General features: G+C 49.4%; 4 protein-coding genes across 5 annotated transcripts in view; 3 read left to right on the forward strand and 1 right to left on the reverse strand.

Annotated features, from left to right (window-relative positions):
* LOC139405567 (mucin-2-like) overlaps positions 1 to 23,000 on the forward strand; it is a 26,270-nt gene extending 3,270 nt beyond the window's left edge. The window contains exons 3-21 of the mRNA XM_071147979.1: positions 1 to 7; positions 1,870 to 1,888; positions 2,028 to 2,139; positions 2,407 to 2,483; positions 2,564 to 2,601; positions 2,726 to 2,808; positions 2,968 to 3,044; positions 3,141 to 3,178; positions 3,305 to 3,387; positions 6,745 to 6,781; positions 7,289 to 7,345; positions 8,159 to 8,224; positions 8,329 to 12,248; positions 14,459 to 14,627; positions 15,679 to 15,839; positions 16,038 to 16,228; positions 18,576 to 18,676; positions 18,785 to 18,883; positions 22,356 to 23,000. The exon at positions 1 to 7 is cut by the window's left edge and continues 28 nt beyond it. Of these exons, the coding sequence (XP_071004080.1) occupies positions 1 to 7; positions 1,870 to 1,888; positions 2,028 to 2,139; positions 2,407 to 2,483; positions 2,564 to 2,601; positions 2,726 to 2,808; positions 2,968 to 3,044; positions 3,141 to 3,178; positions 3,305 to 3,387; positions 6,745 to 6,781; positions 7,289 to 7,345; positions 8,159 to 8,224; positions 8,329 to 12,248; positions 14,459 to 14,627; positions 15,679 to 15,839; positions 16,038 to 16,228; positions 18,576 to 18,676; positions 18,785 to 18,883; positions 22,356 to 22,537 (5,517 nt within the window). The 3' untranslated portion in view covers positions 22,538 to 23,000. The remainder of the gene's footprint in view (positions 8 to 1,869; positions 1,889 to 2,027; positions 2,140 to 2,406; positions 2,484 to 2,563; positions 2,602 to 2,725; positions 2,809 to 2,967; positions 3,045 to 3,140; positions 3,179 to 3,304; positions 3,388 to 6,744; positions 6,782 to 7,288; positions 7,346 to 8,158; positions 8,225 to 8,328; positions 12,249 to 14,458; positions 14,628 to 15,678; positions 15,840 to 16,037; positions 16,229 to 18,575; positions 18,677 to 18,784; positions 18,884 to 22,355) is intronic.
* Positions 23,001 to 31,532: 8,532 nt separating this feature from the next.
* On the forward strand, positions 31,533 to 32,450 carry LOC139405606 (adrenocorticotropic hormone receptor-like). Its single transcript, XM_071148014.1, has one exon. The coding sequence runs from the start codon at positions 31,533 to 31,535 to the stop codon at positions 32,448 to 32,450; it is 918 nt and encodes a 305-aa protein (XP_071004115.1).
* A 4,333-nt stretch (positions 32,451 to 36,783) lies between these two features.
* LOC139386394 (uncharacterized protein C18orf19 homolog B-like) lies at positions 36,784 to 50,321 on the forward strand. 2 transcript variants are annotated; one of them, XM_071131973.1, is made up of 5 exons: positions 36,784 to 36,911; positions 37,509 to 37,543; positions 37,695 to 38,169; positions 48,130 to 48,241; positions 49,125 to 50,321. In XM_071131973.1, the coding sequence occupies exons 3-5, from the start codon at positions 37,727 to 37,729 to the stop codon at positions 49,596 to 49,598; spliced, it is 1,029 nt and encodes a 342-aa protein (XP_070988074.1). In that variant the 5' UTR covers positions 36,784 to 36,911; positions 37,509 to 37,543; positions 37,695 to 37,726; the 3' UTR covers positions 49,599 to 50,321. The 2 variants fall into 2 exon arrangements, with proteins under 2 accessions (XP_070988074.1, XP_070988066.1); XM_071131965.1 differs by lacking the exons at positions 36,784 to 36,911; positions 37,509 to 37,543 and having other exon boundaries at positions 37,672 to 38,169.
* Positions 50,322 to 62,544: 12,223 nt separating this feature from the next.
* Positions 62,545 to 97,662, reverse strand: LOC139405607 (low-density lipoprotein receptor class A domain-containing protein 4-like). The gene is made up of 4 exons (XM_071148015.1): positions 97,289 to 97,662; positions 70,875 to 71,029; positions 69,443 to 69,493; positions 62,545 to 63,772 (listed from the first exon to the last, which is right to left on the reverse strand). Exons 1-4 carry the CDS (start codon positions 97,383 to 97,385, stop codon positions 63,254 to 63,256), a joined length of 822 nt encoding a protein of 273 aa, XP_071004116.1. The 5' UTR covers positions 97,386 to 97,662; the 3' UTR covers positions 62,545 to 63,253.
* Between the last annotated feature and the right edge of the window lie 46,517 nt (positions 97,663 to 144,179).

Genomic DNA, 144,179 nt, shown 5'->3' on the forward strand with positions numbered 1-144,179 from the left:
TGTGAAGATATCCTTTCAAAAGTCCATTCACTCTCTTCAGTTGTTAGGTCTCAGCCATTCATGCTCTTCAGCCTCTCTTCAGTCATTAATTAGGTCTCAGCCATTCATGCTCTTCAGCCTGTCTTCAGTCATTCATTGGGTCTCAGCCATTCATGCTCTTCAGCCTGTCTTCAGTCATTCATTAGGTCTCAGCCATTCATGCTCTTCAGCCTCTCTTCAGTCGTTAATTAGGTTCTCAGCCATTCATGCTCTTCAGTCATTAATTAGGTCTCAGTGCCTCCCTTGGAATGAACAGAACAGAAAACTGTTCTGATTGGCTGGCTCTGGTACTAATGGCCACTATTTCCGACTTCACTACTCTCACTCCTGTCACTGGTGTTACAAGATAACACCATCATAATAAGTCTGTTTTGACTTCACTGGTGTTACAATATAACACCATCATAACAAGTCTGTTTTGACTTCACTGGTTACAGTGGGATGAGAGGTTCAAGGTGATTATGTATTGTACTGACCTCGTCCTTAGTGGAAGTGACCATTTAGACTTCTATGGGAGTGGCCATTTAGACTTCTATGGGAGTGGCCATTTAGACTTCTATGGGAGTGGCCATTTAGACTTCTATGGGAGTGGCCATTTAGACTTCTATGGGAGTGGCCATTTAGACTTCTATGGGAGTGGCCATTAGAATTCTATGGGGGTGACCATTAGAATTCTATGGGGGTGACCATTAGAATTCTATGGGGGTGACCTTACTGAGGTAAAGGCTACCTGCCACCCCCATTGGCCCAACAGCCTTATCCACAAGGCTACCTGCCACCCCCATTGGCCCAACAGCCTTATCCACAAGGCTACCTGCCACCCCCATTGGCCCAACAGTCTTATCCACAAGGCTACCTGCCACCCCCATTGGCCCAACAGTCTTATCCACAAGGCTACCTGCCACCCCCATTGGCCCAACAGCCTTATCCACAAGGCTACCTGCCACCCCCATTGGCCCAACAGCCTTATCCACAATGCTACCTGCCACCCCCATTGGCCCAACAGCCTTATCCACAATGCTACCTGCCACCCCCATTGGCCCAACATCCTTATCCACAAGGCTACCTGCCACCCCCTTTGGCCCAACAGCCTTATCCACAAGGCTACCTGCCACCCCCATTGGCCCAACAGTCTTATCCACAAGGCTACCTGCCACCCCCTTTGGCCCAACAGCCTTATCCACAAGGCTACCTGCCACCCCCATTGGCCCAACAGTCTTATCCACAAGGCTACCCACAAGGCTACCTGCCACTCCCATTGGCCCAACAGCCTTATCCACAAGGCTACCTGCCACCCCCATTGGCCCAACAGTCTTATCCACAAGGCTACCTGCCACCCCCATTGGCCCAACAGCCTTATCCACAAGGCTACCTGCCACCCCCATTGGCCCAACAGTCTTATCCACAAGGCTACCTGCCACCCCCATTGGCCCAACAGTCTTATCCACAAGGCTACCTGCCACCCCCATTGGCCCAACAGCCTTATCCACAAGGCTACCTGCCACCCCCATTGGCCCAACAGCCTTATCCACAAGGCTACCTGCCACCCCATTGGCCCAACAGCCTTATCCACAAGGCTACCTGCCACCCCCATTGGCCCAACAGCCTTACCCACAAGGCTACCTGCCACCCCCATTGCACTACTGTCAGTGTTGTTAGAAGTGTTCGTCAAGCTCAGTTGATAGAGCGTAGCGCTGGCAACGCTAGGATAGTGTGTTCGATTCCCAGAACCACCCGTACCTAAAAATGTATGCACGCATTCATGCTTTGGATAAAAGGCCTCTGCTTAATTCCATGATTATGAAGTGTTTTCCTTGACAGTTTGTTTACAGCTCCAGACATCCCAGAGGTATGACGCATTTCACTTCTCCAGTTCCTCTTTACTAAATGCTCTTCTATGTCTTTGTGAGTATTTGACATGTTATGGAAACTTATATGGTTGACAACATAAAGTTGTTCATTATTTCTGTCACACGACATTGTTCCAGGGAGACCAGTAAGCAGCGTATACAACTTGATGATCTGCAGTTGAAAGTAGCTTCTCTGGTAAAGCAACATGCAGAGTACGAAGCCGTGCGGGCAGAGCTGGAGGCTAAGCAGGTAAGAGATGTGAAATGCTCCGTTCTACTCATCATGGCAGTGTTGTGTCCTGGAGAGCTCTAACAGAGCTGTGTCCTGGAGAGCTCTAACAGAGCTGTGTCCTGGAGAGCTCTAACAGAGCTGTGTCCTATTGTCCTGGAGAGCTCTAACAGAGCTGTGTCCTATTGTCCTAGAGAGCTCTAACAGAGCTGTGTCCTATTGTCCTGGAGAGCTCTACCAGTGTTGTGTCCTGGAGAGCTCTAACAGAGCTGTGTTTCTGTCCTGTAGAGCGCTGAGAAGTTGTCCCAGCAGCTTTTGGAGGAAGTGGAGAGGCTGAAGGAGCAGAACAACAAAACAGAGACTCTGTAAGACTCATCAAGAACATTTTACAGCATATTTAGTTTGGTTCTTGTTTCGCTGACATCTCTCTCTCTCTGTTCTCCAGAAAGAAGAGACTTGAGGACCAGCTGAAGATGGTAGCAGGTATTGTCTCTGGTTATAATTGTACTTTCTGTAAACCCTCAACCGCTGATATACCCACATTGTAATAGTCCACTGTCTGGTGTATGTAACTCGGTCTTTCCTCTGAAACTGTTTTATTATGAAGAGACAACAGAGAAGCAGTGTGTGGATAATGTCCAGCTGAGACAGGAGAATACGGCACTGCAGAAAGACCTGCTGAAAACACAGGTAACAGTATCATCGATCGGGACAATAAATCCTCCTCGTTCTGACACTTATCCAATGTTTGTCTGCGTGGTTTCAACCCACTGAACTAAGAACCACGGTGAAGTATTGGCGTCAAAGTGTTTAGTACGGGGATGATTTGACGTGTGTTTGTCTTGTCAGGTGTCGTTGAAGACATGTCAGAAGGTAGCAGAGGAAGTGCAGCAGTTGAAGGAGGACAACGCCAGAACATCCGTTCTGTAAGGGGGTTTTCACCGAACACTAAAACAACAAGTGGATGGAATAAGTCATGGTGTTGCTGTACTCATGTTTCTACCTTCTGATTTCACCAACAGAAAATACGACCTGGAAAAACAACTTGTACTGTTTCAAGGTTGATATTACTATTATTTTTCTAGTCTGTGGGAAACATCATTTACAATATTCCTATTGTGATCTGTCACACAGCCTTTTACCTGCCTTGTCTTATTGGCGATGTGCCTGGGTTGTTCTGTTTTAGATTCTAAACTCAAGCAAGAGCGTGACATTACCAGGCTGAAAACAGAGAAGATTGTACTGGAGAACGAGCTTCTTCATCTTCAGGTTTGCATGTTCTCCCTACTTCCACTCACGCTACAACCAGCACTGCAGCTACGATGAAGGAGTTTTAACAAAGTGTTCCGATAAGCTTACGTTGTTTTTATTAGAGACTTGTCTTTTAAATAATGCAGAGTGACTTGAGTTTCATCATCAGCTAGAAGACTGTGTCCCCTTTTCTCAGCGGGGGGAGGGAGGGCAGAGGGAGGGAGACCAGAGGGACGGTGAGTCAGGTGAGAAGCAGCCTTACCGCTGCCCCCTCCCTCCCTCAGACTGACCATCAGATGCAGGACAGCAGTCCAGTAAAAATAGCTGTGCCTCACAAGTAATACAACACATGATCTATTTCCAGAAAATATATTTTCTAAATGGTCTGAGAAGAATAACATTGGAAGGGCAATTCAAGCATAGCCAATATGCAGTGATAATGTATTGGGCTTACAGCCTACTGAGCATAGCCAATATGCAGGGATAATGTATTGGGCCTGCTGAGCATAGCCAATATGCAGGGATAATGTATTGGTCCTATAGCCTACTGAGCATAGCCAATATGCAGGGATAATGTATTGGGCCTACTGAGCATAGCCAATATGCAGGGATAATGTATTGGGAGTGCTGAGCATAGCCAATATGCAGGGATAATGTATTGGGCTTATAGCCTACTGAGCATAGCCAATATGCAGTGGTCATGTATTGGGCCTACAGCCTACTGAGCATAGCCAATATGCAGGGATAATGTATTGGGCCTATAGCCTACTGAGCATAGCCAATATGCAGTGATAATGTATTGGGCTTATATCCTACTGAGCATAGCCAATATGCAGTGGTAATGTATTGGGCCTATAGCCTACTGAGCATAGCCAATATGCAGGGATAATGTATTGGGCCTCTAGCCTACTGAGCATAGCCAATATGCAGGGATAATGTATTGGGTCTACTGAGCATAGCCAATATGCAGGGATAATGTATTGGGAGTGCTGAGCGTTGCCAATATGCAGGGATAATGTATTGGGCCTCTAGCCTACTGAGCATAGCCGATATGCAGGGATAATGTATTGGGAGTGCTGAGCATTGCCAATATGCAGGGATAATGTATTGGGCCTCTAGCCTACTGAGCATAGCCAATATGCAGGGATAATGTATTGGACCTCTAGCCTACTGAGCATAGCCAATAAGCAGTGATAATGTATTGGGTCTATAGCCTACTGAGCATAGCCGATATGCAGGGATAATGTATTGGGAGTGCTGAGCATTGCCAATATGCAGGGATAATGTATTGGGTCTATAGCCTACTGAGCATAGCCAATATGCAGGGATAATGTATTGGACCTACAGCCTACTGAGCATAGCCAATATGCAGTGGTAATATATTGGGCCTAAAGCCTACTGAGCATAGCCAAAATGCAGTAACAGTGGCTTGCGAAAGTATTCACCCTCCTTGGCATCTTTCCTATTTCGTTGCCTTAGAACCTGGAATTAAAATAGATTTTTTGGGGGAGGGGGTGTGTGTGTATCATTTGATTTACACAACATGCCTACCACTTTGAAGATGCAAAATATTTTTTTATTGAGAAACAAGAAATAAAACCAAAAAACAGAACTTGAGCGTGCATAACTATCACCCCCCAATGTCAATACTTTGTAGAGACACCTTTCGCAGCAATTACAGCTGACAGTCTCTTGGAGTATGTCTTGATAAGCTTGGCACATATAGCCACTGGGATTTTTGCCCATTCTTCAAGGCAAAACTGCTCCGGCTCCTTCAAGTTTGGATGGGTTCCGCTGGTGTACAGCAATCTTTAAGTCATACCACATATTCTCAGTTGGATTGAGGTCTGGGCTTTGACTTGGCCTTTCCAATACATTTAAATGTTTCCTCTTAAACCACTCGAGTGTTGCTTTAACAGTATGCTTAGGGTTATTGCCCTGCTGGAAGGTGAACCTCCGTCCCAGTCTTAAATCTCTTGAAGACTCCAACAGGTTTCCCTCAAGAATGTCCCTTTTTATTTAGCGCCATCAATCATTCCTTCAATTCTGACCAGTTTCCCTGCCGATGGAAAAACATCCCCACAGCATGATGCTGACACCACCATGCTTCACTGTGGGGATGGTGTCCTCGGGGTGATGAGAGGTGTTGGGTTTGCACCAGACATAGCGTTTTCCTTGATGGCCAAAAAGCTCAATTTTAGTCATCTGACCAAAGTACCTTCTTCCATATGTTTGGGGAGTCTCCCACATGCCTTTTGGCGAACAACAAACGTGTTTGCGTATTTTTTTCTTTAAGCAATGGCATTTTTTTGGCCACTCTTCCATAAAGTCCAGCTCTGTGGAGTATACGGCTTAAAGTGGTCCTATGGACAGATACTCCAATCTCCGCTGTGGAACTTTGCAGCTCCTTCAGGGTCATCGTTGTTGCCCTCCTTGCCTGTTCTGTGAGTTTTGGTGGGCGGCCCTCTCTTGGCAGGTTTGTTGTGGTGCCATATTCTTCAAATTCATATTTTTGAATAATGGATTTAATGGTGCTCCGTGAGATGTTCAAAGTTCCTGATATTTTTTTATAACCCAACCCTGATCTGTACTTCTCCACAACTTTATCCCTGACCTGTTTGGAGAGCTCCTTGGTCTTCATGGTGCCGCTTGCTTGGTGGTGCCCCTTGCTTAATGGTGTTGCAGACTCTGGGGCCTTTCAGAAAAGGTGTGTGTGTGTGTATATATATATATATATATATATATATATATATATATATATATATATATATATATATATATATATATATATATATATATATATATATATATATACTGAGATCATGTGACAATTAGATTGCACACAGGTGGGCTTTATTTAACTAATTATGTGACTTGTGAAGGTAATTGTTTGCACCAGGTCTTATTTAGGGGCTTCCTAGTAAAGGGGGTGAATACATATGAACGCACCACTTTTCAGGTTTTATTCTTTATTTATACTTTGAAAGTGTTATTTTTCATTTCACTTCAACAATTTGGACTATTTTGTGTTTGTCCATTACTTGAAATTCAAATAAAAATCCATTTAAATTACAGGTTGTAATGCAACAAATGAGGAAAAACGCCAAGGGAGATGAATACTTTTGCAAGGCGCTGTATAATGTATTGGGCCTATAGTCTACTGCTCAAACCTCATTGCTACAGAACTGTTTTTAATTGGTTATGTTTTTTAAAGTCTAATCAGAGCGGTAGATCTCAGCTTGCATTTTGACTCTGTGATCTTGACTCAAAAGGTTGGTGACCACTGTTGTAGAGTGTTAGAGACTGTCTCATTGGCTGTAGTATCAACTGTAAAGTGTTTTGAAACGATCTGATTGGACCCTCTTTCTATTCCAGGAACGACTAGAGAAACTGGAGACGGAGAAGAATAAAGGTAACAGTGCTGTTCGTAGTAGTGGTAGTGGTGGTAGTAGTGGTAGTAGTAGTGGTAGTAGTGGTGGTGGTGGTGGTGGTGGTAGTGGTAGTGGTAGTAGTAGCAGTGGTAGTGGTAGTAGTAGTGGTAGTAGTAGTGGTGGTGGTGGTGGTAGTAGTAGTAGTAGCAGTAGTAGTGGTAGTGGTAGTAGTAGCAGTGGTAGTGGTAGCAGTGGTAGTAGTGGTGGTAGTGGTGGTAGTAGTAGTAGCAGTAGTAGTGGTGGTAGTAGTAGTGGTAGTAGTAGTAGTATCGGTAGTAGCAGTATCAGTAGTAGTAGTAGTAGTAGTAGTAGTAGCAGTATCAGTAGTAGCAGTATCAGTAGTAGCAGTATCAGTAGTAGCAGTATCAGTAGTAGCAGTATCAGTAGTAGCAGTAGTAGTAGCAGTATCAGTAGTAGTAGTATCAGTATAAGTAGCAGTAGTAGTATCACAGCGTTTGTTAATTAAGTTCAATCTTGTCTTTGTTCAGTATTAAAGAGCACATCAACTCAAGCAACGGCACCTGAAGAAACACAGGTGGATAAAGGTATGTTTTTATTACACCAACTTGATACCACACACTAATACCTTTGGGGCGGCAGGTAGCCTAGGGGTTAGAGCGTTGGGCCAGTAACCGAAAGGTTGCAGGATCGAATCCCCTAGCTGACAAGGTGGAAGTAGTGGTAGTAGTAAATCTGTCGTTCTGCCCCAGTTAACCCATTGTTCCCATGTAGGCCGTCATTGTAAATAAGAATTTGTTCTTAACTGACTTGCCTAGTTAAATTTAAATTAAAAACCTACAGTCATCATGGTGTTGGTTAGGTGTAGTACCTACAGTTGTCACGGTGTATTATAGTACCTACAGTAGTCATGGGGTTGTATAGTACCTACAGTCGTCACAGTGTTGTATAGTACTGTAGTAGGGGTGTAGTACCTACAGTCGTCACAGTGGGGTGTCGTCACGGTGGGGTGTAGTACCTACATTCGTCATGGTGTTGATACGGTGGGGTGTAGTACCTACAGTCGTCATGGTGTTGATACGGTGGGGTGTAGTACCTACAGTCGTCACGGTGGGGTGTAGTACCTACAGTCGTCACGGTGGGGTGTAGTACCTACAGTCGTCACGGTGGGGTGTAGTACCTACAGTGGTCACGGTGTTGTATAGTACCTACAGTCGTCACGGTGGGGTGTAGTACCTACAGTCGTCACGGTGGGGTGTAGTACCTACAGTCGTCACGGTGGGGTGTAGTACCTACAGTCGTCACGGTGGGGTGTAGTACCTACAGTCGTCACGGTGTTGATACGGTGGGGTATAGTATCTACAGTCATCATGGTGTTGATACGGTGGTATGTTTTACAGAGAAGATCCAGAGGCTGCTGGAGGATCTATGGGTGTGTGTAGCTCCTCCCTCATCACATCTCCCTGGTATGTATTCAAGACGCATTGTAATGATGTCATATGATATAATGGACCTCTCCTTGTTACAGCAGACCAGAATATCATTATGTCTCTGTCTGTCTCACTCACAGCCAGGAGGAAACAGCAGTTAAAGGAGCACCTACAAGACCGCAGCACAGTTGAACCCCACAGACCTGACAGTGACCCGCCAGGCCATGGACCCAGCAGGAACAGTGACCCGCCAGGCCATGGACCCAGCAGGAACAGTGACCCGCCAGGCCATGGACCCAGCAGGATCAGTGACCCGCCAGGCCATGGACCCAGCAGGAACAGTGACCCTCCAGGCCATGGACCCAACAGGAACAGTAACCCGCCAGGCCATGGACCCAGCAGGAACAGTGACCCGGCAGGACATGGACCCAGCAGGAACAGTGACCCGCTAGGCCATGTACCCGGCAGGAACAGTGACCCGCTAGGCCATGGACCCGGCAGGAACAGTGACCCGCTAGGCCATGGACCCGGCAGGAACAGTGACCCGGCAGGCCCTGGACCCAGCAGGAACAGTGACCCGGCAGGCCCTGGTCCCGGCAGGAACAATGACCCGCCAGGCCATAAACATAGTAGATCAGTTGAGGAGATCCTGGACTGGTTCAAGCCGCTGCCCCCTGTCCTCTCCCCCTTACCCTGCTCCTCAGCTCAGGAGAGGTTGGATGATGTCTTGGAGTCCAGAGCTCGAGGAACCAGATCTCCTCTAGAGAACAGAAACCACTCTGTCTACACTACAGGACCAGCCAATCAGACAGCAGGACAGCAGCCTGGACCAGCCAATCAGACAGCAGGACAGAAAACTGGACCAGCCAATCAGATGGCCCTTGTTTTGGCAGGACAACAACCTGCAGACTCCTCAGTGGAACTACCATCAGACAGAATTAATTTTACTCAGAGAGAAAGCCCTGTTTCAGACAGCACTAATTCTACTCTGAGAAAAAGCCCTGATCTGGCCACAGGGACCTCAGGAGAGACAGAGAGGAACAGTGTGGCTGTCTGTGAACAGGAAGACATGCAGGTAGAACCAGCTGCTGAAACCATCCAGTCACCATCAGGAGAGACTCAAACCTCCTCTAATGATCTACCTTCCTTTACCAAAGCCACAGAGTGTCTCCCAAACTCAGTAGAGCATCCAGACAACCTCTCTGTCCATAATGGGGCCATTCAGAACTCACTCACCCAGACACAAGGAGAAGAAGTGCAGGACTTCTCACCAGACATGACAGAGATGGATGTTGAGACTAACCCGTGTTATAATGGCTGTGTCTTGGCGGGTCAGAGCATCAACCATGGGGACTCAGAGAAAGTAGAAAGCATTAAAGATCAGTCAGGAGAGGCCAGCGTGTCTCAAACTCCCTCCACTAAACAGCTGGAACCCAGTCTTCTGGTTGAGTGTTCTGCAGAGACAGTGACTGGTCCAGAACAACTGACTGAATGGGCTCCTAACACTCAATGTAACACAACTGATCAGAAAGCAGCTCCTCAAGCATGTCCCCATAAACAAGACAAGTTGTTTACAGGCCAGGAATCAGATAAAGACGATGAAGAGGGTTTCTCTTGGAAACAGGTTGGTGATGTACTGTTCCCTCCCAGTCACCCTACAGATGGACTGGCCTCCCCCAGTCACCCTACAGAAGGACTGGCCTCCCCCAGTCACCCTACAGAAGGACTGGCCTCCCCCAGTCACCCAACAGAAGGACTGGCCTCCCCCAGTCACCCTACAGAAGGACTGGCCTCCCCCAGTCACCCTACAGAAGGACTGGCCTCCCCCAGTCACCCTACAGAAGGACTGGCCTCCCCCAGTCACCCTACAGAAGGACTGGCCTCCCCCAGTCACCCTACAGAAGGACTGGCCTCCCCCAGTCACACTACAGAAGGACTGGCCTCCCCCAGTCACCCTACAGAAGGACTGGCCTCCGCCAGTCACCCTACAGAAGGACTGGCCTCCGCCAGTCACCCTACAGAAGGACTGGCCTCCCCCAGTCACCCTACAGAAGGACTGGCCTCCCCCAGTCACCCTACAGAAGGACTGGCCTCCCCCAGTCACCCTACAGAAGGACTGGTCTCCCCCAGTCACCCCACAGAAGGACTGGCCTCCCCAAGTCAACCTACAGAAAGACTGGCCTCCCACAGTCACCCTACAGAAGGACTGAAGGATGTAGGTATAGTATCAACAGTCATCACGGTGCATTCCTCTGGGGCAGAGGAATCATCATCTGAACAGAAGTCTCTGGCACCGCTGACAAAAACAAGTGTCCACATCTCTCCTGCCAGTTTAATGAGCTCTGTAAATAACGTAGAGAACTGTACTACGACATCTGAACTCCATGAAGACATCCAGGCAACAAAACCCAATGCTCAGAGTAGCAGAAACCATACAGTTTGCAAGAGGTTACATAGTCCCATATGTCTTTCCCCTGTGGTGAACGTGAAGCTCCTGAGATCTGGTACACAACCGAAGAGGATGAATGGAAGGAAAGATGCTGAAGACCCAGGGTCTGACGTTAGGAATCCACCGTCTCCTACAGAGTTACAGAGGGACGAGCCTTTGAACAACGGGATGCTGAAAGATTGTGATCGCCCAGTCCATGTTCTACAACACCAGGATATGAAAGCTGACCGTAAGCGTCCTACAACCACCGACTGCATCTCTGAGTCCCAGCTGACAGATGAAGGGTCTGAGAAACTAGGTGGGAAAGACCAGACTGAGATGATCAGTACTAGAAGTGGGCGTGTCAGGAAGAGTCTTGTTAGATCAAACGCAGTCCAAACCAGCTCAGTGAAAGACGGCGTGACTCCCAGGGACGGCGCGGCTCCCAGGGACGGCGCGGCTCCCAGGGACGGCGCGGCTCCCAGGGACGGCCAGCAAACGGCCACCCTTTCATGTAAAGTTATTATTGAAAGACTCAGCCCTGACATGAGTGATGGGATCAGGCCAGCAGCCTTGCCTGTGGGCCACTCCCCAGAACCTACAGCAGCCTTGCCTGTGGGCCACTCCCCAAAACCTACAGCAGCCTTGCCTGTGGGCCACTCCCCAGAATGTACATGGAAAGTTCCCATTGGGAAGGTTCGCTTTGAAATGGGTCCTCCACTACCTCCTCTTCTGATGCCTCTCACTGTAACTCCTCCGAGACCGGTAAAACCTGGCAATCCAAGACAGGTGATTGGTAAACTGTCCTTTCCCTCACCAATGGAAGGGCCTGTTTCCCCTGTGGGGTCCCAAACAGCACCTGATGGTCAGATGTTGAGCTCCCCGTCTCGAACCACCCCTTCCTCACCACTACAGTTTGGTTCAGCCACTCCTAAACACGCTGTTCCTGTTCCAGGGAGACTTCCTGCCTTCAGCCCCTCCTCTTCCTCCACTAGTCCCGCCCAGGAGAACTCCATGAGGATTCTAGACAGCATGTATCCAGAACTGTCTGCCCGTGCCTGGACTCTCAGTATCCTCCGAGGAAACCTCTCTATGTCTTCTGCTGAGACGGGGACCACACCTTCCAGCTCTGTCAGTCAGATATCTGGCTTCAAAACCATCAACTCCTCGTCCACAGCTTTCACCAAAACAGAGCAAAGAGGGAAGCGAAGTGGAGTCAACATGCTTCTACCAAAGAGTGCCAAAAGACTGAGGCTGGATAACTGCTCCCCCGGCCCTGCTGGGGCGACGGCCGGCCCTGCTGCGAAGGGGATATCCTCCACGACATCAGCCTGTCCTGACCCACTACTCAGGACACCTCAACATGGGAGTTCTTCACAGCCTACAGAGATGGAGAAACTTTTTGGGAAACCAGCAGGCGAAGCCTCCATATCCCAGGCCTTAGAGAAGGAGAAACTGGTTGGGAAAGCAGCAGGCGAAGCCTCCATATCCCAGGCCTTAGAGAAGATAGCAGCCCAGTGTTTTGACCTGTTACCTGTCATCAAGAGTCACCTGTTTGTTGGGAATCTGTCTAGGAAACCTGTGTTACGGGATGAGGAGAAGGAGGTCCTCTCTGAGTTCTCAGACAATGAGGTTAGTCACGAACAGCTTTGCCTACATAGCATATTTACCGTAGGATCTTTTAAAGGCATGCTTCTGGAGTAGAGGTCGACCGATTATGATTTTTCAACGCCGATACCGATTATTGGAGGACCAAAAAAGCCGATACCAATTAATCAGCCAATTTTTATTTATTTATTTGTAATAATGACAATTACAACAATACTGAATGAACACTTATTTTAACTTAATATAATACATCAATAAAATCAATTTAGCATCAAGTAAATAATGAAACATGTTCAATTTGGTTTAAATAATGCACAAACAAAGTGTTGGAGAAGAAAGTAAAAGTGCAATATGTGCCATGTAAGAAAGCTAACGTTTCAGTTCCTTGCTCAGAACATGAGAACATATGAAAGCTGGTGGTTCCTTTTAACATGAGTCTTCAATATTCCAGGTAAGAAGTTTTAGGTTGTAGTTATTATAGGACTATTTCCCTCTATACCATTTGTATTTCATTAACCTTTGACTATTGGATGTTCTTATAGGCACTTTAGTATTGCCAGTGTAACAGTATAGCTTCCGTCCCTCTCCTCGCTCCTCCCTGGGCTCGAACCAGCAACACAACGACAACCGCTACCATCGAAGCAGCGTTACCCATGCTACTCCAAGTCTCAGAGCGAGTGACGTTTGAAACGCTATTAGCGCGCGCTAACTAGCTAGCCATTTCACTTCGGTTACACCAGCCTCATCTCGGGCGTTGATAGGCTTGAAGTCATAAACACCGCAATGCTTGACGCACAACGAAGAGCTGCTGGCAAAACGCACGAAAGTGCTGTTTGAATGAATGTTTATGCGCCTGCTTCTGCCTACCACCGCTCAGTCAGATACTTAGATACTTGTATGCTCAGTCAGATTAAATGCAACGCAGGACACGCTAGATAATATCTAGTAATATCATCAACCATGTGTAGTTAACTAGTGATTATGGTTGATTGTTTTTTATAAGATAAGTTTAATGCTAGCTAGCAACTTACCTTGGCTTACTGCATTCGCGTAACAGGCAGGCTCCTCGTGGAGTGCAATGAGAGGCAGGTGGTTAGAGCGTTGGACTAGTTAACTGTAAGGTTGCAAGATTGGATCCCCCGAGCTGACAAGGTGAAAATCTGTCGTTCTGCCCCTGAACGAGGCACTTAACCCACCGTTCCTAGGCCGTCATTGAAAATAAGAATGTGTTCTTAACTGACTTGCCTAGTTAAATAAAGGTATAAATGAAAACTTGAAATCGGCCCTAATTAATCGGCCATTCCGACTAATCGGTCAACCTCTATTCTGGATTTTGTCAATGAGACCCTTTATCGACTTCCCCAGAGTCAGGTAGTCTCCTTTATCGACTTCCCCAGAGTCAGGTGGTCTCCTTTATCGACTTCCCCAGAGTCAGGTGGCCTCCTTTATCGACTTCCCCAGAGTCAGGAGGTCTCCTTTATCGACTTCCCCAGAGTCAGGAGGTCTCCTTTATCGACTTCCCCAGAGTCAGGAGGTCTCCTTTATCGACTTCCCCAGAGTCAGGAGGTCTCCTTTATCGACTTCCCCAGAGTCAGGAGGTCTCCTTTATCGACTTCCCCAGAGTCAGGAGGTCTCCTTTATCGACTTCCCCAGAGTCAGGAGGTCTCCTTTATCGACTTCCCCAGAGTCAGGAGGTCTCCTTTATCGACTTCCCCAGAGTCAGGAGGTCTCCTTTATCGACTTCCCCAGAGTCAGGAGGTCTCCTTTATCGACTTCCCCAGAGTCAGGAGGTCTCCTTTATCGACTTCCCCAGAGTCAGGAGGTCTCCTTTATCGACTTCCCCAGAGTCAGGTGGTCTCCTTTATCGACTTCCCCAGAGTCAGGTGAACTCGTGGATACTATTTTTATGTCTCCGTGCAGTTTGAACGTAGTTGCTAACTAGCGTTAGCATAATGACTAGAAGTTAATGGTATCTGCTAGCAGAGATCCTAAAGTATCCCTTTAATTTGTAGACGGTAACACCTCTTACATGGTTGTCCTGTGACTCATTGGTACATGTCTGTCCTGTGAATCGTTGGTACATGTCTGTCCTGTGAATCGTTGGTACATGTCTGTCCTGTGAATCATTGGTACATGGCTGTCCTGTGAATCGTTGGTACATGTCTGTCCTGTGAATCATTGGTACATGGCTGTCCTGTGAATCATTGGTACATGGCTGTCCTGTGACTTGTCAGCCTCTGGCAGATGACCTGATGTCGGTGATGCTGACTAAGCTGAAGACTGAGAGGACTGAGCTGCCTGGGTCTCACCTCCAGGCTCTGGTTAGAGTCTACACTGCTCTGTGCCGACGGAGGAGGGACTGGGACAGAGCACATATCCTGGCCTACAGCATCCTTAGAGAAGGTAACACATCCTGGCCTACAGCGTCCTTAGAGAAGGTAACACATCCTGGCCTACGGCATCCTTAGAGAAGGTAACTCATCCTGGCCTACATTATCCTTAGAGAAGGTAGCACATCCTGGCCTACGGCATCCTTAGAGAAGGTAACTCATCCTGGCCTACATTATCCTTAGAGAAGGTAGTACATCCTGGCCTACAGCGTCCTTAGAGAAGGTAACTCATCCTGGCCTACAGCGTCCTTAGAGAAGGTAACACATCCTGGCCTACAGCGTCCTTAGAGAAGGTAACTCATCCTGGCCTACAGCGTCCTTAGAGAAGGTAACTCATCCTGGCCTACAGCGTCCTTAGAGAAGGTAACTCATCCTGGCCTACAGCGTCCTTAGAGAAGGTAACTCATCCTGGCCTACAGCGTCCTTAGAGAAGGTAACTCATCCTGGCCTACAGCGTCCTTAGAGAAGGTAACTCATCCTGGCCTACAGCGTCCTTAGAGAAGGTCCAGGCCTACGGCATCCTTAGAGAAGGTAACACATCCTGGCCTACGGCATCCTTAGAGAAGGTAACACATCCTGGCCTACGGCATCCTTAGAGAAGGTAACTCATCCAGGCCTACGGCGTCTTTAGAGAATGTAGCACATCCTGGCCTACAGCGTCCTTAGAGAAGGTAACACATCCTGGCCTACGACGTCCTTAGAGAAGGTAGCACATCCTGGCCTACGGCATCCTTAGAGAAGGTAACACATCCTGGCCTACGGCATCCTTAGAGAAGGTAGCACATCCTGGCCTACAGCGTCCTTAGAGAAGGTAGCACATCCTGGCCTACAGCGTCCTTAGAGAAGGTAACACATCCTGGCCTACAGCGCCCTTAGAGAAGGTAACACATCCTGGCCTACAGTGTCCTTAGAGAAGGTACGGCGTCCTTAGAGAAGGTAACACATCCTGGCCTACAGTGTCCTTAGAGAAGGTAACATGGCTTCATTGAATAGCTTGATTTGACTGACGTCACGTGACTTCACAGCTTGAGTTGACATTGTTTCTGTTCTTGTTACCCCCCCAGATTTCCCTGAGTCAACCAAGCTGGTTCTGTTCATGGTGACCACATGGCCCAATGTGTTCTCCTGCAGGACTGTAGTGTGCCAGGCCATCCACACGGTCACCAAGGTCAAAGCTCAAGGAGAGGTGCTCCACTGCCTAACTGCTTACCTGGGTTGGGAGAAGGTATGGCATCTCTGTAATCTTGGTCTGTGGTCATGAGGTTTTATGGATCTACTGTTGTCTATTGGTCTCCGCCTTCTGATCAATTAACAGAGGGAAGAGTTGTCAGTATTCCGTCACTGAGAAGGCCATTTCCTGTTTGTGTATTGTGAAGCTTGGCGTAGCATCTGTTTGGACTTCATGCCATGTCTGTGTCCCCAGAGTCCTCCTAGTGACGTGGATCAGTTGGTGTCCCGCACGTTGACGTCCGTCAGAGCTGCAGCTGAGATGACCTTCCAGAAACACCCGCGACAGGGACAGGACCTGAACCCCGTTGCCTGGCAACACGTCTTCACCCTGGAGCTGCTCTGCTCTCATACACACTGGAAGTGGACCCATGACAACCTACTGAGGTAGAAAGCAGGCCTGCTATTGGTTGTTGTTGACTGCCACAGCTGGACTGAAATTCAACAGCTAACAAAACAGTGAAGACAGAACCAGATGCATACATTTAGCAAACTCTTTTAATGTCATTATGACCATCCAGATAAATAATAATCTAGCTAGACAGCATGTGGGGGGGGGTGGAAAACGACCTAAAAATGATTTTGTGAAGCGTTGAAGATGGTTAGATAATGTATGTAACTAACTCAGCCAGTTAGCCCCATTTGACTGCAGATGTCACTTTTTAGGTGACATCTGCAAAATTCACACAGAAATGCGAGTTATAGATCTGTCATTTGTCATTGAAAGCCAGTCTAAGAAGAGGTAGATCTGTTCTATGTCACTATTTCTATGCTTCCGGTCTAAAGTTGAATTTTTTTCATCTTTTGGTTTTGGTTTTGTACACCGGCTGCTGTAAACAGTAAATATGGTTGTAGAAAAGATACAGCGATTTAGATGGTACAATGATTCTCTACACTATATAGTCGTGGCCAAAAGTGTTGAGAATGACACAAATATTAATTTCCAAAAAGTTTGCTGCTTCAGTGTCTTTAGATATTTTTGTCAGATGTTACTATGGAATACTGAAGTATAATTACAAGCATTTCATAAGTGTCAAAGGCTTTTATTGACAATTACATGAAATTGATGCAAAGAGTCAATATTTGCAGTGTTGACCCTTCTTTTTCAAGACCTCTGCAATCCACCCTGGCATGCTGTCAATTAACTTCTGGGCCACATCCTGACTGATGGCAGCCCATTCTTGCATAATCAATGCTTGGAGTTTGTCAGAATTTGCAGGTTTTTGTTTGTCCACCCGTCTCTTTAGGATTGACCACAAGTTCTCAATGGGATTAAGGTCTGGGGAGTTTCCTGACCATGGACCCAAAATATAAATGTTTTGTTCCCCGAGCCACTTAGTTATCACTTTTGCGTTATGGCAAGGTGCTCCATCATGCTGGAAAAGGCATTGTTTGTCACCAAACTGTTCCTGGATGGTTGGGAGAAGGTGCTCTCGAAGGATGTGTTGGTACCATTCTTTATTCATGGCTGTGTTCTTAGGTAAAATTGTGAGTGAGCCCACTCCCTTGGCTGAGAAGCAACCCCACACATGAATGGTCTCAGGATGCTTTACTGTTGGCATGACACCGGACTGATGGTAGCGCTCACCTTGTCTTCTCCGGACAAGCTTTTCCCGGATGCCCCAAACAATCGGAAAGGGGATTCATCAGAGAAAACGACTTTACCCCAGTCCTCAGCAGTCCAATCCCTGTACCTTTTGCAGAATATCAGTCTGTCCCTGATGTTTTTCCTGGAGAGAAGTGGCTTCTTTGCTGCCCTTCTTGACACCAGGCCATCCTCAGAAAGTCTTCGCCTCACTGTCCGTGCAGATGCACTCACACCTGCCTGCTGCCATTCCTGAGCAAGCTCTGTACTGGTGGTGCCCCGATCCCACAGCTGAATCAACTTTAGGAGACGGTCCTGGCGCTTGCTGGACTTTCTTGGGCGCCATGACGCCTTCTTCACAACAATTGAACCGCTCTCCTTGAAGTTCTTGATGAACTTGGTTGATGGTTGATCAAATGGTTGATTTAGGTGCAATTTTACTGGCAGCAATATTCTTGCCTGTGAAGCCCTTTTTGTGCAAAGCAATGATGACGGCATGTGTTTCCTTGCAGGTAACCATGGTTGACAGAGGAAGAACAATGATTCTAAGCACCACCCTCCTTTTGAAGCTTCCAGTCTGTTATTCGAACTCAATCAGCATGACAGAGTGATCTCCATCCCTGTCCTCGTCAACACCCACGCCTGTGTTAACGAGATAATCACTGACATGATGCCAGCTGGTCCTTTTGTAGCAGGGCTGAAATGCAGTGGAAATGTTTTTGGGGGGGATTCAGTTCATTTGCATGGCAAAGAGGGACTTTGCAATGAATTGCAATTCATCTGATCACTCTTCATTACATTATGGAGTATATGCACATTTCTATCATACAAACTGAGGCAGCAGACTTTGAAAATTAATATTTGTCATTCTCAAAACTTTCGGCCACAACCTGTATGTATCACCATATCAGTCAGTGGAGATAGAGACATGACAGACTGAAGACAGTAGATACAGTATGTAGGAGTGTGTTTATCAGTCAGATAGAGACAACATGACAGACTGAAGACAGTAGATACAGTATGTAGGAGTGTGTGTATCAGTCAGATAGAGACAACATGACAGACTGAAGACAGTAGATACAGTATGTAGGAGTGTGTATCAGTCAGTGAATCGTGGCCTTAGGTGTGTTGTTGTTGTTCTGTTTAAAGTACAGAGCTGTGGCCGATGATGAACTCCTGGGTGACCCAGCCCAGGTCAAGACAAACACCCATCCAGGATGTCACTGTGGCTGCGGTCCTCAGACTCATAGGTGGGTGGTGTTTTGTTTGTGTAGAATTTTTTTCAGGAAACACTTTATTTTTTATATATATAATTTGTACTGACCAATGAAGTGTAACCATGAGAACCACCTCGTTAGGGCGCCTCGGGCAGCTCGGGATAAAGGAGAGATGCGGCTCGTCTGTGAAGAACATCGCCAGGGTCATCAACACATTCGCCAGACACGGACAGTCAGAAGGTAACCGTCTACTGTAAAGCTTCTGGAATGGTCCATCTATATTTCATCAGTCATTCTACTCAGACGGACTGACATCCCAGTCGCTTTAACCCGGCAGAATGTCTATCGTCAGGGTGAAATACTGCCACGGCTGAATGTGTGTAGTTCAATGCTTCAGGATGAAATACTGCCACGGCTGAATGTGTGTAGTTCAATGCTTCAGGATGAAATACTGCCACGGCTGAATGTGTGTAGTTCAATGCTTCAGGATGAACATACTGCCACGGCTGAATGTGGCTAGCTAGCTAAACTATGACTGGGCACAATCCCAGCTCGTGCTACTACCAATACAAACATGGTCATAGCTGTAGTATGAATCTGCAGGTAGCTAAAGCTAACAGACTAGGGTAAACGTTAGCTAGCTAACATTAGGCTATAACTAGCAACGCAAATGGATTTCTGATTCAAATCATATTACTACACAGATTATACACGTAACATTAGCTAGCGAGCCAGCAAGCTAACGTTTGCTAGCTAACTAACAGTACACTTTAGCTTGCAATAAAAACACATTTCTGACAAAATTAAGAACTTATATCTGAAATTGTAGCTAGACTCTTACATGGAGGAACGCTTCACGGTAGACTGGAACCATGTTTAACTCCGGTTTAGTTGTAGCTACATCTTGTTTGGCAGCGTTGTGTCAAGTCACTCTGGTTCACACTGACTGGAACCATTTAACTCCGGTTTGGTTGTAGCTACATCTTGTTTGGCAGCGTTGTGTCAAGTCACTCCGGTTCACACTGACTGGAACCATTTAACTCCGGTTTGGTTGTAGCTACATCTTGTTTGGCAGCGTTGTGTCAAGTCACTCCGGTTCACACTGACTGGAACCATTTAACTCCGGTTTGGTTGTAGCTACATCTTGTTTGGCAGCGTTGTGTCAAGTCACTCTGGTTCACACTGACTGGAACCATTTAACTCCGTTTTGGTTGTAGCTACATCTTGTTTGGCAGCGTTGTGTCAAGTCACTCTGGTTCACACTGACTGTGGCCTGTGGAGAAAGTAGCCCATCACTTGTTCCAGCTGATCTGTCGATAGCGCCTGCTACATTCAGGGCATCAATATTGCTGAGAAAAGTAGAAAAACATTTGTAGTTCTCAATGGCTAACGTTATATCTTTCAAAAACGGTGCGGTAGAAACGACTGTCAACACATACTGAACAGCTCACGTTATAGATAGAAGCATCCGGCATGGTAGACCAATCCAAACTCCTCTCCTGGCATGTCCAGCCCATTCATTATCTCAGCCAATCATGGCTAGCAGGAAGGTTCCTGCCTTTTTGTGGCTATGACATCACGATACCCCACAATGACATCACGATACCCCACAATGACATCACGATACCCCACAATGACATCACGATACCCCACAATGACGTCACGATACCCCACAATGACATCACGATACCCCACAATGACAAAGCAAAAAAAAAGTTAAGAGACCTGGTTAATTTATAAAAATAAAAACTGAAATATAACATTTACATAAGTATTCAGACCCTTTACTTTGTTGAAGCACCTTTGGCAGCGATTACAGCCTCCAGTCTTCTTGGGTATGACGCTACAAGCTTGGCACACCTGTATTTGGGGAGTTTCTCCCATTCTTCTCTGCAGATCCTCTCAAGCTCTGTCAGGTTGGATGAACAGCTATTTTCAGGTCTCTCCAGAGATGTTCAGGCTCTTGCTTGGCCACTCAAGGACATTCAGAGACTTGTCCTGAAGCCACTTCTGCATTGTCTTGGCTGTGTGCTAAGGGTCGTTGTCCTGTTGGATGGTGAACCTCGATTCTGACTATTCTCTCCCAGTCCCTGTGACTGAAAACATCCCCACAGCATGATGCTGCCACCACCGTGCTTCACCGTAGGGATGGTGCCAGGTTTCCTCCAGACGTGACGCTTGGCATTCAGGCCAAAGTGATTCATATTGGTTTCATCAGACCAGAGAAACTTGTTTCTCATGGTCTCAGAGTCCTTTAGGTGCCTTTTGGCAAACTCCAAGCGGTCTGTAATGTGCCTTTTATTGAGGAGTGTCTTTCGTCTGGCCACTCTACCATAAAGGCCTGATTGGTGGAATGCTGCAGAGATAGTAGAACCTTCCAGAAGGACAACCATCTCCACAGAGTAAGTCTGGAGCTCTATCAGTGACCATCGGGTTCTTGGTCACCTCTCCGACCAAGGCCCTTCTCCCCTGATTGCTCAGTTTGGCCTGGGGGCCAGCTCTAGGAAGAGTCTTGGTGGTTCAAAACTTCTTCCATTTTAAGAATTATGGAGGCCAATGTGTTCTTGGGGACCTTCTGAAATGTTTTGGTTCCCTTCTCCAGATCTGTGCCTTGACACAATCCTGTCTCGGAGCTCTACGGACAATTTTATTCAACCTCATGGCTTGGTTTTTGCTCCGACATGCACTGTCAACTGTGGGACCTCATATAGACAGGTGTGGGCCTTTCCAAATCATGTCCAATCAATTGAACAGGTGGACTCCAATCAAGTTGTGTGAACATCTCAAGGATGATCAATGGAAACCAGATGCACCTGAGCTCACAATCACCCGACCTCAACCCATTTGAGATGGTTTGGGATGAGTTGGACTGCCCAGTGAATGAAAAGCAGCCAACAAGTGCTCAGCATATGTGGGAACTCATTCAAGACTGTTGAAAAATAATTCCAGGTGAAGCTGGTTGAGAGATTGCCAAGATTGTGCAAAGCTGGCAAGGCAAAGGGTGGCTACTTTGAAGATACTCAAATATAAAATATATTTTATTTATCACTTTCTTTTATCACTTTCACATGATTCCATGTGTTTTATTTCATAGTTTTAATGTCTTTACTATTATTCTACAATATAGAAACTTTTTAAAATAAAGAAACTCTGGAATGAGTAGGTGTCCAAACTTTTAGTAAGGTATTTAATTTGTCTAACCCTTTGTCATTATGGGGTATTGTGATGTCATTAAGGGGTATTGTGATGTCATTATAGGGTATTGTGATGTCATTATAGGGTATTGTGATGTCATTATAGGGTATTGTGATGTCATTATGGGGTATTGTGATGTCATTATGGGGTATTGTGTGTAGATTGCTGATATTTGTATTTAATTGAATCCATTTTAAGTTAAGGCTGTAAACATAAAATGTGTAAAAAGTCCAGGGTTCTGATTACCTTCTGAAGGCGCTGATAACCTCAGTGTCTGGGTGGGATGTATGTACCTGTAACCCTAACTCTTCTGCTAAAAACAACAAGTAATTCTGCTCAGACCGGGCAGACGGGACCGGGCAGACGGGACCGGGCAGACGGGACCGGGCAGACATCTGTCCAGTCTCATCTGAGCAGAATTACTTTTTGTTTTGTTTTTAGAGATGAGACTGGACAGATCTGTGTGTCTGTATTGGACAGATGGCCAACCAATGAGTCTCTGTGATGTCTTTTCCAGGTGTTCCCTGGGAGGTCCAGCTGGCAGCTGTCTACACTGTCTACGACCTGTCGCCTAGCAACCCCAAGGAGGCTCTGGCTGCGCTGGCGTCTTGGCGAGGAGAGACCACCCAGCCCGTCCCCCCCGCTGTCACCAGCTGCATCACACAGATCGCCTCGCTCTGCCGACACATCAAACCCTAGTCCCTAAAACCTAGCTCCTAATCCCTAGCTCCTAATCCCTAGCTCCTAACCCCTAGTCTTTAACCCCTAGCTCCTAACCCCTAGCTCCTAACCCCTAGCTCCTAGCCCCTAGCTCCTAACCCCTAGCTCCTGACCCCTAGTCCCTTAAACCTAGCTCCTATTCCCTAGTCCTTAACCCTTCCACACCCCTAACACTTAGCTCCTAACCCCCTAACCACTAGCTCCTAATCCCTAGTCCTTAACCCTTCCACACCCCTAACCCTTAGCTCCTAACCCCTAGCCCCTAACCACTAGCTCCTAACCCCTAGTCCTTAACCCTTCCTAACCCCTAGCTCCTAACCCCTAGCTCCTAACCCTTAGTTCCTAACCCCTAGCTCCTAATCCCTAGTCCTTAACCCCTAGCTCCTAATCCCTAGTCCTTAACACCTCCACACCCCTAACCCCTAGCTCATAATCCCTAGTCCTTAACTGTTACCTATCCATACCTTTTCAGATCTGACACCTTGAACCCTGCTGTGGACTGAAGTTCTGGGACTGGTTTTAATGTCCATATTATTTATCTGTTGGTTAACGCATCACGTTCCCCTTGATGTTTTCTGTTGCGGTTCTTTATATGTTAAGCATGACTTTGTAAATATGATGTTGCATACAATATCTTCTTACTTCTGTAAATGTTTTGTAAATGTTCACTGTTACAGAGCCTATTATTTCTATTTAATTTGACAAATTAAAATCTAAGAGGTAAACATTGTTTAATAATATGATTCAATGATTGTCTCATGGAAGACTGCTCCACTTCTCCATATTGACCATCATCCATCCAGCATTCATTATCCATCCATCAACTATCCATGCCACTGCTCTGTCTTGACCTTTAAAGGGTCATTATTACTGACCAGTCATCCATCATCCATCCATCATTCATCCATCCATTGTCCGTCATTCATCCATCCATTGTCCATCATTCATCCATCCATTGTCCAGTATGCATCCATCCATCCATCCATTGTCCATTCACCTATCCAGCATGCATCCATCTATCCATTATCCATCATTCATCCATCCATCCATTGTCCATCATTCATCCATCCATTGTCCAGTATCCATCCATCCATCCATCCATTGTCCATTCATCTACCCAGCATTCATCCATCTATCCATTATCCATCATTCATCCATCTATCCATTATCCATCATTCATCCATCCATCCATTATCCATCATTCATCCATCTATCCATTATCCATGCCACTGCTGTGTCTTGACCTTTAAAGGGTCATTATTACTGACCAGTCAAACTAAATTGGGATAGTGGGGAAAAGCCTGTTCTTCCTCCTTCCCATTGTGGTGATAGAAAGCCTGCCCATGATGGCACATGGAGAAACCAAGTGAAACTGGAACTATTCTAGAACATTCAGAAAGCAAACATGTTCTTTTCAGAATCACCTTTATTTACCAAGTACATTTACACATACTCAGTGTTACCTGGTGATATGGTGCTGCTAGACAGCATACTCAGTGTTACCTGGTGATATGGTGCTGATAGACAACATACTCAGTGTTACCTGGTGATATGGTGCTGATAGTGATAGACAACATACTCAGTGTTACCTGGTGATATGGTGCTGATAGACAGCATACTCAGTGTTACCTGGTGATATGGTGCTGATAGACAGCATACTCAGTGTTACCTGCTGATATGGTGCTGCTAGTGATATACACTATACTCAGTGTTACCTGGTGATATGGTGCTGCTAGACAACACACTCAGAATGTTACCTGGTGATATGGTGCTGATAGACAACACACTCAGAATGTTACCTGGTGATATGGTGCTGATAGACAACACACTCAGTGTTACTTGGTGATATGGTGCTGATAGACAGTATACTCAGTGTTACCTGGTGATATGGTGCTGATAGACAACATACTCAGTGTTACCTGGTGATATGGTGCTGCTAGACAACATACTCAGAATGTTACCTGGTGATATGGTGCTGTTAGACAACACACTCAGAATGTTACCTGGTGATATGGTGCTGCCAGACAACATACTCAGAATGTTACCTGGTGATATGGTGCTGATAGACAACATACTCAGAATGTTACCTGGTGATATGGTGCTGCCAGACAACATACTCAGAATGTTACCTGGTGATATGGTGCTGCTAGACAACATACTCAGAATGTTACCTGGTGATATGGTGCTGCTAGTGATAGACAACATACTCAGAATGTTACCTGGTGATATGGTGCTGCTAGACAACATACTCAGAATGTTACCTGGTGATATGGTGCTGATAGACAACATACTCAGAATGTTACCTGGTGATATGGTGCTGATAGACAACATACTCAGAATGTTACCTGGTGATATGGTGCTGCTAGACAACATACTCAGAATGTTACCTGGTGATATGGTGCTGATAGACAACATACTCAGAATGTTACCTGGTGATATGGTGCTGCTAGTGATAGACAACATACTCAGAATGTTACCTGGTGATATGGTGCTGATATACAACATACTCAGAATGTTACCTGGTGATATGGTGCTGCTAGTGATAGACAACATACTCAGAATGTTACCTGGTGATATGGTGCTGCTAGACAACATACTCAGAATGTTACCTGGTGATATGGTGCTGATAGACAACATACTCAGAATGTTGCCTGGTGATACGGTGCTGCTAGTGATAGACAACATACTCAGAATGTTACCTGGTGATATGGTGCTGATAGACAACATACTCAGAATGTTACCTGGTGATATGGTGCTGCTAGTGGTAGACAACATACTCAGAATGTTACCTGGTGATATGGTGCTGATAGACAACATACTCAGAATGTTACCTGGTGATATGGTGCTGCTAGTGATAGACAACATACTCAGAATGTTACCTGTAGGTGAAAAACACGTCTTTCAACGTTTCATTTGCTTCAGCTTTTGGGTTTAGGGTTGTCGTTCAAAAATGTGTCTCCTGCTTCTCAGAAGGCCTTGTGAAACAGCAGAGAAAACATGAGACGGCCTGATAACAGCATGTACAGAGAAAACATGAGACGGCCTGATAACAGCATGTACAGAGAAAACATGAGACGGCCTGATAACATCTCCGTCACCCTCGACGATGACATCATCCAAGGGTACAATAACAGAGTAGTGTTCCTCACAAGATGCCTCCCAAATGACAACCTATTCCCTATGTAGTGCACTACATTTGACCAGGGCCCACAGGGCACTATGTAGGGAATAGGGTGCCATTTGGGACATATCCGCCTACTGCAGGAAGTGTCCAGTCCCACTCTCCTATAGAGCTCTGTATTGAGACCGACAGGACAATGATTGGACAACACAGCAGCCTGTAATAGTCAAAAGGTAAGGATTTTAAACAGCCCTGAAGACTCATCAGGTTTGAGAGCTTTTGGAGAGATATCGTCATGGTGATCAGATTCCATCAATAGGGCCGTGGGTTCCTCTGACGTGAGCCGTACACTACAGGCTTGTCTTGTGCTGTTTTCATACGGTGCTTCATTTCCCTTTGATAGATCTAAGACATGGTGGATATGGATCAGCTTTGATAGATCTAAGACATGGTGGATACGGATCAGCTTTGATAGATTAGGACATGGTGGATCAGCTTTGATAGATATCAGACATGGTGGATACGGATCAGCTTTGATAGATTAGGACATGGTGGATATGGATCAGCTTTGATAGATTAGGACATGGTGGATCAGCTTTGATAGATATCAGACATGGTGGATACGGATCAGCTTTGATAGATTAGGACATGGTGGATCAGCTTTGATAGATATCAGACATGGTGGATACGGATCAGCTTTGATAGATATCAGACATGATGGATATGGATCAGCTTTGATAGATCTAAGACATGGTGGATACGGATCAGCTTTGATAGATTAGGACATGGTGGATATGGATCAGCTTTGATAGATTAGGACATGGTGGATCAGCTTTGATAGATCTAAGACATGGTGGATACGGATCAGCTTTGATAGATCTAAAACATGGATACGGATCAGCTTTGATAGATCTAAGACATGGATACGGATCAGCTTTGATAGATCTAAGACATGGTGGATCAGCTTTGATAGATCTCAGACATGGTGGATCAGCTTTGATAGATCTCAGACATGGTGGATCAGCTTTGATAGATATCAGACATGGTGGATACGGATCAGCTTTGATAGATCTAAAACATGGTGGATACGGATCAGCTTTGATAGATCTAAGACATGGTGGATCAGCTTTGATAGATCTCAGACATGGTGGATACGGATCAGCTTTGATAGATTAGGACATGGATACGGATCAGCTTTGATAGATTAGGACATGGTGGATACGGATCAGCTTTGATAGATATCAGACATGGTGGATACGGATCAGCTTTGATAGATCTAAGACATGGTGGATACGGATCAGCTTTGATAGATTAGGACATGGTGGATACGGATCAGCTTTGATAGATATCAGACATGGTGGATACGGATCAGCTTTGAGAGTGTTTAGCAGTTGTTGTTGTTGCAGGTGTAGCAAAATGCATGTGCTTCTAGCTCCGACAGTGCAGTAATATCTAACAAGTAATATCTAACAAATTACACAACATATACCCAATACACACATCTAGGTAAGGAATGAATTAAGACCTTATACATATGGACGAGCGATGTCAGAGCGGAATTAACTAAGATACAGTAGAATAGTATAGAATAACAGTATATACATATGAGATGAGTAATGCAAGATATGTAAGCATTATTAAGTGACTAAGATACGGTAGAATTGTATGGAATACAGTATACACATATGAGATGAGTTATCCCATTCCTTAAATTGGCCAGTGATTCCTAGTCTATGCCTATAGGCAGCAGCCTCTAATGTGCTAGTGATGGCTGTTTAACAGTCTGATGGCCTTGACATAGAAGCTGTTTTTCAGTCTCTCGGTCCCTGCTTTGATGCACCTGTACTGACCTCACCTTCTGGATGATAGCGGGGTGAACAGACAGTGGCTCGGGTGGTTGTTGTCCTTGGTGATATTTTTGGCCTTCCTGTGACATCAGGTGCTGTCGATGTCCTGGAGGGCGGGTAGTTTGACCCCGGTAATGCGTTGGGCAGACCGCACCACCCTCTGGAGAGCCTTGCGGTTAAGGGCAGTGCATTTGCCGTACCAGGTGGTGATTCAGCCCAACAGGATGCTTTCAATTGCTGTTAAAATCTGTTAAAATTTGTGAGGGATTTAGGTGACAAGACACATTTCTTTAGCCTCCTGAGGTTGAAGAGGCTCTGTTGCACCTTCTTCACCACACTGTCTGTGTGGGTGGACCAATTCAGTTAGTCAGTGATGTGTACGTAAGGGCCATTGTGCCCTGTAACATAATGAATGCCTTGCTTCCACAGTGGCCATTGTGTCCTTTAACAAAATGAATGCCTTGCTGCCACAGTGGCCATTGTGCCCTGTAACATAATGAATGCCTTGCTTCCACAGTGGCCATTGTGTCCTTTAACAAAATGAATGCCTTGCTGCCACAGTGCCATTGTGCCCTTTAACAAAATGAATGCCTTGCTGCCACATTGGTCATTGTGCCCTTTAACAAAATGAATGCCTTGCTGCCAAAGTGGCCATAATGCCCTTTAACAAAATGAATGCCTTGCTGCCACAGTGGCCATTGTGCCCTTTAACAAAATGAATGCCTTGCTGCCACAGTGGCCATTGTGCCCTGTAACAAAATGAATGCCTTGCTGCCACAGTGGCCATTGTGCCCTGTAACAAAATGAATGCCTTGCTGCCACAGTGGCCATTGTGCCCTGTAACAAAATGAATGCCTTGCTGCCACAGTGGCCATTGTGCCCTTGGGCTGAATGTACTAATTCTAAGGCTTGGCCGTGGCCATACTCCCCATAGCCTTGCTCTGAAGCACCACTCACTCGCACGGCTCTCTCAGATATCTCAATTCTTATTAACCAATGCCCGTCACGGGATCAGGTCCTTCTCACAGCCATTCCGTACAGCTTACTACTGAAGTCGGCATTTGGGGTATCTGTTAATTTAACCTTTAATAACTAGGCAAGTCAGTTAAGGCCTTAGGCCTAGAGTGGGGCAAAAAAAGTATTTAGTCAGCCACCAATTGTGCAAGTTCTCCCACTTAAAAAGACGAGAGAGGCCTGTAATTTGTATCATAGGCACACTTCAACTATGACAGAAAAAATGAGAAAAAAAAATCCAGAAAATCACATTGTAGGATTTTTTATGAATTTATTTGCAAATTATGGTGGAAAATAAGTATTTGGTCAATAACTAAAGTTATTTCAATACTTTGTTATATACCCTTTGTTGGCAATGACAGAGGTCAAACGTTTTCTGTAAGTCTTCACAAGGTTTTCACACACTGTTGCTGGTATTTTGGCCCATTCCTCCATGCAGATCTCCTCTAGAGCAGTGATGTTTTGGGGCTGTTGCTGGGCAACACAGACTTTCAACTCCCTCCAAAGATTTTCTATGGGGTTGAGATCTGGAGACTGGGTAGGCCACTCCAGGACCTTGAAATGCTTCTTACGAAGCCACTCCTTCGTTGCCCGGGCGGTGTGTTTGGGATCATTGTCATGCTGAAAGACCCAGCCACGTTTCATCTTCAATGCCCTTGCTGATGGAAGGAGGTTTTCAATCAAAATCTCACGCTACATGGCCCCATTCATTCTTTCCTTTACACGGATCAGTCGTCCTGGTCCCTTTGCAGAAAAACAGCCCCAAAGCATGTTTCCACCCCCATGCTTCACAGTAGGTATGGTGTTATTTGAATGCAACTCAGCATTCTTTGTCCTCCAAACACGACGAGTTGAGTTTTTACCAAAAAGTTATATTTTGGTTTCATCTGACCATATGACATTCTCCCAATCTTCTTCTGGATCATCCAAATGCTCTTTAGCAAACTTCAGACGGGCCTGGACATGTACTGGCTTAAGCAGGGGGACATGTCTGGCACTGCAGGATTTGAGTCCCTGGCGGCGTAGTGTGTTACTGATGGTAGGCTTTGTTACTTTGGTCCCAGCTCTCTGCAGGTCATTCACTAGGTACCCCCGTGTGGTTCTGGGATTTTTGCTCACGGTTGAGCCCCAGATCGAGGGAGATTATCAGCGGTCTTGTATATCTTCCATTTCCTAATAATTGCTCCCACAGTTGATTTCTTCAAACCAAGCTGCTTACCTATTGCAGATTCAGTCTTCCCAGCCTGGTGCAGGTCTACAATTTTGTTTCTGGTGTCCTTTGACAGCTCTTTGGTCTTGGCCATAGTGGAGTTTGGAGTGTGACTGTTTGAGGTTGTGGACAGGTGACTTTTATACTGATAACAAGTTCAAACAGGTGCCATTAATACAGGTAACGAGTGGAGGACAGAGGAGCCTCTTAAAGAAGAAGTTACAGGTCTGTGAGAGCCAGAAATCTTGCTTGTTTGTAGGTGACCAAATACTTATTTTCCACCATAATTTGCAAATAAATTTATTAAAAATCCTACAATGTGATTTTCTGGATTTTTTTTCTCATTTTGTCTGTCATAGTTGAAGTGTACCTATGATGAAAATTACAGGCCTCTCTCATCTTTTTAAGTGGGAGAACTTGCACAATTGGTGGCTGACTAAATACTTTTTTGCCCCCTGTACATATCACGATGTCAAGGCCTATATATCACGATGTCAAGGCCTATATATCACGATGTCAAGGCCTATATATCACGATGTCAAGGCCTATATATCACGATGTCAAGGCCTATATATCACGATGTCAAGGCCTATATATCACAATGTCAAGGCCTATATATCACGATGTCAAGGCCTATATATCACGATGTCAAGGCCTATATATCACGATGTCAAGGCCTATATATCACGATGTCAAGGCCTATATATCACGATGTCAAGGCCTATATATCACGATGTCAAGGCCTATATATCACAATGTCAAGGCCTATATATCACGATGTCAAGGCCTATATATCACGATGTCAAGGCAAACAACACAATTATCACAATTTACAACACAGGTTGTAAAATTACATTTTTTGGGGGTGGGGGGGGGTGGGGGGGGCTTGGCTTCGCCACATATGCACATGCACTACATACACATACACATACACACATAACAAACACACACATTCACACACACTAACACACTCATCATGTGTTCAATTAAATTTGATGTAATTTCTTTAATGTTTTTGTTCTCTTTCCACAGGTGGGTGTCATCTCCAGAATCATCTCCTCTCCAGAATCATCTCATCTCCAGAATCATCTCTTCTCCAGAATCATCTCCTCTCTAGAATCATCTTCACTCTAGAATCATCTCCTCTCCAGAATCATCTCCTCTCTAGAATCATCTTCTCTCTAGAATCATCTCCTCTCCAGAATCATCTCCTCTCTAGTCATCTCCTCTCCAGAATCATCTCCTCTCTACAGTACCTGGTCTACTAACGTGATCCATCACAATTACCACCCATCAGGTCCATGCAGAGTGCCATCACACTGCTGAGGAGACAGTACAACCAACTGTCTGAACCAAAGCTGAAACATTTCAGCTATCTGTCTGAACCAAAACTCTGACAGTCCTGCTCTGCCTCTGTTCTGATCTATTCTGATCTGATCTGGAAATTACTCTGAAACACCCTGTTCTGATCTGATCTGGATGTTACTCTGAAACACCCTGTTCTGATCTGGACGTTAATCTGAAACACCCTGTTCTGATCTGATCTGTACATTACTCTGAAACACCCTGTTCTGTTCTGGACGTTACTCTGAAACACCCCGTTCTGATAACGGACGTTACTCTGAAACACCCCGTTCTGATAACGGACATTACTCTGAAACACCCCGTTCTGTTCTGATCTGGATGTTATTCTTAAACACCCTGTTCTGATCTATTCTGAAACACCCTGTTCTGATCTGATCTACTGTGGACGTTGCTCTGACACTGTCTGTGGTCTCCATAATGAATGATGTCTCTGCTCTCTCCTCCAACCACACAGACTGTCAGGTGGTGAAGGTCCCCCACCTGGTGTTCTTAGTGTTGGGTATGGTGTCTCTCAGTGAGAACCTGTTGGTGGTGGTGGCCGTGGTGCGCAACAAGAACCTCCACTCCCCGATGTACATGTTTATCTGTAGCCTGGCCACGTTCAACACCATCTCCTCCCTCTCCAAGACCTGGGAAACCCTAATGATGGAGTTCAGCGATGTCGGACAACTGGACTCCCGAGGGGACTCCGTCCGGAGGGTCGATGACATCATAGACGCACTGCTCTGCATGTCTTTTATCGGCTGCATCTGTAGCTTCCTGGCCATCGCTGTGGATCGCTACGTCACCATCTTCCACGCCCTGCGCTACCACAACATCATGACCACGAGGCGAGCCGCCGCCGCCCTGGCGGGGATCTGGGCGCTATGCGGCGTCGCCGGGGCGGTCATGGTGGCGTTCTGTGACGCCACGGTCATCAAGATCTTTTTCATTGTGCTCTTCCTCATCTCGCTGCTCCTTATCCTCTTCCTCTACGTCCACATGTTCCTGCTGGCTCGGTCCCACGCCAGGAAGATTGCAGCGCTTCCTGGGAGTGCCATGCCGCACCGCAGCCTCCGGGGGGCGCTCACGCTCACCATGCTATTCGGGGTGTTTGTGGTGTGCTGGGCGCCTTTCTTCCTCCACCTCCTCCTCCTCATGGTGTGTGTAGAGAACCCCTACTGTGAGTGCTACCGCTCTCTGTTCCAGCTGAATTTGGTTCTGCTGATGAGTCACGCCGTGGTCGACCCGGCCATCTACGCCTTCCGCAGCGCAGAGCTACGAAACACCTTCAGGAAGATGCTGTTCTGCTCCGACTCACCACTCTGCTACAAGGTCAAAGCTCTGTTCCACTGAAGGGCTTTGTCTGCACCCTATTCCCTAGATAATGCACAACTTTCCACCAGAGTTTTTGACCCCTTGGGGCTTGGTTAGAGGTAGGGCACTATATGGGGAATAGGGCCTTGGTTAGAGGTAGGGCACTATGTTAGAGGTAGGGCACTATATGGGGAATAGGGCCTTGGTTAGAGGTAGGGCACTATATGGGGAATAGGGCCTTGGTTAGAGGTAGGGCACTATATGGGGAATAGGGCCTTGGTTAGAGGTAGGGCACTATATGGGGAATAGGGCCTTGGCTAAAGGTTAAAGGTATATACATATATATGTTTAACTATGTACAGAATAGATAACTACTGTATATTATACAGTACATTTAACTATATACCGAATAGATAACTACTGTATATTATACTATATGTATAACTATATACCGAATAGATAACTACTGTATATCATACTATATGTATAACTATATACAGAATAGATAACTACTGTATATTATACTATATGTATAACTATATACCGAATAGATAACTACTGTATATTATACTATATGTATAACTATATACAGAATAGATAACTACTGTATATTATACTATATGTATAACTATATACAGAACAGATAACTACTGTATATTATACTATATGTATAACTATGTACAGAATAGATAACTACTGAATATTATACTATATGTATAACTATATACAGAACAGATAACTACTGTATATTATACTATATGTATACTACAGTGCGTTCAGAAGGTATTCAGACCCTTTACCTTTTCCACATTTCGTTACGTTACAGCCTTATTCTAAAATGTATTAAATTATGTTTTTCCTCATCTACACACCATACCCCATAATGACATCACAATACCCCATAATGTTACAGCCTTATTCTAAAATGTATTAAATTATGTTTTTCCTCATCTACACACCATACCCCATAATGACTTCACAATACCCCATAATGACATCACAACACCCCATAATGACATCACAATACCCCATAATGACATCACAATACCCCATAATGACATCACAATACCCCATAATGACATCACAATACCCCATAATGACATCACAATACCCCATAATGACATCACAATACCCCATAATGACAAAGAAAACAGGTTTTTTGAAATGTTTGCACATTTATAACAAATAAAAACAGAAATACCTTATTTCAGTAAGTATTCAGACCCTTTGCTATGAGACTTGAAATTGAGCTCAGGTGCATTTGGAAAGCCACACACCTGTCTATATAATGTCCCATAGTTGACAGTACATGTCAGAGCAAAAACCAGGTCGAAGGAATTGTCCGTAGAGCTCCGAGACAGGATTGTGTTGAGGCACGTGTCTGGGGGAGGGTACCAAAAAATGTCTGCAGCATTGAAGGTCCCCAAGAACACAATGGCCTCCATCATTCTTCAATGGAAGAAGTTTGAAACCACCAAGATTCTTCCTAGAGCTGGCCCCCCGGCCAAACTGAGCAATCAGGGGAGAAGGGCCTTGGTCAGGGAGGTGACCAAGAACCCGATGGCCAGAAGGACAACCATCTCTGCAGCACTCCACCAATCAGGCCTTTATTGTAGAGTGGCCAGACGAAAGTACATGACAGCCCACTTGGAGTTTGCCAAAAGGCACCTAAAAGACTGTCTGGCTGAATAACCGATTGGCAAACCTACTGCAAATTGAGAAATAAATCATGTGACTAAACGGAACGAAAGAAAGAAGAAACTACACTATGAAACAAAGATAAATTATATAAAGAATGGTAGTAAAACGCTTTGGGACACTTTAAAGGACATTTTGGGCAAAAAGGCAAACTCAACTCATTGGCTCATTCATCACAAAATCCACTGATATTGCCAACAACTTTAATGATTTTTTAATTGGCAAGATTAGCAAATGTAGTCATGACCTTCGGCCAAAAGCCGAACCTCCACATTCAAGTAAAACTGACCAAAATATGACAGACGAGGAGTGTAATTTTGAATTCCGTAAAGTGAGTGTGGAAGAGGTGAAAAAATTATTGAAAAGCCACCGGGGTCTGACAACTTGGATGGAAAATTACTGAGGATAATAGCGGACGATATTGCCACTCCTATTTGCCATATCTTCAATCTAAGCTTACAAAAAAGTGTGTGCCCTCAGGCCTGGATGGAAGCAAAAGTCATTCAGCTTTCCATAGCAAACCACCCTTCACTGGCTCAAATAGACGACCAATCCGCCTGTTACCAACCCTTCGTAAACGTTTGGGTGAATGTGTGTTTGACCAGATACAATGCTATTTTACAGTAAATAAATGAAAAACAGATTTACAGCATGCTTATAGGGAAGGACATTCAACAAGCACGCCACTTACACAAATGACTGATGATTGGCTGAGAGAACGCCACTTACACAAATGACTGATGATTGGCTGAGAGAACGCCACTTACACAAATGACTGATGATTGGCTGAGAGAACGCCACTTACACAAATGACTGATGATTGGCTGAGAGAACGCCACTTACACAAATGACTGATGATTGGCTGAGAGAACGCCACTTACACAAATGACTGATGATTGGCTGAGAGAACGCCACTTACACAAATGACTGATGATTGGCTGAGAGAAAGTGAAGATAAAAGATTATGGGAGATGTTTTGTTAGACTTCAGTGTTGCTTTTGACATTATCGATTATAGTCTAGCTTTACTCTCCCCGCTATATTGTGGATTGTATTTTATTTATTATTTTATTTCACCTTTATTTAACCAGGGAGGCCAGTTGAGAACACCTTTATTTAACCAGGTAGGCCAGTTGAGAACACCTTTATTTAACCAGGTAGGCCAGTTGAGAACACCTTTATTTAACCAGGTAGGCCAGTTGAGAACACCTTTATTTAACCAGATAGGCCAGTTGAGAACACCTTTATTTAACCAGGTAGGCCAGTTGGGAACAAGTTCTCATTTACAACTGCAACTTGGCCAAGATAAAGCAAAGCAGTGCGACAAAAACAACACAGAGTTACACATAAACAAACATAGAGTCAAATAACACAATAGAAAAATCTATCTACAGTGTGTGTAAATGAGTTAAGATAAGGGAGGTAAAGGCAATGAACAGGCCATTGTGCCGAAGTAATTAGTTCTTTGGTTTATAATCTCCACCCGGCACAGCCAGAAGAGGACTGGCCACCCCTCATACCCTGGTTCCTCTCTAGGTTTATAATCTCCACCCGGCACAGCCAGAAGAGGACTGGCCACCCCTCATAGTCTGGTTCCTCTCTAGGTTTCTTCCTAGGTTTTGGCCTTTCTAGGGATAAGATATGGCCAAGTGGATCTAGTCCATTATGACCCCCTGCAGCTGAATGGCCGCCATATTGGAAATGGACTAAATCTGTGATGGCACTATAACCCCCCAAAAATACTTCTTTAGACATGCCCCAGCTATGTGTGAAATGTGGTGGCTCTATCAGAAAGTCGACTATTCTTTCCCTTAGCTGCTAGACTACGGTCAAAATGACCTCAATATGACCCCCATAAGGTCTTCCCAGACAGCACACATACATCTAGCCGCCGTCGCCCCGATGCATACATTATACATTGGGCTGATGGAGTATGGAGAGCGTTTGCGCATTGGCAAGATGACGTCACCAGTAGATCATATTTGCACTTCAGCCGCTGTTTGGACGACGCACGTCAAAGCTGCTAAGTTATATTGGCAATAATAAAAAAAAAATGCTTTACATTTAGCAGACACCAGTTACATTAGTGAGTGCATACATTTATGTACTTCTCTTTTTTCATACTTCACCCCCGTGGGAATCAAACCCACAAGCACCATGCGCTACCAACTGAGCTACAGGGGACTAACCCTAGACTATAAGTACATTTATTTGTGGGTAAAAATGAAGAGAGACGATTCAAGTTAATGTCAAGTTTATTAAGCTTTTGCTATACCATCAAGTTGTTAAACGATCTGCAGCACAGAAAAGAGAGGAACAGAGAAACATCACATTGAATATAAGAGAGGGTGTGCAGTTAGTTCCATAAATACGGAGTTAAGGTGTTATTACAGGCTAAGTGCAGTGAATATGTGATGACTATATATATTTTTTTAAAAGGTAACATTTGAGTGTTCGTGAACCAACTTGGATACTTCCAACATAAAGTGGAACGATCTTGGGTATATTTGGTTCCTATCCGCTGGACTAGAGGTTTGTATCTCTTTCAAAAGAAATGGACATTTTGACCGAAAGGTTTTAGGCATATCGGGAAGTGCTGTTTTTTACGCAGTTTGCAGACACCAAATCTCGTGACAAATAGACTACGAATCCCATGATGCCGTGCGCTGTCCGAGGACACGCGGATTCCCCTCGATCTCTGCTGTAAGGTCTTCTACTGACAGGACGGTCATTCTATGTACTTATGGCTCATACAACTACAGAAAACACTTTTGACAGGATCAAAAACCTCTTGAATTTCAATGTATGTATTCCGTTACGTGTCAACTTTGTCACGTAGTTTTACAACTTCCCGAAAAATGTATATACACAACTACTTTGCCAAGTTTCGGGCTAGCTAACTTAGCTAGTAAGCAAAACAACCCCAGTTGTCGTTCTGTCAGAATCAGGCTTCAGCCAGACAACTAACGTTAGCTAACCACATCTAAAACTGGCACGTGTTTCCACAGGGTTGTTCTGGAAGCTTTATAAGTGAAGGAAGTTTTGTCGTCCTCCAGACTCCCTGAATGTCAACCACACAGAAACCTCTGCGTATGTGACAGCTAGCCAGCTAGCTAGCTAGCTCTAGAAGGATAACTAATGTTTTGCAAGTTCTGTAGCTAACCTTTGCACATAGTAACTTGGCTAGCTAGCTACTTAGCGAGCAGACTAGCTACTTACTATAGTTGGCTTGCTAGCTAGCTTTTTATTTGCCTTGTTAGCTATATATCTGAATATGGCTGTGTAGCTAGTAAACTTAGTTCAACCAGAACTTTGGTTGTTTAGCTGAGGATCACCCACAGTAGTGGCTACTGGATTAGTCTGTTGTGGCTATCATTTTATTTGGACGTTTTCATTTCAGGTGTTGGATTAATGGTTGATCTGCTCTAGTTGGAGGTATGTTTTGGTATTATGTCTTATCATCAGATATGTTTCTTCACTCTGATTTATAGCGTTCCCAACTTAATATATACTTATCAACATAAATGATTACTCCTGTTGTAATTGATAGTCATTAGTAAACCCTGATGATGTGTGCTGTCTGCAGGCTCTGTGGTCAAACGTCTCAGGGAGGAGGAGATGCATCGTGTTCTGTCCCAGGGTGCATTGCGGCAGATGGCCTACATGCGGTCTGTGGTCGTGGGCCTGTCGGTGTGTGAGGCTCGCCTGGCCGTGTCGGTGTGTATTGTAGGCCGCCTGCCACCCGAGCCCGGCCAGCGCTGGGTCAGTACCTCAGCCTTTAACAGGGCAGTAGAACAGCCCAAGCTCCGGCCAGAGGACCAGGACCCACCCAGCCATCCCCCCAGCCTGGCTGGAACAGAGCCCGTCTATGGGGCAGACTCCTCCAAGCTGCCTGTGGAGGCCCCACCGGAGGCCCCAGAGATAGACCCTCTGCAGGACAAGTCCATTGGTCTGGTCCAGAGGTTCAAGAAGACCTTCAAGCAGTATGGGAAGGTGATGATACCTGTCCATCTCCTGACCTCCAGCGTCTGGTTCGGGACCTTCTACTACGCTGCTATGCAGTGAGTCACCTGTCTCTGGTCTAATCTCCCTGGGGATTCCATTACTATGGTCTTTTGTTATGAATCATTTAGCTATACATAAAGCATTTAGAAGTGCAGTACCTAACTGGTCTTTTGGCCTAAGGTTAATGGCATTGCTGTTGTGTTCATTGTACTACTACCTAGATACTCAATGGCCAGTTTATTAGGTACACCCATCTAGTACTGTGTTGAACCCCACTTTGCCTCTACAACAGCCTGAATTCTTCGGGGGATGGACTAGTAAAGGCTAGTCCTGTATTATTGTTGTTATTTTCTTCTTCAGCACATTCAGCACCCCTACGTCCTGCGGCTATGCGTGACAAGGACCGACGAGTTGTGCGTTCTGAGAAGCCGTTCTGCACACTACTGTTGTACTGCGCCGTTATTTGCCTGTTAGGCCCGCCTGTTAGCTTGCACGGCTGTTGCCATTGCCCTTCGACCTCTCATCAACGAGCTGTTTTCACCCACAGGACTGCTGCTGACTGGATGTTTTTCGCACCGTTTTCAGTAAACCCTAGGACCAGGAGTTCCCAAACTTTTTTTGCCCTAAACCCTATTTTTATTTTATATAAAACTCTCGCGACCACAACCACCTGAAAGAAAAAATGCTCTAATTAACAGCCACATTAACTTTTTTATTTGGGGCTGTGTCAATCAATTAGTCTGACATAATGTGGGGCTAGGACAGTCAATTAGTCTGACATAATGTGGGGCTAGGACAGTCAATTAGTCTGACATAATGTGGGGCTAGGACAGTCAATTAGTCTGACATAATGTGGGGTTAGGACAGTCAATTAGTCTGACATAATGTGGGGCTAGGACAGTCAATTAGTCTGACATAATGTGGGGCTAGGACAGTCAATTAGTCTGACATAATGTGGGGCTAGGACAGTCAATTAGTCTGACATAATGTGGGGCTAGGACAGTCAATTAGTCTGACATAATGTGGGGCTAGGACAGTCAATTAGTCTGACATAATGTGGGGTTAGGACAGTCAATTAGTCTGACATAATGTGGGGCTAGGACAGTCAATTAGTCTGACATAATGTGGGGCTAGGACAGTCAATTAGTCTGACATAATGTGGGGCTAGGACAGTCAATTAGTCTGACATAATGTGGGGCTAGGACAGTCAATTAGTCTGACATAATGTCTGGGGCTAGGACAGTCAATTAGTCTGACATAATGTGGGGCTAGGACAGTCAATTAGTCTGACATAATGTGGTCTGACATAATGTGGGGCTAGGACAGTCAATTGTGTCAATCAATTAGTCTGACATAATGTGGGGCTGTGTCAATCAATTAGTCTGACATAATGTGGGGCTAGGACAGTCAATTAGTCTGACATAATGTGGGGCTAGGACAGTCAATTAGTCTGACAATGTGGGGCTAGGACAGTCAATTAGTCTGACATAATGTGGGGCTAGGACAGTCAATTAGTCTGACATAATGTGGGGCTAGGACAGTCAATTAGTCTGACATAATGTGGGGCTGTGACAGTCAATTAGTCTGACATAATGTGGGGCTAGGACAGTCAATTAGTCTGACATAATGTGGGGCTAGGACAGTCAATTAGTCTGACATAATGTGGGGCTAGGACAGTCAATTAGTCTGACATAATGTGGGGCTAGGACAGTCAATTAGTCTGACATAATGTGGGGCTAGGACAGTCAATTAGTCTGACATAATGTATCTCATCACCACTAATGAGATGGGTGTGCTAATCAGGGGGCGTGGTCGACAGTGTGCATCATCTAATGAGATGGGTGTGCTAGTCAGGGGGTGTGGTCGACAGTGTGCACGGCATCTCTGCTGTCACATCCAACCTGGATCGATATTTGGTTTTAATGCCAGACGAGAGCACTGAAACCAGCTTCACACAGATATGAGCTGACGGAAGGGTACAATGAGTTTTATGGAGCTTTCAAGACAACGGGGAACTAAAAAAAAAATGAAATATGAATGAGCTCAAATCATGACGTCAGTGATCTTCTGGTCAGAGAAAGTGGCCCGAGTTCCAGAGGTGGAATTCTGAGTCAGGTGCCCGTTTTTAAAAAATATTTCTCCCAGTCGGAGCTAGTTTTTCCCCGAGTTCCCAGTAGTCTTGAACGCACTGAAGTCGGAAGTTGGAGATTTCCCAGTTCCCGAGTTGTTTTGAACGCAGCATTAATGCTCAGAGGGCAGGGTATTATGCCCCTTTGAGCCAGGAACCAAAACTCCTCCGTAGTGACCCGTAAATGCATTTTGGTCACATGACAGCACCATCAGCTGTTTGATTTCACTTACCGGCATGTCAACTGAGCCAGGATCCCAGTCAAACGGATTGGGAAGTAGGTCCCATGGTGCTCTTCCAAGCGTTGGAGGTGAGCAGTCATCACTGGTGTGGGACACTTCCTGATGCTGTTTTCTGTTAGAAACAGGCACAGCGGAGGGAAGGGGGCACGGTTCTCTTTTGAAAGACTCTCTCCAATAATAATGACGTCCTCTGAATCGACTGATCGGGTCACTAATCTGTAGCATGTTTTGGTATTTCCCCTGCATGCTCGCGTTCAGGTTCCCAAATATGTCTGTTACAGGCAAGGAGACACATTTTCTTTTCATCACACAGAAAGTCAAACAAAGATTTATTTTTTTATTTTGTTCAGGGGCAGAACAACAAAGTTTTACCTTATCAGCATGGGGATTCGATCTAGCAACCTTTCGGTTACTGGCCCAACACTCTAACCACTATGCTGTGGAAATGATCTCAAATGAGTGCAGGAAATGCAGAAAATGATTTTAGGTTGAAGTTGAATTGAACGGAATAAACCAATCAGAATGGAGAAAGACCCATTGAAATCATGTAGAATGTATGTGTTGCCACCCTAAGGTCACTGCTCATAAAGCACAAAGAACTTTTATTAATCAAAAACATAAAATACTGTAAAAATGTCAAATTTAAAAATAAAAAAAATACTATATATGATATGATATTTTGGTCTTATCGCCCAGCCCTAGATAAAATTGCACATTTTTAGTGGCATTTTATTGTACCCCAGCACAAGGTGCACCTGCGTAATGATCATGCTGTTTAATCAGCTTCTTTATATGCCACACCTGTCCAGGTGGATGGATTATCTTGGTAAAGGAGAGATGCTCACTAACAGAGATGTAAACAAATGTGAGCACAACATTTTTGAGAAATCAGCTTTTTGTGCGTATGGAACATTTCTGGGATCTTTTATTTCAGATCATAAAAAAATGGGACACTTTAACATGCTTATTTTTGTTCGGTGTAGTTTACAATGCAAGTTACCTGCTGTGGTATATCTCAGAGCATAAACTGGGGAGTCCGAGTCGGTCAGTTTAGTTTGGGAATGATTCAATAGTGTGTAGTTTACAATGCAAGTTACCTGCTGTGGTATATCTCAGAGCATAAACTGGGGAGTCCGAGTCGGTCAGTTTAGTTTGGGAATGATTCAATAGTGTGTAGTTTACAATGCAAGTTACCTGCTGTGGTATATCTCAGAGCATAAACTGGGGAGTCCGAGTCGGTCAGTTTAGTTTGGGAATGATTCAATAGTGTGTAGTTTACAATGCAAGTTACCTGCTGTGGTATATCTCAGAGCATAAACTGGGGAGTCCGAGTCGGTCAGTTTAGTTTGGGAATGATTCAATAGTGTGTAGTTTACAATGCAAGTTACCTGCTGTGGTATATCTCAGAGCATAAACTGGGGAGTCCGAGTCGGTCAGTTTAGTTTGGGAATGATTCGATAGTGTGTAGTTTACAATGCAAGTTACCTGCTGCGGTATATCTCAGAGCATAAACTGGGGAGTCCGAGTCGGTCAGTTTAGTTTGGGAATGATTCAATAGTGTGTAGTTTACAATGCAAGTTACCTGCTGCGGTATATCTCAGAGCATAAACTGGGGAGTCCGAGTCGGTCAGTTTAGTTTGGGAATGATTCAATAGTGTGTAGTTTACAATGCAAGTTACCTGCTGCGGTATATCTCAGAGCATAAGCTGGGGAGTTTGAGTCGGTCAGTTTAGTTTGGGAATGATTCAATAGTGTGTAGTTTACAATGCAAGTTACCTGCTGCGGTATATCTCAGAGCATAAACTGGGGAGTCCGAGTCGGTCAGTTTAGTTTGGGAATGATTCAATAGTGTGTAGTTTACAATGCAAGTTACCTGCTGTGGTATATCTCAGAGCATAAACTGGGGAGTCCGAGTCGGTCAGTTTAGTTTGGGAATGATTCAATAGTGTGTAGTTTACAATGCAAGTTACCTGCTGTGGTATATCTCAGAGCATAAACTGGGGAGTCCGAGTCGGTCAGTTTAGTTTGGGAATGATTCAATAGTGTGTAGTTTACAATGCAAGTTACCTGCTGTGGTATATCTCAGAGCATAAGCTGGGGAGTCTGAGTCGGTCAGTTTAGTTTGGGAATGATTCAATAGTGTGTAGTTTACAATGCAAGTTACCTGCTGTGGTATATCTCAGAGCATAAACTGGGGAGTCCGAGTCGGTCAGTTTAGTTTGGGAATGATTCAATAGTGTGTAGTTTACAATGCAAGTTACCTGCTGTGGTATATCTCAGAGCATAAACTGGGGAGTCCGAGTCGGTCAGTTTAGTTTGGGAATGATTCAATAGTGTGTAGTTTACAATGCAAGTTACCTGCTGTGGTATATCTCAGAGCATAAACTGGGGAGTCCGAGTCGGTCAGTTTAGTTTGGGAATGATTCAATAGTGTGTAGTTTACAATGCAAGTTACCTGCTGTGGTATATCTCAGAGCATAAACTGGGGAGTCCGAGTCGGTCAGTTTAGTTTGGGAATGATTCAATAGTGTGTAGTTTACAATGCAAGTTACCTGCTGTGGTATATCTCAGAGCATAAACTGGGGAGTCCGAGTCGGTCAGTTTAGTTTGGGAATGATTCAATAGTGTGTAGTTTACAATGCAAGTTACCTGCTGTGGTATATCTCAGAGCATAAACTGGGGAGTCCGAGTCGGTCAGTTTAGTTTGGGAATGATTCAATAGTGTGTAGTTTACAATGCAAGTTACCTGCTGTGGTATATCTCAGAGCATAAACTGGGGAGTCCGAGTCGGTCAGTTTAGTTTGGGAATGATTCAATAGTGTGTAGTTTACAATGCAAGTTACCTGCTGTGGTATATCTCAGAGCATAAACTGGGGAGTCCGAGTCGGTCAGTTTAGTTTGGGAATGATTCAATAGTGTGTAGTTTACAATGCAAGTTACCTGCTGTGGTATATCTCAGAGCATAAACTGGGGAGTCCGAGTCGGTCAGTTTAGTTTGGGAATGATTCAATAGTGTGTAGTTTACAATGCAAGTTACCTGCTGTGGTATATCTCAGAGCATAAACTGGGGAGTCCGAGTCGGTCAGTTTAGTTTGGGAATGATTCAATAGTGTGTAGTTTACAATGCAAGTTACCTGCTGTGGTATATCTCAGAGCATAAACTGGGGAGTCCGAGTCGGTCAGTTTAGTTTGGGAATGATTCAATAGTGTGTAGTTTACAATGCAAGTTACCTGCTGTGGTATATCTCAGAGCATAAACTGGGGAGTCCGAGTCGGTCAGTTTAGTTTGGGAATGATTCAATAGTGTGTAGTTTACAATGCAAGTTACCTGCTGTGGTATATCTCAGAGCATAAACTGGGGAGTCCGAGTCGGTCAGTTTAGTTTGGGAATGATTCAATAGTGTGTAGTTTACAATGCAAGTTACCTGCTGTGGTATATCTCAGAGCATAAACTGGGGAGTCCGAGTCGGTCAGTTTAGTTTGGGAATGATTCAATAGTGTGTAGTTTACAATGCAAGTTACCTGCTGTGGTATATCTCAGAGCATAAACTGGGGAGTCCGAGTCGGTCAGTTTAGTTTGGGAATGATTCAATAGTGTGTAGTTTACAATGCAAGTTACCTGCTGTGGTATATCTCAGAGCATAAACTGGGGAGTCCGAGTCGGTCAGTTTAGTTTGGGAATGATTCAATAGTGTGTAGTTTACAATGCAAGTTACCTGCTGTGGTATATCTCAGAGCATAAACTGGGGAGTCCGAGTCGGTCAGTTTAGTTTGGGAATGATTCAATAGTGTGTAGTTTACAATGCAAGTTACCTGCTGTGGTATATCTCAGAGCATAAACTGGGGAGTCCGAGTCGGTCAGTTTAGTTTGGGAATGATTCAATAGTGTGTAGTTTACAATGCAAGTTACCTGCTGTGGTATATCTCAGAGCATAAACTGGGGAGTCCGAGTCGGTCAGTTTAGTTTGGGAATGATTCAATAGTGTGTAGTTTACAATGCAAGTTACCTGCTGTGGTATATCTCAGAGCATAAACTGGGGAGTCCGAGTCGGTCAGTTTAGTTTGGGAATGATTCAATAGTGTGTAGTTTACAATGCAAGTTACCTGCTGTGGTATATCTCAGAGCATAAACTGGGGAGTCCGAGTCGGTCAGTTTAGTTTGGGAATGATTCAATAGTGTGTAGTTTACAATGCAAGTTACCTGCTGTGGTATATCTCAGAGCATAAACTGGGGAGTCCGAGTCGGTCAGTTTAGTTTGGGAATGATTCAATAGTGTGTAGTTTACAATGCAAGTTACCTGCTGTGGTATATCTCAGAGCATAAACTGGGGAGTCCGAGTCGGTCAGTTTAGTTTGGGAATGATTCAATAGTGTGTAGTTTCATAGTGTAGCTAGTCATTCACCATGGGGATGATTCAATAGTGTGTGGTTTCATAGTGTAGCTAGTCATTCACCATGGGGATGATTCAATAGTGTGTGGTTTCATAGTGTAGCTAGTCATTCACCATGGGAATGATTCAATAGTGTGTGGTTTCATAGTGTAGCTAGTCATTCACCATGGGGATGATTCAATACTGTGTGGTTTCATAGTGTAGCTAGTCATTCACCATGGGGATGATTCAATAGTGTGTGGTTTCATAGTGGACCTTCATTCACCATGGGGATGATTCAATAGTGTGTGGTTTCATAGTGTAGCTAGTCATTCACCATGGGGATGATTCAATACTGTGTGGTTTCATAGTGTAGCTAGTCATTCACCATGGGGATGATTCAATAGTGTGTGGTTTCATAGTGTAGCTAGTCATTCACCATGGGGATGATTCAATAGTGTAGCTAGTCATTCACCATGGGGATGATTCAATAGTGTAGCTCGTCATTCACCATGGGGATGATTCAATAGTGTGTGGTTTCATAGTGTAGCTAGTCATTCACCATGGGAATGATTCAATAGTGTAGCTAGTCATTCACCATGGGGATGATTCAATACTTGTTAGTGTCAGACACCAGGGAATGATTCAATACTTGTTAGTGTCAGACACCAGGGAATGATTCAATACTTGTTAGTGTCAGACACCAGAGAATGATTCAATACTTGTTAGTGTCAGACACCAGGGAATCAATAACTGATGTGTTGAAAAACAAGTTGAAGGGGGCTGTAGTTTGCAGTCCTGTCCAGCTGAGGTCCTTTCTGCTCTGAATGTTGGTGGAAAGTGGCTCCACATCCTCGTCCTGCACAGTGTGCCAACGCCCCTCTGCCTCCATGGCTGCAGGTTTCACACTGTCAGTGTCTTCACACCTCTCGATGGCCGGGTAGGTGTGGAGCCGGAGACAGCAGGGGTCTGGCTGCATGAACCAGCTTCAATCGGGGATGGGCACCTTGACACTCGGGGCTCCCAGCCAGAGTCAGTGGCGCCGGGGGCTCCCAGCCAGAGTCAGTGGCGCCGGGGGCTCCCAGCCAGAGTCAGTGGCGCCGGGGGCTCCCAGCCAGAGTCAGTGGCGCCGGGGGCTCCCAGCCAGAGTCAGTGGCGCCGGGGGCTCCCAGCCAGAGTCAGTGGCGCCGGGGGCTCCCAGCCAGAGTCAGTGGCGCCGGGGGCTCCCAGCCAGAGTCAGTGGCGCCGGGGGCTCCCAGCCAGAGTCAGTGGCGCCGGGGGCTCCCAGCCAGAGTCAGTGGCGCCGGGGGCTCCCAGCCAGAGTCAGTGGCGCCGGGGGCTCCCAGCCAGAGTCAGTGGCGCCGGGGGCTCCCAGCCAGAGTCAGTGGCACCGGGGGCTCCCAGCCAGAGTCAGTGGCGCCGGGGGCTCCCAGCCAGAGTCAGTGGCGCCGGGGGCTCCCAGCCAGAGTCAGTGGCGCCGGGGGCTCCCAGCCAGAGTTAGTGGCGCTGGGGGCTCCCAGCCAGAGTCAGTGTGAAACAAAGAAATTCAGCTAAAATACTTTCACGTCTGAGCCCTGTGTCAACACGTAAATTAAACAGATGAGTTATATAGAGTAGAGGGAACACAATCACTATGGTGCCGTGCTCTTCCATTCCATTTATATGTATAAAAACATATTTATATATGCACACACCCACAATGTATAGCCAATGTGTACTTTACACATTTCATTACTGATTATATTTTTATATATTGCAAATAAAATAAATCTCAAATGAATAATATTTGATATTTTTCATTTCAAACGACGGCATTAGCATGAGAAGAACTCACCAGTCCAAAACGATGTACTCCCCGTGCAAAAACATGTCTTATGTCTGTGAGCCGAAGCGATGCTCGCTCACAGGCTCGTCGTCCTGTAGCAACTCTCTCACTTTCCCTATCAATTTCTTCTATCATTTGGTGTAAATCTGTATACCTAGGACTTTGATTTAGCTGTTCCTGATTTAGTCGCCATAATGTTTTATATGAAAGTGCTGAAAATGCTCTTTACCAAATATTGCTGTGCGTAACGAGCGGAGCTGCTTCAACTCAGATCTTCAATGGCGAATGAACCTTTTACTACGAAGGCTGGTCTTCCAGCATTTAACCATTACACTTTGCCGTTTACCTCAGCTCATTGGCTATCGACCAAGCTAGAGTTCTAGACGATCAGTGGTCATTGGGCCAAAATACAATCAATCAACGAAACACCACCCATTGGTTCGCAATGAGGTCATTGCTTGGTGTCTTCAAATGGGTTTCTTTGGGTCAATACGTCCCGCGAAAAGAACCATCAAGTCTGGTTGTGTTACTAACAACCAGAGGATTGCAACGAAACCAACCATGACTGGATAAACGTACGTTTAGTGTGATTACGTCGACTGTTTCGTCGATAGTTAAATGAGACGGAATTCACAACACAAAGCGGTTGACAAAATGTTTCGTGTTAGGCTATAAAAATTGGATTTTATCAAACAAAACGGCACTGCATTTGATCACTGGGACCCTCAGGATGACAAATCAGCCGTCCGATTACCAAGATTCTACGCTTTTGAATGATGTAAAGGCACTTCATGTTTAATATGACCATTTCTTATTTTGAATTTGTCGCTCTGCAATTTCACCGGATGTGGTTGGAATTGAATCAGCTAGCGGGACCCGTGTGCTAATTCAGGGCTTGTAATTAGGCATTTCACAGTAAGGGCTACACCTGTATTCTGCGTTTGTGACAAATACAGTTTGATTCGAAGTCCAACAGTCAAGTGCTTTCCCCATGATCTAAGGGCACTCTAGTTGAATTGTATCTTTTAAATTTAAAGGGTTAACCACATTACAATGTTTAAATATGAAATTATAATCTAACAGTAACAGAATGTCTGTCTGCCACGGCCATGTGACTCACAGTTTTATAGAAGCTACCCGTTTAGGTGAACAGGGTGGTGTACCTAATAAACTGGCCACTGAGTCTATGTTTCATGTGAAGGCACAGCAACTGGCCTGAGTTAACCTCACTGTATATTTCACAGGGGAGGCATAGTATCTGGCCTGAGTTGACCTGTATATTACACAGTATCTGGCCTGAGTTGACCTGTATATTACACAGTATCTGGCCTGAGTTAACCTCGCTGTATATTACATAGTATCTGGCCTGAGTTGACCTGTATATTACACAGTATCTGGTCTGAATATTACACAGTATCTGGCCTGAGTTAACCTCGCTGTATATTCCACAGGGGAGTGAATGTGGTGCCTTTTCTGGAGTTCATTGGTTTACCAGAGAAGATCGTTGGTCTGCTGAATCACTCTTCTGGCGGCTATGCCCTTACTGCCTACGCCATGTACAAGGTAATAATACTCACTACTCCATGTACAAGGTAATACTCCCTGTCTACTCCATGTACAAGGTTAGAATACTCCCTGTCTACTCCATGTACAAGGTTAGAATACTCCCTGTCTACTCCATGTACAAGGTAATACTCCCTGTCTACTCCATGTACAAGGTTAGAATACTCCATGTCTACTCCATGTACAAGGTTAGAATACTCCCTGTCTACTCCATGTACAAGGTAATACTCCCTGTCTACTCCATGTACACGGTTAGAATACTCCCTGTCTACTCCATGTACAAGGTAAGAATACTCCCTGTCTACTCCATGTACGAGGTAATACTCACTGACTATGACTTGTACAGGGTAAGAATACTCCCTGTCTACTCCATGTACGAGGTAATACTCACTGACTATGACTTGTACAGGGTAAGAATACTCCCTGTCTACTCCATGTACAAGGTAAGAATACTCACTGACTATGACTTGTACAAGGCTAATAATACTCACTATGACTTGTATAAGGACATGTGCATACAACGCCCTGTTCAGGCTAATAATACTCACTATGACTTGTATAAGGACATGTACATACAACGCCCTGTTCAGGGTAATAATACTCACTATGACATGTACATACAACGCCCTGTTCAGGCTAATAATACTCACTATGACTTGTATAAGGACATGTACATACAACGCCCTGTTCAGGGTAATAATACTCACTATGACTTGTATAAGGACATGTACATACAACGCCCTGTTCAGGGTAATAATACTCACTATGACATGTACATACAACGCCCTGTTCAGGGTAAGCATAAATACTCAGATTGCAACATCAGCTTCAATTCACTTGTTCTACTGAACTTAGTGGCTTTCTTTATCCTGATTTCCTTCAGATTGCAACACCCGCCAGATACACGGTGACTCTGGGTGGGACGTCCTTCTCGGTGCAGTACCTCCGTAAACACGGCTACTTCTCCACCCCTCCGCCCGTCAAAGACTACCTGCAGGACCGGATGGAAGAGACCAGGGAGAAACTCACAGAGAAAATGGAGGAAACTAAGGAACTGTTCTCTGAAAAAATGGAGGAAACCAAAGAACTACTCTCTGGGAAAATGGAAGATACGAAAGAACGATTGTCTGGTATTTCCGAAAAGATGGAGGAGACGAAAGAACGTTTCTCTGGAAAGATGGAGGAGACGAAAGAACGTTTCTCTGGAAAGATGGAGGAGACGAAAGAACGTTTCTCTGGAAAGATGGAGGAGACGAAAGAACGTTTCTCTGGAAAGATGGGGGAGACGAAAGACACGTTCTCTGATAAACTACAGGAAGCCAAAGACAAAGTGTCTTACCGAAAGAAGCTAGATTAGTCTTGTTTACAAGTGGTTGTGAATAAACACATGTTTGGTGTCTTCAATGTGGTTGGGGTCAAAGACAGAATTAAGGCACATATTATGAACCTATTGTTGAGAGACGAATGAGTCCAGACATTACTGTTCTTCTGTAATTCCTGACTGCCCCAGCTAGCTACCATTATACCTGCTATAAGGAGGAGGCAGGTGGGATTTCTCAGTTGTATTAGAATACACTGAGGAGCATTATGAATTCTGGGTATGAAAAATAAAATTCCTGTTTAATTCATCACCGTCCGTCAAAGCCTCATGGAGACTAACTGCTTGCGTCTTTCAACGTTTTAAATCACGTTTTCTAATGTCTTTTTATCCAATACCCAAAGTTTAATATATTGTATTATTTTTGTGTTCCTACTACCTAATGTCTAGTCAACTGAAAGTTGTGCATTTAATAGGAAGTTTGATTTGATTCCTTAAAGGGATACTTCTGGATGTTGGCAATGCAGCCCTTTATCTACTTCCACAGTCAGATGAACTCATGGACAAAATCCAGAAGTATCCCTTTAAGTTGCTCTGTGGAAATTACAGAATTATTCAACCAAAATGCAATAAAATGAAAACCACAGTCTGAACAGAAGGGTGTTGGGTACTGTAGTACCAGTTATTGGACTGTTACTGTTAATGTCATGTCTGGTATGATCACAATTTGCAATAAAGCAGAATATTGAGCTTCCAAACATCGTTCCGTTTCCTGTCTTCATTCCATGTTCTGAGCACTGTACTTAACTATGGAACAGTTCACTCCCAAAATCATGTAGGGAATTGAAAGTCCAACAACTGATTACCAGCAGCATTGATAAAGGCTGAAGCTGTCGCTTTCAAGGAGAGAGACACTAATCCGGACGCTTATTAGAAGTCCTGCTACGACCTCCCAACGAGCCGTCAAACAGTCGAGACGTCAATACCGGACAAAGATCGAATTATACCATGCCGGCTCTGACGCTCATCGGATGTGGCAGGGCTTACAAACTATCACAGATTACAGAGGGAAACAGCCACGGGCCTACCAGACGAGCTAAATCCGCATCGAGGAAAGCCATACTGAACCATACATGAGAGCACCAGCTGTTCTGGACGACTGTATGATCTTGCTCACCATAGGCAATGTGAGTAAGACTTTTGAACAGGTTAACATTCACAAGGCCACGCTAACATCTGGCAAGTGTCAATGCTGTTCATTTACTATAACTCAGCATTCAACACCATAGTGGCCAAGCTCATAACTAAGCTCAGGACCCTGGGACTGAACACCTTCCTCTGCAACTGGATCCTGGACTTCCTGATGGGCCGCCCTCAGGTGGTGAGGGTGGGCACCAACACATCCACCACGCTGACCCCCAACACGGGGGTGTGTGCTTAGTCCCCTCCTGTACTCCCTGTTCACCCATGACTGCGTGGCCGCGACTCCAACACCATTATTACGTTTGTGGACGACGGTGGTAGGCCTGATCACCGACAACGAGGAGACAGACTATAGGGAGGAGGTCAGAGACATGGCAGTATGGTGCCAGGACAACAACCTCTTCCTCAACGTCAGCAAGCTGACCGTGGACTACAGGAAATGGAAGGCCAAGCAGGAATAGAACAGGTGAATAGAACAGGGGAAAGCAGGAATAGAACATGCGAATAGAATAGGAGAAAGCAGGAATAGAACAGAGGAATGCAGGAATAGAACAGGAGAAAGCAGGAATAGAACAGAAGAAAGCAGGAATAGAACAGGGGAAAGCAGGAATATAACAGGGGAAAGCAGGAATAGAACAGGAGAAAGCAGGAATAGAACAGAGGAATGCAGGAATAGAACAGGAGAAAGCAGGAATAGAACAGAAGAAAGCAGGAATAGAACAGGGGAAAGCAGGAATATAACAGGGGAAAGCAGGAATAGAACAGGAGAAAGCAGGAATAGAACAGAGGAATGCAGGAATAGAACAGGAGAAAGCAGGAATAGAACAGAGGAATGCAGGAATAGAACAGGAGAAAGCAGGAATAGAACAGAGGAATGCAGGAATAGAACAGGAGAAAGCAGGAATAGAACAGAGGAATGCAGGAGTAGAACAGGAGAAAGCAGGAATAGAACAGGGGAAAGCAGGAATAGAACAGGGGAAAGCAGGAATAGAACAGGGGAAAGCAGGAATAGAACAGGAGAAAGCAGGAATAGAACAGAGGAATGCAGGAATAGAACAGGAGAAAGCAGGAATAGAACAGAGGAATGCAGGAATAGAACAGGAGAAAGCAGGAATAGAACAGGAGAAAGCAGGAATAGAACAGGAGAAAGCAGGAATAGAACAGAGGAATGCAGGAGTAGAACAGGAGAAAGCAGGAATAGAACAGGAGAAAGCAGGAATAGAACAGGGGAAAGCAGGAATAGAACAGGAGAAAGCAGGAATAGAACAGAGGAATGCAGGAATAGGACAGGAGAAAGCAGGAATAGAACAGGAGAAAGCAGGAATAGAACAGGAGAAAGCAGGAATAGAACAGGAAAAGCAGGAATAGAACAGGAGAAAACAGGAATAGAACAGAGGAAAGCAGGAATAGAACAGGAAAAGCAGGAATAGAAGAGGGGAAAGCAGGAATAGAACAGGAGAAAGCAGGAATAGAACAGAGGAATGCAGGAATAGAACAGGAGAAAGCAGGAATAGAACAGGAGAAAGCAGGAATAGAACAGAGGAATGCAGGAATAGAACAGGAGAAAGCAGGAATAGAACAGGAGAAATCAGGAATAGAACAGGAGAAAGCAGTAGGGTATAAAGCAGCAGGGTCCTGGTATTAAAGCAGTATGGTCCTGGTACTAAAGCAGTAGGGTCCTGGTACTAAAGCAGTAGGGTCCTGGTATTAAAGCAGTAGGGTCCTGGTACTAAAGCAGTAGGGTCCTGGTACTAAAGCAGTAGGGTCCTGGTACTAAAGCAGTAGGGTATTAAAGCAGTAGGGTACCAAAGCAGTAGAGTCCTGGTACTAAAGCAGTAGGGTCCAGGTACTAAAGCAGTAGGGTCCTGGAGCTAAAGCAGTAGAGTCCTGGTACTAAAGCAGTAGGGTATTAAAGCAGTAGGGTCCTGGTACTAAAGCAGTAGGGTACCAAAGCAGTAGAGTCATGGTACTAAAGCAGTAGGGTCCTGGTATTAAAGCAGTAGGGTCCTGGTACTAAAGTAGTAGGGTCCTGGTATTAAAGCAGTAGGGTCCTGGTATTAAAGCAGTAGGGTCCTGGTACTAAAGCAGTAGGATCCTGGGTACTAAAGCAGTAGGGTCCTGGTACTAAAGCAGTAGGGTCCTGGGTATTAAAGCAGTAGGGTACTAAAGCAGTAGGGTCCTGGTATTAAAGCAGTAGGGTCCTGGGTATTAAATCAGTAGGGTCCTGGTACTAAAGCAGTAGGGTATTAAGGCAGTAGGGTCCTGCTACTAAAGCAGTAGGGTATTAAGGCAGTAGGGTCCTGGTACTAAAGCAGTAGGGTATTAAGGCAGTAGGGTCCTGGTACTAAAGCAGTAGGGTCCTGGTACTAAAGCAGTAGGGTCCTGGTATTAAAGCAGTAGGATCCTGGTACTGAAGCAGTAGGGTCCTGGTATTAAAGCAGTAGGGTCCTGGTACTGAAGCAGTAGGGTCCTGGGTATTAAAGCAGTAGGGTCCTGGTACTAAAGCAGTAGGGTCCTGGTATTAAAGCAGTAGGGTCCTGGTACTAAAGCAGTAGGGTCCTGGTACTAAAGCAGTAGGGTCCTGGTACTAAAGCAGTAGGGTCCTGGTACTAAAGCAGTAGGTTCCTGGTACTAAAGCAGTAGGGTCCTGGTACTAAAGCTTTAGGGTCCTGGTATTAAAGTAGTAGGGTCCTGGTACTAAAGCAGTAGGGTCCTGGTATTAAAGCAGTAGGGTCCTGGTACTAAAGCAGTAGGGTCCTGGTACTAAAGCAGTAGGGTCCTGGTATTAAAGCAGTAGGGTCCTGGTACTAAAGCAGTAGGGTCCTGGTATTAAAGCAGTAGGGTCCTGGTACTAACGCAGTAGGGTCCTGGTACTAAAGCAGTAGGGTCCTGGTATTAAAGCAGTAGGGTCCTGGTATTAAAGCAGCAGGGTATTAAAGCAGTAGGGTCCTGGTACTAAAGCAGTAGGGTCCTGGTACTAAAGCAGTAGGGTCCTGGTACTAAAGCAGTAGGGCCCTAAAGCAGTAGGGTCCTGGTAAAGCAGTAGGGTCCTTAAAGCAGTAGGGTCCTGGTATTAAAGCAGTAGGGTCCTGGTACTAAAGCAGTCCTGGTATTAAAGCAGTAGGGTCCTGGTATTAAAGCAGTAGGGTCCTGGTACTAAAGCAGTAGGGTCCTGGTATTAAAGCAGTAGTGTCCTGGTATCAAAGCAGTAAGGTCTGTGTATTAAAGCAGTAGGGTCCTGGTACTAAAGCAGTAGGGTCCTGGTACTAAAGCAGTAGCAGTGGTAGGTAGTGGTAAATGAGGACTGCTATAGAGTAAACTAGTAAATTAGGAGGACTGCTATAGAGTAAACTTGTAAATTAGGAGGACTGCTATAGAGTAGACTAGTAAATTAGGGGGACTGCTTTAGAGTAGACTAGTAAATGAGGACTGCTATAGAGTACACTAGTAAATGAAGACTGCTATAGAGTAGAATAGTGAATGAGGACTGCTATAGAGTAGAATAGTAAATGAGGACTGCTATAGAGTAGACTAGTAAATTAGGACTGCTATTGAGTAGACTAGTAAATTAGGACTGCTATAGATTAGACTAGTAAATTAGGAGGACTGCTATAGAGTAGACTAGTAAATTAGGAGGACTGCTATAGAGTAAACTAGTAAATTAGGAGGACTGCTATAGAGTAGACTAGAACATGAGGACTGCTATAGAGTAGACTAGTACATGAGGACTGCTATAGAGTAGACTAGTAAATGGGGAAGACTGCTATAGAGTAGACTAGTAAATGAGGACTGCTATAGAGTACACTAGTAAATGGGGAGGACTGCTATAGAGTAGACTAGTAAATGAGGACTGCTATAGAGTAGACTAGTAAATGAGGACAGCTATAGAGTAGACTAGTAAATTAGGACTGCTCTAGAGTAGACAAGTAATTGAGGACTGCTATAGAGTAGACTAGTAAATGAGGAGGACTGCTATAGAGTAGACTAGTAAATGAGGAGGACTGCTATAGAGTAAACTAGTAAATTAGGACTGCTATAGAGTAGACTAGTAAATGAGGACTTGCTATAGAGTAGACTAGTAAATTAGGACTGCTATAGAGTAAACTAGTAAATTAGGACTGCTATAGAGTAGACTAGTAAATTAGGACTGCTATAGAGTAAACTAGTAAATTAGGACTGCTATAGAGTAGACTAGTAAATGAGGACCGCTATAGAGTAGACTAGTAAATGAGGACTGCTATAGAGTAGACTAGTAAATGAGGACTGCTATAGAGTAGACTAGTAAATTAGGACTGCTATAGAGTGAACTAGTAAATTAGGACTGCTATAGAGTAGACTAGTAAATGAGGACTGCTATAGAGTAGACTAGTAAATGAGGACTGCTATAGAGTAGACTAGTAAATTAGGACTGCTATAGAGTAAACTAGTAAATTAGGACTGCTATAGAGTAGACTAGTAAATGAGGACTGCTATAGAGTAGACTAGTAAATGAGGACTGCTATAGAGTAGACTAGTAAATTAGGACTGCTATAGAGTAAACTAGTAAATTAGGACTGCTATAGAGTAGACTAGTAAATGGGGAGGACTGCTATAGAGTAGACTAGTAAATGAGGACTGCTATAGAGTAGACTAGTAAATGAGGACTGCTATAGAGTAAACTAGTAAATTAGGACTGCTATAGAGTAAACTAGTAAATTAGGACTGCTATAGAGTAGACTAGTAAATGGGGAGGACTGCTATAGAGTAGACTAGTAAATGAGGACTGCTATAGAGTAGACTAGTAAATTAGGACTGCTATAGAGTAGACTAGTAAATTAGGACTGCTATAGAGTAGACTAGTAAATGAGGACTGCTATAGAGTAGACTAGTAAATGAGGACTGCTATAGAGTAGACTAGTAAATGAGGACTGCTATAGAGTAGACTAGTAAATTAGGACTGCTATAGAGTAGACTAGTAAATTAGAACTGCTATAGAGTAGACTAGTAAATTAGGACTGCTATAGAGTACACTAGTAAATGAGGACTGCTATAGAGTAGACTAGTAAATTAGGACTGCTATAGAGTAAACTAGTAAATTAGGACTGCTATAGAGTAGACTAGTAAATGGGGAGGACTGCTATAGAGTAGACTAGTAAATGAGGACTGCTATAGAGTAAACTAGTAAATGAGGACTGCTATAGAGTAAACTAGTAAATTAGGACTGCTATAGAGTAGACTAGTAAATGGGGAGGACTGCTATAGAGTAGACTAGTAAATGAGGACTGCTATAGAGTAAACTAGTAAATGAGGACTGCTATAGAGTAAACTAGTAAATGAGGACTGCTATAGAGTAGACTAGTAAATGAGGACTGCTATAGAGTAGACTAGTAAATGAGGACTGCTATAGAGTAGACTAGTAAATGAGGACTGCTATAGAGTAGACTAGTAAATGAGGACTGCTATAGAGTAGACTAGTAAATGAGGACTGCTATAGAGTAGACTAGTAAATGAGGACTGCTATAGAGTAGACTAGTAAATTAGGACTGCTATAGAGTAGACTAGTAAATGAGGACTGCTATAGAGTAGACTAGTAAATTAGGACTGCTATAGAGTAGACTAGTAAATGAGGACTGCTATAGAGTAGACTAGTAAATGAGTACTGCTATAGAGTAGACTAGTAAATGAGGACTGCTATAGAGTAGACTAGTAAATGAGGACTGCTATAGAGTAGACTAGTAAATTAGGACTGCTATAGAGTAGACTAGTAAATTAGGACTGCTATAGAGTAGACTAGTAAATTAGGACTGCTGTAGAGTAAACTAGTAAATTAGGACTGCTGTAGAGTAAACTAGTAAATGAGGACTGCTATAGATTAGACTAGTAAATGAGGACTGCTATAGAGTAGACTACCCCATAATGACAAAGTTAAAACAGGCTTTTAGAAATCTTTGCAAATTCTTCAGAGGAGAAGGGCCTTGGTCATGGAGGTGACCAAGAACCCATTGGTCACTCTGACAGAGCTCCAGAGTTCCTCTGTGGAGATGGGAGAACGTTCCTACTGACAACCATCTCTGCAGCACTCCACCAATCAAGGCAGGAGGAAGCAACTCCTCAGTAAAAGGCACATGACAGCCCACTTGGAGTTTGCCAAAAGGCACCTAAAGGACTCTCACAGCATGAGAAACAAGATTCTCTGGTTTGATGAAACCAAGATTTACCTCTTTGGCCTGAATGCCAAGCGTCACGTCTGGAGGTGGCACCATCCCTACTGTGGCAGCATCATGCTGGTGGGATGTTTTTCAGTGGCAGGGACTGAGAAACTAGTGAGGATCGAGGCACAGATGAACGGAGCAAAGTACCTTGATGAAAACCTGCTCCAGAGCGCTCAGGACCTCAGACTGGGGTGAAGGTTCACCTTCCAACAGGACAACGACCCTAAACACACAGCCAAGACAACACAGGAGTGGCTTCAGGACAACGACCCTAAGCACACAGCCAAGACAACACAGGAGTGGCTTCAGGACAACGACCCTAAGCACACAGCCAAGACAACACAGGAGTGGCTTCAGGACAACGACCCTAAGCACACAGCCAAGACAACACAGGAGTGGCTTCAGGACAACGACCCTAAGCACACAGCCAAGACAACACAGGAGTGGCTTCAGGACAACGACCCTAAGCACACAGCCAAGACAACACAGGAGTGGCTTCAGGACAACGACCCTAAGCACACAGCCAAGACAACACAGGAGTGGCTTCAGGACAACGACCCTAAGCACACAGCCAAGACAACACAGGAGTGGCTTCAGGACAACGACCCTAAGCACACAGCCAAGACAACACAGGAGTGGCTTCAGGACAAGTTTCTGAATGTCTTTGAGTGTTCCAGCCAGAGCCCGGAATTGAACCCAATCTAAACATCTCTGGAGAGACCTGAAAATAGCTGTGCAGCGACACTCCCCATCCAACCTGACAGAGCTTGAGGATCTGCAGAGAAGAATGGGAGAAACTCCCCAAATACAGATGTGCCAAGCTTATAGCGTCATACCCAAGAAGACTGGAGGCTGTTATCGCTGCCAAAGGTGCTTCAACAAAGTACTGAGTAAAGGGTCTGAATACTTATGTAAATGTGATATTACATTTTTTGGGCAACATTTTCTAAAAACTTGTTTTTGTTTATGGGGTATTGTGATGTCATTATGGAGTATTGTGATGTCATTATGGAGTATTGTGATGTAATTATGGAGTATTGTGATGTCATTATGGGGTATTGTGTGTTGATTGATGAGGGGGGAAAAAGGTTTTAATCAATTTTACAATAATGCTGTAACATAACAGTATGTGGAAAAAGTCACGGGGTCTAAATATTTTCCAAATGTACAGTATGAAGTGCTGAGAACATTTAGCTACAGAGAAACCTCTATATAGAAGAGACTGATGGATGGACAGAGAGACATGTTAAAACACCTGGAGGGCTATGTGTTGAGCTACAGAGAAACTAGCTAGTTGTTCTAGTCATCCAGTCTCTGATCTAATGCACAAGGCTGACTGTAGGTCTGTCTTCTCTCTAATGGACGTCCAGACCAGTGGGCTAGCTAGTTGTTCTAGTCATCCAGTCTCTGATCTACTGCACAAGGCTGACTGTAGGTCTGTCTTCCTCTAATGGACTTCCAGACCAGTAGGCTAGCTAGTTGTTCTAGTCATCCAGTCTCTGATCTACTGCACAAGGCTGACTGTAGGTCTGTCTTCTCTCTAATGGACGTCCAGACCAGTGGGCTAGCTAGTTGTTCTAGTCATCCAGTCTCTGATCTACTGCACACGGCTGACTGTAGGTCTGTCTTCTCTCTAATGGACGTCCAGACCAGTGGGCTAGCTAGTTGTTCTAGTCATCCAGTCTCTGATCTACTGCACACGGCTGACTGTAGGTCTGTCTTCTCTCTAATGGACGTCCAGACCAGTGGGCTAGCTAGTTGTTCTAGTCATCCAGTCTCTGATCTACTGCACACGGCTGACTGTAGGTCTGTCTTCTCTCTAATGGACGTCCAGACCAGTGGGCTAGCTAGTTGTTCTAGTCATCCAGTCTCTGATCTACTGCACAAGGCTGACTGTAGGTCTGTCTTCTCTCTAATGGACGTCCAGACCAGTAGGCTAGCTAGTTGTTCTAGTCATCCAGTCTCTGATCTACTGCACAAGGCTGACTGTAGGTCTGTCTTCTCTCTAATGGACGTCCAGACCAGTGGGCTAGCTAGTTGTTCTAGTCATCCAGTCTCTGATCTACTGCACACGGCTGACTGTAGGTCTGTCTTCTCTCTAATGGACGTCCAGACCAGTGGGCTAGCTAGTTGTTCTAGTCATCCAGTCTCAAGCAGCTAAACTGATGATGTCAGAGAAAAGAAAAGTACTACTGAAGTAGACTATGACACATCCCAAATGGTACCTTATTCCCATAGAGCTCTGGTCAAATGGCACCTTATTCCCATAGAGCTCTGGTCAAATGGCACCTTATTCCCATAGAGCTCTGGTCAAATGGCACCTTATTCCCATAGAGCTCTGGTCAAATGGCACCTTATTCCCATAGAGCTCTGGTCAAATGGCACCTTATTACCATAGAGCTCTGATCAAATGGCACCTTAACCCAATAGAGCTCTGGTCAAATGGCACCTTATTCCCATAGAGCTCTGGTCAAATGGCACCTTATTCCCATAGAGCTCTGGTCAAATGGCACCTTATTCCCATAGAGCTCTGGTCAAATGGCACCTTATTCCCATAGAGCTCTGGTCAAATGGCACCTTATTCCCATAGAGCTCTGGTCAAATGGCACCTTATTCCCATAGAAATCTGATCAAATCTGATCATTGTTGTGGATTAGTTACTAAGTCTTTCAGGGGCCTGGTCAGTGTTGTGGATTAGTTACTAAGTCTTTCAGGGGCCTGGTCAGTGTTGTGGATTAGTTACTAAGTCTTTCAGAGTTCTGGTCAGTGTTGTGGATTATTGAGAAGGTTTTAGGGTCTTACTCGGCTGGGTTCTACAGGGTAGTCGGTGTACTGTGTGGTAGGACTGATAGATACTAGGCTGGGTTCTACAGGGTAGTCGGTATACTGTGTGGTAGGACTAATAGATACTAGGCTGGGTTCTACAGGGTAGTCGGTATACTGTGTGTTAGTGGGACTGATAGATCCTAGGCTGGGTTCTACAGGGTAGCTGGTGTACTGTGTGTTAGGACTGATAGATACTAGGCTGGGTTCTACAGGGTAGTCGGTGTACTGTGTGTTAGTGGGACTGATAGGCTGTTGGTCCTCCAATAGAAAGAGGCCTGGCCCTACCATCTGCTCTTACCTTACCTTTGGAGCCAGAGTTCAATCAATCAATCCACTCCTGACAGGACAACAACACACATCATCACATCTCGTGTTTCTCTCTTTACTCTTCAACAAGTAGACAATGCAACTTCATATAACGCTTATTATTTTTAATGTTAGTTACATAGACAAGTCAGTTCCTCTCCTCTGTTTCCACGGTAACCTTGGCACTAAGATTTGGATGTTTGAGTCGTTCCTTCTCCAGCTTGGTTGTGTACAGACCCTGGTCTGAATAAAACCACCCAGTCCAGCTCGGGGTCAGTACAGACCCTGGTCTGTATAAAACCACCCAGTCCATCTCGGGTCAGTACAGACCCTGGTCTGTATAAAACCACCCAGTCCAGCTCGGGGTCAGTACAGACCCTGGTCTGTATAAAACCACCCAGTCCAGCTCGGGGTCAGTACAGACCCTGGTCTGTATAAAACCACCCAGTCCATCTCGTGGTCAGTACAGACCCTGGTCTGTATAAAACCACCCAGTCCATCTCGGGGTCAGTACAGACCCTGGTCTGTATAAAACCCCCCAGTCCATCTCGGGGTCAGTACAGACCCTGGTCTGTATAAAACCACCCAGTCCAGCTCAGGGTCAGTACAGACCCTGGTCTGTATAAAACCACCCAGTCCAGCTCGGGGTCAGTACAGACCCTGGTCTGTATAAAACCACCCAGTCCAGCTCGGGGTCGGTACAGACCCTGGTCGGTATAAAACCACCCAGTCCATCTCGGGGTCAGTACAGACCCTGGTCTGTATAAAACCCCCCAGTCCATCTCGGGGTCAGTACAGACCCTGGTCTGTATAAAACCACCCAGTCCAGCTCGGGGTCAGTACAGACCCTGGTCTGTATAAAACCACCCAGTCCAGCTCGGGGTCAGTACAGACCCTGGTCTGTATAAAACCACCCAGTCCAGCTCGGGGTCAGTACAGACCCTGGTCTGTATAAAACCACCCAGTCCAGCTCGGGGTCAGTACAGACCCTGGTCGGTATAAAACCACCCACTGTATCAGGTCGATAATGTTGTGTTTAGTTGTAGCAGGCTGATAATGTTGTGTTTAGTTGTATCAGGTTGATAATGTTGTGTTTAGTTGTATCAGGTCGATAATGTTGTGTTTAGTTGTATCAGGTAGATAATATGATAATGTTGTGTTTAGTTGTAGCAGGCTGATAATGTTGTGTTTAGTTGTATCAGGATGATAATGTTGTGTTTAGTTGTAGCATGGTGATAATGTTGTGTTTAGTTGTAGCATGGTGATAATGTTGTGTTTAGTTGTATCAGGTAGATAATGTTGATGTTTAGTTGTAGCATGGTGATAATGTTGTGTTTAGTTGTAGCATGGTGATAATGTTGTGTTTAGTTGTATCAAGTAGATAATGTTGTGTTTAGTTGTAGCATGGTGATAAGGTTGTGTTTAGTTGTAGCATGGTGATAATGTTGTGTTTAGTTGTAGCATGGTGATAATGTTGTGTTTAGTTGTATCAGGATGATAATGTTGTGTTTAGTTGTAGCATGATGATAATGTTGTGTCTAGTTGTAGCAGGATGATAATGTTGTGTTTAGTTGTAGCAGGCTGATAATGTTGTGTTTAGTTGTAGCAGGTCAATAATGTTGTGTTTAGCTGTATCAGGTCGATAATGTTGTGTTTAGTTGTAGCAGGTTGATAATGTTGTGTTTAGTTGTAGCAGGTCGATAATGGTGTGTTTAGTTGTAGCAGGCTGATAATATTGTGTTTAGTTGTAGCAGGTTGATAATGTTGTGTTTAGTTGTATCAGGTCGGTAATGTTGTGTTTAGTTGTAGCAGGATGATAATGTTGTGTTTAGTTGTAGCATGATGATAATGTTGTGTCTAGTTGTAGCAGGATGATAATGTTGTGTTTAGTTGTAGCAGGCTGATAATGTTGTGTTTAGTTGTAGCAGGCTGATAATGTTGTGTTTAGTTGTATCAGGATGATAATGTTGTGTTTAGTTGTAGCATGGTGATAATGTTGTGTTTAGTTGTAGCATGGTGATAATGTTGTGTTTAGTTGTATCAGGTAGATAATGTTGTGTTTAGTTGTAGCATGGTGATAATGTTGTGTTTAGTTGTAGCATGGTGATAATGTTGTGTTTAGTTGTATCAAGTAGATAATGTTGTGTTTAGTTGTAGCATGGTGATAAGGTTGTGTTTAGTTGTATCAGGTAGATAATGTTGTGTTTAGTTGTAGCATGGTGATAATGTTGTGTTTAGTTGTAGCATGGTGATAATGTTGTGTTTAGTTGTATCAGGTAGATAATGTTGTGTTTAGTTGTAGCATGGTGATAATGTTGTGTTTAGTTGTAGCATGGTGATAATGTTGTGTTTAGTTGTAGCATGGTGATAATGTTGTGTTTAGTTGTATCAGGATGATAATGTTGTGTTTAGTTGTAGCATGATGATAATGTTGTGTCTAGTTGTAGGAGGATGATAATGTTGTGTTTAGTTGTAGCAGGCTGATAATGTTGTGTTTAGTTGTAGCAGGTCGATAATGTTGTGTTTAGCTGTATCAGGTCGATAATGTTGTGTTTAGTTGTAGCAGGTTGATAATGTTGTGTTTAGTTGTAGCAGGTCGATAATGTTGTGTTTAGTTGTAGCAGGTTGATAATGTTATTTTAGTTGTATCAGGTCGGTAATGTTGTGTTTAGTTGTAGCAGGTTGATAATGTTGTGTTTAGTTGTAGCAGGTCGATAATGATGTGTTTAATTGTAGCAGGTCGATAATGCTGTGTTTAGTTGTAGCATGTTGATAATGCTGTGTTTAGTTGTAGCAGGTCGATAATGTTTTGTTTAGTTGTAGCAGGATGATAATGTTGTGTTTAGTTGTAGCATGATGATAATGTTGTGTTTAGTTGTAGCAGGCTGATAATGCTGTGTTTAGTTGTAGCAGGTTGATAATGTTGTGTTTAGTTGTAGCAGGTTGATAATGTTGTGTTTAGTTGTAGCAGGTCGATAATGTTGTGTTTAGTTGTAGCAGGTCGATAATGTTGTGTTTAGTTGTAGCAGGTTGATAATGTTGTGTTTAGCAGTAGCAGGTTGATAATGTTGTGTTTAGTTGTGCATCCTGGGAGTGTCTGTCCATATAGATTGGCCACACCTCTTTACAGGGGGGAGGAGTCTAAGACAGCTTAGTCCCTCATCCATCTCACCTCAGCTCCTCCCCTTTCCTGGCCTTGGCAGGTATTGTGCTTTCTGATTGGCCCTGCTGGCTGGTCCCACTCTCGGTCCAGGTCCTGAGAGGGTTACTGCTGTGCGGGTGGTGAAAAAAGTGACCAATCACCTCGCAATATGCCGGAGGCGGGCGTTCCATGCGTCCGTGGCTGCTGCTATTGGCTACGCTGATACCAGAGTTACTGCTGGGTGGTCTCGGCCCCCCCCCCCCTCCACTGTGCATGTCTATCACTTCACTGTGGAAGATGGTTCTATTGGGGGGGGCCCTGACCGACTCCCTGTTTAACTCCAACTGCTGCTCTGGGTCCCTCAGCTGTAAGGTGCAGGGGCCCTGGTAGGGCGGGGGCTCCTCTCCGTCAGACAGGGAGATGGTGGGGGGAAGGTGGATGTCGTGGGTCAGGTGGGGGTAGGTGGGCTGGAAGCGACTGAAACGATCCCGGTACATAAAGGAGGGGGCTGTGAACCTCTCCCTGGCCTGGGGCACATACACCACCTAGACACAGAGATAGAGAGAGGGTTAGATAGTTATACCACCTAGACACAGAGATAGAGAGAGGGTTAGATAGTTACACCACCTAGACACAGAGATAGATAGAGGGTTAGATAGTTACACCACCTAGACACAGAGATAGATAGAGGGTTAGATAGATACACCACCTAGACACAGACAGAAACACCACCTAGTCCTAGACACAGACAGATAGACAGAAACACCACCTAGTCCTAGACACAGACAGAAACGCCACAAAGTCCTAGACACAGACAGAAACACCACCTAGTCCTAGACACAGACAGATAGACAGAAACACCACAAAGTCCTAGACACAGACAGATGCACCACCTAGTCCTAGACACAGACAGAAACACCACAAAGTCCTACATACAGACAGAAACACCACCTAGTCCTAGACACAGACAGACAGACAGACCACATAGTCCTAGACACAGACAGAAACATCACAAAGTCCTACATACAGACAGAAACACCACAAAGTCCTAGACACAGACAGATACACCACCTAGTCCTAGACAGAGACACCACCTAGATCCAGTGGGATCCATTACTAAACAGATTGGATCCAGTGGCTCCATTACTAAACAGATTGGATCCAGTGGCTCCATTACTAAACAGATTGGATCCAGTGGGTCCATTCCTAAACAGACTGGATCCAGTGGGATCCATTACTAAACAGATTGGATCCAGTGGGATCCATTACTAAACAGATTGGATCCAGTGGGGTCCATCACTAAACAGATTGGATACAGTGGCTCCATTACTAAAAAGATTGGATCCAGTGGGATCCATTACTAAACAGATTGGATCCAGTGGGATCCATTACTAAACAGATTGGATCCAGTGGGATCCATTACTAAACAGATTGGATCCAATGGGGTCCATTACTAAACAGATTGGATCCAGTGGGGTCCATTACTAAACAGATTGGATCCAGTGGGATCCATTACTAAACAGATTGGATCCAGTGGGGTCCATTACTAAACAGATTGGATCCAGTGGGGTCCATTACTAAACAGATTGGATCTAATGGGGTCCATTACTAAACAGATTGGATCCAGTGGGGTCCATTACTAAACAGATTGGATCCATTACTAAACAGATTGGATCCAGTGGGGTCCATCACTAAACAGATTGGATCCAGTGGGGTCCATTACTAAACAGATTGGATCCATTACTAAACAGATTGGATCCAGTGGGATCCATTACTAAACAGATTGGATCCAGTGGGGTCCATTACTAAACAGATTGGATCCAGTGGGGTCCATTACTAAACAGATTGGATCCAGTGGGGTCCATTACTAAACAGATTGGATCCAGTGGGGTCCATTACTAAACAGATTGGATCCATTACTAAACAGATTGGATCCAGTGGGGTCCATTACTAAACAGATTGGATCCAGTGGGGTCCATTACTAAACAGATTGGATCCATTACTAAACAGATTGGATCCAGTGGGGTCCATTACTAAACAGATTGGATCCATTACTAAACAGATTGGATCCAGTGGGTCCATTACTAAACAGATTGGATCCAGTGGGGTCCGTTACTAAACAGATTGGATCCAGTGGGGTCCATTACTAAACAGATTGGATCCAGTGGGGTCCATTACTAAACAGATTGGATCCAGTGGGATCCATTATTAAACAGATTGGATCCAGTGGGGTCCATTACTAAACAGATTGGATCCAGTGGGGTCCATTACTAAACAGATTGGATCCAGTGGGGTCCATTACTAAACAGATTGGGTCCAATGGGGTCCATTACTAAACAGATTGGATCCAGTGGGGTCCATTACTAAACAGATTGGATCCAGTGGGGTCCATTACTAAACAGATTGGATCCATTACTAAACAGATTGGATCCAGTGGGGTCCATTACTAAACAGATTGGATCCAGTGGGGTCCATTACTAAACAGATTGGATCCATTACTAAACAGATTGGATCCAGTGGGTCCATTACTAAACAGATTGGATCCAGTGGGGTCCATTACTAAACAGATTGGATCCAGTGGGGTCCATTACTAAACAGATTGGATCCATTACTAAACAGATTGGATCCAGTGGGGTCCATTACTAAACAGATTGGATCCAGTGGGATCCATTACTAAACAGATTGGATCCATTACTAAACAGATTGGAGCCAGTGGGGTCCATTACTAAACAGATTGGATCCATTACTAAACAGATTGGATCCAGTGGGATCCATTACTAAACAGATTGGATCCATTACTAAACAGATTGGATCCAGTGGGGTCCATCACTAAACAGATTGGATCCATTTCTAAACAGATTGGATCCAGTGGGTCCATTACTAAACAGATTGGATCCAGTGGGGTCCATTACTAAACAGACTGCATCCATTACTAAACAGATTGGATCCAGTGGCTCCATTACTAAACAGATTGGATCCAAAGGGATCCATTACTAAACGGATTGGTTCCAGTGGGATCCATTACTAAACAGATTGGATCCAGTGGGATCCATTACTAAACAGATTGGATCCAGTGGGTCCATTACTAAACAGATTGGATCCAGTGGGGTCCATTACTAAACAGATTGGATCCAGTGGGATCCATTACTAAACAGATTGGATCCATTACTAAACAGATTGGAGCCAGTGGGGTCCATTACTAAACAGATTGGATCCATTACTAAACAGATTGGATCCAGTGGGATCCATTACTAAACAGATTGGATCCATTACTAAACAGATTGGATCCAGTGGGGTCCATCACTAAACAGATTGGATCCATTTCTAAACAGATTGGATCCAGTGGGTCCATTACTAAACAGATTGGATCCAGTGGGGTCCATTACTAAACAGACTGCATCCATTACTAAACAGATTGGATCCAGTGGCTCCATTACTAAACAGATTGGATCCAGTGGGATCCATTACTAAACAGATTGGTTCCAGTGGGATCCATTACTAAACAGATTGGATCCAGTGGGATCCATTACTAAACAGATTGGATCCAGTGGGTCCATTACTAAACAGATTGGATCCAGTGGGGTCCATTACTAAACAGATTAGATCCAGTGGGGTCCATTACTAAACAGATTGGATCCAGTGGGATCCATTACTAAACAGATTGGATCCAGTGGGGTCCATTACTAAACAGATTGGATCCAGTGGGATCCATTACTAAACAGATTGGATCCAGTGGGGTCCATTACTAAACAGATTGGATCCAGTGGGGTCCATTACTAAACAGATTGGATCCAATGGGGTCCATTACTAAACAGATTGGATCCAGTGGGGTCCATTACTAAACAGATTGGATCCAGTGGGGTCCATTACTAAACAGATTGGATCTAATGGGGTCCATTACTAAACAGATTGGATCCAGTGGGGTCCATTACTAAACAGATTGGATCCATTACTAAACAGATTGGATCCAGTGGGGTCCATCACTAAACAGATTGGATCCAGTGGGGTCCATTACTAAACAGATTGGATCCAGTGGGATCCATTACTAAACAGATTGGATCCATTACTAAACAGATTGGAGCCAGTGGGGTCCATTACTAAACAGATTGGATCCATTACTAAACATATTGGATCCAGTGGGATCCATTACTAAACAGATTGGATCCATTACTAAACAGATTGGATCCAGTGGGGTCCATCACTAAACAGATTGGATCCATTTCTAAACAGATTGGATCCAGTGGGTCCATTACTAAACAGATTGGATCCAGTGGGGTCCATTACTAAACAGACTGGATCCATTACTAAACAGATTGGATCCAGTGGCTCCATTACTAAACAGATTGGATCCAAAGGGATCCATTACTAAACGGATTGGTTCCAGTGGGATCCATTACTAAACAGATTGGATCCAGTGGGATCCATTACTAAACAGATTGGATCCAGTGGGTCCATTACTAAACAGATTGGATCCAGTGGGGTCCATTACTAAACAGATTGGATCCAGTGGGATCCATTACTAAACAGATTGGATCCATTACTAAACAGATTGGAGCCAGTGGGGTCCATTACTAAACAGATTGGATCCATTACTAAACAGATTGGATCCAGTGGGATCCATTACTAAACAGATTGGATCCATTACTAAACAGATTGGATCCAGTGGGGTCCATCACTAAACAGATTGGATCCATTTCTAAACAGATTGGATCCAGTGGGGTCCATTACTAAACAGACTGCATCCATTACTAAACAGATTGGATCCAGTGGCTCCATTACTAAACAGATTGGATCCAGTGGGATCCATTACTAAACAGATTGGTTCCAGTGGGATCCATTACTAAACAGATTGGATCCAGTGGGATCCATTACTAAACAGATTGGATCCAGTGGGTCCATTACTAAACAGATTGGATCCAGTGGGGTCCATTACTAAACAGATTAGATCCAGTGGGGTCCATTACTAAACAGATTGGATCCAGTGGGATCCATTACTAAACAGATTGGATCTAGTGGGGTCCATTACTAAACAGATTGGATCCAGTGGGATCCATTACTAAACAGATTGGATCCAGTGGGGTCCATTACTAAACAGATTGGATCCAGTGGGGTCCATTACTAAACAGATTGGATCCAATGGGGTCCATTACTAAACAGATTGGATCCAGTGGGGTCCATTACTAAACAGATTGGATCCAGTGGGGTCCATTACTAAACAGATTGGATCTAATGGGGTCCATTACTAAACAGATTGGATCCAGTGGGGTCCATTACTAAACAGATTGGATCCATTACTAAACAGATTGGATCCAGTGGGGTCCATCACTAAACAGATTGGATCCAGTGGGGTCCATTACTAAACAGATTGGATCCATTACTAAACAGATTGGATCCAGTGGGGTCCATTACTAAACAGATTGGATCCAGTGGGGTCCATTACTAAACAGATTGGATCCAGTGGGATCCATTACTAAACAGATTGGATCCATTACTAAACAGATTGGATCCAGTGGGTCCATTACTAAACAGATTGGATCCAGTGGGGTCCATTACTAAACAGATTGGATCCAGTGGGGCCCATTACTAAACAGATTGGATCCATTACTAAACAGATTGGATCCAGTGGGGTCCATTACTAAACAGATTGGATCCAGTGGGGTCCATTACTAAACAGATTGGATCCAGTGGGGTCCATCACTAAACAGATTGGATCCAGTGGGATCCATTACTAAACAGATTGGATCCATTACTAAACAGATTGGATCCAGTGGGTCCATTACTAAACAGATTGGATCCATTACTAAACAGATTGGATCCAGTGGGATCCATTACTAAACAGATTGGATCCAGTGGGGTCCATTACTAAACAGATTGGATCCAGTGGGGTCCATCACTAAACAGATTTGATCCAGTGGGATCCATTACTAAACAGATTGGATCCATTACTAAACAGATTGGATCCAGTGGGTCCATTACTAAACAGATTGGATCCATTACTAAACAGATTGGATCCAGTGGGGTCCATTACTAAACAGATTGGATCCAGTGGGGTCCATCACTAAACAGATTGGATCCAGTGGGGTCCATCACTAAACAGACTGATGTCAGTGACTACCAAGTAGACCTGTCTCTCTCCTCCGCTGCACACACACACACACACACACACACACACACCCACCCACCCACCCACCCACCCACCCACCCTTGGTTTTTACCTCGGAGGCACCTTGTCGAGAGCCGCTGTCCGGCGGCCAGAGACACACGTCCTGATGACAGAAAGAGACAGTCTGAACATTTGACCTGTGGAGGAAACCATTAACCTAACGGCCATATTGGTCTGCTTCACTCAGCAATATATGTTAAAACAAGAACCAGCTCCAATCTGGTGAACTGGGTCAGCTGTCTAGACAGGTGTCTGGTGAACAGGGTCAGGTGTCTAGACAGGTGAACAGGGCCAGGTGTCTGGTGAACAGGGTCAGCTGTCTAGACAGGTGAACAGGGTCAGCTGTCTAGACAGGTGAACAGGGTCAGCTGTCTAGACAGGTGAACAGGGTCAGCTGTCTAGACAGGTGTCTGGTACAGGGTCAGCTGTCTAGACAGGTGTCTGGTGAACAGGGGCAGCTGTCTAGACAGGTGTCAGGTGAACAGGGTCAGCTGTCTAGACAGGTGTCAGGTGAACAGGGTCAGCTGTCTAGACAGGTGTCAGGTGAACAGGGTCAGCTGTCTAGACAGGTGTCTGGTGAATTACACATGAAGAGGGAAGAGGTGTCTGGAGGACTGGGTATATATGCATGCAAACACAGGCACACACACGCACGCACGTACACACACAAATCACAGGAGCTTGGTGGTACCTTAATTGGGGAGGACAGGCTGGTTGTAATGACTGGAGCAGAATGGGTGGAATGGTATCAGGCACATCACTGTTTCCATGGTTTCCAGGGGTTTGATGCCATTCCATTTCCTCTGTTCCGTTATTAAGAGCCATCCTCCCCTCAGCAACTTCCACTGACACACACACACGGTACTGACCTGCTGTAGGTGTTGTGCTTGCCTCCGGGCCTGGCTCTGTCTGGTCGTAAAGGAGCAGGCAGACACACACACACACACGGTACTGACCTGCTGTAGGTGTTGTGCTTGCCTCCGGGCCTGGCTCTGCCTGGTCGTAAAGGAGCAAGCAGACACACACACACACACTGTACTGACCTGCTGTAGGTGTTGTGCTTGCCTCCGGGCCTGGCTCTGTCTGGTCGTACAGGAGCAGGCAGACACACACACACACTGTACTGACCTGCTGTAGGTGTTGTGCTTGCCTCCGGGCCTGGCTCTGTCTGGTCGTAAAGGAGCAGGCAGACACACACACACACACACACTGTACTGACCTGCTGTAGGTGTTGTGCTTGCCTCCGGGCCTGGCTCTGCCTGGTCGTAAAGGAGCAGGCAGACACACACACACACACACACACACGGTACTGACCTGCTGTAGGTGTTGTGCTTGCCTCCGGGCCTGGCTCTGTCTGGTCGTAAAGGAGCAGGCAGACACACACACACACGGTACTGACCTGCTGTAGGTGTTGTGCTTGCCTCCGGGCCTGGCTCTGTCTGGTCGTAAAGGAGCAGGCAGACACACACACACACGGTACTGACCTGCTGTAGGTGTTGTGCTTGCCTCCGGGCCTGGCTCTGTCTGGTCGTAAAGGAGCAGGCAGACAGCTTGTAGTGGTTCAACAGACAGCCAATCACCAGCAGCATTACAGTCATCAGGACCAGGATGATGAGGATCTGAGCAGACTCCAGGGCAGCTGGAGGACAGAGAGGAGAGACACGGAGAGAAAGACAACATGTTGGAGGATCTGAGCAGACTCCAGGACAGCTGGAGGACAGAGAGGAGAGACACGGATGAGAAAGACAACAGGTTGGAGGATCTGAGCAGACTCCAGGACAGCTAGAGGACAGAGAGGAGAGACACGGAGAGAAAGACAACAGGTTGGAGGATCTGAGCAGACTCCAGGACAGCTGGAGGACAGAGAGGAGAGACACGGAGAGAAAGACAACAGGTTGGAGGATCTGAGCAGACTCCAGGACAGCTGGAGGACAGAGAGGAGAGACACAGAGAGAAAGACAACAGGTTGGAGGATCTGAGCAGACTCCAGGACAGCTGGAGGACAGAGAGGAGAGACACGGAGAGAAAGACAACAGGTTGGAGGATCTGAGCAGACTCCAGGACAGCTGGAGGACAGAGAGGAGAGACACGGAGAGAAAGACAACAGGTTGGAGGATCTGAGCAGACTCCAGGACAGCTGGAGGACAGAGAGGAGAGACACGGAGAGAAAGACAACAGGTTGGAGGATCTGAGCAGACTCCAGGACAGCTGGAGGACAGAGAGGAGAGACACGGAGAGAAAGACAACAGGTTTCAACATCCACAATACAGTACCGTTTCGGGCAGCAGGTAGCCTAGTGGTTAGAGGGGGGAGGCAGGTAGCCTAGTGGTTAGAGGAGGAGACAGGTAGTTTAGTGGTTAGAGGGGGGAGGCAGGTAGTCTAGTGGTTAGAGGGGGGGAGGCAGGTAGCCTAGTGGTTAGAGGAGGAGGCAGGTAGTTTAGTGGTTAGAGGAGGAGGCAGGTAGTTTAGTGGTTAGAGGAGGAGGCAGGTAGTTTAGTGGTTAGAGGAGGAGGCAGGTAGTTTAGTGGTTAGAGGGGGGAGGCAAGTAGTCTAGTGGTTGGAGGGGGGAGGCAGGTAGTCTAGTGGTTAGAGGAGGGAGGCAGGTAGCCTAGTGGTTAGAGGGGGCGGGGCAGGTAGTCTAGTGGTTAGAGGGGTGAGGCAGGTAGCCTTGTGGTTAGAGGAGGAGGCAGGTAGTCTAGTGGTTAGAGGGGGTGAGGCAGGTAGTCTAGTTGTTAGAGGGGGGGGGGGCAGGTAGTCTAGTGGTTAGAGGGGGTGAGGCAGGTAGCCTAGTGGTTAGAGGAGGAGGCAGGTAGCCTAGTGGTTAGAGGAGGAGGCAGGTAATTTAGTGGTTAGAGGAGGAGGCAGGTAGTTTAGTGGTTAGAGGAGGGGGCAGGTAGTCTAGTGGTTAGAGGGGGCGGGGCAGGTAGTCTAGTGGTTAGAGGGGGGGGGGGGGGGGGGGGGCAGGTAGCCTAGCCTAGTGGTTAGAGGGGGCGGGGCAGGTAGCCTAGTGGTTAGAGGGGGGGGGGGGGGGGGGGGGGGGGGGGGCGGTAGTCTAGTGGTTAGAGGGGGTGAGGCAGGTAGCCTAGTGGTTAGAGGAGGAGGCAGGTAGTTTAGTGGTTAGAGGAGGAGGCAGGTAGTTTAGTGGTTAGAGGAGGAGGCAGGTAGTCTAGTGGTTAGAGGGGGCGGGGCAGGTAGTCTAGTGGTTAGAGGGGGGGGGGGGGGCAGGTAGCCTAGTGGTTAGAGGGGGCGGGGCAGGTAGTCTAGTGGTTAGAGCGTTGGACGAGGAACCGAAAGGTTGCAAGATGGATGTTGGATGACGGCATTAAGAAAGCATATATTTGGGATGATGTGTTGTTTTTCCATTCCCCCACCAGGTGGAAGCAGAGGTCAACATGTGAAGCTCATCCAGAGACTCAGAGAGCTTTAGTCTTCAGGCTACACAGACAGGACCACTATAGACAGGACCACTATAGACCACTATAGACAGGACCACTATAGACCACTACAGACAGGACCACTATAGACCACTATAGACAGGACCACTATAGACAATACCACTACAGACAATACCACTACAGACAGGACCACAATAGACCACTACAGACAATACCACTACAGACAGGACCACTACAGACAGGACCACTACAGACAGGACCACAATAGACCACTACAGACAATACCACTACAGACAATACCACTACAGACAGGACCACTACAGACAGGACCACAATAGACCACTACAGACAATACCACTACAGACAGGACCACTACAGACAGGACCACTACAGACAGGACCACTACAGACCACTAAAGACAGGACCACTAGAGACAGGACCACTATAGACAGGACCACTATAGACCACCACAGACAGGACCACCACAGACAGGACCACTATAAACAATATCACTATAGACAATACCACTACAGACAGGACCACTATAGACAGGACCACTATAAACAATACCACTATAGACAATACCACTACAGACAGGACCACTATAGACAGGACCACTATAGACAGGACCACTATAGACCACTACAGACAGGACCACTATAGACAGGACCACTATAAACAATACCACTATAGACAATACCACTACAGACAGGACCACTATAGACAGGACCACTATAAACAATACCACTATAGACAATACCACTACAGACAGGACCACTATAGACAGGACCACTATAGACAGGACCACTATAGACCACTACAGACAGGACCACTATAGACAGGACCACTATAGACCACTACAGACAGGACCACTATAGACAGGACCACTATAGACAGGACCACTATAGACCACTACAGACAGGACCACTACAGACAGGACCACTATAGACAGGACCACTACAGACATGACCACTACAGACAGGACCACTACAGACAGGACCACTACAGACAGGACCACTACAGACAGGACCACTATAGACAGGACCACTATAGACCACTACAGACAGGACCACTACAGACATGACCACTACAGACAGGACCACTATAGACAGGACCACTACAGACAGGACCACTACAGACAGGACCACTACAGACAGGACCACTACAGACAGGACCACTACAGACAGGACCACTATAGACCACTACAGACAGGACCACTATAGACCACTACAGACAGGACCACTATAGACAGGACCACTATAGACCACTACAGACAGGACCACTATAGACCACTACAGACAGGACCACTACAGACAGGACCACTATAGACAGGACCACTATAGACCACTACAGACAGGACCACTATAGACAGGACCAATATAGACAGGACCACTATAGACAGGACCACTATAGACCACTACAGACAGGACCACTACAGACAACTACAGACAGGACCACTACAGACAGGACCACTATAGACCACTACAGACAGGACCACTACAGACAGGACCACTACAGACAGGACCACTACAGACAGGACCACTATAGACCACTACAGACAGGACCACTATAGACCACTACAGACAGGACCACTATAGACCACTACAGACAGGACCACTACAGACAGGACCACTACAGACAGGACCACTATAGACCACTACAGACAGGACCACTATAGACAGGACCACTACAGACAGGACCACTATAGACAATACCACTACAGAAAGGACCACTATAGACCACTACAGACAGGACCACTACAGACAGGACCACTATAGACAATACCACTACAGACAGGACCACTATAGACCACTACAGACAGGACCACTATAGACCACTACAGACAGGACCACTACAGACAGGACCACTATAGACAGGACCACTATAGACCACTAGAGACAGGACCATTATAGACCACTACAGACAGAACCACTATAGACCACTACAGACAGGACCACTATAGACAGGACCACTATAGACAATACCACTATAGACAGGACCACTATAGACAAGACCACTATAGACAGGACCACTATAGACAATACCACTATAGACAGGACCACTACAGACAGGACCACTATAGACAGGACCACTACAGACAGGCGCACTATAAGACATGACCACTATAGACAGGACCACTATAGACCACTACAGACAGGACCACTATAGACAGGACCACTACAGACAGGACCACTATAGACAATACCACTATAGACAGGACCACTATAGACATGACCACTATAGACAGGACCACTATAGACAGGACCACTATAGACAGGACCACTACAAAACATGACCACTATAGACAGGACCATTATAGACAGGACCACTATAGCCATGACCACTATAGACATGACCACTATAGACATGACCACTATAGACAGGACCACTATAGACAGGACCACTACAAAACATGACCACTATAGACAGGACCACTATAGACAATACCACTATAGACAGGACCACTATAGACAGGACCAATATAGACAGGACCACTATAGACAGGACCACTATAGACCATTATAGACAGGACCACTATAGACAGGACCACTATAAACATGACCACTATAGACAGGACCACTATAGACAGGACCACTATAGACAGGACCACTATAGACAGGACCACTATAGACAGGACCACTACAAAACATGACCACTATAGACAGGACCACTATAGCCATGACCACTATAGCCATGACCACTATAGCCATGACCACTATAGACAGGACCACTATAGACATGACCACTATAGACAGGACCACTATAGACAGGACCACTATAGACCACTACAGACAGGACCACTACAGACAGGACCACTATAGACAATACCACTACAGACAGGACCACTATAGACCACTACAGACAGGAACACTACAGACAGGACCACTATAGACAATACCACTACAGACAGGACCACTATAGACCACTAAAGACAGGACCACTACAGACAGGACCACTATAGACAATACCACTACAGACAAGACCACTACAGACAGGACCACTATAGACCACTACAGACAGGACCACTATAGACCACTACAGACAGGACCACTACAGACAGAACCACTATAGACCACTAGAGACAGGACCACTATAGACCACTACAGACAGGACCACTACAGACAGGACCACTATAGACAGGACCACTATAGGCCACTAGAGACAGGACTACTATAGACCACTATAGACAGGACCACTATAGACAGGGCCACTATAGACCACTACAGACAGGACCACTATAGACCACTACAGACAGGACCACTATAGACAGGACCACTATAGACAGGACCACTATAGACAATACCACTACAGACAGGACCACTATAGACAGGACCACTACAGACAGGACCACTATAGACAGGACCACTATAGACAATACCACTATAGACAATACCACTATAGACAGGACCACTATAGACAGGACCACTATAGACAATACCACTGAAGACAGACTCACTGGTAAAAGAGAGTAACACCTGTAGACAGACTCACTGGTAAAGAGAGTAGTAACACCAGACTCACTGGTAAAGAGAGTAGTAACACCTGTAGACAGACTCACTGGTAAAGAGAGTAGTAACACCTGTAGACAGACTCACTGGTAAAGAGAGTAGTAACACCTGTAGACAGACTCACTGGTAAAGAGAGTAGTAACACCTGTAGACAGACTCACTGGTAAAGAGAGTAGTAACACCTGTAGACAGACTCACTGGTAAAGAGAGTAGCAACACCTGCAGACAGACTCACTGGTAAAGAGAGTAGTAACACCTGTAGACAGACTCACTGGTAAAGAGAGTAGTAACACCTGTAGACAGACTCACTGGTAAAGAGAGTAGCAACACCTGTAGACAGACTCACTGGTAAAGAGAGTAGTAACACCTGCAGACAGGCTCACTGGTAAAGAGAGTAGTAACACCTGTAGACAGACTCACTGGTAAAGACCTGTAGACAGACTCACTGGTAAAGAGAGTAGCAACACCTGTAGACAGACTCACTGGTAAAGAGAGTAGTAACACCTGTAGACAGACTCACTGGTAAAGACCTGTAGACAGACTCACTGGTAAAGACCTGTAGACAGACTCACTGGTAAAGACCTGTAGACAGACTCACTGGTAAAGACCTGTAGACAGACTCACTGGTAAAGAGAGTAGCAACACCTGTACTACTACTGATACTACTACTGACACTAATACTACTACTGCTACTACTGCTACTACTACTACTACAACTGCTACTACTACTGATACTGCTACTACTACTGCTACTACTACTGATACTACTACTACTACTGATACTACAACTGCTACTACTACTACTACTACTGATACTACTACAGCTGCTACTACCACTACAACTGCTACTAATATATCACTAGCCACTTTAAACAATGCTACCTTATATAAATGTTACTTACCCTACATTATTCATCTCATACGCATACGTATATACTGTACTCTATATCATCGACGGTATCCTTATGTAATACATGTATCACTAGCCACTTTATACTATACTATGCCACTTTGTTTACATACTCATCTCATTTGTACATACTGTACCCGATACCATCTACTGTATCTTGCCTATGCTGCTCTGTACCATCACTCATTCATATATCCTTATGTACATATTCTTTATCCCCTTACACTGTGTACAAGACAGTAGTTTTGGAATTGTTAGTTAGATTACTTGTTATTACTGCATTGTCGGAACTAGAAGCACAAGCATTTCGCTACACTCGCATTAACATCTGCTAACCATGTGTATGTGACAAATAAAATTTGATTTGATTTGACACTACTACAACTGCTACTACTACTACTGATACTACTACTACTACTGATACTACTACTACAACTGCTACTACTACTACTGATACTGCTACTACTACTGATACTGATACTACTACTGATACTACTACTACTGCTACTACAACTGCTACTACTACTGATACTGCTACTACTACTACTACTACAACTGCTACTACTACAACTGCTACTACTACTGATACTACTACTACTACTGATACTACTACTGATACTGCTAAAACTGCTACTACTACTACTGATACTGCTACTACTACTGATACTACTACTACTACTACTGTAACTGCTACTACTGATACTACTACTGATACTACTACAACTGCTACTACTACTACTACTACTACTACTACTACTACTACTGCTGCTACTACTACTACTGCTATTGATACTACTGCTAGTACTACTGAAGTACTAGTACTGTCAAAATATTTTATCTTGTCTAACTATATTATCTTGTCTAACTATTCTATCTTGTCTAACTATATTATCTTGTCTAACTACAGTGGGGCAAAAAAGTATTTAGTCAGCCACCAATTGTGCAAGTTCTCCCACTTAAAAAGATGGTGGAAAATAAGTGGTATTCCACCTGATCTCTCTGTGATGTCACACTGTGGTATTCCACCTGATCTCTCTGTGATGTCACACTGTGGTATTCCACCTGATCTCTCTGTGATGTCACACTGTGGTATTCCACCTGATCTCTCTGTGATGTCACACTGTGGTATTCCACCTGATCTCTCTGTGATGTCACACTGTGGTATTCCACCTGATCTCTCTGTGATGTCACACTGTGGTATTCCACCTGATCTCTCTGTGATGTCACACTGTGGTATTCCACCTGATCTCTCTGTGATGTCACTCTGTGGTATTCCACCTGATCTCTCTGTGATGTCACACTGTGGTATTCCACCTGATCTCTCTGTGATGTCACACTGTGGTATTCCACCTGATCTCTCTGTGATGTCACACTGTGGTATTCCACCTGATCTCTCTGTGATGTCACACTGTGGTATTCCACCTGATCTCTCTGTGATGTCACACTGTGGTATTCCACCTGATCTCTCTGTGATGTCACACTGTGGTATTCCACCTGATCTCTCTGTGATGTCACACTGTGGTATTCCACCTGATCTCTCTGTGATGTCACACTGTGGTATTCCACCTGATCTCTCTGTGATGTCACACTGTGGTATTCCACCTGATCTCTCTGTGATGTCACACTGTGGTATTCCACCTGATCTCTCTGTGATGTCACTCTGTGGTATTCCACCTGATCTCTCTGTGATGTCACACTGTGGTATTCCACCTGATCTCTCTGTGATGTCACACTGTGGTATTCCACCTGATCTCTCTGTGATGTCACACTGTGGTATTCCACCTGATCTCTCTGTGATGTCACACTGTGGTATTCCACCTGATCTCTCTGTGATGTCACACTGTGGTATTCCACCTGATCTCTCTGTGACGTCACACTGTGGTATTCCACCTGATCTCTCTGTGATGTCACACTGTGGTATTCCACCTGATCTCTCTGTGATGTCACTCTGTGGTATTCCACCTGATCTCTCTGTGATGTCACTCTGTGGTATTCCACCTGATCTCTCTGTGATGTCACACTGTGGTATTCCACCTGATCTCTCTGTGATGTCACACTGTGGTATTCCACCTGATCTCTCTGTGATGTCACACTGTGGTATTCCACCTGATCTCTCTGTGATGTCACACTGTGGTATTCCACCTGATCTCTCTATGATGTCACACTGTGGTATTCCACCTGATCTCTCTGTGATGTCACTCTGTGGTATTCCACCTGATCTCTCTGTGATGTCACACTGTGGTATTCCACCTGATCTCTCTGTGATGTCACACTGTGGTATTCCACCTGATCTCTCTGTGATGTCACACTGTGGTATTCCACCTGATCTCTCTGTGATGTCACTCTGTGGTATTCCACCTGATCTCTCTGTGATGTCACACTGTGGTATTCCACCTGATCTCTCTGTGATGTCACACTGTGGTATTCCACCTGATCTCTCTGTGATGTCACACTGTGGTATTCCACCTGATCTCTCTGTGATGTCACTCTGTGGTATTCCACCTGATCTCTCTGTGATGTCACACTGTGGTATTCCACCTGATCTCTCTGTGATGTCACTCTGATCTCTCTGTGATGTATGTCCACCTGATCTCTCTGTGATGTCACACTGTGGTATTCCACCTGATCTCTCTGTGATGTCACACTGTGGTATTCCACCTGATCTCTCTGTGACGTCACACTGTGGTATTCCACCTGATCTCTCTGTGATGTCACACTGTGGTATTCCACCTGATCTCTCTGTGATGTCACACTGTGGTATTCCACCTGATCTCTCTGTGATGTCACTCTGTGGTATTCCACCTGATCTCTCTGTGATGTCACTCTGTGGTATTCCACCTGATCTCTCTGTGATGTCACACTGTGGTATTCCACCTGATCTCTCTGTGATGTCACTCTGTGGTATTCCACCTGATCTCTCTGTGATGTCACACTGTGGTATTCCACCTGATCTCTCTGTGATGTCACACTGTGGTATTCCACCTGATCTCTCTGTGATGTCACACTGTGGTATTCCACCTGATCTCTCTGTGATGTCACACTGTGGTATTCCACCTGATCTCTCTGTGATGTCACACTGTGGTATTCCACCTGATCTCTCTGTGATGTCACTCTGTGGTATTCCACCTGATCTCTCTGTGATGTCACACTGTGGTATTCCACCTGATCTCTCTGTGATGTCACACTGTGGTATTCCACCTGATCTCTCTGTGATGTCACACTGTGGTATTCCACCTGATCTCTCTGTGATGTCACACTGTGGTATTCCACCTGATCTCTCTGTGATGTCACACTGTGGTATTCCACCTGATCTCTCTGTGATGTCACACTGTGGTATTCCACCTGATCTCTCTGTGATGTCACACTGTGGTATTCCACCTGATCTCTCTGTGATGTCACACTGTGGTATTCCACCTGATCTCTCTGTGATGTCACACTGTGGTATTCCACCTGATCTCTCTGTGATGTCACACTGTGGTATTCCACCTGATCTCTCTGTGATGTCACACTGTGGTATTCCACCTGATCTCTCTGTGATGTCACTCTGTGGTATTCCACCTGATCTCTCTGTGATGTCACACTGTGGTATTCCACCTGATCTCTCTGTGATGTCACAGATATGGGAGTTTATCAATGTTTGATTTGTTTTTTCAAATTCTTTGTGGATCTGTGTAATCTGAGGAAAATATGTGTCTCTAATATGGTCATACATTGGGCAGGAGGTGAGGAAGTGCAGCTCAGTTTCCACCTCATTTTGTTGGCAGTGTTGCACATAGTCTGTCTTCTCTTGAGAGACAGGTATGTCTGTCTGTCTGCCTCTCTCTCCCTCCAGACAGTAGACCAGCCAGCCCCTCTCCCTCCAGACAGTAGACCAGCCAGCCCCTGTCCTCCTCTCTCTCCCTCCAGACAGTAGACCAGCCAGCCCCTCTCCTTCTCTCTCTCCCTCCAGACAGTAGACCAGCTAGCCCCTCTCCTTCTCTCTCTCCCTCCAGACAGTAGACCAGCCAGCCCCTGTCCTCCTCTCTCTCCCTCCAGACAGTAGACCAGCCAGCCCCTGTCCTCCTCTCTCTCCCTCCAGACAGTAGACCAGCCAGCCCCTCTCCTCCTCTCTCTCCCTCTAGACAGTAGACCAGCCAGCCCCTCTCCTCCTCTCTCCCTCCAGACAGTAGACCAGCCAGCCCCTGTCCTCCTCTCTCTCCCTCCAGACAGTAGACCAGCCAGCCCCTCTCCTTCACTCTCTCTCTCCAGACAGTAGACCAGCCAGCCCCTCTCCTCCTCTCTCTCCCTCTAGACAGTAGACCAGCCAGTCCCTCTCCTCCTCTCTCCCTCCAGACAGTAGACCAGCCAGCCCCTCTCCTTCTCTCTCTCCCTCCAGACAGTAGACCAGCCAGCCCCTCTCCTTCTCTCTCTCCCTCCAGACAGTAGACCAGCCAGCCCCTGTCCTCCTCTCTCCCTCCAGACAGTAGACCAGCCAGCCCCTCTCCTCTCTCTCCCTCCAGACAGTAGACCAGCCAGTCCCTCTCCTTCACTCTCTCTCTCCAGACAGTAGACCAGCCAGCCCCTCTCCTCTCTCTCCCTCCAGACAGTAGACCAGCCAGCCCCTCTCCTCCTCTCTCCCTCCAGACAGTAGACCAGCCAGCCACTCTCCTTCACTCTCTCTCTCCAGACAGTAGACCAGCCAGCCCCTCTCCTCCTCTCTCTCCCTCCAGACAGTAGACCAGCCAGCCCCTCTCTCCTCTCCCTCCAGACAGTAGACCAGCCAGCCCTTCTCCTCCTCTCTCCCTCCAGACAGTAGACCAGCCAGCCCCTCTCCTCCTCTCTCTCCCTCCAGACAGTAGACCAGCCAGCCCCTCTCTCCTCTCCCTCCAGACAGTAGACCAGCCAGCCACTGTCCTCCTCTCTCTCTCCAGACAGTAGACCAGCCAGCCCCTGTCCTCCTCTCTCTCCCTCCAGACAGTAGACCAGCCAGCCCCTCTCCTTCTCTCTCTCCCTCCAGACAGTAGACCAGCCAGCCCCTCTCCTCCTCTCTCTCCCTCCAGACAGTAGACCAGCCAGCCCCTCTCCTTCTCTCTCTCCCTCCAGACAGTAGACCAGCCAGCCCCTCTCCTTCTCTCCTCTCCCTCCAGACAGTAGACCAGCCAGCCACTGTCCTCCTCTCTCTCTCCAGACAGTAGACCAGCCAGCCCCTGTCCTCCTCTCTCTCCCTCCAGACAGTAGACCAGCCAGCCCCTCTCCTTCTCTCTCTCCCTCCAGACAGTAGACCAGCCAGCCCCTCTCCTTCTCTCTCTCCCTCCAGACAGTAGACCAGCCAGCCCCTCTCCTCCTCTCTCTCCCTCCAGACAGTAGACCAGCCTTTCTCTCCTTCTCCTGGGCCCTCAGGTCAGCAGTCAGCTGGAAGGGGGGGGGGGGGGGGGGGGGGGGGGGGGGGGGCTTCACCAGACCAGACATTTCAATTTGAGTCATTTAGCAGAAGCTTTTATCCAGAGAGATATAAAGTTGTGAGTGCATGCATTTTTGTACAGACACACTACTCTCCCTCCCTCCAGACAATAGACCAGTCAGCCCCTCTTCCTCTCACTCTCCCTCCAGACAATAGACCAGCCAGCCCCTCTTCCTCTGTGTCTCTCCCTCTGCCCCAGGGGCCTGGGGTCAGCAGTCAGCTGGTGGGGGGAGGGAGGGTAGTCTAGAGCTGCCAGACAGCGGGGGAGGAGGCTGTAGTCTGGGGGGAGAGGTGGTTGAGATTCAGACACCCTCTGAATCACTGATGAAGACAGAGGACGACTCCAGACATCACAAATATCCCAGATCAGCCAAATGGTAAACTAGTACCAAGTCGTACCCTACACTATAGGGAATAGGGTGCCGATTGGGATGCACCCAGGGCATTATAGAGTTACAACAGTACTAAGACAACCCAGTGTGTGTTATCTATACAGGGCATTATAGAGTTACAACAGTACTAAGACAACCCAGTGTGTGTTATCTATACAGGGCATTATAGAGTTACAACAGTACTAAGACAACCCAGTGTGTGTTATCTATACAGGGCATTATAGAGTAACAACAGTACTAAGACAACCCAGTGTGTGTTATCTATACAGGGCATTATAGAGTTACAACAGTACTAAGACAACCCAGTGGGTGTTATCTATACAGGGCATTATAGAGTTACAACAGTACTAAGACAACCCAGTGGGTGTTATCGGTTCACGTACAGGGCCCAGTGAGAGGATCTCCTGTTACAACAGTACAGGGCCCAGTGAGAGTATCTCCTATCTGTTACAGGGCGTACAACATGACAACCCAGTGTGTGAGGATCTCCTATCTGTTACGTACAGGGCCCAGTGAGAGTATCTCCTGTTACAACAGTACTAAGACAACCCAGTGAGAGTATCTCCTATCTGTTACGTACAGGGCCCAGTGAGAGGATCTCCTATAGAGTTACAACAGTACAGGGCCCAGTGTGTGTTATCTCCTGTTACAACAGTACAGACAACCCAGTGGGTGTTATCTACAGGGCATTATCTGTTACAACAGTACTAAGACAACCCAGTGAGAGGATCTCCTATCTGTTACGTACAGGGCCCAGTGAGAGGATCTCCTATCTGTTACGTACAGGGCCCAGTGAGAGGATCTCCTATCTGTTACGTACAGGGCCCAGTGAGAGTATCTCCTATCTGTTACGTACAGGGCCCAGTGAGAGGATCTCCTATCTGTTACGTACAGGGCCCAGTGAGAGGATCACCTATCTGTTACGTACAGGGCCCAGTGAGAGGATCTCCTGTTACGTACAGGGCCCAGTGAGAGTATCTCCTATCTGTTACGTACAGGGCCCAGTGAGAGGATCTCCTATCTGTTACGTACAGGGCCCAGTGAGAGTATCTCCTATCTGTTACGTACAGGGCCCAGTGAGAGTATCTCCTATCTGTTACGTACAGGGCCCAGTGAGAGTATCTCCTATCTGTTACGTACAGGGCCCAGTGAGAGTATCTCCTATCTGTTACGTACAGGGCCCAGTGAGAGGATCTCCTATCTGTTACGTACAGGGCCCAGTGAGAGGATCTCCTATCTGTTACGTACAGGGCCCAGTGAGAGGATCTCCTATCTGTTACGTACAGGGCCCAGTGAGAGGATCTCCTATCTGTTACGTACAGGGCCCAGTGAGAGGATCTCCTATCTGTTACGTACAGGGCCCAGTGAGAGGATCTCCTATCTGTTACGTACAGGGCCCAGTGAGAGGATCTCCTATCTGTTACGTACAGGGCCCAGTGAGAGGATCTCCTATCTGTTACGTACAGGGCCCAGTGAGAGGATCTCCTATCTGTTACGTACAGGGCCCAGTGAGAGGATCTCCTGTTACGTACATGGCCCAGTGAGAGTATCTCCTATCTGTTACATACAGGGCCCAGTGAGAGGATCTCATATCTGTTACGTACAGGGCCCAGTGAGAGGATCTCCTATCTGTTACGTACAGGGCCCAGTGAGAGGATCTCCTGTTACATACAGGGCCCAGTGAGAGGATCTCCTATCTGTTACGTACAGGGCCCAGTGAGAGGATCTCCTGTTACATACAGGGCCCAGTGAGAGGATCTCCTATCTGTTACGTACAGGGCCCAGTGAGAGGATCTCCTATCTGTTACGTACAGGGCCCAGTGAGAGGATCTCCTATCTGTTACGTACAGGGCCCAGTGAGAGGATCTCCTATCTGTTACGTACAGGGCCCAGTGAGAGGATCTCCTATCTGTCACGTACAGGGCCCAGTGAGAGGATCTCCTATCTGTTACGCACAGGGCCCAGTGAGAGGATCTCCTATCTGTTACGTACAGGGCCCAGTGAGAGTATCTCCTATCTGTTACGTACAGGGCCCAGTGAGAGGATCTCCTATCTGTTACGTACAGGGCCCAGTGAGAGGATCTCCTATCTGTTACGCACAGGGCCCAGTGAGAGGATTTCATATCTGTCACGTACAGGGCCCAGTGAGAGGATCTCATATCTGTAATGTTAGTAAGAAGGAGAGAGGAGAGACCCAGAGACCAGGTTGTAATGTCCTGTAAGTAGAGAGGAGAGACCAGGTTGTAATGTCCTGTAAGTAGAGAGGAGAGACCAGGTTGTAATGTCCTGTAAGTAGAGAGGAGAGACCAGGTTGTAATGTCCTGTAAGTAGAGAGGAGAGACCAGGTTGTAATGTCCTGTAAGGAGGACAGAGGAGAGACCAGGTTGTAATGTCCTGTAAAGAGAGGAGAGACCAGGTTGTAATGTCCTGTAAGTAGAGAGGAGAGACCAGGTTGTAATGTCCTGTAAGTAGAGAGGAGAGACCCAGAGACCAGGTTGTAATGTCCTGTAAGTAGAGAGGAGAGACCCAGAGACCAGGTTGTAATGTCCTGTAAGTAGAGAGGAGAGACCCAGAGACCAGGTTGTAATGTCCTGTAAGTAGAGAGGAGAGACCAGGTTGTAATGTCCTGTAAGGAGAGAGGAGAGACCAGGTTGTAATGTCCTGTAAGGAGAGAGGAGAGACCAGGTTGTAATGTCCTGTAAGGAGAGAGGAGAGACCAGGTTGTAATGTCCTGTAAGGAGGACAGAGGAGAGACCAGGTTGTAATGTCCTGTAAGGAGGACAGAGGAGAGACCAGGTTGTAATGTCCTGTAAGGAGGACAGAGGAGAGACCAGGTTGTAATGTCCTGTAAGGAGGACAGAGGAGAGACCAGGTTGTAATGTCCTGTAAGGAGGACAGAGGAGAGAGGAGAGAGGAGAGAGGAGAGAGGGGAGAGGGGAGAGGGGAGACGAGAGAGGAGAGAGGAGAGAGGAGAGAGGGGAGAGGGGAGAGGAGAGAGGAAATGCACTACGTTTGACCACTACTTTTGACCTGACCACCAACCAAGAATTCACAAAATGGGACAAACACCAAATTGAGACTATGCATGCAGAATTCTGCTAAAATATCCTCTGTGTACAACGTAAAACACCAAATAATGCATGCAGAGCAGAATTAGGCCGATACCCGCTAATTATCAAAATCCAGAAAAGAGCTGTTAAATTCTACAACCACCTAAAAGGAAGTGATTCACAAACCTTCCATAACAAAGCCATCACCTACAGAGAGATGAACCTGGAGAAGAGTCCCCTAAGCAAGCTGGTCCTGGGGCTCTGGTCACAAACACACCCCACAGAGCCCCAGGACAGCAGCACAATTAGACACAACCAAATCATGAGTAAACAAAAAGCTAATTACTTGACACATTGGAAAGAATGTGAAAAACGGAGCAAACTAGAATGCTATTTGGGCCTAAACAGAGAGGACACAGCGGCAGAATACCTGACCACTGTGACTGACCCTAAACAGAGAGGACACAGTGGCAGAATACCTGACCACAGTGACTGACCCTAAACAGAGAGGACACAGTGGCAGAATACCTGACCACTGTGACTGACCCTAAACAGAGAGGACACAGTGGCAGAATACCTGACCACTGTGACTGACCCTAAACAGAGAGGACACAGTGACTGACCCTAAACAGAGAGGACACAGTGGCAGAATACCTGACCACTGTAAACAGAGAGTGGCAGACACAACTGACCCTAAACAGAGAGGACACAGTGGCAGAATACCTGACCACTGTGACTGACCCTAAACAGAGAGTGGCAGAATACCTGACCACTGTGACTGGCCCCTAAACAGAGAGGACACAGTGGAAGAATACCTGACCACTGTGACTGGCCCCTAAACAGAGAGGACACAGTGACTGACCCTAAACAGAGAGGACACAGTGACTGACCCTAAACAGAGAGGACACAGTGGCAGAATAGACAGTCTGTATATTTCAGACAGCGTTGTCGACACAGACAGCGCTATCATTTCAGACAGCTGTGACTGACGTCTCAGACAGCGACACAGTGGCAGAATACCTATCACAGTCAGACAGCGCTATCAGAGAGGACACGTTGTCGTCTCAGACAGCGTTGTCGACTGACCGTTATCATCTCAGACACAGTTATGATCTCAAACAGCGAGGACACAGACAGCGTTATCATCTCAGACAGCGTTATCATCTCAGACAGCGTTATCATCTCAGACAGCGTTATCGTCTCAGACAGCGTTATCGTCTCAGACAGCGTTATCGTCTCAGACAGCGTTGTCGTCTCAGACAGCGCTGTCATCTCAGACAGCGCTGTCATCTCAGACAGCGTTATCATCTCAGACAGCATTATCATCTCAGACAGCGTTATCATCTCAGACAGCGTTATCATCTCAGACAGCGTTATCATCTCAGACAGCGTTATCATCTCAGACAGCGCTATCATCTCAGACAGCGTTATCATCTCAGACAGCGTTATCATCTCAGACAGCGTTATCATCTCAGACAGCGTTATCATCTCAGACAGCGTTATCATCTCAGACAGCGCTATCATCTCAGACAGCGTTGTCATCTCAGACAGCGTTATCATCTCAGACAGCGTTATCATCTCAGACAGCGCTATCATCTCAGACAGCGCTATCATCTCAGACAGCGCTATCATCTCAGACAGCGCTATCATCTCAGACAGCGCTATCATCTCAGACAGCGCTATCATCTCAGACAGCGCTGTCATCTCAGACAGCGTTGTCATCTCAGACAGCGTTATCATCTCAGACAGCGTTATCATCTCAGACAGCGTTATCATCTCAGACAGCGTTATCATCTCAGACAGCATTATCATCTCAGACAGCGTTACCAGACCCCACAGAGCCAGACAGCGTTGTCATCTCAGACAGCGTTGTCATCTCAGACCGCGTTGTCATCTCAGACCATCTAGAGAGTAAATAGCTGTTGACCCTCCGAGACATCAGACACACACACCCCTCTCTAGTCTGACTAATGGCCTGTCACACACCACAGACACACAGGGGAAGGTTGGGAACAAGTAGAGGGAGTGGGTGGTGAGGAACCCAGACACAAAGGGAGGGAGCCCAGTCACTGGCTGGCTGGCTGCCTGTAGCATGTCTCAGCAAGCAGGAACCAGTCTGAGGTCTGAGACAAGAGGACGTGACGTGAGGGCGGACCTCTCCTCTTCTCTGCCTAGTGCCTCAGCCTGCTCCTTGACCCCCATAGACAAGCAGCTCTTTCTAATTGTCATACCGTATCCCCTGGCTGTAGTCCTCTGTAACAACCGTACACTCTGAAGGGCTCCAAAAGGGTTATTCGGCTGTCCCCGTAGGAAAACCCTTCTGGGTTCCGAGGAGAACTATTTTGGGTTCCATGTAGAACCCTCTGTGTAAAGGACCACACTGCAGACCATAAACACAGACACAGAAACAGACACAGAGACAGACACAGAGACAGACACAGAGACAGGCACAGAGACAGAGCCAGACCACACTATAGCCCACAGAGCCAGACCACACTATAGCCCACAGAGCCAGACCCCACAGAGCCAGACCCCACTATAGCTCACAGAGCCAGACCACACTATAGCCCACAGAGCCAGACCACACTACAGCCCACAGAGCCAGACCCCACTATAGCCCACAGAGCCAGACCCCACAGAGCCAGACCACACTATAGCCCACAGAGTCAGACCACACTATAGCCCACAGAGCCAGACCCCACTATAGCCCACAGAGCCAGAACACACTATAGCCCACAGAGCCAGACCACACTATAGCCCACAGAGCCAGACCACACTATAGCCCACAGAGCCAGACCCCACTATAGCCCACAGAGTCGGACACAGAGCCAGACCACACTATAGCCCACAGAGCCAGACCACGCTATAGCCCACAGAGTCAGACAGAGCCAGACCACACTATAGCCCACAGAGCCAGACCACACTAAAGCCCACAGAGCCAGACCACACTATAGCCCACAGAGCCAGACCCCACTATAGCCCACAGAGCCAGACCCCACAGAGCCAGACCACACTATAGCCCACAGAGCCAGACCCCACTATAGCCCACAGAGCCAGACCCCACTATAGCCCACAGAGCCAGACCCCACAGAGCCAGACCACACTATAGACGACAGAGCCAGACCCCACTATAGCCCACAGAGCCAGACCACACTATAGCCCACAGAGCCAGACCACACTATAGCCCACAGAGCCAGACCACACTATAGCCCACAGAGCCAGACCACACTATAGACGACAGAGCCAGACCCCACTATAGCCCACAGAGCCAGACCCCACTATAGCCCACAGAGCCAGACCCCACTATAGCCCACAGAGCCAGACCCCACAGAGCCAGACCACACTATAGCCCACAGAGCCAGACCCCACTATAGCCCACAGAGCCAGACCCCACTATAGCCCACAGAGCCAGACCACACTATAGCCCACAGAGCCAGACCCCACTATAGCCCACAGAGCCAGACCACACTATAGCCCACAGAGCCAGACCACACTATAGCCCACAGAGCCAGACCCCACTATAGCCCACAGAGCCAGACCCCACTATAGCCCACAGAGCCAGACCCCACTATAGCCCACAGAGCCAGACCCCACAGAGCCAGACCACACTATAGCCCACAGAGCCAGACCCCACTATAGCCCACAGAGCCAGACCCCACTATAGCCCACAGAGCCAGACCACACTATAGCCCACAGAGCCAGACCCCACTATAGCCCACAGAGCCAGACCCCACAGAGCCAGACCACACTATAGCCCACAGAGCCAGACCCCACTATAGCCCACAGAGCCAGACCCCACTATAGCCCACAGAGCCAGACCCCACTATAGCCCACAGAGCCAGACCCCACTATAGCCCACAGAGCCAGACCACACTATAGCCCACAGAGCCAGACCCCACTATAGCCCACAGAGCCAGACCCCACAGAGCCAGACCACACTATAGCCCACAGAGCCAGACCCCACTATAGCCCACAGAGCCAGACCCCACTATAGCCCACAGAGCCAGACCCCACTATAGCCCACAGAGCCAGACCCCACTATAGCCCACAGAGCCAGACCACACTATAGCCCACAGAGCCAGACCACACTATAGCCCACAGAGCCAGACCACACTATAGCCCACAGAGCCAGACCCCACTATAGCCCACAGAGCCAGACCACACTATAGCCCACAGAGCCAGACCCCACTATAGCCCACAGAGCCAGACCACACTATAGCCCACAGAGCCAGACCACACTATAGCCCACAGAGCCAGACCACACTATAGCCCACAGAGCCAGACCCCACTATAGCCCACAGAGCCAGACCCCACTATAGCCCACAGAGCCAGACCCCACTATAGCCCACAGAGCCAAAAAGGAGCCAGGCTGAAAGTACTGAACAAAACAAAGCTCCATTGAGAGTCAAACCAAAGAAGAGAAAGTAATGTCAGTTAGTAACACAGAGCTGGATTTGACTTCAGCTCTCTGGTCTAGAATGAATGTACAAGAGACTCATTATGGAACATTACTAACAGAAACACACTGTCTAACTCCATAAACACCAACACACACCACAACCAGCACTGGGCATGGGAGTGAGGGATCCTAACTAATATTGGACAGGGGAGTGAGGGATCCTAACGAGTATTGGACAGGGGAGTGAGGGATCCTAACGAGTATTGGACAGGGGAGTGAGGGATCCTAACTAATATTGGTATGGGAGTGAGGGATCCTCACGAGTATTGGACAGGGGAGTGAGGGATCCTAACTAATATTGGACAGGGGAGTGACGGATCCTAACTAGTATTGGTATGGGAGTGAGGGATCCTAACTAGTATTGGACAGGTGAGTGAGGGATCCTAACTAGTATTGGACAGGGGAGTGAGGGATCCTAACTAGTATTGGACAGGGGAGTGAGGGATCCTAACTAGTATTGGACAGGGGAGTGAGGGATCCTAACTAGTATTGGACAGGGGAGTGAGGGATCCTAACTAATATTGGTATGGGAGTGAGGGATCCTAACTAATATTGGTATAGGAGTGAGGGATCCTAACGAGTATTGGTATGGGAGTGAGGGAACCTAACAAATATTGGTATGGGAGTGAGGGATCCTAACGAGTATTGGACAGGGGAGTGAGGAATCCTAACTAATATTGGTATGGGAGTGAGGGATCCTAATTAGTATTGGACAGGTGAGTGAGATATTCTAACTAGTATTGGTATGGGAGTGAGGGATCCTAACTAGCATAAGACAGGGGAGTGAGGGATCCTAACTAGTATAAGACAGGGGAGTGAGGGATCCTAATTAGTATTGGACAAGTGAGTGAGGTATTCTAACTAGTATTGGTATGGGAGTGAGGGATCCTAACTAGTATAAGACAGGGGAGTGAGGGATCCTAACTAGTATAAGACAGGGGAGTGAGGGATCCTAACTAGTATTGGTATGGGAGTGAGGGATCCTAACAAGTATTGGACAGGGGAGTGAGGGATCCTAACTAATATTGGTATGGGAGTGAGGGAACCTAACAAATATTGGTATGGGAGTGAGGGATCCTAACTAGTATTGGACAGGGAAGTGAGATATCCTAACTAGTGTTGGACAGGGGAGTGAGGGATCCTAACTAGTATTGGACAGGGGAGTGAGGGATCCTAACTAGTATTGGACAGGGGAGTGAGGGATCCTAACTAGTATTGGACAGGGGAGTGAGGGATCCTAACTAGTATTGGACAGGGGAGTGAGGGATCCTAACTAGTATTGGACAGGGGAGTGAGGGATCCTAACTAGTAAGAAGACACCAGAGGACCTGGTCTACAGGATGATGGCTGTCTGACAACAGAGGACCTGGTCTACAGGATGATGGCTGTCTGACAACAGAGGACCTGGTCTACAGGATGATGGCTGTCTGACAACAGAGACACCAGAGGACCTGGTCTACAGGATGATGGCTGTCTGACAACAGAAGACACCAGAGGACCTGGTCTACAGGATGATGGCTGTCTGACAACAGAGGACCTGGTCTACAGGATGATGGCTGTCTGACAACAGAGGACCTGGTCTACAGGATGATGGCTGTCTGACAACAGAAGACCTGGTCTACAGAATGATGGCTGTCTGACAACAGAGACAACAGAGGACCTGGTCTACAGGATGATGGCTGTCTGACAACAGAGGACCTGGTCTACAGGATGATGGCTGTCTGACAACAGAGGACCTGGTCTACAGGATGATGGCTGTCTGACAACAGAGGACCTGGTCTACAGGATGATGGCTGTCTGACAACAGAAGACCTGGTCTACAGGATGATGGCTGTCTGACAACAGAGGACCTGGTCTACAGGATGATGGCTGTCTGACAACAGAAGACACCAGAGGACCTGGTCTACAGGATGATGGCTGTCTGACAACAGAGGACCTGGTCTACAGGATGATGGCTGTCTGACAACAGAGGACCTGGTCTACAGGATGATGGCTGTCTGACAACAGAAGACCTGGTCTACAGAATGATGGCTGTCTGACAACAGAGACAACAGAGGACCTGGTCTACAGGATGATGGCTGTCTGACAACAGAGGACCTGGTCTACAGGATGATGGCTGTCTGATAACAGAAGACATCAGAGGACCTGGTCTACAGGATGATGGCTGTCTGACACCAGAGGACCTGGTCTACAGGATGATGGCTGTCTGACAACAGAAGACCTGGTCTACAGAATGATGGCTGTCTGACAACAGAGACACCAGAGGACCTGGTCTACAGGATGATGGCTGTCTGACAACAGAAGACCTGGTCTACAGAATGATGGCTGTCTGACAACAGAGACACCAGAGGATCTGGTCTACAGGATGATGGCTGTCTGACAACAGAAGACCTGGTCTACAGAATGATGGCTGTCTGACAACAGAGACACCAGAGGATCTGGTCTACAGGATGATGGCTGTCTGACAACAGAAGACCTGGTCTACAGAATGATGGCTGTCTGACAACAGAGACACCAGAGGACCTGGTCTACAGGATGATGGTTGTCTGACAACAGAGACACCAGAGGACCTGGTCTACAGGATGATGGCTGTCTGACAACAGAGGACCTGGTCTACAGGATGATGGCTGTCTGACAACAGAAGACACCAGAGGATCTGGTCTACAGGATGATGGTTGTCTGAAAACAGAGGACCTGGTCTACAGGATGATGGCTGTCTGACAACAGAAGACACCAGAGGACCTGGTCTACAGGATGATGGCTGTCTGACAACAGAGACACCAGAGGACCTGGTCTACAGGATGATGCCTGTCTGACAACAGAGGACCTGGTCTACAGGATGATGGTTGTCTGATAACAGAAGACATCAGAGGACCTGGTCTACAGGATGATGGCTGTCTGACAACAGAGGACGTGGTCTACAAGATGATGGCTGTCTGACACCAGAGGACCTGGTCTACAGAATGATGGCTGTCTGACAACAGAGACACCAGAGGACCTGGTCTACAGGATGATGGCTGTCTGACAACAGAGGACCTGGTCTACAGGATGATGGCTGTCTGACACCAGAGGACCTGGTCTACAGAATGATGGCTGTCTGACAACAGAGACACCAGAGGACCTGGTCTTCTGTCTGACAACAGAAGACAATTCAATAAACAGGAGACTTCTTACGAATGAACAACAACAACAACAAACATTATCTACGGTCTATTTATTCTCAACTAGCTATGTTAGACTTCATTGTGTCCTTTCCTGGCAAGATGACACGGAGCATCAGACCAGACAGACCATAGCAGACAGCACCAGACCAGACAAACCATAGCAGACAGACCATAGCAGACAGCACCAGACCAGACAGACCATAGCAGACAGCCGCAGACCAGACAGACCATAGCAGACAGCACCAGACCAGACAGACCATAGCAGACAGCACCAGACCAGACAGACCATAGCAGGCAGCACCAGGCCAGGCAGACCATGGCAGACAGCACCAGGCCAGACCGACCATGGCAGACAGCACCAGACCAGACAGACCATAGCAGACAGCACCAGACCAGATAGACAATAGCAGACAGCACCAGGCAAGAGAGACCATAGCAGACAGCACCAGGCAGACAGACAGACCATGGCAGACAGCACAGCACAAGACCAGACAGCACCACCAGATAGCAATAGCAGACACACCCCATAGCAGACAGCACCAGACAGCACAGACAGACAGCATAGCAGACAGCACCAGACCAGACAGACCATAGCAGACAGACCATAGCAGACAGCACCAGACCAGACAGACCATAGCAGACAGCATCAGACCAGACAGACCATAGCAGACAGCACCAGACCAGACAGACCATAGCAGACAGCACCAGACCAGACAGACCATAGCAGATAGCACCAGACCAGACAGACCATAGCAGACAGCACCTGGCCAGACAGCAACAGGCCAGACAGACCAGGGCAGACAGCACCAGACTAGACAGACCATAGCAGACAGCACCAGACCAGACAGACCATAGCAGAAGGCACCAGACCAGACAGACCATAGCAGACAGCATCAGACAAGACAGCACCTGGCCAGACAGACAATAGCAGACAGCACCTGACCAGACAGACCATAGCAGACAGCACCAGACCAGACAGACCATAGCAGACAGCACCAGACCAGACTGCACCTGGCCAGACAGACCATAGCAGACAGCGCCAGACCAGACATACCATAGCAGACAGACCATAGCAGACAGCACCAGACAGCACCAGACCAGACAGCACCATACCAGACAGACCATAGCAGACAGACCATAGCAGACAGCACCAGACCAGACAGACCACAGCAGACAGACCATAGCAGACAGTGACAGTGGTCTTTTGGTTACATGATGGCGTCAGTTCATCCCAGCCTAACTGCCAAATCACCATCTGATACCAGACCAGACAGACCATAGCAGACAGCACCAGACCAGACAGACCATAGCAGGCAGCACCAGGCCAGGCAGACCATGGCAGACAGCACCAGGCCAGACCGACCATGGCAGACAGCACCAGACCAGACAGACCATAGCAGACAGCACCAGACCAGATAGACAATAGCAGACAGCACCAGGCAAGAGAGACCATAGCAGACAGCACCAGGCCAGACAGACCATAGCAGACAGCACAAGACCAGACAGCACCTAGCCAGACACCCCATAGCAGACAGCACCAGACCAGACAGACCATAGCAGACAGCACCAGACCAGACAGACCATAGCAGACAGACCATAGCAGACAGCACCAGACCAGACAGACCATAGCAGACAGCATCAGACCAGACAGACCATAGCAGACAGCACCAGACCAGACAGACCATAGCAGACAGCACCAGACCCAGACCATAGCAGATAGCACCAGACCATCCTGCAGACCAGACAGACCATAGCAGACAGCACCAGACCAGACAGACCATAGCAGACAGCACCAGGCCAGACAGACCATAGCAGACAGCACCAGACCAGACAAACCATAGCAGACAGACCATAGCAGACAGACCATAGCAGACAGCACCAGACAGCACCAGACCAGACAGACCATAGCAGACAGACCATAGCAGACAGCACCAGACCAGACAGACCACAGCAGACAGCACCAGACCAGACAGACCACAGCAGACAGACCATAGCAGACAGCACCAGACCAGACAGACCATAGCAGACAGCACCAGACCAGACAGACCATAGCAGACAGCACCAGGCCAGACAGACCATAGCAGACAGCACCAGACCAGACAAACCATAGCAGACAGACCATAGCAGACAGACCATAGCAGACAGCACCAGACCATAGCAGACAGACCATAGCAGACAGCACCAGACCAGACAGCACCATGCCTTCCTTTTCACATGGCCAGGGGAAATGACTGTCTGCCTGTCTGGCCCTGGTCCCAGGGGAAATGACTGTCTGTCTGTCTGGCCCTGGTCCCAGGGGAAATGAAATGGCCCTGGTCCCAGGGGAAATGACTGTCTGCCTGTCTGGCCCTGGTCCCAGGGGAAATTACTGTCTGTCTGTCTGGCCCTGGTCCCAGGGGAAATGACTGTCTGCCTGTCTGGCCCTGGTCCCAGGGGAAATGACCACTGTCTGCCTGTCTGGCCCTGGTCCCAGGGGAAATGACTGTCTGGCTCTGGTCCCAGGGGAAATGACTGTCTGTCTGTCTGGCCCTGGTCCCAGGGGAAATGACTGTCTGGCCCTGGTCTCAGGGGAAATGACTGTCTGGCCCTGGACCAGGGGAAATGACTGTCTGCCTGTCTGGCCCTGGTCCCAGGGGAAATGAGTCTCAGGGGAAATGACTGTCTGCCTGTCTGGCCCTGGTCCCAGGGGAAATGACTGTCTGGCCCTGGTCCCAGGGGAAATGACTGTCTGGCCCTGGTGTTGCTGTCTGGCCCTGGTCCCAGGGGAAATGACTGTCTGCCTGTCTGGCCCTGGTCCCAGGGGAAATGACTGTCTGCCTGTCTGGCCCTGGTCCCAGGGGAAATGACTGTCTGTCTGTCTGGCCCTGGTCCCAGGGGAAATGACTGTCTGCCTGTCTGGCCCTGGTCCCAGGGGAAATGACTGTCTGCCTGTCTGGCCCTGGTCCCAGGGGAAATGACTGTCTGCCTGTCTGGCCCTGGTCCCAGGGGAAATGACTGTCTGTCTGTCACACAACACACTGTCTGTCTGTCTGTCACACAACACACTGCATGTCTGTCTGTCACACAACACACTGTCTGTTTGTCTGTCACACAACACACTGTCTGTTTGTCTGTCTGTCTGTCTGTCTGTAACACAACACACTGTCTGTCTGTAACACCATCTCAACACAACAACGTAACCCAGCAAGTCCCATGAAACTGTCAACAGGGTAATATATCTTCCTTCATAGCGTATTTCGGCTAAATGTTTTACAGTGTTGGAGTATGTGGCAGAAACTACTGCCAGTCTATGGCAATTACCGAACGACGACAGCAAGACGGTAACGTAACCATAAACGACTGACAGCGAACATACCAGAACACCAACCAAACACGGATATTTGACTGATAAAAAGTTCCCAAACCATAACCAAATTGTATTTAAATAATCCCCTACAATGTGTACCTCTCGCTTATAACACATCGTTGTTTACATGCGCGTAATCGATGCGTAAAAGGTAACATAGTGATAAATCACAGTAGAACAACAGACATCATTTCCAAAGAGGCATACGCGGTTTCCACTACAATACTACTTACATATCTCCATTCCCTCCGGCTGGGGACCGGTACAGTTACAGGAGCAAATGACATCAGAGTTGTTGTTGGGGCTGCCGGGTGCCGTTATGTTTTGCATGGGGCTACCCGGGAAAATGGGACCCCGGTAATAACATCGGACCGGGGAAGAGGCGCCGTGATCGGCCCTTCAAAACTTCCAGCCTGAGTCTGTCTCCGGTGCCCGTTCACATTCCCTTGAGTACAACATAATCCATATTGCTACCAAGTTAAAGTCATTTGTTTTAAAGTGTATCCGCCTGGCCGTGTCTTCAGACTAGTACATTCTCAGACAGAATGAGTAACGTTATCCGCCTGGCCGTGTAGTTCCTCTCTCTCTCCGCTGTACAGGGGAAAACACCTCTCCGATCGGCTGAAGGCTGGATGCACGGACTATGGCCCACCCCCAAACAAGGAAGCCACTCTCTTCAACCAGACGTGCAGGAGGGGAGAGGAGGAAGAGATGAGGTTAGGGGCGACTCGGAACAGACTGGTGAGGTAGTGACAATAAGGGGTTTCGTTTATCTGGCCCGGGTTACCCCACTGGGAGGAGTTTACATCGGGTGAAATTGGATTGCATTGAGGCCCTTCGCTAGGGGGCCCGTGTTTTGCACTCTGTCTGTATGTCTGTCTGTTACACATCACAGTGGGCAAAGGGGGATACCTAGTCAGTTGTAAAGGGGGATACCTAGTCAGTTGTACACCTAATGCCTTCAACTGAAATGTGTCTTCTGCATTTAACCCAACCCCTCAATCAGAGAGGTGCGGGGAGCTGCCTTAATCGACATCCACGTCAACGGCGCCCAAGACTAACGGTCTGTCTAGTCTTCTATAATAACATCAGACTGTAACGGTCTGTCTAGTCTTCTATAACAACATCAGACTGTAATGGTCTGTCTAGTCTTCTATAATAACATCAGACTGTAACGGTCTGTCTAGTCTTCTATAATAACATCAGACTGTAATGGTCTGTCTAGTCTTCTATAATAACATCACACTGTAACGGTCTGTCTAGTCTTCTATAATAACATCACACTGTAATGGTCTGTCTAGTCTTCTATAATAACATCACACTGTAATGGTCTGTCTAGTCTTTTATAATAACATCACACTGTAACGGTCTGTCTAGTCTTCTATAATAACATCACACTGTAATGGTCTGTCTTCTATAATAACATCACACTGTAATGGTCTGTCTTCTATAATAACATCACACTGTAATGGTCTGTCTAGTCTTCTATAATAACATCACACTGTAATGGTCTGTCTTCTATAATAACATCACACTGTAATGGTCTGTCTTCTATAATAACATCACACTGTAATGGTCTGTCTAGTCTTCTATAATAACATCACACTGTAATGGTCTGTCTAGTCTTCTATAATAACATCACACTGTAATGGTCTGTCTAGTCTTCTATAATAACATCACACTGTAATGGTCTGTCTAGTCTTCTATAATAACATCACACTGTAATGGTCTGTCTAGTCTTCTATAATAACATCACACTGTAATGGTCTCTCTAGTCTTCTATAATAACATCACACTGTAATGGTCTGTCTTCTATAATAACATCACACTGTAATGGTCTGTCTAGTCTTCTATAATAACATCACACTGTAATGGTCTGTCTATTTCAACTCGGGAGCTCGGGCCTCTTTCCAGAGCTCCAACTTTCTGACCTGAAGATAACTGAAGTCATTAATTGACCTTGTATTTTTCCAAGATCCCAGTTGTCTTGAAAGCACCAAAAGCCCACGGCAAAGTCAGCTCAAAACAAAGTTGAAGTGATGTAGGAGCAAGTGGAGTAATGAGTAGGATTCTGTGTTTCCCAATGCAAGTGGAGTAATGAGTAGGATTCTGTTTCCCAACACAAGTGGAGTAATGAGTAGGATTCTGTGTTTCCCAATGCAAGTGGAGTAATGAGTAGGATTCTGTGTTTCCAAATGCAAGTGGAGTAATGAGTAGGATTCTGTTTCCCAACACAAGTGGAGTAATGAGTAGGATTCTGTGTTTCCCAATGCAAGTGGAGTAATGAGTAGGATTCTGTTTCCAAATGCAAGTGGAGTAATGAGTAGGATTCTGTGTTTCCCAATGCAAGTGGAGTAATGAGTAGGATTCTGTTTCCAAATGCAAGTGGAGTAATGAGTAGGATTCTGTTTCCAAACACAAGTGGAGTAATGAGCAGGATTCTGTTTCCCAATGCAGGTGGAGTAATGAGTAGGATTCTGTTTCCCAATGCAGGTGGAGTAATGAGTAGGATTCTGTTTCCCAATGCAAGTGGAGTAATGAGTAGGATTCTGTTTCCAAACACAAGTGGAGTAATGAGTAGGATTCTGTTTCCAAATGCAGGTGGAGTAATGAGTAGGATTCTGTTTCCAAATGCAGGTGGAGTAATGAGTAGGATTCTGTTTCCAAACGCAGAAATGGTAGCAACTAGCTTTATCTGCCTTCCCAATGAAAACCAGGTAGAAAATTCTAACATTTATTTGAATTGAAAATAGATGTAGGTTTGTGGACGATGCACCACGCTGGCTTGTTGACAAAATCACAAAGCAGCACAGATCACTGTTCCATCTGATTAGGGAGCTCCTCCCCCTTTCACCTGATGATGTAACGGGTACTGCAGCACAGATCACTGTTCCATCTGATTAGGGAGCTCCTCCCCCTTTCACCTGATGATGTAACGGGTACTGCAGCACAGATCACTGTTCCATCTGATTAGGGAGCTCCTCCCCCTTTCACCCGATGATGTAACGGGTACTGCAGCACAGATCACTGTTCCATCTGGTTAGGGAGCTCCTCCCCCTTTCACCCAATGATGTAACGGGTACTGCAGCACAGATCACTGTTCCATCTGGTTAGGGAGCTCCTCCCCCTTTCACAGCATATTTGAAACCACCCAATCGTTTTGAACCCGGGCTCTGGGCCGCTGGCGAAGTTGGATCAAAACAAAAGTGACGTAAAAAGGATTCTTTGTTTTCACGTCAAAAAAGTGATGGCTTTAGATATAGGGGAGGAGATGGTCTAACATTGAGGACTGTGGGAGAGTTAGAATGACACCAGTGGTATAATACGTGGCAGTCACCTCAGGGTCACCTAGGGTCACCTCAGGTCTAACCCTAACCCTCAGGTCTAACCCTAACCCCAGCTGGTCTAGGGTCACCTCAGGTCTAACCCTAACCCTAACCCCAGCTGGTCTAGGGTCACCTCAGGTCTAACCCTAACCCTCAGGTCTAACCCTAACCCCAGCTGGTCTAGGGTCACCTCAGGTCTAACCCTAACACTAACCCAAGCTGGTCTAGGGTCACCTCAGGTCTAACCCTGACCCTAACCCCAGCTGGTCTAGGGTCACCTCAGGTCTAACCCTGACCCTAAACCTAACCCCAGCTGGTCTAGGGTCACCTCAGGTCTAACCCTAACCCCAGCTGGTCTAGGGTCACCTCAGGTCTAACCCTGACCCTAACCCCAGCTGATCTAGGGTCACCTCAGGTCTAACCCTGACCCTAACCCCAGCTGATCTAGGGTCACCTCAGGTCTAACCCTAACCATAACCACAGCTGGTCTAGGGTCACCTCAGGTCTAACCCTGACCCTAACCCCAGCTGGTCTAGGGTCACCTCAGGTCTAACCCTAACCCTCAGGTCTAACCCTAACCCCAGCTGGTCTAGGGTCACCTCAGGTCTAACCCTGACCCTAACCCCAGCTGGTCTAGGGTCACCTCAGGTCTAACCCTAACCCCAGCTGGTCTAGTGTCACCTCAGGTCTAACCCTAACCCTCAGGTCTAACCCTAACCCTAACCCTAGCTGGTCTAGGGTCACCTCAGGTCTAACCCTGACCCTAACCCCAGCTGGTCTAGGGTCACCTCAGGTCTAACCCTGACCCTAACCCTAACCCCAGCTGGTCTAGTGTCACCTCAGGTCTAACCCTAACCCTCAGGTCTAACCCTAACCCTAGCTGGTCTAGGGTCACCTCAGGTCTAACCCTGACCCTAACTCCAGCTGGTCTAGGGTCACCTCAGGTCTAACCCTAACCCCAGCTGGTCTTGTGTCACCTCAGGTCTAACCCTAACCCTCAGGTCTAACCCTGACCCTAACCCTCAGGTCTAACCCTGACCCTAACCCTCAGGTCTGACCCTAACCCTCAGGTTTAACCCTAACCCTCAGGTCTAACCCTAACCCTCAGGTCTAACCCTAACCCTTAGGTCTAACCCTGAGGTCTAACCCTTAGGTCTAACCCTGAGGTCTAACCCTGAGTTCTAACCCTGAGGTGACCCTGAGTTATAACCCTGAGGTTTAACCCTAACCCTAACCCTCAGGTCTAACCCTAACCCTCAGGTCTAACCCTAACCCTCAGGTCTAACCCTAACCCTTAGGTCTAACCCTGAGGTCTAACCCTGAGTTCTAACCCTGAGGTGACCCTGAGTTTTAACCCTGAGGTGACCCTGACGTCTAATCCTGAGGTCTAACCCTGAGTTCTATCCCTGAGGTCTAACCCTGAGTTCTATCCCTGAGGTGACCCTGAGGTCTAACCCTGAGTTCTAACAACGAGGTGACCCTGAGTTCTAACCCCGAGGTGACCCTGAGTTCAAACCCCGAGGTGACCCTGAGTTCAAACCCCGAGGTGACCCTGAGTTCAAACCCCGAGGTGACCCTGAGTTCAAACCCAGAGGTGACCCTGAGTTCTAACCCCGAGGTGACCCTGAGTTCAAACCCCGAGGTGACCCTGAGGTCTAACCCTGAGGTGACCCTGAGGTCTAACCCTGAGGTGACCCTGAGGTGACCCTGAGATCTAACCCTGAGGTGACCCTGAGGTCTAATCCTGAGGTCTAACCCTGAGGTGACCCTGAGGTCTAACCCTGAGTTCTATCCCTGAGGTGACCCAGAGCTCTAACCCTGAGTTCTAACCCCGAGGTGACCCTGAGTTCTAACCCCGAGGTGACCCTGAGTTCAAACCCTGAGGTGACCCTGAGTTCAAACCCCGAGGTGACCATCAGTTCAAACCCCGAGGTGACCCTGAGTTCAAACCCAGAGGTGACCCTGAGTTCTAACCCCGAGGTGACCCTGAGTTCAAACCCCGAGGTAACCCTGAGTTCAAACCCCGAGGTGACCCTGAGTTCAAACTCCGAGGTGACCCTGAGTTCTAACCCAGAGGTGTGACCCTGAGGTCTTACCCTGAGTTCTATCCCTGAGGTGACCCTGAGGTCTAACCCTGAGGTGACCCTGAGATCTAACCCTTAGGTGACCCTGAGTTCTATCTCTGAGGTGACCCTGAGGTCTAACCCTGAGTTCTAACCCCGAGGTGACCCTGAGTTCAAACGCCGAGGTGACCCTGAGTTCTAACCCAGAGGTGTGACCCTGAGGTCTAACCCTGAGTTCTATCCCTGAGGTGACCACGAGGTCTACCCTGAGTTCTAACCCTGAGGTCTAACCCTGAGGTGACCCTGAGGTCTAATCCTGAGGTCTAACCCTGAGGTGACCCTGAGGTCTAACCCTGAGTTCTATCCCTGGGGTGACCCTGAGGTCTAACCCTTAGGTCTAACCCTGAGTTCTAACCCCGAGGTGACCCTGAGTTCTAAACCCGAGGTGACCCTGAGTTCAAACGCCGAGGTGACCCTGAGTTCTAACCCAGAGGTGTGACCCTGAGGTCTAACCCTGAGTTCTATCCCTGAGGTGACCACGAGGTCTACCCTGAGTTCTAACCCTGAGGTCTAACCCTGAGGTGACCCTGACGTCTAATCCTGAGATCTAACCCTGAGGTGACCCTGAGGTCTAATCCTGAGGTCTAACCCTGAGGTGACCCTGAGGTCTAACCCTGAGTTCTATCCCTGGGGTGACCCTGAGGTCTAACCCTTAGGTCTAACCCTGAGTTCTAACCCTGAGGTGACCCTGAGTTCTAACCCAAAGGTGTGACCCTGAGGTGACCCTGAGTTCTATCTCTGAGGTGACCCTGAGGTCTAACCCTGAGTTCTAACCCCGAGGTGACCCTGAGTTCTAACCCCGAGGTGACCCTGAGTTCAAACGCCGAGGTGACCCTGAGTTCTAACCCAGAGGTGTGACCCTGAGGTCTAACCCTGAGTTCTATCCCTGAGGTGACCACGAGGTCTACCCTGAGTTCTAACCCTGAGGTCTAACCCTGAGGTGACCCTGAGGACTAACCCTGAGTTCTATCCCTGAGGTGACCCTGAGGTCTAACCCTTAGGTCTAACCCTGAGGTCTAACCCTGAGTTCTAACCCTGAGGTCTAACCCTGAGGTGACCCTGAGGACTAACCCTAAATTCAATCCCTGAGGTGACCCTGAGGTCTAACCCTGAGGTCTAACCCTGAGGTAACCCTGAGGTCTAACCCTGAGGTGACCCTGAGGTGACCCTGTGATCTAACCCTGAGGTGACCCTGAGGTCTAACCCTGAGTTCTATCCCTGAGGTGTGACGCTGAGGTCGAACCCTGAGTTCTAACCCTTAGGTCTAACCCTGAGGTGACCCTGAGGTCTAACCCTGAGTTCTAACCCTGAGGTGACCCTGTGGTCTGATCCTGAGGTGTGACCCTGCAGTCTGGAGTCTCTAGAGCACATGCTGCTGGATTATACCCCCTGTAGGCCCTTAGAACCCCCCCATATTATCCCCTGTCCCCCATACTACCCCTGTAGGCCCAGTTCACCTAGGATCACCCCATATTACCCCCTGTCCCCCCATACTACCACTGTAGGCCCAAGAACCCCCCATATTACCCCCGTCCCCCCATATTACACCTGTAGGCCCTAGAACCCCCACATATTACCCCCTGTCCCCCATACTACCACTGTAGGCCCTGGAACCCCCACATATTACCCCCTGTCCCCCCATAATACCCCTGTAGGCCCTAGAACCCCCACATATTACCCCCTGTCCCCCATACTACCACTGTAGGCCCTGGAACCCCCACATATTACCCCCGTCCCCCCATATTACACCTGTAGGCCCTAGAACCCCCACATATTACCCCCTGTCCCCCATACTACCACTGTAGGCCATGGAACCCCCACATATTACCCCCTGTCCCCCCATACTTCCCCTGTAGGCCCTGGAACCCCCCCATACTACCACTGAAGGCTCTAGAACCACCACATATTACCCCCTGTCCCCCCATACTAAAACTGTAGGCCCTGGAACCCCCCCATACTACCACTGAAGGCTCTAGAACCCCCCCATATTACCCCCTGTCCCCCCATACTTCCCCTGTAGGCCCTGGAACCCCCCCATACTACCACTGAAGGCTCTAGAACCCCCCCATATTACCCCCTGTCCCCCCATACTACCCCTGTAGGCCCTGGAACCCCCTCATACTACCACTGTAGGCCCTGGAACCCCCTCATACTACCACTGTAGGCCCTGAAACCCCCCCATATTACCACTGTAGGCCCTAGAATCCCCCCATATGACCCCCTGTCCCCCATACTTACACTGTAGGCCCTGAAACCCCCCATATTACCCCCCTGTCCCCCCATACTACCACTGTAGGCCCTAGAACCCCCCATACTACCACTGTAGGCCCTAGAACCCCCCCATATTACCCCCTGTCCCCCCATACTACCACTGTAGGCCCTAGAACCCCCCATACTACCACAGTAAGCCCTAGAACCCCCCATACTACCACTGTAAGCCCTAGAACCCCCCCATATTACCTCCTGTCCCCCAATACTACCACTGTAGGCCCTAGAACCCCCCCATATTACCCCCTGTCCCCCCATACTACCACTGTAGGCCCTAGAACCCCCCATACTACCACCGCAAGCCTTAGAAACCCCCCATATTACACCCTGTACCCCATACTACCACTGTAGGCCCTGGAACCCCCCCATATTACCCCCTGTCCCCCCATACTACCACTGTAGGCCCTAGAACCCCCCATATTACCCCCTGTCCCCCCATACTACCCCTGTAGGCCGTGGAACCCCCATACTACCACTGAAGGCCCTAGAACCCCCCCATATAACCCCCTGTCCTCCCATACTACCACTGTAGGCCCTAGAACCCCTCATACTACCACTGTAAGCCCTAGAACCCCCCATATTACCCCCTGTCCCCCAATACTACCACTGTAGGCCCTAGAACCCCCCATACTACCACTGTAAGCCCTAGAACCCCCCCATATTACCCCCTGTCCCCCAATACTACTACTGTAGGCCCTATAACCCCCCATACTACCACTATAGGCCCTGAAACCCCCCCCCCTCCATATTACCCCCTGTCCCCCAATACTACCACTGTAGGCCCTGGTACCCCCCATATTACCCCCGTCCCCCCATATTACCCCTGTAGGCCCTAGAACCCCCCATATTACCCCGTCCCCCATACTACCCCTGTAGGCCCTGGTACCCTCCATATTACCCCCGTCACCACCACAACCTCTCCACCACCACCTCACCACCACCTCACACCACCACCACCACCACCACCTCTCCACCACCACCACCACCACTCTCCACCACCACCACCACCTCACCACCTCTCCACCACCACCACCACCACCTCTCCACCACCACCACCACCACCTCTCCACCACCACCACCACCACCTCTCCACCACCACCACCACCACCACCACCTCTCCACTACCACCACCTCCTCTCCACCACCACCACCACCTCCTCTCCACCACCACCACCACCACCTCCTCTCCACCACCACTACCACCACTCCACCACCACCACCTCCTCTCCACCACCACCACCTCCTCTCCACCACCACCACCACCACCTCCTCTCCACCACCACCACCACCTCCTCTCCACCACCACCACCACCTCCTCTCCACCACCACCACCACCTCTCCACCACCACCACAACCTCTCCACCACCACCACCTCCTCTCCACCACCACCACCACCTCTCCACCACCACCACCACCTCTCCACCACCACCACCACCTCTCGTCCATCACCTCTCCACCACCATCTCACCACCACCACCTCTCCACCACCTCTCGTCCACCACCTCCACCACCTCTCCACCACCACCACCTCCTCTCCACCACCACCACCTCCTCTCCACCTCTCCACCACCACCACCACCACCTCCTCTCCACCACCTCCTCTCCACCACCACCACCACCTCTCCAACACCTCCTCTTCACCACCACCTCCTCTCCACCACCACCACCTCTCCACCACCACCACCACCTCTCCACCACCTCCTCACCACCACCTCTCCACCACCACCACCACCTCTCCACCACCTCCTCTCCACCACCACCACCACCTCTCCACCACCACCACCACCTCTCCACCAGCTCTCCACCACCACCACCTCTCCACCACCACCACCACCTCTTCACCACCTCACCACCTCTCCACCACCACCACCACCTCTCCACCACCTCACCACCTCTCCACCACCTCCTCTCCACCACCACCTCCTCTCCACCACCACCACCTCTCCACCACCACCTCCTCTCCACCACCACCACCACCTCTCCACCACCACCACCACCTCTCCACCACCACCACCACCTCTCCACCACCTCCTCTCCACCACCACCACCTCTCCACCACCACCACCACCACCTCTCCACCACCACCACCACCTCACCACCACCACCACCTCTCCACCACTTCTCCACCACCTCTCCACCACCACCACCTCTCCACCTCCTCTCCACCACCATCACCACCTCTCCACCACCACCACCTCCTCTCCACCACCACCACCACCTCTCCACCACCACCACCACCTCTCCACCACCACCACCACCTCTCCACCACCACCACCTCTCCACCACCACAACCACCTCTCCACCACCACCACCTCTCCACCACCACCACCACCTCTCGTCCATCACCTCTCCACCACCATCTCACCACCACCACCTCTCCACCACCACCTCCACCACCTCTCGTCCACCACCTCCACCACCTCTCCACCACCACCACCTCCTCTCCACCACCACCACCTCCTCTCCACCTCTCAAACCACCACCTCTCCACCACCACCACCTCTCCACCACCACCACCACCTCTCCACCACCACCACCACCACCTCCTCTCCACCACCTCCTCTCCACCACCACCACCACCTCTCCACCACCTCCTCTCCACCACCACCACCTCTCCACCACCACCTCCTCTCCACCACCACCACCTCTCCACCACCACCACCACCTCTCCACCACCTCCTCACCACCACCTCTCCACCACCACCACCACCTCTCCACCACCACCACCACCTCTCCACCACCACCACCAGCTCTCCACCACCACCTCTCCACCACCACCACCACCTCTCCACCACCTCCTCTCCACCACCACCTCCTCTCCACCACCACCACCTCTCCACCACCACCACCACCTCTCGTCCATCACCTCTCCACCACCATCTCACCACCACCACCTCTCCACCACCACCTCCACCACCTCTCGTCCACCACCTCCACCACCTCTCCACCACCACCACCTCCTCTCCACCACCACCACCTCTCCACCACCACCACCTCTCCACCACCACCACCACCTCTCCACCACCACCACCACCACCACCTCCTCTCCACCACCTCCTCTCCACCACCACCACCACCTCTCCACCACCTCCTCTCCACCACCACCACCTCTCCACCACCACCTCCTCTCCACCACCACCACCTCTCCACCACCACCACTACCTCTCCACCACCTCCTCACCACCACCTCTCCACCACCACCACCACCTCTCCACCACCACCACCACCTCTCCACCAGCTCTCCACCACCACCTCTCCACCACCACCACCACCTCTCCACCACCTCCTCTCCACCACCACCACCTCTCCACCACCACCACCACCTCTCCACCACCACAACCACCACCTCCTCTCCACCACTTCCTCTCCACCACCACCACCACCTCTCCACCACCTCCTCTCCACCACCACCACCTCTCCACCACCACCTCCTCTCCACCACCACCACCTCTCCACCACCACCACCACCTCTCCACCACCTCCTCACCACCACCTCTCCACCACCACCACCACCTCTCCACCACCACCACCACCTCTCCACCACCACCACCACCACCACCTCCTCTCCACCACCTCCTCTCCACCACCACCACCACCTCTCCACCACCTCCTCTCCACCACCACCACCTCTCCACCACCACCTCCTCTCCACCACCACCACCTCTCCACCACCACCACCACCTCTCCACCACCTCCTCACCACCACCTCTCCACCACCACCACCACCTCTCCACCACCACCACCACCTCTCCACCAGCTCTCCACCACCACCTCTCCACCACCACCACCACCTCTCCACCACCTCCTCTCCACCACCACCTCCTCTCCACCACCACCACCTCTCCACCACCACCACCACCTCTCCACCACCACAACCACCACCTCCTCTCCACCACTTCCTCTCCACCACCACCACCACCTCTCCACCACCTCCTCTCCACCACCACCACCTCTCCACCACCACCTCCTCTCCACCACCACCACCTCTCCACCACCACCACCACCTCTCCACCACCTCCTCACCACCACCTCTCCACCACCACCACCACCTCTCCACCACCACCACCACCTCTCCACCAGCTCTCCACCACCTCTCCACCAGCTCTCCACCACCACCTCTCCACCACCACCACCACCTCTCCACCACCTCCTCTCCACCACCACCTCCTCTCCACCACCACCACCTCTCCACCACCACCTCCTCTCCACCACCACCACCTCTCCACCACCACCACCACCTCTCCACCACCACCACCACCTCTCCACCACCACCACCACCTCTCCACCACCTCCTCTCCACCACCACCACCTCTCCACCACCACCACCACCTCTCCACCACCACCTCTCCACCACCACCACCTCTCCACCACCATCACCTCTCCACCACCTCTCCACCACCTCTCCACCACCACCACCACCACCACCTCACCACCACCACCACCTCTCCACCAGCTCTCCACCACCACCACCACCACCACCACCTCTCCACCACCACCACCACCTCTCCACCACCTCACCACCACCACCACCACCACCACCACCTCCTCTCCACCACCACCACCTCTCCACCACCACCTCCTCTCCACCACCACCACCACCTCTCCACCATCTCCTCACCACCACCTCTCCACCACCACCACCACCTCTCCACCACCTCCTCTCTACCACCACCTCCTCTCCACCACCACCACCTCTCCACCACCACCACCACCTCTCCACCACCACCTCTCCACCACCACCACCTCACCACCACCACCACCTCTCCACCAGCTCTCCACCACCACCACCTCTCCAACACCACCACCTCTCCACCACCTCTCCACCACCACCACCTCTCCACCACCACCACCTCTACACCACCACCTCTCCACCACCACCACCACCTCTCCACCACCACCACCTCACCACCACCACCACCTCTCCACCAACTCTCCACCACCACCAGCTCTCCACCACCACCACCTCACCACCACCACCTCTACACCACCTCTCCACCACCACCACCTCTCCACCACCACCACCTCCACCTCTCCACCACCACCTCTCCACCACCACCACCTCTCCACCACCACCACCTCACCACCACCACCACCTCTCCACCACCTCTCCACCACCACCACCTCACCACCACCTCTCCACCACCACCACCACCTCTCTACCACCACCACCACCTCACCACCACCTCTCCACCACCACCTCTCCACCACCACCTCACCACCATCTCTCCACCACCTCTCCACCACCACCACCTCTCCACCACCACCACCTCCACCTCTCCACCACCACCTCTCCACCACCACCACCTCTCCACCACCACCTCTCCACCACCACCACCTCACCACCACCACCACCACCTCTCCACCACCATCACCTCTCCACCACCTCTCCACCACCTCTCCACCACCACCACCACCACCACCTCACCACCACCACCACCTCTCCACCAGCTCTCCACCACCACCACCACCACCACCACCTCTCCACCACCACCACCACCTCTCCACCACCTCACCACCACCACCACCACCACCACCACCTCTCCACCACCACCACCACCTCTCCACCACCTCACCACCTCTCCACCACCTCCTCACCACCACCACCACCTCTCCACCACCACCACCACCACCACCTCTCCACCAGCTCTCCACCACCACCACCTCTCCACCACCTCACCACCTCTCCACCACCACCTCCTCTCCACCACCACCACCTCTCCACCACCACCTCCTCTCCACCACCACCACCACCTCTCCACCATCTCCTCACCACCACCTCTCCACCACCACCACCACCTCTCCACCACCTCCTCTCTACCACCACCTCCTCTCCACCACCACCACCTCTCCACCACCACCACCACCTCTCCACCACCACCACCTCACCACCACCACCACCTCTCCACCAGCTCTCCACCACCACCACCTCTCCAACACCACCACCTCTCCACCACCTCTCCACCACCACCACCTCTCCACCACCACCACCTCTACACCACCACCTCTCCACCACCACCACCACCTCTCCACCACCACCACCTCACCACCACCACCACCTCTCCACCACCTCTCCACCACCACCACCTCACCACCACCTCTCCACCACCACCACCACCTCTCTACCACCACCACCACCTCACCACCACCTCTCCACCACCACCTCTCCACCACCATCTCACCACCATCTCTCCACCACCTCTCCACCACCACCACCTCTCCACCACCACCACCTCCACCTCTCCACCACCACCTCTCCACCACCACCACCTCTCCACCACCACCTCTCCACCACCACCACCTCTCCACCACCACCTCCTCTCCACCATCTCCTCACCACCACCTCTCCACCACCACCACCACCTCTCCACCACCTCCTCTCCACCACCACCTCCTCTCCACCACCACCACCTCTCCACCACCACCACCACCTCTCCACCACCACCTCTCCACCACCACCACCTCACCACCACCACCACCTCTCCACCAGCTCTCCACCACCACCACCTCTCCAACACCACCACCTCTCCACCACCTCTCCACCACCACCTCTCCACCACCACCACCTCTCCACCACCACCACCTCTACACCACCACCTCTCCACCACCACCACCACCTCTCCACCACCACCACCACCTCTCCACCACCTCACCACCTCTCCACCACCTCACCACCTCTCCACCACCTCCTCACCACCACCACCACCTCTCCACCACCACCACCACCACCACCTCTCCACCAGCTCTCCACCACCACCACCTCTCCACCACCTCACCACCTCTCCACCACCACCTCCTCTCCACCACCACCACCTCTCCACCACCACCTCCTCTCCACCACCACCACCACCTCTCCACCATCTCCTCACCACCACCTCTCCACCACCACCACCACCTCTCCACCACCTACTCTCCACCACCACCTCCTCTCCACCACCACCACCTCTCCACCACCACCACCACCTCTCCACCACCACCTCTCCACCACCACCACCTCACCACCACCACCACCTCTCCACCAGCTCTCCACCACCACCACCTCTCCACCACCACCACCTCTACACCACCACCTCTCCACCACCACCACCACCTCTCCACCACCACCACCACCTCACCACCACCACCACCACCACCACCACCTCTCCACCACCACCACCACCTCTCCACCACCTCACCACCTCTCCACCACCTCCTCACCACCACCACCACCTCTCCACCACCACCACCACCACCACCTCTCCACCAGCTCTCCACCACCACCACCTCTCCACCACCTCACCACCTCTCCACCACCACCTCCTCTCCACCACCACCACCTCTCCACCACCACCTCCTCTCCACCACCACCACCACCTCTCCACCATCTCCTCACCACCACCTCTCCACCACCACCACCACCTCTCCACCACCTCCTCTCCACCACCACCTCCTCTCCACCACCACCACCTCTCCACCACCACCACCACCTCTCCACCACCACCTCTCCACCACCACCACCTCACCACCACCACCACCTCTCCACCAGCTCTCCACCACCACCACCTCTCCACCACCACCACCTCTACACCACCACCTCTCCACCACCACCACCACCTCTCCACCACCACCACCACCTCACCACCACCACCACCACCACCACCACCTCTCCACCACCACCACCACCTCTCCACCACCTCACCACCTCTCCACCACCTCCTCACCACCACCACCACCTCTCCACCACCACCACCACCACCACCTCTCCACCAGCTCTCCACCACCACCACCTCTCCACCACCTCACCACCTCTCCACCACCACCTCCTCTCCACCACCACCACCTCTCCACCACCACCTCCTCTCCACCACCACCACCACCTCTCCACCATCTCCTCACCACCACCTCTCCACCACCACCACCACCTCTCCACCACCTCCTCTCCACCACCACCTCCTCTCCACCACCACCACCTCTCCACCACCACCACCACCTCTCCACCACCACCTCTCCACCACCACCTCCTCTCCACCACCACCACCTCTCCACCACCACCACCTCCTCTCCACCACCACCACCACCTCTCCACCACCACCACCACCTCTCCACCACCTCCTCTCCACCACCACCACCTCTCCACCACCACCACCACCTCTCCACCACCACCTCTCCACCACCACCACCACCTCTCCACCACCACCACCTCACCACCACCACCACCTCTCCACCAACTCTCCACCACCACCAGCTCTCCACCACCACCACCTCACCACCACCACCTCTACACCACCTCTCCACCACCACCACCTCTCCACCACCACCACCTCCACCTCTCCACCACCACCTCTCCACCACCACCACCTCTCCACCACCACCACCACCACCTCTCCACCACCTCTCCACCACCACCACCTCACCACCACCTCTCCACCACCACCACCACCTCTCTACCACCACCACCACCTCACCACCACCTCTCCACCACCACCTCTCCACCACCATCTCACCACCATCTCTCCACCACCTCTCCACCACCACCACCTCTCCACCACCACCACCTCCACCTCTCCACCACCACCTCTCCACCACCACCACCTCTCCACCACCACCTCTCCACCACCACCACCTCTCCACCACCACCACCTCTCCACCATCTCCTCACCACCACCTCTCCACCACCACCACCACCTCTCCACCACCTCCTCTCCACCACCACCTCCTCTCCACCACCACCACCTCTCCACCACCACCACCACCTCTCCACCACCACCTCTCCACCACCACCACCTCACCACCACCACCACCTCTCCACCAGCTCTCCACCACCACCACCTCTCCAACACCACCACCTCTCCACCACCTCTCCACCACCACCTCTCCACCACCACCACCTCTCCACCACCACCACCTCTACACCACCACCTCTCCACCACCACCACCACCTCTCCACCACCACCACCACCTCTCCACCACCTCACCACCTCTCCACCACCTCACCACCTCTCCACCACCTCCTCACCACCACCACCACCTCTCCACCACCACCACCACCACCACCTCTCCACCAGCTCTCCACCACCACCACCTCTCCACCACCTCACCACCTCTCCACCACCACCTCCTCTCCACCACCACCACCTCTCCACCACCACCTCCTCTCCACCACCACCACCACCTCTCCACCATCTCCTCACCACCACCTCTCCACCACCACCACCACCTCTCCACCACCTCCTCTCCACCACCACCTCCTCTCCACCACCACCACCTCTCCACCACCTCACCACCTCTCCACCACCACCTCCTCTCCACCACCACCACCTCTCCACCACCACCTCCTCTCCACCACCACCACCACCTCTCCACCATCTCCTCACCACCACCTCTCCACCACCACCACCACCTCTCCACCACCTCCTCTCCACCACCACCTCCTCTCCACCACCACCACCTCTCCACCACCACCACCACCTCTCCACCACCACCTCTCCACCACCACCACCTCACCACCACCACCACCTCTCCACCAGCTCTCCACCACCACCACCTCTCCAACACCACCACCTCTCCACCACCTCTCCACCACCACCTCTCTCCACCACCACCACCTCTCCACCACCACCACCTCTACACCACCACCTCTCCACCACCACCACCACCTCTCCACCACCACCACCTCTCCACCACCACCACCACCTCTCCACCACCTCACCACCTCTCCACCACCTCACCACCTCTCCACCACCTCCTCACCACCACCACCACCTCTCCACCACCACCACCACCACCACCTCTCCACCAGCTCTCCACCACCACCACCTCTCCACCACCTCACCACCTCTCCACCACCACCTCCTCTCCACCACCACCACCTCTCCACCACCACCTCCTCTCCACCACCACCACCACCTCTCCACCATCTCCTCACCACCACCTCTCCACCACCACCACCACCTCTCCACCACCTCCTCTCCACCACCACCTCCTCTCCACCACCACCACCTCTCCACCACCTCACCACCTCTCCACCACCACCTCCTCTCCACCACCACCACCTCTCCACCACCACCTCCTCTCCACCACCACCACCACCTCTCCACCATCTCCTCACCACCACCTCTCCACCACCACCACCACCTCTCCACCACCTCCTCTCCACCACCACCTCCTCTCCACCACCACCACCTCTCCACCACCACCACCACCTCTCCACCACCACCTCTCCACCACCACCACCTCACCACCACCACCACCTCTCCACCAGCTCTCCACCACCACCACCTCTCCAACACCACCACCTCTCCACCACCTCACCACCTCTCCACCACCACCTCCTCTCCACCACCTCACCACCTCTCCACCACCACCTCCACACCACCACCACCACCTCTCCACCACCACCACCACCACCACCTCTCCACCAGCTCTCCACCACCACCACCTCTCCACCACCTCACCACCTCTCCACCACCCCCTCCTCTCCACCACCACCACCTCTCCACCACCACCTCCTCTCCACCACCACCACCACCTCTCCACCATCTCCTCACCACCACCTCTCCACCACCACCACCACCTCTCCACCACCTCACCACCACCACCACCTCTCCAACACCACCACCTCTCCACCACCTCACCACCTCTCCACCACCACCTCCTCTCCACCACCACCACCTCTCCACCACCACCTCCTCTCCACCACCACCACCACCTCTCCACCATCTCCTCACCACCACCTCTCCACCACCACCACCACCTCTCCACCACCTCCTCTCCACCACCACCTCCTCTCCACCACCACCACCTCTCCACCACCACCACCACCTCTCCACCACCACCTCTCCACCACCACCACCTCACCACCACCACCACCTCTCCACCAGCTCTCCACCACCACCACCTCTCCAACACCACCACCTCTCCACCACCTCTCCACCACCACCTCTCTCCACCACCACCACCTCTCCACCACCACCACCTCTACACCACCACCTCTCCACCACCACCACCACCTCTCCACCACCACCACCTCTCCACCTCCACCACCACCTCTCCTCCACCTCACCACCTCTCCACCACCTCACCACCTCTCCACCACCTCCTCCCCACCACCACCACCTCTCCACCACCACCACCACCACCACCTCTCCACCAGCTCTCCACCACCACCACCTCTCCACCACCTCACCACCTCTCCACCACCACCTCCTCTCCACCACCACCACCTCTCCACCACCACCTCCTCTCCACCACCACCACCACCTCTCCACCATCTCCTCACCACCACCTCTCCACCACCACCACCACCTCTCCACCACCTCCTCTCCACCACCACCTCCTCTCCACCACCACCACCTCTCCACCACCTCACCACCTCTCCACCACCACCTCCTCTCCACCACCACCACCTCTCCACCACCACCTCCTCTCCACCACCACCACCACCTCTCCACCATCTCCTCACCACCACCTCTCCACCACCACCACCACCTCTCCACCACCTCCTCTCCACCACCACCTCCTCTCCACCACCACCACCTCTCCACCACCACCACCACCTCTCCACCACCACCTCTCCACCACCACCACCTCACCACCACCACCACCTCTCCACCAGCTCTCCACCACCACCACCTCTCCAACACCACCACCTCTCCACCACCTCTCCACCACCACCTCTCTCCACCACCACCACCTCTCCACCACCACCACCTCTACACCACCACCTCTCCACCACCACCACCACCTCTCCACCACCACCACCTCTCCACCACCACCACCACCTCTCCACCACCTCACCACCTCTCCACCACCTCACCACCTCTCCACCACCTCCTCACCACCACCACCACCTCTCCACCACCACCACCACCACCACCTCTCCACCAGCTCTCCACCACCACCACCTCTCCACCACCTCACCACCTCTCCACCACCACCTCCTCTCCACCACCACCACCTCTCCACCACCACCTCCTCTCCACCACCACCACCACCTCTCCACCATCTCCTCACCACCACCTCTCCACCACCACCACCACCTCTCCACCACCTCCTCTCCACCACCACCTCCTCTCCACCACCACCACCTCTCCACCACCTCACCACCTCTCCACCACCACCTCCTCTCCACCACCACCACCTCTCCACCACCACCTCCTCTCCACCACCACCACCACCTCTCCACCATCTCCTCACCACCACCTCTCCACCACCACCACCACCTCTCCACCACCTCCTCTCCACCACCACCTCCTCTCCACCACCACCACCTCTCCACCACCACCACCACCTCTCCACCACCACCTCTCCACCACCACCACCTCACCACCACCACCACCTCTCCACCAGCTCTCCACCACCACCACCTCTCCAACACCACCACCTCTCCACCACCTCTCCACCACCACCTCTCTCCACCACCACCACCTCTCCACCACCACCACCTCTACACCACCACCACACCACCACCACCACCACCACTCCACCACCACCACCTCACCACCACCACCACCTCTCCACCAACTCTCCACCACCACCAGCTCTCCACCACCACCACCTCACCACCACCACCTCTACACCACCACCACCACCTCTCCACCACCACCACCTCACCACCACCACCACCTCTCCACCAGCTCTCCACCACCACCACCTCTCCAACACCACCACCTCTCCACCACCTCTCCACCACCACCTCTCCACCACCACCACCTCTCCACCACCACCACCTCTACACCACCACCTCTCCACCACCACCACCACCTCTCCACCACCACCACCTCACCACCACCACCACCTCTCCACCAACTCTCCACCACCACCAGCTCTCCACCACCACCTCTCCACCACCACCACCTCTCCACCACCACCACCTCTCCACCACCACCACCTCTCCACCACCACCACCTCTCCACCTCCTCTCCACCACCATCACCACCTCTCCACCACCACCACCTCCTCTCCACCACCACCACCACCTCTCCACCTCCACCACCACCTCTCCACCACCACCACCACCTCTCCACCACCACCACCTCACCACCACCTCTCCACCACTACCACCACCTCTCTACCACCACCACCACCTCACCACCACCTCTCCACCACCACCTCTCCACCACCACCTCTCCACCACCACCTCTCCACCTCTCCTCCACCACCTCCACCACCACCACCTCTCCACCACCTCACCTCCACCACCACCTCTCCACCACCTCACCACCTCTCCACCACCATCTCTCCACCACCACCACCTCTCCATCACCACCACCACCACCTCTCCACCACCACCACCACCTCTCCACCACCACCACCTCTCCACCACCACCACCACCACCTCTCCACCACCACCACCACCTCTCCACCACCACCACCTCTCCACCTCCTCACCACCACCTCTCCACCACCACCACCACCTCTCCACCACCACCACCACCTCTCCACCAGCTCTCCACCACCACCTCTCCACCACCACCACCTCTCCACCACCTCCTCTCCACCACCACCTCCTCTCCACCACCACCACCTCTCCACCACCACCACCACCTCTCCACCACCACAACCACCACCTCCTCTCCACCACTTCCTCTCCACCACCACCACCACCACCTCTCCACCACCTCCTCTCCACCACCACCACCTCTCCACCACCACCTCCTCTCCACCACCACCACCTCTCCACCACCACCACCACCTCTCCACCACCTCCTCACCACCACCTCTCCACCACCACCATCACCTCTCCACCACCACCACCTCTCCACCACCACCACCACCTCTCCACCACCACCACCACCTCTCCACCACCACCACCACCACCTCTCCACCACCTCTCCACCACCTCTCCACCACCACCTCTCCACCACCACCACCACCACCACCACACCACCACCACCACCACCTCTCCACCACCACCACCACCTCTCCACCACCTCCTCTCCACCACCACCACCTCTCCACCACCACCACCACCACCTCTCCTCCACCACCTCCACCACCACCACCTCTCCACCACCTCACCTCCACCACCACCTCTCCACCACCTCACCACCTCTCCACCACCATCTCTCCACCACCACCACCTCTCCATCACCACCACCACCACCTCTCCACCACCACCACCACCTCTCCACCACCACCACCTCTCCACCACCACCACCACCTCTCCACCACCACCACCACCTCTCCACCACCACCACCACCTCTCCACCACCTCACCACCTCTCCACCACCTCACCACCTCTCCACCACCTCCTCACCACCACCACCACCTCTCCACCACCTCACCACCTCTCCACCACCACCTCCTCTCCACCACCACCCCCTCTCCACCACCACCTCCTCTCCACCACCACCACCACCTCTCCACCATCTCCTCACCACCACCTCTCCACCACCACCACCACCTCTCCACCACCTCCTCTCCACCACCACCTCCTCTCCACCACCACCACCTCTCCACCACCACCACCACCTCTCCACCACCACCACCTCTACACCACCACCTCTCCACCACCACCACCACCTCACCACCACCACCACCACCACCACCACCTCTCCACCACCACCACCACCTCTCCACCACCTCACCACCTCTCCACCACCTCCTCACCACCACCACCACCTCTCCACCACCACCACCACCACCACCTCTCCACCAGCTCTCCACCACCACCACCTCTCCACCACCTCACCACCTCTCCACCACCACCTCCTCTCCACCACCACCACCTCTCCACCACCACCTCCTCTCCACCACCACCACCACCTCTCCACCATCTCCTCACCACCACCTCTCCACCACCACCACCACCTCTCCACCACCTCCTCTCCACCACCACCTCCTCTCCACCACCACCACCTCTCCACCACCACCACCACCTCTCCACCACCACCTCTCCACCACCACCACCTCACCACCACCACCACCTCTCCACCAGCTCTCCACCACCACCACCTCTCCACCACCACCACCTCTACACCACCACCTCTCCACCACCACCACCACCTCTCCACCACCACCACCACCACACCACCACCACCACCACCACCACCACCTCTCCACCACCACCACCACCTCTCCACCACCTCACCACCTCTCCACCACCTCCTCACCACCACCACCACCTCTCCACCACCACCACCACCACCACCTCTCCACCAGCTCTCCACCACCACCACCTCTCCACCACCTCACCACCTCTCCACCACCACCTCCTCTCCACCACCACCACCTCTCCACCACCACCTCCTCTCCACCACCACCACCACCTCTCCACCATCTCCTCACCACCACCTCTCCACCACCACCACCACCTCTCCACCACCTCCTCTCCACCACCACCTCCTCTCCACCACCACCACCTCTCCACCACCACCACCACCTCTCCACCACCTCCTCTCCACCACCACCTCCTCTCCACCACCACCACCTCTCCACCACCACCACCACCTCTCCACCACCACCACCACCTCTCCACCACCACCACCACCTCTCCACCACCTCCTCTCCACCACCACCACCTCTCCACCACCACCACCACCTCTCCACCACCACCTCTCCACCACCACCACCTCTCCACCACCATCACCTCTCCACCACCTCTCCACCACCACCACCACCTCTCCACCACCACCACCACCTCTCCACCACCACCACCACCTCTCCACCACCTCCTCTCCACCACCACCACCTCTCCACCACCACCACCACCTCTCCACCACCACCTCTCCACCACCACCACCTCTCCACCACCATCACCTCTCCACCACCTCTCCACCACCTCTCCACCACCACCACCACCACCTCCTCACCACCACCACCACCTCTCCACCACCACCACCACCACCACCTCTCCACCAGCTCTCCACCACCACCACCTCTCCACCACCTCACCACCTCTCCACCACCACCTCCTCTCCACCACCACCACCTCTCCACCACCACCTCCTCTCCACCACCACCACCACCTCTCCACCATCTCCTCACCACCACCTCTCCACCACCACCACCACCTCTCCACCACCTCCTCTCCACCACCACCTCCTCTCCACCACCACCACCTCTCCACCACCACCACCACCTCTCCACCACCACCTCTCCACCACCACCACCTCACCACCACCACCACCTCTCCACCAGCTCTCCACCACCACCACCTCTCCAACACCACCACCTCTCCACCACCTCTCCACCACCACCTCTCCACCACCACCACCTCTCCACCACCACCACCTCTACACCACCACCTCTCCACCACCACCACCACCTCTCCACCACCACCACCACCTCTCCACCACCTCACCACCTCTCCACCACCTCCTCACCACCACCACCACCTCTCCACCACCACCACCACCACCACCTCTCCACCAGCTCTCCACCACCACCACCTCTCCACCACCTCACCACCTCTCCACCACCACCTCCTCTCCACCACCACCACCTCTCCACCACCACCTCCTCTCCACCACCACCACCACCTCTCCACCATCTCCTCACCACCACCTCTCCACCACCACCACCACCTCTCCACCACCTCCTCTCCACCACCACCTCCTCTCCACCACCACCACCTCTCCACCACCACCACCACCTCTCCACCACCACCTCTCCACCACCACCACCTCACCACCACCACCACCTCTCCACCAGCTCTCCACCACCACCACCTCTCCACCACCACCCCCTCTCCACCACCTCTCCACCACCACCTCTCTCCACCACCACCACCTCTCCACCACCACCACCTCTACACCACCACCTCTCCACCACCACCACCACCTCTCCACCACCACCACCTCACCACCACCACCACCTCTCCACCAACTCTCCACCACCACCAGCTCTCCACCACCACCACCTCACCACCACCACCTCTACACCACCACCACCACCTCTCCACCACCACCTCTCCACCACCACCACCTCACCACCACCACCACCTCTCCACCAGCTCTCCACCACCACCACCTCTCCAACACCACCACCTCTCCACCACCTCTCCACCACCACCTCTCCACCACCACCACCTCTCCACCACCACCACCTCTACACCACCACCTCTCCACCACCACCACCACCTCTCCACCACCACCACCTCACCACCACCACCACCTCTCCACCAACTCTCCACCACCACCAGCTCTCCACCACCACCACCTCACCACCACCACCTCTACACCACCTCTCCACCACCACCACCTCTCCACCACCACCACCTCCACCACTCCACCACCACCTCTCCACCACCACCACCTCTCCACCACCACCACCTCTCCACCACCACCACCTCTCCACCACCACCACCTCTCCACCTCCTCTCCACCACCATCACCACCTCTCCACCACCACCACCTCCTCTCCACCACCACCACCACCTCTCCACCTCCACCACCACCTCTCCACCACCACCACCACCTCTCCACCACCACCACCTCTCCACCACCACCACCACCTCTCCACCACCACCACCACCTCTCCACCACCACCACCACCACCACCACCTCTCCACCACCTCTCCACCACCTCTCCACCACCACCACCACCACCACCTCTCCACCACCACCACCACCTCTCCACCACCACCACCACCTCTCCACCACCTCCTCTCCACCACCACCACCTCTCCACCACCACCACCACCACCTCTCCACCACCACCACCTCTCCACCTCCTCTCCACCACCATCACCACCTCTCCACCACCACCACCTCCTCTCCACCACCACCACCACCTCTCCACCTCCACCACCACCTCTCCACCACCACCACCACCTCTCCACCACCACCACCTCACCACCACCACTCCACCACTACCACCACCTCTCTACCACCACCACCACCTCTCCATCACCACCACCACCACCTCTCCACCACCACCACCACCTCTCCACCACCTCCACCTCTCCACCACCACCTCTCCACCACCACCACCTCTCCACCACCACCACCTCTCCACCACCACCACCTCTCCACCACCACCACCTCTCCACCTCCTCTCCACCACCATCACCACCTCTCCACCACCACCACCTCCTCTCCACCACCACCACCACCTCTCCACCTCCACCACCACCTCTCCACCACCACCACCACCTCTCCACCACCACCACCTCTCCACCACCACCACCACCTCTCCACCACCACCACCACCTCTCCACCACCACCACCACCACCACCACCTCTCCACCACCTCTCCACCACCTCTCCACCACCACCACCACCACCACCTCTCCACCACCACCACCACCTCTCCACCACCTCCTCTCCACCACCACCACCTCTACACCACCACCTCTCCACCACCACCACCACCTCTCCACCACCACCACCACCTCTCCACCACCTCACCACCTCTCCACCACCTCCTCACCACCACCACCACCTCTCCACCACCACCACCACCACCACCTCTCCACCAGCTCTCCACCACCACCACCTCTCCACCACCTCACCACCTCTCCACCACCACCTCCTCTCCACCACCACCACCTCTCCACCACCACCTCCTCTCTACCACCACCACCACCTCTCCACCATCTCCTCACCACCACCTCTCCACCACCACCACCACCTCTCCACCACCTCCTCTCCACCACCACCTCCTCTCCACCACCACCACCTCTCCACCACCACCACCACCTCTCCACCACCACCTCTCCACCACCACCACCTCACCACCACCACCACCTCTCCACCAGCTCTCCACCACCACCACCTCTCCAACACCACCACCTCTCCACCACCTCTCCACCACCACCTCTCTCCACCACCACCACCTCTCCACCACCACCACCTCTACACCACCACCTCTCCACCACCACCACCACCTCTCCACCACCACCACCTCACCACCACCACCACCTCTCCACCAACTCTCCACCACCACCAGCTCTCCACCACCACCACCTCACCACCACCACCTCTACACCACCACCACCACCTCTCCACCACCACCTCTCCACCACCACCACCTCACCACCACCACCACCTCTCCACCAGCTCTCCACCACCACCACCTCTCCAACACCACCACCACTCCACCACCTCTCCACCACCACCTCTCCACCACCACCACCTCTCCACCACCACCACCTCAACACCACCACCTCACCACCACCACCACCACCTCTCCACCACCACCACCTCACCACCACCACCACCTCTCCACCAACTCTCCACCACCACCAGCTCTCCACCACCACCACCTCACCACCACCACCTCTACACCACCTCTCCACCACCACCACCTCTCCACCACCACCACCACCACCTCTCCACCACCACCTCTCCACCACCACCACCTCTCCACCACCACCACCTCTCCACCACCACCACCTCTCCACCACCACCACCTCTCCACCTCCTCTCCACCACCATCACCACCTCTCCACCACCACCACCACCTCTCCACCACCACCACCACCTCTCCACCACCACCACCACCTCTCCACCACCACCACCACCTCTCCACCACCACCACCACCTCTCCACCACCACCACCACCTCTCCACCACCACCACCACCACCACCACCTCTCCACCACCTCTCCACCACCTCTCCACCACCACCACCACCACCACCTCTCCACCACCACCACCACCTCTCCACCACCACCACCACCTCTCCACCACCTCCTCTCCACCACCACCACCTCTCCACCACCACCACCACCACCTCTCCACCACCACCACCTCTCCACCTCCTCTCCACCACCATCACCACCTCTCCACCACCACCACCTCCTCTCCACCACCACCACCACCTCTCCACCTCCACCACCACCTCTCCACCACCACCACCACCTCTCCACCACCACCACCTCACCACCACCTCTCAACCACTACCACCACCTCTCTACCACCACCACCACCTCTCCATCACCACCACCACCACCTCTCCACCACCACCACCACCTCTCCACCACCTCCACCTCTCCACCACCACCTCTCCACCACCACCACCTCTCCACCACCACCACCTCTCCACCACCACCACCTCTCCACCACCACCACCTCTCCACCTCCTCTCCACCACCATCACCACCTCTCCACCACCACCACCTCCTCTCCACCACCACCACCACCTCTCCACCTCCACCACCACCTCTCCACCACCACCACCACCTCTCCACCACCACCACCTCTCCACCACCACCACCACCTCTCCACCACCACCACCACCTCTCCACCACCACCACCACCACCACCACCTCTCCACCACCTCTCCACCACCTCTCCACCACCACCACCACCACCACCTCTCCACCACCACCACCACCTCTCCACCACCACCACCACCTCTCCACCACCTCCTCTCCACCACCACCACCTCTCCACCACCACCACCACCACCTCTCCACCACCACCACCTCTCCACCTCCTCACCACCACCATCACCACCTCTCCACCACCACCACCTCCTCTCCAACACCACCACCACCTCTCCACCTCCACCACCACCTCTCCACCACCACCACCACCTCTCCACCACCACCACCTCACCACCACCTCTCCACCACTACCACCACCTCTCTACCACCACCACCACCTCTCCATCACCACCACCACCACCTCTCCACCACCACCACCACCTCTCCACCACCACCACCTCTCCACCACCACCACCACCACCTCTCCACCACCACCACCACCTCTCCACCACCACCACCTCTCCACCTCCTCACCACCACCTCTCCACCACCACCACCACCTCTCCACCACCACCACCACCTCTCCACCAGCTCTCCACCACCACCTCTCCACCACCACCACCACCTCTCCACCACCTCCTCTCCACCACCACCTCCTCTCCACCACCACCACCTCTCCACCACCACCACCACCTCTCCACCACCACAACCACCACCTCCTCTCCACCACTTCCTCTCCACCACCACCACCACCTCTCCACCACCTCCTCTCCACCACCACCACCTCTCCACCACCACCTCCTCTCCACCACCACCACCTCTCCACCACCACCACCACCTCTCCACCACCTCCTCACCACCACCTCTCCACCACCACCACCACCTCTCCACCACCACCACCACCTCTCCACCAGCTCTCCACCACCTCTCCACCAGCTCTCCACCACCACCTCTCCACCACCACCACCACCTCTCCACCACCTCCTCTCCACCACCACCTTCTCTCCACCACCACCACCTCTCCACCACCACCTCCTCTCCACCACCACCACCTCTCCACCACCACCACCACCTCTCCACCACCACCACCACCTCTCCACCACCACCACCACCTCTCCACCACCTCCTCTCCACCACCACCACCTCTCCACCACCACCACCACCTCTCCACCACCACCACCACCTCTCCACCACCACCACCACCTCTCCACCACCTCCTCTCCACCACCACCACCTCTCCACCACCACCACCACCTCTCCACCACCACCTCTCCACCACCACCACCTCTCCACCACCATCACCTCTCCACCACCTCTCCACCACCTCTCCACCACCACCACCACCACCACCTCACCACCACCACCACCTCTCCACCAGCTCTCCACCACCACCACCACCACCACCACCTCTCCACCACCACCACCACCACCACCACCACCTCTCCACCACCTCTCCACCACCTCTCCACCACCACCTCTCCACCACCACCACCACCACCACCTCTCCACCACCACCACCACCTCTCCACCACCACCACCACCTCTCCACCACCTCCTCTCCACCACCACCACCTCTCCACCACCACCACCACCACCTCTCCACCACCACCACCACCTCACCACCACCACCACCTCTCCACCACCTCTCCACCACCTCTCCACCACCACCACCTCTCCACCTCCTCTCCACCACCATCACCACCTCTCCACCACCACCACCTCCTCTCCACCACCACCACCACCTCTCCACCTCCACCACCACCTCTCCACCACCACCACCACCTCTCCACCACCACCACCTCACCACCACCTCTCCACCACTACCACCACCTCTCTACCACCACCACCACCTCACCACCACCTCTCCACCACCACCTCTCCACCACCACCTCTCCACCACCACCTCACCACCTCTCCTCCACCACCTCCACCACCACCACCTCTCCACCACTTCACCTCCACCACCACCTCTCCACCACCTCACCACCTCTCCACCACCATCTCTCCACCACCACCACCTCTCCACCACCACCACAGGTCTGTGTTGTCTGCCCGGCGACAGAGTCCACTGGGTCTGATTGGCCCGTGGGTCTGCAGGTGGAGGGTTGAGGAGGAATGGCACTGCTGAGCGGTCTCTTTTGCTCTTTCATCTCAGAGCAGCAATTTAACCAGCCAGTAACAGAAGGAAGGCTTGTCAGAGCAGCAATTTAACCAGCCAGTAACCCTCCCTCTCAGAGCAGCAGATTAACCAGCCAGTAACAGAGGAGGGCTTGTTGTCCTCCCTCCCTCTCAGAGCAGCAGTTTAACCAGCCAGTAACAGAGGAAGGCTTGTTGTCCTCCCTCCCTCTCAGAGCAGCAGTTTAACCAGCCAGTAACAGAGGAAGGCTTGTTGTCCTCCCTCCCTCTCAGAGCAGCAGTTTAACCAGCCAGTAACAGAGGAAGGCTTGTTGTCCTCCCTCCCTCTCAGAGCAGCAGTTTAACCAGCCAGTAACAGAGGAAGGCTTGTTGTCCTCCCTCTCAGAGCAGCAGTTTGGGGTACAATGGGGTACGATGGTGTGGCCAGCTCCCTGCCAGTTCCAGCATGGGTTCTGTGATATTTAATAAACCTGTCACACCCCTCCTTCCTTCCCTCCCTCCCTCACCAAAGAGAGAGGGAGAGAAACCCAGCAACCCGGACACAGGCAACAACAATGGCTGATTGATATTCAAACTATGAACTGAATTTCAATTCACGTCCTGAATCGTGAACTGACTTGACCCCAACCATTGGGCGATCCAACAACAACCCACAACAAGGGTCCCCAGTCCTCCTAGAGATACCCCACCACCCTCCATCACCACCCACAGCAAAGGTCCCCAGTCCTCCCAGAGATACCCCCCTCCCTCCATCACCCCAGAGTCACCACCCACAGCAAGGGTCCCCAGTCCTCCCAGAGATACCACTGAGATCAGGGTCTATACAACGTCAGAGAGATGTCAAAGAGATGTCTCACTGTTATCACCCTGGGCACAGGACTGTGTTTCAGTGTGTGTTGTGTCAGTGTGTCAGTGTGTGTTGTGTCAGTGTGTGTCAGTGTTTGTTGTGTCAGTGTGTCAGTGTGTGTCAGTGTGTGTTGTGTCAGTGTGTGTTGTGTCAGTGTGTCAGTGTGTGTTGTGTCAGTGTGTGTTGTGTCAGTGTGTGTTGTGTCAGCGTGTGTTGTGTCAGCGTGTGTTGTGTCAGCGTGTGTTGTGTCAGCGTGTGTTGTGTCAGCGTGTGTTGTGTCAGCGTGTGTTGTGTCAGTGTGTGTTGTGTCAGCGTGTGTTGTGTCAGTGTGTATTGTGTCAGTGTGTCAGTGTGTGTTGTGTCAGTGTGTGTTGTGTCAGTGTGTGTTGTGTCAGTGTGTGTTGTGTCAGTGTGTGTTGTTTCAGTGTGTCAGTGTGTGTTGTGTCAGCGTGTCAGTGTGTGTTGTGTCAGCGTGTCAGTGTGTGTTGTGTCAGCGTGTCAGTGTGTGTTGTGTCAGCGTGTGTTGTGTCAGTGTGTGTTGTGTCAGTGTGTGTTGTGTCAGCGTGTGTTGTGTCAGCGTGTGTTGTGTCAGCGTGTGTTGTGTCAGCGTGTGTTGTGTCAGTGTGTGTTGTGTCAGTGTGTGTTGTGTCAGTGTGTGTTGTGTCAGTGTGTCAGTGTGTGTTGTGTCAGTGTGTGTTGTGTCAGTGTGTCAGCGTGTGTTGTGTCAGCGTGTGTTGTGTCAGTGTGTGTTGTGTCAGCGTGTGTTGTGTCAGTGTGTGTTGTGTCAGTGTGTGTTGTGTCAGTGTGTCAGTGTGTGTTGTGTCAGTGTGTGTTGTGTCAGTGTGTCAGTGTGTGTTGTGTCAGTGTGTGTTGTGTCAGTGTGTGTGTACTATAGACCACATCTACTATAACTCCTGACCACATCTACTATAGACCACATCTACTATAACCCTGACCACATCTACTATAGACCACATCTACTATGGACCACATCTACTATAGACCATATCTACTATAACCCTGACCACATCTACTATAGACCACATCTACTATAGACCACATCTACTATAGACCATATCTACTATAACCCCGACCACATCTACTATAACGCTGACCACATCTACTATAGACCACATCTACTATGGACCACATCTACTATGGACCACATCTACTATAGACCACATCTACTATAACCCTGACCACATCTACTATAACGCTGACCACATCTACTATAGACCACATCTACTATGGACCACATCTACTATAGACCACATCTACTATAACCCTGACCACATCTACTATAACGCAGACCACATCTACTATAACCCTGACCACATCTACTATAACCCTGACCACATCTACTATAACCCTGACCACATCTACTATGGACCACATCTACTATAGACCACATCTACTATAACCCTGACCACATCTACTATAGACCACATCTACTATAACCCTGACCACATCTACTATAGACCACATCTACTATAACCCTGACCACATCTACTATAACGCTGACCACATCTACTATGGACCACATCTACCATAGACCACATCTACTATAACCCTGACCACATCTACTATAGACCACATCTACTATGGACCACATCTACTATGGACCACACTATAGACCACATCTACTATAACCCTGACCACATCTACTATAGACCACATCTACTATGGACCACATCTACTATAAGACCACATCTACTATAGACCACATCTACTATGGACCACATCTACTATGGACCACATCTACTATAGACCACATCTACTATAAGACCACATCTACTATGGACCACATCTACTATACCACCCTATGACCACATCTACTATAGACCACATCTACTATGGACCACATCTACTATAGACCACATCTACTATGGACCACATCTACTATGGACCACATCTACTATAGACCACATCTACTATAGACCACATCTACTATAACCCTGACCACATGTACTATAGACCACATCTACTATAACCCTGACCACATCTACTATAGACCACATCTACTATAACCCTGACCACATCTACTATAACGCTGACCACATCTACTATAGACCACATCTACTATAACCCTGACCACATCTACTATAGACCACATCTACTATGGACCACATCTACTATGTACCACATCTACTATAGACCACATCTACTATAACCCTGACCACATCTACTATAGACCACATCTACTATAACCCTGACCACTTCTACTATAACGCTGACCACATCTACTATAGACCACATCTATTATGGACCACATCTACTATAGACCACATCTACTATAACCCTGACCACATCTACTATAACCCTGACCACATCTACTATAACCCTGACCACATCTACTATGGACCACATCTACTATAACCCTGACCACATCTACTATGGACCACATCTACTATAACCCTGACCACATCTACTATGGACCACATCTACTATAGACCACATCTACTATAGACCACATCTACTATAACCCCGACCACATCTACTATAGACCACATCTACTATAACCCTGACCACATCTACTATAGACCACATCTACTATAACCCTGACCACATCTACTATAACGCTGACCACATCTACTATAGACCACATCTACTATAACCCTGACCACATCTACTATAGACCACATCTACTATGGACCACATCTACTATGGACCACATCTACTATAGACCACATCTACTATAACCCTGACCACATCTACTATAGACCACATCTACTATAATCCTGACCACATCTACTATAACGCTGACCACATCTACTATAGACCACATCTACTATGGACCACATCTACTATAGACCACATCTACTATAACCCTGATCACATCTACTATAACCCTGACCACATCTACTATAACCCTGACCACATCTACTATGGACCACATCTACTATAACCCTGACCACATCTACTATGGACCACATCTACTATAACCCTGACCACATCTACTATGGACCACATCTACTATAGACCACATCTACTATGGACCACATCTACTATAACCCTGACCACATCTACTATGGACCACATCTACTATAGACCACATCTACTATGGACCACATCTACTATAGACCACATCTACTATAGACCACATCTACTATAACCCTGACCACATCTACTATAGACCACATCTACTATGGACCACATCTACTATAACCCTGACCACATCTACTATAACGCTGACCACATCTACTATGGACCACATCTACTATAGACCACATCTACTATAACCCTGACCACATCTACTATAACCCTGACCACATCTACTATAGACCACATCTACTATAACCCTGACCACATCTACTATAACGCTGACCACATCTACTATGGACCACATCTACTATAGACCACATCTACTATAACCCTGACCACATCTACTATAACCCTGACCACATCTACTATAGACCACATCTACTATGGACCACATCTACTATAGACCACATCTACTATAACCCTGACTGTCTCAGACCCACCCAGAACTCCCTGTCTCAGACCCACCCAGACCTCCCTGTCTCAGACCCACCCAGACCTCCCTGTCTCAGACTCACCCAGACCTCCCTGTCTCAGACCCACCCAGACCTCCCTGTCTCAGACCCACCCAGACCTCCCTGTCTCAGACCCACCCAGACCTCTGTAACCCAGACCTCCCTGTCTCAGACCCACCCAGACCTGCCTGTCTCAGACCCACCCAGACGGAGGGTTGGTGGGAGGAGAGAAGAGGAGGGGAGGAAGAAGGAGGAGGGGGTTGGTGGGAGGAGAGGAGAGGAGGGGAGGGAGAAGGAGGAGGGGGAGGGGAGAAGAGGGGGAGGAGAGAAGGAGGATGGGGAGGAGAGAAGAGGAGGGGGAGGAGAGAAGAGGAGGGGAGGGAGAAGGAGGATGGGGAGGAGAGAAGAGGAGGGAGGGAGAAGGAGGAGGATGGGGAGGAGAGAAGAGGAGGAGAGGGAGAAGGAGGATGGGGAGAAGAGAAGAGGAGGGAGAAGGAGGAGGGGGAGGGGGAGGAGAGGAGGAGGATGGGGAGGAGAGAAGAGGAGGGAGGGAGAAGGAGGAGGATGGGGAGGAGAGAAGAGGAGGAGAGGGAGAAGGAGGATGGGGAGAAGAGAAGAGGAGGGGAGGGAGAAGGAGGAGGGGGAGGGGGAGGAGAGGAGGAGGATGGGGAGGAGAGAAGAGGAGGGGGAGGAGAGAAGAGGAGGGGGAGGAGAGAAGAGGAGGGGAGGGAGAAGAGGAGGGGGAGGAGAGAAGAGGAGGGGGAGGAGAGAAGGAGGGGAGGGAGAAGGAGGATGGGGAGGAGAGAAGAGGGGGGGGGAGAAGAGGAGGGGAGGAATGTTATCACATCTCCCCTTAAAGCAGCGAGCAGAGTCCTATTTATAGGGCTGTGTATTTACATAATTTACATAGTAGACAGACAGTTATAATTTCATGAGAGAGAGAGAGACAGAGAGAGACAGAGAGAGAGAGAGAGAGAATGAGAGTAACAGAGAGAAACAGAGAGAGAATGAGAGTAACAGAGAGAGACAGAGACAGACAGATATATAGAGACAGATATATAGAGAGACATATATATATATATATATATATATATATATATAGAGAGAGAGAGAGAGAGAGACAGAGAGAGAGACAGAGAGAGAGAGACAGAGAGAGACAGAGAGACAGATATATAGAGAGACCGATATATACAGTGCCTTGCGAAAGTATTCGGCCCCCTTGAACTTTGCGACCTTTTGTCACATTTCAGGCTTCAAACATAAAGATATAAAACTGTATTCTTTTGTGAAGAATCAACAACAAGTGGGACACAATCATGAAGTGGAACGACATTTATTGGATATTTCAAACTTTTTTAACAAATCAAAAACTGAAAAATTGGGCGTGCAAAATTATTCAGCCACCTTAAGTTAATACTTTGCAGCGCCACCTTTTGCTGCGATTACAGCTGTAAGTCGCTTGGGGTATGTCTCTATCAGTTTTGCACATCGAGAGACTGACATTTTTTCCCATTCCTCCTTGCAAAACAGCTCGAGCTCAGTGAGGTTGGATGGAGAGCATTTGTGAACAGCAGTTTTCAGTTCTTTCCACAGATTCTCGATTGGATTCAGGTCTGGACTTTGACTTGGCCATTCTAACACCTGGATATGTTTATTTTTGAACCATTCCATTGTAGATTTTGCTTTATGTTTTGGATCATTGTCTTGTTGGAAGACAAATCTCCGTCCCAGTCTCAGGTCTTTTGCAGACTCCATCAGGTTTTCAGGAATGGTCCTGTATTTGGCTCCATCCATCTTCCCATCAATTTTAACCATCTTCCCTGTCCCTGCTGAAGAAAAGCAGGCCCAAACCATGATGCTGCCACCACCATGTTTGACAGTGGGGATGGTGTGTTCAGTGTGATGAGCTGTGTTGCTTTTACGCCAAACATAACGTTTTGCATTGTTGACAAAAAGTTCAATTTTGGTTTCATCTGACCAGAGCACCTTCTTCCACATGTTTGGTGTGTCTCCCAGGTGGCTTGTGGCAAACTTTAAACAACACTTTTTATGGATATCTTTAAGAAATGGCTTTCTTCTTGCAACTCTTCCATAAAGGCCAGATTTGTGCAATATACGACTGATTGTTGTCCTATGGACAGAGTCTCCCACCTCAGCTGTAGATCTCTACAGTTCATCCAGAGTGATCATGGGCCTCTTGGCTGCATCTCTGATCAGTCTTCTCCTTGTATGAGCTGAAAGTTTAGAGGGACGGCCAGGTCTTGGTAGATTTGCAGTGGTCTGATACTCCTTCCATTTCAATATTATCGCTTGCACAGTGCTCCTTGGGATGTTTAAAGCTTGGGAAATCTTTTTGTATCCAAATCCGGCTTTAAACTTCTTCACAACAGTATCTCGGACCTGCCTGGTGTGTTCCTTGTTCTTCATGATGCTCTCTGCGCTTTTAACGGACCTCTGAGACTATCACAGTGCAGGTGCATTTATACGGAGACTTGATTACACACAGGTGGATTGTATTTATCATCATTAGTTATTTAGGTCAACATTGGATCATTCAGAGATCCTCACTGAACTTCTGGAGAGAGTTTGCTGCACTGAGAGTAAAGGGGCTGAATAATTTTACACGCCCAATTTTTCAGTTTTTGATTTGTTAAAAAAGTTTGAAATATCCAATAAATGTCGTTCCACTTCATGATTGTGTCCCACTTGTTGTTGATTCTTCACAAAAAAATACAGTTTTATATCTTTATGTTTGAAGCCTGAAATGTGGCAAAAGGTCGCAAAGTTCAAGGGGGCCGAATACTTTCGCAAGGCACTGTACTGTAGGTCATGTGTCTTCTCAGTCATGTTGACACTGATCTACTACCAGGTCATGTGTCTTCTCAGTCATGTTTACACTGATCTACTACCAGGTCATGTGTCTCCTCAGTCATGTTGACACTGATCTACTACCAGGTCATGTGTCTCCTCAGTCATGATGACACTGGTCCACTACCAGGTCATGTGTCTCCTCAGTCATGTTGACACTGGTCCACTACCAGGTCATGTGTCTCCTCAGTCATGTTGACACTGGTCCACTACCAGGTCATGTGTCTCCTCAGTCATGTTGACACTGGTCTACTACCAGGTCATGTGTCTCCTCAGTCATGATGACACTGGTCCACTACCAGGTCATGTGTCTTCTCAGTCATGTTGACACTGGTCTACTACCAGGTCATGTGTCTTCTCAGTCATGTTGACACTGATCTACTACCAGGTCATGTGTCTTCTCAGTCATGTTGACACTGATCTACTACCATTGCTTTAATGTATTGTTGTTCTCATTAATATTGTTGTTGTTGTTGTTAATGGTAATCCCATGTCCACTACTACTATTATTATTGCTGTTGGTCCCACCATTTATTTATATATAAATATATATATTTTTTATTTTTCGATATGTATACTTTGACATTGTAAGTAATAATGAACTTGCCATGTCAATAAAGGGAATTAAATTGAGAGAGAGACAGAGGTCAGAAGGCCATTCTATGCCGTCAAATGGAACATACAATTAGACCAATCAGGACCTGGCTAAATACACTCAGTTATAGAACCCATGGCCCTTTACGGTTGTGAGGTCTGGGGTCCGCTCGCCAACCAAGAATTCACTAAATGGGACAAACACCAAATAATGCAGAGCAGAATTAGGCCGATACCCACTAATTATCAAAATCCAGAAAAGAGCTGTTAAATTCTACAACCACCTAAAAGGAAGTGATTCCCAAACCTTCCATAACAAAGCCATCACCTACAGAGAGATGAACCTGGAGAAGAGTCCCCTAAGCAAGCTGGTCCTGGGGCTCTGGTCACAAACACACCCCACAGAGCCCCAGGACAGCAGCACAATTAGACCCAACCAAATCTTGAGAAAACAAAAAGATAATTACTTGACACATTGGAAAGAATGTGAAAAACGGAGCAAACTAGAATGTTATTTGGCCCTAAACAGAGAGGACACAGTGGCAGAATACCTGACCACTGTGACTGACCCTAAACAGAGAGTACACAGTGACTGACCCTAAACAGAGAGGACACAGTGGCAGAATACCTGACCACTGTGACTGGCCCCTAAACAGAGAGGACACAGTGGCAGAATACCTGACCACTGTGATTGACCCTAAACAGAGAGGACACAGTGGCAGAATACCTGACCACTGTGACTGGCCCTAAACAGAGAGTACACAGTGGCAGAATACCTGACCACTGTGACTGACCCTAAACAGAGAGTGGCAGAATACCTGACCACTGTGACTGGCCCCTAAACAGAGAGGACACAGTGGCAGAATACCTGACCACTGTGACTGACCCTAAACAGAGAGGACACAGTGACTGACCCTAAACAGAGAGGACACAGTGGCAGAATACCTGACCACTGTGACTGACCCTAAACAGAGAGGACACAGTGACTGACCCTAAACAGAGAGGACACAGTGGCAGAATACCTGACCACTGTGACTGACCCTAAACAGAGAGCACACAGTGGCAGAATACCTGACCACTGTGACTGACCCTAAACAGAGAGGACACAGTGGCAGAATACCTGACCACAGTGACTGACCCTAAACAGAGAGGACACAGTGGCAGAATACCTGACCACGGTGACTGACCCAAACTTAAGGAAAGCTTTGACTATGTACATGTATACTCAGTGAGCATAGCCTCGCTATTGAGAAAGGCCGCCGTAGGCAGACCTGGCTCTCAAGAGAAGACAGGCTACTGCCCACAAAATGAGGTGGAAACTGAGCTGCACTTCCTAACCTCCTGCCCAATGTATGACCATATTAGAGAGACATATTTCCCTCAGATTACACAGATCCACAGAGAATTCAAAAACAAACTCAATTTTGATAAACTCCCATATCTATTGGGAGAAATACCACAGTGTTCCATCACAGCAGCGAGATGTGTGACCTGTTGCCACAAGAAAAGGGCAACCAGTGAAGAACAAACACCATTGTAAATACAACCCATATTTATGTTGATTTATTTTCCCTTTTGTACTTTAACTATCTGCACATCATTACAACACTGTAATATAGACATAATCTACTTCGCTTGCTTTGGTAATGTTAACATATGTTTCCCATAACAATAAAGGCCTTACATTGAATTGAGGGGGGGGGGGGGGTTAGATTCTGTATATTCTCCATGACAGACAGACAGACAGACAGACAGACAGACATTTGGGCAGACACTAGACAGACAGACAGACAGGTAGGTTTCATCCTGGTTCCTCTCTAGGTTTCATAATGGTTCCTCTCTAGGTTTCATCCTGGTTCCTCTCTAGGTTTCATCCTGGTTCCTCTCTAGGTTTCGTCCTGGTTTCATCCTGGTTCCTCTATTGGTTTTATCCTGGTTCCTCTATTGGTTTCATCCTGGTTCCTCTCTAGGTTTCATCCTGGTTCCTCTCTAGGTTTCATCCTGGTTCCTCTCTAGGTTTCGTCCTGGTTTCATCCTGGTTCCTCTCTAGGTTTCATCCTGGTTCCTCTCTAGGTTTCATCCTGGTTCCTATCTAGGTTACGTCCTGATTCCTCTCTAGGTTTCATCCTGATTCCTCTCTAGGTATCATCCTGGTTTCATCCTGATTCCTCTCTAGGTTTCGTCCTGGTTCCTCTCTAGGTTTCGTCCTGGTTCCTCTCTAGGTTTCATCCTGGTTCCTCTCTAGGTTTCATCCTGGTTTCTCTCTAGGTTTCATCCTGGTTTCTCTCTAGGTTTCATCCTGGTTCCTCGCTAGGTTTCGTCCTGGTTCCTCGCTAGGTTTCGTCCTGGTTTCTCTCTAGGTTTCATCCTGGTTTCTCTCTAGGTTTTGTCCTGGTTTTATCCTGGTTACCTTCTAGGTTTCGTCCTGGTTCCTCTCTAGGTTTCGTCCTGGTTCCTCTCTAGGTTTCATCCTGGTTCCTCTCTAGGTTACGTCCTGGTTTCTCTCTAGGTTTCATCCTGGTTTCTCTCTAGGTTTCATCCTGGTTTCATCCTGGTTCCTCTCTAGGTTTCATCCTGGTTCCTCTCTAGGTTTCATCCTGGTTCCTCTCTAGGTTTCATCCTGGTTCCTCTCTAGGTTTCATCCTGGTTCCTCTCTAGGTTTTGTCCTGGTTCCTCTCTAGGTTTTGTCCTGGTTCCTCTCTAGGTTTCATCCTGATTCCTCTCTAGGTTTCATCCTGGTTTCGTCCTGGTTACCCTCTAGGTTTCGTCCTGGTTCCTCTCTAGGTTTCGTCCTGGTTTCATCCTGGTTACACTCTACGTTTCGTCCTGGTTCCTCTCTAGGTTTCGTCCTGGTTTCATCCTGGTTACACTCTACGTTTCGTCCTGGTTCCTCTCTAGGTTTCATCCTGGTTCCTCTCTAGGTTTCATCCTGGTTCTTCTCTAGGTTTCATCCTGATTTCGTCCTGTTTTCATCCTGGTTCCTCTCTAGGTTTCGTCCTGTTTCGTCCTGGTTCCTCTCTAGGTTTCGCCCTGGTTCCTCTATTCGTTTCATCCTGGTTCCTCTCTAGGTTTCATCCTGGTTCCTCTCTAGGTTTCGTCCTGGTTTCGTCCTGGTTCCTCTCTAGGTTTCATCCTGATTCCTCTCTAGGTTTCATCCTGGTTCCTCAATTGGTTTCATCCTGGTTCCTCTATTGGTTTCATCCTGGTTCCTCTCTAGGTTTCATCCTGGTTCCTCTCTAGGTTTCATCCTGGTTCCTCTCTAGGTTTCATCCTGGTTCCTCTCTAGGTTTCGTCCTGGTTCCTCTCTAGGTTTCATCCTGGTTCCTCTCTAGGTTTCATCCTGGTTCCTCTCTAGGTTTCATCCTGGTTCCTCTCTAGGTTTCATCCTGGTTCCTCTCTAGGTTCCGTCCTGGTTTCATCCTGGTTCCTCTCTAGGTTTCATCCTGGTTCCTCTCTAGGTTTCATCCTGGTTCCTGGCTTTCTACATCTGCATTGCTTGCTCTTTGCTTCTTATTCCTGGCTGAAGTCTGTCTCTGCCAGGCCACCCAGTAGATTGAGAGTGATAGATGGATCTAGTCCTGAACTGAACCTTCATTCACTCCTCTATAATCCCTTCAACCCAGAACAACACTCCTCTATAATCCCTTCAACCCAGAACAACACTCCTCTCTAATCCCTTCAACCCAGAACAACACTCCTCTATAACCCAGAACAACACTCCTCTATAATCCCTTCAACCCAGAACAACACTCCTCTATAATCCCTTCAACCCAGAACAACACTCCTCTATAATCCCTTCAACCCAGAACAACACTCCTCTCTAATCCCTTCAACCCAGAACAACACTCCTCTATAACCCAGAACAACACTCCTCTATAATCCCTTCAACCCAGAACAACACTCCTCTATAACCCAGAACACTCCTCTATAATCCCTTCAACACAGAACAACACTCCTCTATAATCCCTTCAACCCAGAACAACACTCCTCTCTAATCCCTTCAACCCAGAACAACACTCCTCTTTAATCCCTTCAACCCAGAACAACACTCCTCTCTAATCCCTTCAACCCAGAACAACACTCCTCTATAATCCCTCTTCAACCCAGAACACTCCTCTATAATCCCTTCAACCCAGAACACCACTCCTCTATAACCCAGAGCAACACTCCTCTATAATCCCTCTTCAACCCAGAACAACACTCCTCTATAATCCCTCTTCAACCCAGAACAACACTCCTCTATAATCCCTCTTCAACCCAGAACACTCCTTTATAATCCCTTCAACCCAGAACACCACTCCTCTATAACCCAGAACAACACTCCTCTATAATCCCTTCAACCCAGAACAACACTCCTCTCTAATCCCTTCAACCCAGAACAACACTCCTCTATAATCCCTTCAACCCAGAACAACACTCCTCTATAATCCCTCTTCAACCCAGAACACTCGTCTATAATCCCTTCAACCCAGAACACCACTCCTCTATAACCCAGAACAACACTCCTCTATAATCCCTTCAACCCAGAACACTCCTCTCTAATCCCTTCAACCCAGAACAACACTCCTCTATAATCCCTTCAACCCAGAACAACACTCCTCTATAATCCCTCTTCAACCCAGAACAACACTCCTCTATAATCCCTCTTCAACCCAGAACACTCCTCTATAATCCCTTCAACCCAGAACACCACTCCTCTATAACCCAGAACAGCACTCCTCTATAATCCCTTCAACCCAGAACAACACTCCTCTCTAATCCCTTCAACCCAGAACAACACTCCTCTATAATCCCTTCAACCCAGAACAACACTCCTCTATAATCCCTTCAACCCAGAACAACACTCCTCTATAATCCAGAACAACACTCCTCTATAATCCCTTCAACCCAGAACAACACTCCTCTATAATCCCTTCAACCCAGAACAACACTCCTCTCTAATCCCTTCAACCCAGAACAACTCTCCTCTCTAATCCCTTCAACCCAGAACAACACTCCTCTATAATCCCTTCAACCCAGAACAACACTCCTCTCTAATCCCTTCAACCCAGAACAACACTCCTCTTTAATCCCTTCAACCCAGAACAACACTCCTCTCTAATCCCTTCAACCCAGAACAACACTCCTCTATAATCCCTCTTCAACCCAGAACACTCCTCTATAATCCCTTCAACCCAGAACACCACTCCTCTATAACCCAGAGCAACACTCCTCTATAATCCCTCTTCAACCCAGAACAACACTCCTCTATAATCCCTCTTCAACCCAGAACAACACTCCTCTATAATCCCTCTTCAACCCAGAACACTCCTTTATAATCCCTTCAACCCAGAACACCACTCCTCTATAACCCAGAACAACACTCCTCTATAATCCCTTCAACCCAGAACAACACTCCTCTATAATCCCTCTTCAACCCAGAACACTCCTCTATAATCCCTTCAACCCAGAACACCACTCCTCTATAACCCAGAACAACACTCCTCTATAATCCCTTCAACCCAGAACACTCCTCTCTAATCCCTTCAACCCAGAACAACACTCCTCTATAATCCCTTCAACCCAGAACAACACTCCTCTATAATCCCTCTTCAACCCAGAACAACACTCCTCTATAATCCCTCTTCAACCCAGAACACTCCTCTATAATCCCTTCAACCCAGAACACCACTCCTCTATAACCCAGAACAGCACTCCTCTATAATCCCTTCAACCCAGAACAACACTCCTCTCTAATCCCTTCAACCCAGAACAACACTCCTCTATAATCCCTTCAACCCAGAACAACACTCCTCTATAATCCCTTCAACCCAGAACAACACTCCTCTATAATCCAGAACAACACTCCTCTATAATCCCTTCAACCCAGAACAACACTCCTCTATAATCCCTTCAACCCAGAACAACACTCCTCTCTAATCCCTTCAACCCAGAACAACTCTCCTCTCTAATCCCTTCAACCCAGAACAACACTCCTCTCTAATCCCTTCAACCCAGAACAACTCTCCTCTATAACCCAGAACAACACTCCTCTATAATCCCTTCAACCCAGAACAACACTCCTCTATAATCCCTTCAACCCAGAACAACACTTCAAACAGACAAACCTCTACTGCTGTCTGACACTAAACACATTTCCCCTGTGTGGCAGAGCGAGAGAGAGAGAGGACAGCTTGTTTTGTTCCCTCTCCCCTCGTGTTGAGGAGTCCTGTCAGTCTTTAAGACGACTCCATCTATTACCCAGAGTTCATAGGGCCACTCTATCAGGGCCGGAGGAGATCTGTCTTAATAGGACAGCTGCATCATCACACACACACACACACAAAGCAATGCCTTTCTTAAAATCAATACACAAGTATATATATATTTTTTAAACCTGCATATTTAGTTAATATTGCCTGTTAACATGAATTTATTTTAACTAAGGAAATGGTGTCACTTCTCTTGCGTTCAGTGCGACAGAGTCAGGGTATATGCAGCAGTTTGGGCCGCCTGGCTCGTTGCCAACTGTGTGAAGACATTTATTCCTAACAAAGACCGTAATAAATTTGCCAGAATTTTACATAATCATGACATAACATTGAAGGTTGTACAATGTAACAGCAACATTTAGACTGATGGATGCCACCCGTTAGATAAAATACGGAACGGTTCCATATTTCACTGAAAGAATAAACCTTTTTGTTGTATTGCTAACTGCTAACTCAGTCTAGCTGCTGTCAGCTTTAATTGGCCGGCCTCTAACAGGCTGGCCTGGTTCCTATCTGGCCCTGCATCCAGAAAACTATTAAACATGCTTCAAAGTGTCCCACAGCTCAGCCTCCTTCTGAGAACAGGCTCAAAGTGTCCCGCAGCTCAGCCTCCTTCTGGGAACAGGCTCAAAGTGTCCCACAGCTCAGCCTCCTTCTGAGAACAGGCTCAACGTGTCCCACAGCTCAGCCTCCTTCTGAGGACAGGCTCAAAGTGTCCCGCAGCTCAGCCTCCTTCTGAGAACAGGCTCAAAGTGTCCCACAGCTCAGCCTCATTCTGCGAACAGGCTCAAAGTGTCCCACAGCTCAGCCTCCTTCTGAGAACAGGCTCAACGGGTCCCACAGCTCAGCCTCCTTCTGAGAACAGGCTCAAAGTGTCCCACAGCTCAGCCTCCTTCTGAGAACAGGCTCAAAGTGTCCCACAGCTCAGCCTCATTCTGCGAACAGGCTCAAAGTGTCCCACAGCTCAGCCTCCTTCTGAGAACAGGCTCAACGGGTCCCACAGCTCAGCCTCCTTCTGAGAACAGGCTCAAAGTGTCCCACAGCTCAGCCTCCTTCTGAGAACAGGCTCAACGGGTCCCACAGCTCAGCCTCCTTTTTGAGAACAGGCTCAAAGTGTCCCACAGCTCAGCCTCCTTCTGAGAACAGGCTCAAAGTGTCCCACAGCTCAGCCTCCTTCTGAGAACAGACTCAACGTGTCCCACAGCTCAGCCTCCTTCTGAGAACAGACTCAGTGTCCTACAGCTCAGCCTCCTTCTGGGAACAGGCTCAAAGCTCTCACTTGAATAGTGTAGGGAGGGGGAGGGAGGGGGAGAGAGAAATGTCATCATGTTTATTCAATCCTTCTCAGATTGTCAATTTAAAAGAATCCCCTAAACACATAGAAATCAGTCTACTGAAAAAAGAGAGAGACTGGACAACAGACTGGACAACAGACGTCCTGATCTGCATATCAATGTGGAGCCCCCCCCCCCCCCCCCGTAACCCTGGACGCTCCAACAGAGTGAGAGAGACCCCCCCCCCGTACCCCTGAAACTCCAACAGAGAGAGAGAGACCCCCCCCCCCGTGCCCATGTCACCGTCCCCAGTCGAAGACGAGGGTTTGATCCACAGAGAGCCCATCACCGTCCCCTGTGGAAGACAAGGGTTTGATCCACAGAGAGCCCATCACCGTCCCCTGTGGAAGACAAGGGTTTGATCCACAGAGAGCCCATCACTCTCCCCTGTGGAAGACAAGGGTTTGATCCACAGATAGCTTCACTTCCAAGAAAATGTATTTAATAAGAACCTGGTAGAATCACATCAGACCAGACCAGGGTCCAATCAATCCCAGACAGAAATCAATCGGTGACGTCGGCTATCGATTAAGACCTCCTTTCTGTCCTCCTCACCCTTCAGCGGAAGCTAATGAAGTGAGATCTTTGGAAAAGCAGCCTCCCTGGTGTTGGGTCTGAGATAGACTGGTCTGGTATAGCAGCCTCCCTGGTGTTGGGTCTGAGATAGACTGGTCTGGTACAGCAGCCTCCCTTGTGTTGGGTCTGAGATATACTGGCCTGGTACAGCAGCCTCCCTGGTGTTGGGTCTGAGATATACTGGCCTGGTACAGCAGCCTCCCTGGTGTTGGGTCTGAGATAGACTGGTCTGGTACAGCAGCCTCCCTGGTGTTGGGTCTGAGATAGACTGGTCTGGTACAGCAGCCTCCCTGGTGTTTGGTCTGAGATAGACTGGCCTGGTACAGCAGCCTCCCTGGTGTTGGGTCTGAGATAGACTGGTCTGGTACAGCAGCCTCCCTGGTGTTGGGTCTGAGATAGACTGGTCTGGTACAGCAGCCTCCCTGGTGTTGGGTCTGAGATAGACTGGTCTGGTACAGCAGCCTCCCTGGTGTTGGGTCTGAGATAGACTGGTCTGGTACAGCAGCCTCCCTGGTGTTGGGTCTGAGATAGACTGGTCTGGTACAGCAGCCTCCCTGGTGTTGGGTCTGAGATAGACTGGTCTGGTACAGCAGCCTCCCTGGTGTTGGGTCTGAGATAGACTGGCCTGGATCATAGATACATTACATATTGGTCTGGTCCTGTCCTGCCTGCCTGTCTGTCTCTCTGTCTGTCTGTAGCACTGATAACCACCAGGGAACAGGGGCCGTCTGGGACCGGCAGGGACAGTGGGGGCCACAGGGTAAGTGTTCTGGGAACAGGGGCCGTCTGGGGCCGGCAGGGGACAGTGGGGGCCACAGGGTAAGTGTTCCGGGAACAGGGGCCGGCTGGGGCCAGTGGGGGTCACAGGGTAAGTGTTCCGGGAACAGGGGCTGGCCGGGGCTGGTTGGGGTCAGTGGGGGCCACAGGGTAAGTGTTCTGGGAACAGGGACCGGCAGGGGACAGGGGGGGCCACAGGGTAAGTGTTCTGGGAACAGGGGCCGTCTGGAGCCGGCAGGGGACAGTGGGGGCCACAGGGTAAGTGTTCCGGGAACAGGGGCCGTCTGGAGCCAGTGGGGGCCACAGGGTAAGTGTTCCGGGAACAGGGGCCGTCTGGGACCGGCAGGGACAGTGGGGGCCACAGGGTAAGTGTTCTGGGAACAGGGGCCGTCTGGGGCCGGC

The sequence above is a fragment of the Oncorhynchus clarkii genome, chromosome 3, assembly GCF_045791955.1.
Source record: "Oncorhynchus clarkii lewisi isolate Uvic-CL-2024 chromosome 3, UVic_Ocla_1.0, whole genome shotgun sequence".
Lineage (NCBI taxonomy): Eukaryota > Metazoa > Chordata > Actinopteri > Salmoniformes > Salmonidae > Oncorhynchus > Oncorhynchus clarkii.

Bases quoted from the DNA above. Each gene is read 5' to 3' on its own strand.
- LOC139405606 (XM_071148014.1), top strand. From the start codon at position 31,533: ATGAATGATGTCTCTGCTCTCTCCTCCAACCACACAGACTGTCAGGTG.
- LOC139386394 (XM_071131973.1), top strand. From the start codon at position 37,727: ATGCATCGTGTTCTGTCCCAGGGTGCATTGCGGCAGATGGCCTACATG. The intron at 38,170-48,129 runs GTGAGTCACCTG...TATATTCCACAG, and splicing joins TTCTACTACGCTGCTATGCA to GGGAGTGAATGTGGTGCCTT. The intron at 48,242-49,124 runs GTAATAATACTC...GATTTCCTTCAG, and splicing joins CTGCCTACGCCATGTACAAG to ATTGCAACACCCGCCAGATA.
- LOC139405607 (XM_071148015.1), bottom strand. From the start codon at position 97,385: ATGCAAAACATAACGGCACCCGGCAGCCCCAACAACAACTCTGATGTC. The intron at 71,030-97,288 runs GTAAGTAGTATT...TCTGTCCTCCAG, and splicing joins GCCGGAGGGAATGGAGATAT to CTGCCCTGGAGTCTGCTCAG. The intron at 69,494-70,874 runs GTCAGTACCGTG...TTCTGTCATCAG, and splicing joins AAGCACAACACCTACAGCAG to GACGTGTGTCTCTGGCCGCC.